The sequence below is a fragment of the Leucoraja erinacea genome, chromosome 27 (assembly GCF_028641065.1).
Source record: "Leucoraja erinacea ecotype New England chromosome 27, Leri_hhj_1, whole genome shotgun sequence".
NCBI lineage: Eukaryota > Metazoa > Chordata > Chondrichthyes > Rajiformes > Rajidae > Leucoraja > Leucoraja erinaceus.
This window is the reverse complement of record NC_073403.1, coordinates 6,455,119-6,599,297: the sequence shown is the minus strand read 5'-3', so window position 1 is coordinate 6,599,297 and position 144,179 is coordinate 6,455,119. Positions and strand designations below refer to the sequence as shown.

General features: G+C 50.3%; 4 protein-coding genes and 1 long non-coding RNA gene across 9 annotated transcripts in view; 1 reads left to right on the top strand and 4 right to left on the bottom strand.

The window, feature by feature from the left end:
- LOC129710021 (trafficking kinesin-binding protein 1-like) overlaps nucleotides 1-1,110 on the bottom strand; it is a 28,793-nt gene extending 27,683 nt beyond the window's left edge. The window contains 1 exon segment of the mRNA XM_055656709.1: nucleotides 1,104-1,110. Within this exon segment, the coding sequence (XP_055512684.1) occupies nucleotides 1,104-1,110 (7 nt within the window).
- A 1,322-nt stretch (nucleotides 1,111-2,432) lies between these two features.
- Nucleotides 2,433-22,390, bottom strand: LOC129710160 (uncharacterized). Its single transcript, XR_008725645.1, has 3 exons — nucleotides 22,163-22,390; nucleotides 12,193-12,315; nucleotides 2,433-2,665 (listed from the first exon to the last, which is right to left on the bottom strand). It is a non-coding gene; the product is annotated as an uncharacterized LOC129710160 (long non-coding RNA).
- A 14,261-nt stretch (nucleotides 22,391-36,651) lies between these two features.
- Nucleotides 36,652-94,222, bottom strand: LOC129710159 (catenin beta-1-like). Of its 5 annotated transcripts, none has more exons than XM_055656931.1 (15): nucleotides 94,099-94,222; nucleotides 55,324-55,518; nucleotides 53,239-53,492; nucleotides 51,246-51,484; nucleotides 49,838-50,039; nucleotides 48,268-48,412; nucleotides 46,290-46,393; nucleotides 45,341-45,679; nucleotides 44,616-44,765; nucleotides 42,733-42,852; nucleotides 41,508-41,658; nucleotides 40,561-40,682; nucleotides 38,423-38,459; nucleotides 37,947-38,043; nucleotides 36,652-37,412 (listed from the first exon to the last, which is right to left on the bottom strand). In XM_055656931.1, exons 2-14 carry the CDS (start codon nucleotides 55,508-55,510, stop codon nucleotides 37,973-37,975), a joined length of 2,121 nt encoding a protein of 706 aa, XP_055512906.1. In that variant the 5' UTR covers nucleotides 55,511-55,518; nucleotides 94,099-94,222; the 3' UTR covers nucleotides 36,652-37,412; nucleotides 37,947-37,972. The 5 variants fall into 5 exon arrangements, with proteins under 5 accessions (XP_055512906.1, XP_055512907.1, XP_055512909.1 ...); XM_055656932.1 differs by having other exon boundaries at nucleotides 94,141-94,213; XM_055656934.1 differs by having other exon boundaries at nucleotides 94,120-94,196.
- Nucleotides 94,223-125,010: 30,788 nt separating this feature from the next.
- LOC129710158 (endoplasmic reticulum protein SC65-like) lies at nucleotides 125,011-137,246 on the bottom strand. The gene is given in 8 exon segments (XM_055656929.1): nucleotides 125,011-125,638; nucleotides 126,946-127,029; nucleotides 127,656-127,753; nucleotides 127,756-127,800; nucleotides 128,515-128,643; nucleotides 130,955-131,126; nucleotides 132,505-132,654; nucleotides 136,679-137,246. Coding segments are annotated over 8 exon segments (1,278 nt in total). The 5' UTR covers nucleotides 137,129-137,246; the 3' UTR covers nucleotides 125,011-125,488.
- Nucleotides 137,247-142,138: 4,892 nt separating this feature from the next.
- The window catches only part of LOC129710151 (peptidyl-prolyl cis-trans isomerase FKBP10-like), a 23,948-nt gene continuing 21,907 nt past the window's right edge, over nucleotides 142,139-144,179 (top strand). Inside the window, 1 exon segment of the mRNA XM_055656920.1 lies at nucleotides 142,139-142,623. Coding sequence (XP_055512895.1) covers nucleotides 142,433-142,623 — 191 coding nt within the window. The 5' untranslated portion in view covers nucleotides 142,139-142,432.

Genomic DNA, 144,179 nt, shown 5'->3' with positions numbered 1-144,179 from the left:
GTGTGTGTGTGTGTGTGTGTGGGTGTGTGTGTGGTGTGTGTGTGCGCGTGTGTGTGTGTGTGTGTTTACATATTGTGTTGTGCTACTGCCAGTAAGAATGTCATTGTTCTATCTGGGATACAGGACAATAAAACACTCTTGACCCTTGAGGTGTGGGGCAGTGCTGGGGTGATACAGGGTTGTGGGGAGAGAGCAGATGGTCGGACACGAGGGATCCCCCACCCTCCCCGTGTCTGAACCCTGGGCTCAACCCAATGTCTTGACCAGAAACGTCACCCACTCCTTCTGTCCACAGATGCTGCCTGACCCGCTGACTTGCTCCAGCAGTGTGTGTCTGTGTTCAGTCTGACAGAGCGCCAGCCCCCTCCTGTGGCAAGTTGCCGACACTACAACAGATAAGCTTGCAAACCACTTGGATTCTGTCCGTCTAAACCAAAGACCCTATAGCAGATGCTATAAGATCTTTGGTCTAAACCCACCTGGGTGTCCTGGTTGCTTTAACTCCCCTTCCCATTCCCACACTGAGTCATGTGCTCCTGCACTGTCAGAGTGAAGCCCAGCACAAATTGGAGGAACAGCAGCTCATATTTCACTTGGGCAACTTATACACGTATGAAGTTCAAGAAGGAACTGCAGATGCTGGACAATCGAAGGTTGACAAAAGTGCTGGAGAAACTCAGCTGGTGCAGCAGCATCTATGGAGCGAAGGAAATAGGCAACGTTTCGGGCCGAAACCCTTCTTTAGACTGATGCAGGGTGGGGCGGGGAGAAGGGAAAAAAAGCAGTATGAACATTGACTTCTCTAACTTCAAGTAGCCCTTGCTTTCCCTCTCTCTCCACCCCTCCCCCTCTCCTTCCCAGTTTTCCCACCAGTCTTACTGTCTCCTACATGTCTGAAGGTCTCGACCCGAAATGTCGCTCATTCCGTCTCTCCAAAGATGCTGCCTGACCTCTCCTTCCCCCCCCCCCCCTCTATTACCCCACATGGATTCACACAGAGGGTGGGGGGAGGGGGAGAGAGGGAGGGAAAGAGGGAGGGAGGGTGAGGGGGAGGGATATGGGGGGTGAGGTGGGAGGTGCTGAGTGTTCAGGCTAATGCTCACCATTCATTGCCCCACCTGTCCCTGGTCGGGCCAAGATGACCATTGGTGGGTCCAGGCAGCGGCCAGTCGATGGCTCTCTCCGCTCTGACTGCCTGTCCCTGGAGACCCGGGTGTGGAGGAAGTATTTAATAGGAACCTGAGGGGTAACCTTTTCACACAGAGGGTGGTGGGTGTATGGAACGAGCTGCCAGAGGAGGTAGTTGAGGCTGGGACTATCCCAAAGTTTGAGAAACATTTAGACAGGTACATGGATAGGACGGGTTTCGAGGGATATGGACCAAACGCAGACAGGTCGAACTAGTGTAGCTGGGACATGTTGGTCGGTGTGGGCAGGTTAGGCTGAAGGGCCTGTTTCCACACTGTATAACTCTATGACTCTGTGAGGTCGCTGCGGGGGGGCGGGGCATGTCGTGGATACGGCTGAGAACTTTGTAATCTGGTGGCCAGTGGTTGCAGCTTTCATAGAAACATAGAACATAGGTGCAGGAGTAGAGGCCATTCGGCCCTTCGAGCCTGCACCGCCATTCAATATGATCATGGCTGATCATCCAACTCAGTATCCTGTACCTGCCTTCTCTCCATACCCCCTGATCCTTTTAGCCACAAGGGCCACATCTAATTCCCTCTTAAATATAGCCAATGAACTGTGGCCTCAACTACCTTCTGTGGCAGAGAATTCCACAGATTCACCGCTCTCTGTGTGTGAAAAATGTTTTTCTCATCTCGGTCCTAAAGGATTTCCCCTTTATCCTTAAACTGTGACCCCCTTGTTCTGGACTTCCCCAACATCGGGAACAATCTTCCTGAATCTAGCCTGTCCAACCCCTTAAGAATTTTGTAAGTTTCCTTAAGATCCCCCCTCAATCTTCTAAATTCGAGCGAGTACAAGCCGAGTCTATATTCCAGTACAGGTACCTTGTGAACTGTGAATATGGAATAATATGGGGCGGCACGGTGGCGCAGCGGGTAGAGCTGCTTCCTCACAGCGCCAGAGACCCGGGTTCGACCCTGACCACGGGTGCTGTCTGTACGGAGTTTGTACCCTCTCCCCGTGACATGCGTTGGTTTTCTCCGGGTGCTCCGGTTTCCTCCCACGCTCCAAAAGACGTGTAGGTTGCTAGGTTAATTGGCATGGTATAATTGTCCATAGTGTGTGTAGGATAGTGTCAGTGTGTGGGGATCGCTGGGCGTTGTAGACTCGGTGGGCCGAAGGGCCTGTTTCTGCGCTGTATCCCTGAACAAAACTAAAAAAAACGAAACTGAAATCTCCTCGTGAAGGAACTGAACCCTGACCCTGACCCTGACCCTGACCCTATCCCGGCAACACTCACCGGTAATCGTTCCCACATCCCGGAACTCCGTGGCGAGCAGCTGACCCTGGAGGGTGGTGAGGAGGTGGGGCAGGGAGCCCTGGTCATGCCCGATGCTGAAGGTGGCAGTGGTCAGTGGGCAGGGGCCGTAGTGGGACCGGCGGGCACCGCGCCCATCCAGCTTGGCAAGATTCACCCCCGGCTCTGGGCTGCCATTCACCGACACCAGGCACTCACCTGCCCAACACACACCTGTAAACAACCACACAGACCTAATTGAGGAAGGACATCCTTGTGATTGAGGCAGTGCAGCGTAGGTTCACGAGATTGATCCCTGGGATGGCGGGATGGTCATATGAGGAAAAAGATTGAAAAGACTGGGCTTGTATTCACTGGAGTTTAGAAGGATGAGGGGGTAATCTTATAGAAACATATACAATTATAAAACGACCGGACAAGCTAGATGCAGGAAAAATTTTCCCAATGTTGGGCGAGTCCAGAACCAGGGGCCACACAGTCTTAGAATAAAGGGGAGGCCATTTAAGACTGAGGTGCGAAAAAACATTTTCACCCAGAGAGTTGTGAATTTTTTTTTTTTTTATGATACTGCCTGTAAGGGAAATTCATTTAGTTGTCTCAAATTGAGACAATGACAATAAATTTGAATACAAGAATACAATACAATTTGTGGAATTCCCTGCCACAGAGGGCAGTGGAGGCCAAGTCACTGGATGGATTTAAGAGAGAGTTAGATAGAGCTCTAGGGGCAAGTGGAATCAAGGGATATGGGGAGAAGGCAGGCATGGGTTATTGATAGGGGACGATCAGCCATAATCACAATGAATGGCGGTGCTGGCTCGAAGGGCCGAATGGCCTCCTCCTGCACCAATTTTCTATGTTTCTATGTAGACTGTCAGCCCAACACACACCCTGTACACAAGCACACAGGCCATCAAACAGGACAGTACAGTCAGGCGGTGTAAGCTCACCACGGCAACAGCTCACTTCATGTTTAAGAAGGAACTGCAGATGCCGGAACAATCAACGGTCAACAAAAATGCTGGAGGAACTCAGCAGGTGAGGCAGCATCTATGGAGCAAAGGAATGGGTGACGTTTTGGGTCGAGACCCTTCGGTCTGGGCTGAGTCCACGATTCACTATTCCTCTAGCCCCCACTAGACCCCCATCTCCTTGGCCCACTCTCCTCGTACTTAGAGTCTGAAGAAGGGTCTTGACCCGAAACGTCCCCCATTCCTACGCTCCATAGATGCTGCCTGTCCCGCTGAGTTACTCCAGGAATTTTGTCTACATTCCATGCTCACTTCAATTCAGTTTAGTGTATTGTGACGTGTACCGAGGTACAGTGAAAAGCTTCCGTTGCGTGCTATCCAGTCAGCGGAAAGACAATACATGATTACAATCGATCCATTTAGTGTAGAGATACATGATAAGGGAACAGCGTTTAGTGTAAGGTAAAGCCAGCAAAGTCCAAGCAGGAATAGTCCGAGGGTCACCAAAGAGGTAGATAGTAGTTCAGCACTGTTCTCTGGTTGTGGTAGGATGATTCAGTTGCCTGATAACAGCTGGGAAGAAACTGTCCCTGAATCTGGAAGTGTGCGTTTTCACACTTCTGTACCTCTTGCCCGACGGGAGAGGGGAGAGGGGAGAAGTGGGAGTGGCCGGGGTGAGACTGGTCCTTGATGATGCTGCTGGCCTTGCCGAGGCAGCGTGAGGTGTAGATGGAGTCAATGGGAGGGAGGTTGGTTTGTGCGGTGGTCTGGGCTGCTGCGTCCACGATTCGCTGCCCCTCTAGCCTGCACTTGACCCCATCCCCTTGCCCAACTCTCCTCGTACTTAGAGTCTGAAGAAGGGTCTTGACCCGAAACGTCCCCCATTCCTACGCTCCATAGATGCTGCCTGTCCCGCTGAGTTACTCCAGGAATTTTGTCTACATTCCATGCTCACTTCAATTCAGTTTAGTGTATTGTGACGTGTACCGAGGTACAGTGAAAAGCTTCCGTTGCGTGCTATCCAGTCAGCGGAAAGACAATACATGATTACAATCGATCCATTTAGTGTAGAGATACATGATAAGGGAACAGCGTTTAGTGTAAGGTAAAGCCAGCAAAGTCCAAGCAAGGATAGTCCGAGGATCACCAAAGAGGTAGATAGTAGTTCAGCACTGTTCTCTGGTTGTGGTACTATGGTTCATTTGCCTGATAACAGCTGGGAAGAAACTGTCCCTGAATCTGGAAGTGTGCGTTTTCACACTTCTGTACCTCTTGCCCGATGGGAGAGGGGAGAGGGGAGAAGTGGGAGTGGCCGGGGTGAGACTGGTCCTTGATGATGCCGCTGGCCTTGCCGAGGCAGCGTGAGGTGTAGATGGAGTCAATGGGAGGGAGGTTGGTTTGTGCGGTGGTCTGGGCTGCTGCGTCCACGATTCGCTGCCCCTCTAGCCTGCACTTGACCCCATCTCCTTGCCCAACTCTCATCGTACTTAGAGCCTGAGGAAGGGTCTCGACCCAAAAACGCCACCCGTTCCTTCTCTCCAGAGATGCTGCCTGTCCCGCTGAGTTACTCCAGCCCTTTGCATCTCTCATTCCGGTAAACCTCCTCTTCGACCTGTCCGAAGCCTTCACCTCCTGTAACAGGGATGACCACAACTGCACACAATAACACAACTGCAGGCTGCCCTATGTCCTATGGAGCTGCATGGTGTCTTGTCCTCCACGGCCCGACCAATGAAGGCAAGTGTATCATACACTTTTGTCACCGCTCTGACTACCTGTGTTGCCACTTTCAGAGATTTATGGACTTGGACCTACAATCCCGCTGTACATCGATACTGTTGGTATTGATGAGACCACACCTGGAGTATTGCGTACAGTTCTGGTCTCCAAATCCGAGGAAAGACATTCTTGCCATAGAGGGAGTACAGAGAAGGTTCACCAGACTGATTCCTGGGATGGCAGGACTTTCATATGAAGAAAGACTGGATAGACTCGGCTTGTACTCGCTAGAATTTAGAAGATTGAGGGGGGATCTTATAGAAACGTACAAAATTCTTAAGGGGTAGATGCAGGAAGATTGTTCCCGATGTTGGGGAAGTCCAGGACAAGGGGTCACAGTTTAAGGATAAGGGGGAAATCCTTTAGGACCGAGATGAGAAAAACATTTTTCACACAGAGAGTGGTGAATCTCTGGAACTCTCTGCCACAGAAGGTAGTTGAGGCCAGTTCATTGGCTATTTTTAAGAGGGAGTTAGATGTGGCCCTTGTGGCTAAAGGGATCAGGGGGTATGGAGAGAAGGCAGGTACAGGATACTGAGTTGGATGATCAGCCATGATCATATTGAATGGCGGTGAAGGCTCGAAGGGCCGAATGGCCTACTCCTGCACCTATTTTCTATGTTTCTATGTTGCCGATCTTGCCATGAAATGTATATTTTCCCCTCACATTCCACCTCCCAAAGTGTAATTCCTTGCACTTGTTCGGATTAAACTTTATATTCTTTTCTCTTTTGCACGGCCCGATGTAGATTGGGATTGGAGGAACACCGCCTCATATTTCACTTGGGCAGCTTACACCTCAGCTGTATGAATGTTGACCTCTAACTTCAAGTAACCCTTGCTTTCCCCCTCTCTCCGTCCCTATCCCACCCAAGTCGCACCAGATTCAGTCGTCTTGTTCAGTGTCATTGTCTGCAACTCGTTTTCACCCAGCTCACAGCTGACAATGGCCAGTTTCCATTCATTACCCATGTTACTTTTTGCATATCTTTCATTCATTTGTTCTATACCTCTCTGCATCACCGTCCATATCTCCCGTTTCCCTTTCAGTCTGAGGAAGGGTCTCGACCCGAAACATCACCCATTCCTTCTCCCTAGAGATGCTGTCTGTCCCGCTGAGTTACTACAGCATTTTGTGTCTATTTTCGGTGTGAACCAGCATCTGCAGTTCCTTCCGCCCAGTCTCGGGCTCCATGTACCCGCTATCCAGGAGACCCCCGAAAGGACAGCCAGCTCCCCTCTCCCGATCTCCGTGAACCTTCCGAGACTGAATCCTCTCCAAGTAACTGCAGCAAGTTCACTTTGTTAAATCACTTCCCAGCCCCAGTACAACGCCATCCTTCTCCCAGTGTACAACTTTAATCCTGTTTCACCATTGAACTTTTACCTGCCGCTGCTAACTCTAATTGAATTAAGTTTACACCCAGACTGCTCATCTGTGTACAAAGCTACATCCAGTGTGTGTGTGTGTGTGTGTGTGTGTGTGTGTGTGTGTGTGTGTGTGTGTGTGTGTGTGTGTGTGTGTGTGTGTGTGTGTGTGTGTGTGTGTGTGTGTGTGTGTGTGTGTGTGTGTGTGTGTGTGTGTGTGTGGGTGTGTGTGTGTGTGTGTGTGTGTGTGTCTGTGTGTGTGTGTGTCTGTGTGTGTGTGTGTGTGTGTGTGTGTGTGTGTGTGTGTGTGTGTGTGTGTGTGTGTCTGTCTGTCTGTCTGTGTGTGTGTGTGTGTGTGTGTGTGTGTGTCTGTCTGTCTGTCTCAGTGTGTGTGTGTGTGTGTGTGTGTGTGTGTGTTTGTGTGTGTGTGTGTGTGTGTGTGTGTGTGTGTGTGTGTGTGTGTGTGTGTGTGTGTGTGTGTGTGGGTGTGTGTGTGTGTGTGTGTGTGTGTGTGTGTGTGTGTGTGTGTGTACCCTGAGTGTGTCTCTCTGCGTGGGGGTGAGGGGGGGGGGGGGGGGGGGTTGAGAAGTGGGAGGGGGACAGGCCTAGTCCCGGGACCTGCCCATTGGAGCAGCCCCCTCCCCCTCCCCCTGCCCCCCTCACCCTGTCACTGTCACCACAGCACAAATCGTCAAATGACCATCACACGTGAATGGATATTTACATTCTCTGCTTTTAGAATAAATTTAAATAAATTGAGAATCACTTTGTGTCACCCCCCCCACCCCCCCCCCCACACATTCATCTCCCCAACGACCCCTCTCACAACATCCACGCTCCCCCTCTCCCCTCCCCTCCACCCCCACCCCCACTCCACCCTCTATCACATTGCCTTGCCTCTCCCACCTCTCTCTCCTTCCATTTACCTCTCTTTCTGTCCTTCCCCTTTCTCCCCACTCTCCCTCCCTCCTTCTTTCTCTCTCTCCCCTCTCTCCCCCTCACTCCCCCTTCTCCCCCCTCACCCCTTCTCCCCTCTCTCCCCTCTCTCCCCCTCTCTCACTTTATTCTCCCCCTCTCTCTCTCTCCCTCTTCTCCCTCTCTCTTCTCTCTCTATTCTCCCCTCTCTCTCTCCCCCTCACCCCTCTCTCACCCTCTCCCTCCCCCCTCTCCCCCCTCTCCCACTCTCTTCCCCCTCTCACTCTCCCACTCTCTCTCCCCCTCACCCCTCTCTTCCCCCTCTCCCCTCCCCACTCTCCCCCTCTCCCACTCTCTCTCCCCCTCTCCCCTCGCACCTGTTGAAGTTGTGCCTCTGTCTGTAACCCTGTAACTCAATGGCCAGAGTCAATCACAGGGCTGGGATTCCAGATTTGTAACCATGGCCACGGACTGCGGCAGGAATATGTCAGTGGGTTTTGGTGCGGTGTTTGTCTGTCCCCCACCCTCGTGCTTTGTATAATCCTTCTCTTGTGACCGACGTCTGATTACTCTGCGGAATGGGTCTGTGGAAACTGCACGTAACTTTATCCTGCCTTGCGGTGTGGCCAGCATCACTGGTCGCCAATATTACCCGCGGGTGAAATATAATTCTTGACAAAACTCCCCTGGAACTGCCGGGGTAGAGGGTTGAGGGGTGGGTCCCACAGGCAGAGGGGGCTTTGGCCATTCCCTGTGGAGTTGCTACCCCCCCCCCTACTCTCCACACCCCACAGACACCCACAGCTACTTGTGGACGGGTATATTGACTAGGGGAGAGGAACATCGTTGGATGAGTTGACATGAAGCGCCTTTAACCATGTTCGATTACTCCAGCTAGATGACCCTGGGCCTGTAGTCGCTGGAGTTTAGAAGGTTGAGGGGAGACCTCATTGAAACTTACAGAATAATGAAAGGCCTGGATAGAGTGGAGTAGAAACATAGAAAATAGGTGCAGGAGTAGGCCATCCGGCCCTTCGAGCCTGCACCGCCATTCAATATGATCATGGCTGCTCATCCAACTCAGTATCCTGTACCTGCCTTCTCTCCATACCCCCTCACCCCTTTAGCCACAAGGGCCACATCTAACTCCCTCTTAAATATAGCCAATGAACTGTGGCCTCAACTACCTTCTGTGGCAGAGAGTTCCAGAGATTCACCACTCTCTGTGTGAAAATTATTTTTCTCATCTCGGTCCTAAAGGATTTCCCTCTTATCCTTAAACTGTGACCCCTTGTCCTGGACTTCCCCAACATCGGGAATAATCTTCCTACATCTAGCCTGTCCAACCCCTTAAGAATGTTGTGAGTTTCTATAAGATCCCCCCTCAATCTCCTAAATTCTAGCGAGTACAAGCCGAGTCTATCCAGTTTTTCCTCATATGAAAGTCCTGACATCCCAGGAATCAGTCTGGCGAACCTTCTCTGCACTCCCTCTATGGCAATAATGTCCTTCCTCAGATTTGGAGACCAAAACTGTACGCAATACTCCAGGTGTGGTCTCACCAAGACCCTGTACAACTGCAGTAGAACCTCCTGCTCCTATACAGGCAGATGTTTTCAAGAGATGGTAGATTTAGCTCTTAGGGCTAAAGGCATCAAGGGATATGGGGGAAAAGCAGGAACGGGGTTCTGTTTTTAAATGATCATCCATGATCGTATTGAATGGTGGTGCTGGCTCGAAAGGGCCGAATGGTCTCCCACTGCACCTATTGTCTATGTTTTTCTATGTTTTGTCCATTCAGCTCCTTTGAAGCTGACCCACCGCTGAAGATGAGACACAACTAGCTGGAGTAACTCAGTGGAACAGGCAGACTCTCTGGAGAGAAGGGATGGGTGATTTTTGGGTCGAGACCCTCCTTCAGACCAAACCCGAAACTTCACCCAAACCATGTTCTCCACAGATACTGCCTGACCCGCTGAGTTACTCCAGCACTCTGTGAAACGTCACCTATCCATGTTCTCCGCAGATGCTGCCTGACCCGCTGAGTTACTCCAGCACTCTGTGAAACGTCACCTATCCATGTTCTCCGCAGATGCTGCCTGACCCGCTGAGTTACTCCAGCACTCTGTGAAACGTCACCTATCCATGTTCTCCGCAGATGCTGCCTGATCCGCTGAGTTACTCCAGCACTCTGTGGCTTTAGCAAGAGACCTGACCATTCATCAAATATTCAGCACTTGTTCAACCAACCATCGAGTTTTGTTGATAAAAAGAATTCACAAAGCAGGAATCAACTAGTTGGCTGTAATGTCGAGATTAAGGTGTGGGTTTGGGAGTTAGTCACTGCGATGGCAGCTGGAAGCAGTTGGGTGTTGGCTGAGACACGGTCAAATTTCACTGCCGGAGATTTTAACCCCTTGTCGTAAACTCCCAGCCACCGCACCGCCACCAGATTTAACCCTCATCCACAAGGAACTGCAGACGCTGGGACCTTAAGACAAACACAAAGTGCTGGAGGAACTCAGCAGGGTCAGGCAGCATCTCTGGCGGGAACGGACAGGTGACGTTACAGGTCTTCTTCAGACATTGGAAAGCTTGGACGAAGGACGCAGGGTGAAGCCTGGCGGGTGATAGGTGGAGACTGCTGAGAGAGACAGGCACGGACGGTGGCACAGCGGTAGAGTTGATGCCTCACAGCGACAGAGACCCGGGTTCGATCCTGACTACGGACCTGCAGACTGTTAGGTGTTTGTACGTTCTCCCCGTGACTGCGTGGGTTTTCTCCGGGTGCTCCGGTTTCGGCCCACATTCCAAATTACCGTACAGGTTTGTAGGTTAATTGGCTTTGGTAAAATTGTGCATTGTCCCTGGTGTGTGTAGGATAGTGCTTGTGATCGCTGGTCGGTGCGGACTCGGTGGGCCGAAGGGCCTGGTTCCACGCTGCATCTCTAAAGTCTAAAGAGTGATAGGTGGATACAGGTGAGAGAGGTGGTGATTGACAGATGGGCGGAGTAAGGAGAGAAGAAGTGGGAATGTACCACTGGGGTGAAGAGGGGGGGGGGGGGGGGGGGGACCCTGCAACAGTCGCAAAGTTCACTAAGTTACCCGGTGTTACCATGGTGATAGCCCAGGCATTGGACCTGTGAGGGCCTGCGCACTCGTACACACACGTACACACACGTACACACACACGTACACACACGTACACACACGTACACACACGTACACACTAACCGGAGCTGAGTAGATCACCTGACGTCGCTGGACTCTGCTCCCTGTGGCCCACGACAACGGGCCGTGTGTTTCTTGGTAACTTTGGGCCAAGTCCACGGGCGGTGATAGCGGCAACGCAACACGAACTGCCACAACGCACACTCACGCACACGCTCGCTCACACTCACGCTCGCTCACTCTCGCACACACACGCTCACTCCCACTCACACTCGCTCACACACACTCACTCACTCACACTCATACTCACGCTCACGCATGCTTGCTCACACTCACGCTCGCTCACTCACTCACACTCATACTCACGCTCACTCACTCACGCTCGCTCACACTCACGCTCGCTCACACTCACACTCGCTCACGCTCACACTTGCCCTCGCTCACACTCGCTCACACACACCCCCACACACATCATCAGAAAAGGCTGCAAAAAGTTGTGGATCGAGGGGATCTACCACAGTCGCTGCCTCAAAAAGGCAGCCAGCATCATCAAGGACCCACACCATCCTGGCCACACACTCATCTCTCCGCTGCCTTCAGGTAGAAGGTACAGGAGCCTGAAATCTGCAACATCCAGGTTCAGGAACAGCTACTTCCCCACTGCCATCAGATTATTAAACACAACTTCAAACAAACTATGAACTTTATCTGTTTACTGATGTGTATATATATATATATATATTCAATGGTATATGGACACACTGATCTGTTCTGTATTTATGCTACAATACTCTGTTGTGCTGCAACAAGCAAGTATTTCATTGTCCTATCTGGGACACATGACAATAAACTCACTTGACTTGACACACGCCACACACCCCCACATTCACACACTCACACACACACCCACACACACCCCCACACCCCCACACTCACACACACCCCCACACTCACACACACCCCCACACTCACACACACGCACATGCTCACACACTCGCTCACACATGCGCGCACACAGACATTTACACACACTCACAAACCCCCACCATCTAAGGGATCTACAGGATCATCTACAAGGTAGCCAGCATCATCAGAGACCCACACCACCCTGTCCACTCTCTCATCTCACTCCTGCCATTGGGTAGAAGGTACAGGAGCTTGTAAAATAAAGTCCATCTTCTTCCCAACAACACATTCATCTCTCCGCTGCCTTCAGGTAGAAGGTACAGGAGCCTGAAATCTGCAACATCCAGGTTCAGGAACAGCTACTTCCCCACAGCCATCAGATTATTAAACACAACAACCTCCAAATAGGCTCCAAACTGCAGTGTGGGAAGGAACTGCAGATGCTGGTTTAAACCAAAGATAAACACAGAATGCTGGAGTAACTCAGCGGGACAGGCAGCAGAGAAGGAATGGGTGACGTTTCAGGTCTGAAGAAGGGTCTTGACCCGAAACGTCACCCATTCCTTCTCTCCAGAGATGTTGCCTGTCCCGATGAGTCAGGAAACCACCGTTGACGGGACGTGCACTCACCTTGTCTCGCACCCTGGGAGTGTGGGAGGGAGCTCGGGAATGGAGCGGACACTGGGAATGTCGGCAGTGAGATGGGCTGACCGATGAGTTCTTCACTTCACCGCTCCGCACTGCAGGCTCTCTCTGAAAGTCAACAACAAGGCATGAGACTGGCCGACTGTCAAAACATTTTGCAATATGAAAAGCAGCAATGCTTTGATTGCAGACTTGGCTTTAGTCCACAGCATTAATGCTCTAACCAGTGCTAATCAGCACAGCTCTCGTACATTATCTGCCCACAGTCAATAAACCAGGGGCAGGGCCACAGAGCACTGGAGCCACAGAGCACTGCCTGGTAGAAACAAGGAACTGCAGGTGCTGGTTAATACACGGAAAGACACAGAGTGCTGGAGTAACTCAGCGGGTCAGGCAGCATCTCTGGGGAACATGGATAGAAACATAGATAGAAACATAGAAATTAGGTGCAGGAGTAGGCCATTCGGCCCTTCGAGCCTGCACCGCCATTCAATAAGATCATGGCTGATCATCCAACTCAGTATCCTGTACCTGCCTTCTCTCCATACCCCTTGATCCCTTTAGCCACAAGGGCCACATTCAATTCCCTCTTAAATATAGCCAATGATCTGGCCTCAAGTACCTTCTGTGGCAGAGAATTCCAGAGATTCACCACTCTCTGTGTGAAAAATGTTTTTCTCATCTCGGTCCTAAAAGATTTCCCCCTTATCCTTAAACTGTGACCCCTTGTTCTGGACTTCCTGTATCTAGCCTGTCCAACCCCTTAAGAATTTTGTAAGTTTCTATAAGATGCCCCCCTCAGTCTTCTAAATTCTAGCAAGTACAACTCTGTGAAACGTCACATAGGTGACGTTTCAGAGTGCCGGAGTAACTCAGCGGGTCAGGCAGCATCTGTGGAGAACATGGATAGGTGACGTATCAGGTCGGGACCCTTCTTCAGACTCATTTGGTAAAAGTCCATGTTCGCAACTTTCGTTTAGTATTGTTTTGGAGTTACAGCACGGAATCAGACCCTTCGGCCCATCGGGTCTGCACCGACCAGCGATCCCCGCACACTAACACTATCGTACACACAATTTACATCCATACCTAGACGATTAACCTGCAAACCTGCACGTCTTTGAGGTGTTGGAGGAAACCGAAGAGCTCGGAGAAAACCCACAGGGAGAACGTGCAAACTCCGTACAGACAGCACCCATAGTCAGGATCGGACCCGGGTCTCTGGCGCTGTGAGGCAGCAACTCTACCGCTGCGCCATCATGCAGCACTATTCTAGGAGCAGAATTAGGCCATTCGGCCCATCAAGTCTACCCCGCCATCCAATCATGTCCAGGACTGAACGGAGAAGGAGGGAGGGGGAGGAGATGACGAGCCACTGTGGGATTGATGGGGGGGGGGGGGGGGGGGTGGGCAGGGAGAGCATCACCCCTCTACTATGTGAAGTCCTGACTCCTCACTACTCCTCAATCATGGATATTCTTCAGAAGAAGGGTCTCGACCCACAAAACATTACCCATTCCTTCTCTCCAGAGATGCTGCCTGTCCTGCTGAGTTACTCCAGCATTTTGCCTCTACCTTAGAGACGATATGTGATTGGGATTTGATTGAATTTCTTTTTGTGACTATCTGCAGTTTAAACCAGCATCTGCAGTTCCTTCTCGCACAGTTAGAATCCAAAACAGAACAATGACATGCCTTCTTGTAGCACGGCAGATCTGTAAACAGAGTATTACACTAATAGTGCATATGTAACTCAGTGGGACAGGCAGCATCTCTGGAGGGAAAGAATGGCCGGAATTTCAGGTCATGACTCCATTTCACGTTTAGTCCGGGTGTCAGGGGTTATGGGGAGAAGGCAGGAGAATGGGGTTAGGATGGAGAGATGGACCAGCTATGATTGAATGGCAGAGTAGACCAGATGGGCCGAATGGCCTCATTCTGCTCCTCGAAATGTGATGACCACACATTTCACTGTACCAAATGTAGATGTGACAAATAAATGTATCTTGTATCTTGAACTAATGAACGTATCTTGTCCAGCAGAGCTCCAATTCCTGGGAATTCCCTCCGTGAACCCCATCTCCGTGCTAGCCCATCCTGGGTCTCTGATTACACCGCCTCACAGGAATGGGGCACCACACCTGGCTGGTCCTTGTACACCTGGCTGGTCCTTGCACACCTGGCTGGTCCCTGCACACCTGGCTGGTCCTTGCACACCTGGCTGGTCCTTGCACACCTGGCTGGTCCTTGCACACCTGGCTGGTCCACCTGGCTGGTCCTTGCACACCTGGCTGGTCCTTGTACACCTGGCTGGTGCCTGCACACCTGGCTGATCCATGCACAACTGGCTTGGCCATGCACACCTGGCTTGGCCATGCACACCTGGCTGGTCCATGCACACCTGGCTGGTCCATGCACACCTGGCTGGTCCATGCACACCTGGCTGGTCCATGCACACCTGGCTTGGCCATGCACACCTGGCTTGGCCATGCACACCTGGCTGGGACCTGCACACCTGGCTGATGTCTCCTTCCCTCCTGCACTTGGAGGCAGTTGACCTCTTGCCATGCCCAGTTGCACAGACAGGTGGACCAGGTAGAAACAAGGAACTGCAGGTGCTGGTTTACACAAAAGGACACAGAGTGCCGGAGTAGCTGAGGGGGGCATGGGGAACATGGATAGGTAACGTTTCAGGTCGGGACCCTTAATCAGACTACCTGACCTATTTTCAACTCTGTAAACGAACGATCTCGCTACTGTGGTTACACCCGAGACGTACAGGGACAAACATATTGCTGCACCCGTGACAATTTATGACCTACAGATGAAGAGCAAAGTTCACCTGCACCCTCTTCCTTCTCTGGTCTCAGTAAGTTGGAGTTGATTTCTCGTTGCCAGATTAAGTTGCAGGTGTCATCTGTTACAGGAAGGAGCAGATGCTGGTTTACACCGAAGGTAACCTCTGGAGTAATTCAGCGGGACAGGCAGCATCTCTGGAGAGAAGGAATGGGTGACGTTTCGGGTCGAGACCCTTCAGAGTCAGAGGAGAGGGAGGCACAGAGATAAGGAAGTGTGAGGTGTGAAAAGGAGACATCAAAAGTACAGAACTCTCGTCGGAGAGAGGAGGAGAACGTCTTCCAAGTAGATTTTGAGGAGATCTTGAGGGGATTTCGCCGTGGAGCGGATTGAAGGTGCAGGAAGGAACTGCAGATGCTGGATTAAACCGATGATAGACACAAAAAGCTGGTGTTACTCAGCGGGACAGGCAGCATCTCTGGAGAAGGGCCTCACCCCAAAATGTCACCCATTCCTTCTCTCCAGAGATGCAGCCTGTCCCGCTGAGTGGCTCCAGCATTTCATGTCTACCTTCGGACTATAGCCTAGCTTTCTGAATCCCTGCACAAGTGTATCTGGTCGCTTCTGATGATAAAATCACCACCAACACTCTTATTTAGTCCTTGATGGAATTGATGGCTCTAGGGGCAAGTTTGCAGATGATGGTCCCGATGTTGGGGAAGTCCAGAACAAAGGGTCACAGTTTAAGGATAAGGGGGAAATCTTTTAGGACCGAGATGAGGAAAACATTTTTCACACAGAGAGTGGTGAATCTGTGGAATTCTCTGCCACAGAAGGTAGCTGAGGCCACAGTTCATTGGCTATATTTAAGAGGGAGTTATCTGCAATGTGGCCCTTGTGGCTAAAGGGATCAGGGGGTATGGAGAGAAGGCAGGTACAGGATACTGAGTTGGATGATCAGCCATGATCATATCGAATGGCGGTGCAGGCTCGAAGGGCCGAATGGCCTACTCCTGCACCTATTTTCTATGTTTCTATGTGAAGATAGATGGAGGGGCAGGTAGTGTTGAGGAAGCAGGGACTCTGCAGAAGGTGCTGGTCAGGTTGGGAGAGTGGACAGAGAAGTGGCAGATGCAACACAGCGTAACAAAGTGTGGAGTCGTGCATTTTTTTTGCAGGAGTAAAAACGATGACTATTTTCGAAATGGGGTGCAGGATTCAGAAATCGGAGGTTGCAAAGGGACTTGGGAAGTGCTGGTGCAGGATTCCTAGGGTTAATTCATGGTGTTTAACCATATAACCATATAACAATTACAGCACGGAAACAGGCCATCTCGACCCTTCTAGTCCGTGCCGAACACATAATCTCCCCTAGTCCCATATACCTGCGCTAAGACCATAACCCTCCATTCTCTTCCCATCCATATAACTATCCAATTTATTTTTAAATGATAAAAACGAACCTGCCTCCACCACCTTCACTGGAAGCTCATTCCACACAGCTACCACTCTCTGAGTAAAGAAGTTCCCCCTCATGTTACCCCTAAACTTCAGTCCCTTCATTCTCAAGTCATGTCCCCTTGTTTGAATCTTCCCTATTCTCAGTGGGAAAAGCTTTTCCACGTCAACTCTGTCTATCCCTCTCATCATTTAAAAAACCTCTATCAAGTCCCCCCTTAACCTTCTGTGCTCCAAAGAATAAAGCCCTAACTTGTTCAACCTTTCTCTGTAACTTAGTTGCTGAAACCCAGGCAACATTCTAGTAAATCTCCTCTGTACTCTCTCTATTTTGTTGACATCCTTCCTATAATTAGGCAACCAAAATTGTACACCATACTCCAGAATTGGCCTCACCAATGCCTTGTACAATTTTAACATTTGTATGCATTTGTTAACATTTAAAATTTAACATTTAACATTACATCCCAACTTCTATACTCAATGCTCTGATTTATAAAGGCCAGCACACCAAAAGCTTTCTTTACCACCCTATCTAGATGAGATTCCACTTTCAGGGAACTGTGCACAGTTATTCCCAGATCCCTCTGTTCACCTACAAGTTCACCTACACGTTTAAGAAGGAACTGCAGATAGTGGAGAATCGAAGGTAGACAAAATTGCTGGAGAAACTCAGCGGGTGCGGCAGCATCTATTGGAGCGAAGGAAATAGGCAACGTTTCGTCCCGAAACGTTGCCTATTTCCTTCGCTCCAATAGATGCTGCCTCCCCTGCTGAATTTCTCCAGCAATTTTGTCTACCTTCAGTTTAATTCCTGGGTTGAGTCGGCTGTAAGTAAGGCAAATGCAATGCTAGGAACCAGTTCTAAGGGGACCAGAGTATAACAGCAAGGATGTAAAGCTGGGGCTATATGAGGTGCTGATCGGGGCACATTTGGGTCGCATATCTGAGGAAGGATGTGCTGGTGTTGGAGAGGGTGCGGAGGAGGTTTGTGACAATAATCCTGTGGTAGAATGGGTTAATATATGTGGAGCAACTGAAGACTCTGGGCTTATACTCGCTTAGGAGAATGAGGTGGGGGGAGGGGAGATCTCATTGAATCCCACCAGATAATGAGAGGCCTGGATAGAGTGGAGAGTCCAGGGCCAGAGGGCACAGCCTCAGAATAAAAGGATGAACCTTTAGAATGAAGATACAGAGGGATTTCTTTAGCCAGAGGGTGGTGAATCTGTGGGTATTGGGGAGAAGGCAGGAGAATGGGGTTGAGAGGAAGAGATAGATCAGCCATGATTGAATGGAGGAGTAGACTTGATGGGCCGAATGGCCTAATACTGCTCCGATGCCTTGAGGTCTAACCCAGCACCGGTCAAGCAGCTGAAGCAGGGGCTGACGTTATCAGTGGGGGGGAGAGAGGACCGATAGGACCCCTCCCCATCAGTTTACACTTTAGACTTTAGAGATACAGCACGGAAACAGGTCCTTCGTCCCGTTGACTCCGTGCCGACCAGCGATCACCCTAGCACTACCCTGCATACTCCAGGAACAATTTACTATTCTTACCGAAGCCAAATTAACCTGCAAACTTGCACATCTTCGGGAGTGTGGGAGGAAACCGGAGCTCCCGGAGAAAACCCACGAGGTCACAGGGAGTCTGTACGCACAAACTCCGTACAGACAGCACCCGTGGTCAGGTCTTTGGCGCTGAGAGGCAGCAACTCTATCGATGTGTCACCTTCCCACCTCAAGGTTTGGCTTCCATTTCGGGGCGAGGTCACGGAATGGGAGAGGTGATGCCGCAGCGGTGGAGGCCATTTGGCCCATTGAGTCTGTGCCTGCTCCCCGTGGAGTAATCGCATCCAACTCATCGCCCTTGCTCCTCATGGGTTTGCCCAATTTCCTCCTGAAATCCTGGATCTATTCCGTTTCCTTTGCCCCGATCGGCGGTTAACACCAGACCCCTCAACTCTGCCGAAACCAACATTTCCTCACTCTCAGCAGAAACAAGGAACTGCAGATGTCATGTTAATACACAAAATGACACAAAGTGCTGGAGTAACTCAACGGGTCAGGCAGTATCTCTGGCGATCATGGATAGGTGACGTTTCAGGTCAGAACCCATCTTCAGTCACCTATCCATGTTCCCCACAGATGCTGCCTGACCCGCTGAGTAACTCCAGCACTCTGTGAAACGTCACCTATCCATGTTCTCCACAGATGCTGCCTGACCCGCTGAGACCAGCACTCTGTGAAACGTCACCTATCCATGTTCTCCACAGATGCTGCCTGACCCGCTGAGTTATCCAGCACTCTGTGAAACGTCACCTATCCATGTTCTCCACAGATGCTGCCTGACCCGCTGAGTTACTCCAGCACTCTGTGTCCTATCCATGTTCTCCACAGATGCTGCCTCCTGTGAGTTATCCAGCACCCTTGCCTTTCCTCCTTTTAATCCTGCCTTTTAATCTGACGCCCCCTTTTGATTGTCAAAGTCCTTTGAGAGACTGGAGATTGGCTTCAGAGTGAGCGCCGCACAGATTCACCATTGAAATGCAAATCGTAAAGCACTCACTCTGAAGCCAATCAAAAGTGTTAAGTCATTGAAATGATTCAGCAGCATGTGGGTGAAGAACAAGGAAGGGGACTGTGCAAATGGAGCAGCTCTTTACACAGAGGGCGGCAGAAGTCCACAACTAACTTTGACAAAAGGGCTGTGGGTTCTGGGAGGCAACTATGTACCTGCCCCACCTACAGTGTGTTGAAGGTTCTTCCCTTCCTCCTCCTGTGTACTCCAGCTTATTTACAGGAAGTATTTTTACTTTAGTTTAGTTTAGAGAGACAGTGTGGAAACAGGCCCTTCGGCCCACCGAGTCCGTGCCGACCATCGATCACCTGCTCACACTAAAGGACCCAAAGGTCAGGCAGCATCTGGGAAGATAGATAATGTGTAGGGTTAAGACCCTGCTTCAGATCTCGACAGGGTCTCGACCTGAAACGTCATCTATCATTGTTCCCCAGAGATGCTGCCTGACCCGCTGAGTTACTCCAGCACTTTATTTCTTTCGACTATCAGCCGGCATCTGCAGTTCTTTGTCTCTACCCGTTCAAACCCATTCAATTCTCTTTTCCGACTGAATACCACACCACCGTACCTCCCACCTCTGCAAGCAGCATCGACCAAACTCCGTCTGAAGAAGGGTCTCAACCCGAAACGTCACCCACTCCTTCTCTCCAGAGAGTTACTCCAGCATTTTGCATTTTGCTCCATAGATGCTGCCTTACCAACTGAGTTTCTCCAGCATTTGTGTCTTATCTTCGGCTTAAACAAGCATCTGCAGTTCCTTCCTACCCATCAGCATGCCCATACTGGCTGCCAACATCGTTCCACCCCTCCACTCCTCTCGCCTCATAGCTCCCTCCCACGGATCTAAGTACTTCACTCTATGGGCTTCCCAATGATCCCCCATGGGCAGGCCTGCCTTCAACTGCCCGCCAGGCTCCGACTTGTGGAATTCCCTCTGGAGGTTCTCAGTCTCACTTCCCCATCAGCTTAAAGAACCAACACTCTTCTGACCTGCACTCCAGTCAGCGTACTAGTTTCACTGTTGCCCTGTTGAGTTTCACTGTCTGTGTGCCCACAATGGACCATTGTGGGCTCCACCTTTCCTTGATCATCGTTACTTTTTGCATATCTTACATTCATTTGTTCTATATCTCTCTCTACATCACCGACTATATCTCTTGTTTCCCCTCTCCCCTGACTCTCAGTCTGAAGAAGGGTCGCGACCCGAAACATCACCCATTCCTTCTCTCCAGAGATGCTGCCTGTCCCGCTGAGTTACTCCAACCTTTTGTGCCGACCTCCAGTTTAAATCAGCATCTGCAGTTCCTTCCTACACAAGGTTCTGGCCTTAAATGCTTCGCTGGCTCGATGCCAATTTTTGATCAATGTGATCCTATGAAACCCTTTGGGGAATCTTGCAGCTTTTTCAATGACAGCTTGTCAATAACGAGACTTGGACATTGAGGAAATGTTCCGTTGTGTTCCTGGCACAAGGCTGGTACATTTCCCGAGTTGGCCCACGTTACCAATAGTGGGGACAGCACCAGGTAGCACTGGCCCCCACAAGGAACTTCCTGCAGCAGTTTCCCAGCACCTTCCCCATTCAGCTCCGCCTCTTCCCACAACAGTGAAAGGGCAGCGCTGAATGTAGAAACTGTTTACCAGTGGACAAAACATAGAAACATAGACAATAGGTGCAGGAGGAGGCCATTCGGCCCTTCGAGCCCAATGGCGGTTCATCTAAAATCAGTACCTCGTTCCTGCTTTTTCCCCCATATCCCTTGATTCCTTCAGCCCAAAGAGCTAGATCTAACAAGATGGGCCGAAGGGCATGTTTCCATGCTGTACAGCTCTGTGACTCCAATACTCTACTGCCCCTCCCACAGTGCGACGCTCCCTCTGTACTGCAGCGCAGTGTCCTTGTGGAGGGAGGGAGAGAGGGAAGGAGAGAGGGAAGGAGAGAGGGGAGAGGAGAGGGAAGGGGAGAGGGAAGGAGAGAGGGATGGAGGGAAGGAGGGAGGGAGTGGGAAGGGGGGAGGGAAAGAGAGAGGGAAGGGGAGAGGGAAGGAGGGAGGGACAGAGAGGGGATGGAGGGAAGGAGGGAGGGAGAGAGGGAAGGAGAGAGGGATGGAGGGAGAGAGTGGGGGGGAGAGAGGGAGCGAGAGAGGGGGGGGGAAGAGGGAGGGAGAAAGGGAGGGAGGGAGAGAGGAGAGGGAGGGAGGGGAGAGGGAGAGAGGGAGAAGGAGGGAGAAGGAGGGAGAAGGAGGGGGAAGGAGAGTGGGAGAGAGTGGAGGAAGTGGGAGAGAGGAGAGAGGGAGAGAGGGAGAGAGGGAGGGGGAGGGAGAGGGGGGGGGGGGGGGGGAGAGGAAGGGGGAGAGGGTGAGGGTCAGGGAGAGAGAAAGAAATGGAGAAAAGGAGGGGGGAGAGGGGGTAAAAGAGGGAGAGGGGGAGAAGGGGAGATAGGGAGAGGGGGAGAGGGGGAGAGAGAGAGAGGGAGGGAGGGAGAGAAGGAGGGAGAGACAGACAGAGGAGGGGGGGAGGGAGGGAGAGAGGAGGGAGGGAGGGAGAGAGAGGAGAGAGGGAAGGAGAGAAGGAGGGAGAGGGGGAGAGAGGGAGGGAGGGAAGGAGGGAGGGAAGGAGAGAGGGAAGGAAGGAGGGAGGGAGGAGGTGAAGAAGAGAGGGTAGAAGTAGGGGGGAGGAGGAGAGAGGAAGAGAGGGGGGGAGTGAGGGAGAGAGGGAAGGAGAGAGGGGGAGAGGAAGAGAGGGGGGGAGGGGAGGGAGGAAAGGGAGAGAGGGGAGAGGGGGAGGGAGGGAGGAGAGGGAGATAGGGAGGGAGGGAGGGAGATATGGAGAGACGGACGGGGAGAGAGAGAGGGGGGGAGGGAGGGAGGAGAGAGAGAGGGAGAGAGGGAGGGAGGGAGAGAGGGAGAGGGGGAGAGAGGGAGGGGAGAGAGGAGAGAGGGAGAGGGGGAGAGAGGGAGAGAGGGAGAGAGGGAGAGAGGGAGAGGAGAGAGAGGGAGAGAGAGAGAGGAGAGGAGAGAGAGGGAGAGAGGGAGAGAGGGAGAGAGGAGAGAGAGGGAGGGAGGGAGAGAGGGAGAGAGGGAGGGAGGGAGGAGGTGCCACTGACAGCGGGCTACTCACTGTCAGTCCCGGGGCAGCGAGTCCTGAAGGTGCCGGCTCTTGCCTCCCGCTGCAGCGGGATCGGGACCCGTAAGTGGGACAGACCTACACACAGACCCACACACAAACCCGGACACAGACCCGGACACAGACCCACACACAGACCCACACACAGACCCACACACAGACCCACGGCGCAGCCGAGGGACGGGGCTGGCGGCTGCAGTTGCTCTAACACAGCGGCCGGGTCGGCGCCTCGCGCGGCCCCCTGGGAATTGTAGTTCCCACGGGCCCGCGGGCGGATGTTGACGCATCGGCGGACGCGCGCTTCCGGACTACAACTCCCGGCCCGCACCGCGCCGCGCCGCCGGCCCTGGGAAAGTTAGTGACGGAGAAGGGAGTTGCATTGATACAGCGCCGCCCTCTGCCGCAGCCCACGGCAAGATCAAAGTCAAGTCACATACACAGACGAGATTTGCAGTGATCTGAAAAGTGGCAATGCTCGCGGACTTTGTGCAAAAAGACAAACTATAAAACAGAATGGAACAGAATCACATATTACATATTTGGGGGGGAAACCCAGCAATTTAAAAAATACATCACACAACAATAACTTGGTTCAGTAAAGTTAGGCCCTGGTGAGATAGGATTTTACAGTCCTAATGGCCTCTGGGGAAAAAGAAAATCCCAGCATAGAAACAGAGACAATAGGTGCAGGAGGAGGCCATTCGGCCCTCCGAGCCAGCACCACCATTCAATGTGATCACGGCTGATCATCCACAATCAATAGACAATAGACAATAGGTGACTGCGCCAGGTGACTGCGAGTTGGGCGGAAGGGACTGAGTTCCTGTTTGGAAAGATAGGGATTTAGAATCCATGTACTTTAGAATTCACACTGTAGAGATACAGCATGGAAACAGGCCCTTCAATAGGCAATAGACAATAGACAATAGGTGCAGGAGTAGGCCATTCGGCCCTTTGAGCCAGCACTGCCATTCAATGTAATCATGGCTGATTATCCCCAATCAGTAACCAGTTCCTGCCTTCTCCCCATATCCCCTGACTCTGCTATTTTTAAGAGTCCTATATAGCTCTCTCTTGAAAGCATCCAGAGAACCTGCCTCCACCGCCCTCTGAAGCAGAGAATTCCACAGACTCACCACACTCTGTGTGGAAAAGTGTTTCCTCGTCTCCGTTCTAAATGGCTTACTCCTTATTCTTAAACTGTGGCCCCTGGTTCTGGACTCCCCCAACATCGGAAACATGTTTCCTGCATCTAGCTTGTCCAAACCTTTAACAATCTTATATGTTTCAATGAGATCTCCTCATCCTTCTAAACTCCAGAGTGTACAAGCCCAGTAGCTCCAATCTTTCTGCATATGACATCCCGCCATCCCGGGAATTAACCTTGTAAACCTACGCTGCACTCCCTCAATAGCAAGAATGTCTTTCCTCAAATTTGAGGACCAAAACTGCACACAATACTCCAGGTGTGGTCTCACTGGGGCCCTGTACAACTGCAGAAGGACCTCTTTGCTCCTATATTTGATTCCTCTTGTTATAAAGGTCAACATGCCATTCGCTTTCTTCACTGCCTGCTTACTTTCATAGACTGATGTACAAGACCACCAGATCCCATTGTACTTCCTCTTTTCCCAACTTGATGTCATTTAGGTAGTAATCTGTATTTAGATAGCAATCAGTACCCCGTTCCTGCTTTCTCCCCATACCCCTTGATTGCTTTAGCCCTAAGAGCGAAATCTAACTCTCTCTTGAAAACATCCAGTGAATTGGCCTCCACAGCCTTCTGCGGCAGAGAATTCCACAGATTCACAACTCTCTGGGTGAAGAAGTTTTTCCTCATCTCAGTGCTAAATGGCCGACCCCTTATTCGTAAACTGTGACCCCTGGTTCTGGAATAGAAATTATAGAATTATTTAAAAAATGTATATGTTTCTTTAAGATCCCTTTTCATCCTGTTAACTTCCAGTGAATCCAAACCCAGTCGACCCATTAACCTTGTAAACCTATGCTGCACTCCCTCAACAGCAATAATGTCCTTCCTCAAACAAAAACTGCACACAATACTCCAGGTGTGGTCTCACCAGGGCCCTGTAAAACTGTAGTAGGACCCTGTGTTTGAGAAAGAACTGAAGATGCTGGCTTAAATCGAAGGTAGACACAAAATGCTGGAGTAACACAGCGGGACAGGCAGTATCTCTGGGGAGAAGGAAAGGGTGACGTTTTGGGTTGCGACCCTTCTTCAAACCAATGTCAGGGGAAGGAGCAGAACGGGACAAAGATAGAATGTAGACAGAGACTAGTGGGAGAACTGGGAAGGGGAAAGAGATGGCAAGAGATAGCAAGGGCTATCTGAAGTTAGAGAAGTCAATGTTCATACCGCTGGGGTGTAAACTACCCAAGCAAAATATGAGGTGCTGTTCCTCCAATTTGCGCTGGGCCTCACTCTGACAATGGAGGAGGCCCAGGACAGAAAGGCCAGATTGGGAATGGGAGGGGGAGTTGAAGTGCTGAGCCACCGGGAGATCAGGTAGGTTAAGACGGACTGAGTGGAGGTGTTCAGTGAAACGATCGCCAAGCCTGCGCTTGGTCTCGCCGATGTAGAGAAGTTGGCGGCGCCTCGTGGCAGCGGCCTCTGCAGTCCGCCTGTCTTTTTATTTTTATTTTTGTCCTGTTGATTGTTTAGTTTGGTTGTAGTTTATATATTGTTTTTAGCTGTGGATATGCCGGGGGGGGCGGGTGGGAACTTTTAACTTTTCTCTTCCCTGCACGGGGGACCCGACCTTTTCCCTGTCGGGTCTCCGTTTTCATTGGGGCCTAGCACCGTGGAGCGGCCTCCAACCGGAACGACCTGGGGGCTCCAGTCGTGGAGCCTGCGGACTCACCATCGTGGAGCTGGCCGGCTTCGGAGCCTGGAGTGGTGTGGTGGCGCGCGGCTGCAACCCGACTCCGGAGCTTCATAGGCTCCAGCCGCATGTCCGGTGGACGGTGACATCGGGAGCTCACGGGTCCCTAGTGGGAGACCGCTTTCCAGAGCTCCCGCAACGGCAACTTCTCCCGCCCGAGTTGCGGGGTTGAAAACGACCCGGAGCGGGGCCTTACATCGCCCGGCGTGGCTTTAACGGCCGCGGGACTTGCCATCGCCCACTGGGGGCTTTAACACCGGGCGAAGAATGGAAAAAAGGGGGATAGACAATGACTTTGCCTTCCATTACAGTGAGGAGGAGATTCACTGTGATGGTTGTTTGTGTAAATTGCGTTAATTGTGTGTCTTGGTTTTTTATCTTGTTGTATGACTGCAGAAACCAAATTTTGTTTGAACTTCATTTGAGGTTCAAATGACTATAAACGGTACTGTATTGTACTGTATTGACACCTGGAACAGCGGATACAGTTAATGAGGTTGGAGGAGGTGCAAGTGAACCTCTGCCTCACCTGGAAAGACTGTTTTTGGTCCTTGGATGGAGTCGAGGGGGGAGGTAAAGGGACAGGTGTTGCATCTCTTGCGGTTGCAGGGGAAAGTACCTGGGGAGGGGGTGGTTTGGGTGGGGAAAATGATGAGTTTCCAGCATATAATCCTCCAACATCTTGCCACCCCCATTGGGATCCCACTACTGGCCTCATCTTCCCATCTCCACCCGACTTCCCATCAGACTATTAAACTCAACTCAAACAAAAATCTGAACTTTAATAGCTATATCTGCTTATTTATGTGTAAATATATATATAAATTCAATGGTATATTGGACACACTGATCTGTTCTGTATTCATGCCTACTATGTTCTGTTGTGCTGAAGCAAAGCAAGAATTTCATTGTCCTATCTGGGACACATGACAATAAACTCTCTTGAATCTTGAATCTTTCTGCTTTCTGCAGAAACCGTTCCCTCCGAAACTCCCTGGTCAACTCGCCCCTTCCCATCCCAAATGCGCTGCTATAACATCTTTAACAATCAACTCAAGCATCTTCCCCACCACCGAGGTAAGGCTAACTGGTCTATAATTCCCTGTTTTCTCTCTCCCTCCTTTCTTAAAAAGTGGAGTTACATTGGCTACCCACCAGTCCACAGGAACTGATCTCCAGAGTCGAGAGTACATTGGAAAATGATCACCAATGCATCTGCAATTTCCCGAGCCACCACCTTGAATCCTCTGGGATGCAGACCACCAGGCCCCACAGACTTCACTTTCGCCCAGATGTTACAGTCACACGGCACAGACACGGGCCCTTCAGCCCAACTTACCCATGCCCACCAACATATCCCAGCGACACTAGTCCCACCTGCCCTTGTTTGGCCCAGATCCCTCTAAAGCTGCCCTATCCATGTACCTGCCTCAACTATCATCGCCCCACGCACCCACCACCCTCTGAACAAGTTGCCACTTAGGTTGGTATCAAATCTTTCCCTTCCCTCCTTAAACCCTTATTCTGTGTTTCTGGATTCCCCTACTCTGGGTAAAAGACTGTGCATCTACCCTATCTATTCGCCTCATGATCTTATCCACCTCTTTCAGATCATCCTATTGAGCTCCATGTAATCAAGTCCAGCCTGCTCAACTTGTCCCTAGGCAATACCAGTCACGGACCTCCAATCTAAACAAACAACAGAGAAACATAGAAAATAGGTGCAGGAGTAGGCCATTCGGCCCTTCGAGCCTGCACCGCCATTCAATATGATCATGGCTGATCATCCAACTCAGTATCTGTACCTGCCTTCTCTCCATACCCCCTGATACCCTTAGCCACAAGGGCCACATCTAACTCCCTCTTAAATATAGCCAATGAACTGGCCTCAGCTACCTTCTGTGGCAGAGAATTCCACAGATTCACCACTCTGTGTGAAAAATGTTTTTCTCATCTTGGTCCTAAAAGATTTCCCCCTTATCTTTAAACTGTGACCCCTTGTTCTGGACTTCCCCAACATCGGGAACAATCTTCCTGTATCTAGCTTGAATGTATAAAACCCCTTAAGAATTTTGTAAGTTTCTATAAGATCCCCCCTCAATCTTCTAAATTCTAGCGAGTACAAGCCGAGTCTATCCAGTCTTTCTTCATATGAAAGTCCTGACATCCCAGGAATCAGTCTGGTGAACCTTCTCTGTACTCCCTCTATGGCAAGAATGTCTTTCCTCAGACTAGGAGACCAAAACTGTACGCAATACTCCAGGTGTAGTCTCACCAAGACCCTGTACAACTGCAGTAGAACCTCCCTGCTCCTATACTCAAATCCGTTTTCTATGAATGCTAACATACCATTCGCTTTCTTCACTGCCTGCTGCACCTGCATGCCTACTTTCAATGACTGGTGTACCATGACACCCAGGTCTCGTTGCATCTCCCCTTTTACTAATCGGCCACCATTCAGATAATAGTCTACTTTCCTGTTTTTGCCACCAAAGTGGATAACCTCACATTTATCCACATTATCCACAACCTTTCACCAGCACCTTCAGCTTCCTCCCATGAAGCCAATTCTCTCTCCAGTCGGTAACTCTCCCTGGATCCCGTGTGATCTAATCTTCCAGAGCAGCCTTCCATCCCGCGATGCTAGTTTAGATTCCATTGATGCAATTTAAATTTGGTTACTAATAATCCACCAGGAATGAGCGGGTTAGCCTATGATGAGCGGTTGTCGGCACTGGGCCTGTACTCGCTGGAGTTTAGAAGAATGAGGGGCGCGGGGGGGGGGGACCTCATTTAAAGATACAGAATTGTGAAAGGCCTGGATAGAGTGGATGTGGAGAGGATGTTTCCACTAGTGGGAGAGTCTAGGACTAGAGGTCACAGCCTTAGAATTAAAGGATGTTCTTTTCGGATGGAGATGAGGAGACATTTCTTTAGTCAGAGAGAGGGTGGAGAATCTGTGGAATTCATTACCACAGACAGCTGTGGAGGCCACAAGTCAGTGGATATTTTTAAGGCAGAGATAGATAGATTCTTGATTAGTGCGGGTGTCAGGGGTTATGGGGAGAAGGCAGGAGAATGGGGTTAGGAGGGAGAGACAGGTCAGCCGTGATTGGATGGCAGAATAGACTCGATGGGCCGAATGGCCTAATTCTACTCCAATAACTTGTGAACCACTGGAAGCCACACGCACCCACTGCTCCAGTGACACATTTCACACACAGCAATGCGACTTTGCTTTGCAGCACCTCGTTAGTTTACAAATCCTCCACATCGCACAACCTCCAGATTCAGGGACAGTTTCTTCCCCGCTGTCGTCAGGCAACTGAACCATCCTACCAACAACCAGAGAGCGGTCCTGAGCTACCCATCTACCTCATTGGAGACTCTGATTGGAGTTTGCTGGCTTCACCTTGTACCTGCAGCTCCAGATTCCCCATCCTGACCACGGGTGCTGTCTGTACGGAGTTGGCACGTTCTCCCCGTGACCTGCGTGGGTTTTCCCCTGGTGCTCCGGTTTCCTCCCACACTCCAAAGACGGTCAGGTTTGTAGGTTAATTGGCTTTGGTAAAATTGTAAAATTGTCCCTGGTGTGTGTAGGGGTAGTATCACTTGTCAGAGCGGACTCGGTGGGCCGAAGGGCCTGTTTCCGCGCTGTACCACTAAACTAAACTAAACTATTCTGAACAAGATTCACGTTATTCCCTTCATCATGTATCTGTACACAGTGGACGGCTCGATTGTAATCATGTGTTGTCTTTCCGCTGACTGGTTAGCACGCAACAAAAAGCTTTTCACTGTACCTCGGTACACGGGACAATAAACTAAACTACGAGGGGGGGAAGTTGATAGAAGTTTCTCAGAAGCACAAAACCTGGTTGTCACGGAAACTGGCCGAGCAAAGACCCCAAAAGTGGCGAAGATAGGAACTTGTGAAGGTTTCGGTTGAGGAATGCTGAAAAAAACTAAAGGGCTTTCTCGTAAATAAAGAAATCTTCTCTTCACCTGAAATTATCAGCCGACGGCCATCCACACTTCAGTAGAAGTCGCCATCGCTGCCGTCCATAGAATTCCCGTCGGAAACCACCTCCACTGCGTCGCTAATGTTTCCAACAATGACGAATGAATGAATGACTTTAACACTGTTAGTATGGGCGCATTCTTCAGGGAAGGAATCTGCATTTGTATAGAACCTATGGAACATAGCTGGGGTGGTGGTGAGGGGAGGAGGTGGGGGGTGGGGGGGAGGTGGAGCATGGAGGTCGGCTCCCGGAGGCCACACGGTGGCAGGCAGCCAGCCTAGCTGATGTGGTGGAACAGGGGGAGATTGGGGAGACTAGTCATGATCACCCGCCATTCTGTTTAAGGTAGACAAAAAATGCTGGAGAAACTCAGTGGGTGAGGCAGCATCTATGGAATGTGGGTGATCTACAGATGCTGCCTCTCCCACTGAGTTCCCCAGCGTTTTTTTGTCTACCTTCGATTTTTCCAGCATCTGCAGTTTTTTCTTAAATCTACATTCAGTTAGATCAGTGTCCAACCCCGTCCCACCCTCACCCCCGAAAACTACCACCCAATCCCCCACCAAACCCACACACCCCCCCCACCACCCAACCCCCACCCTCACCTACCCCATCCAACCCCACCCCCCCCACCCCGCAAAACCATGCTGGTGAACAAGCTCATCAATGCTGCTGCCCCAGCCGAGAAACCCAAGGACATTTCTTCCATTCATTGTTCCTCAACTCTCCACATCACCGTCTATATTTCCCTCTCCTGTGACTATCAGTCCGAAGAAGGGTCTCGACCCGAAACGTCACCCATTCCTTCTCTCCAGAGAAGCTGCCTGACCCGCTGACTTACTCCAGCTTTTTGTGTCTATCTTTGGTTTAAACCAACATCTGCAGTTCCTTCCTACACCTTCTGCTGTAACTCTATCCTCAATATTACAATATTTCTAAGGCAGAGATGATTCTAGATTAGTACGGGGATCAGAGGTTATGGGGAGAAAGGCAGGAGAATGGGTTTAGGAGGGAGAGATAGATCAGCCATGATTGAATGGCGGAGTAGACTTGATGGGCTGAATGGCCTCATTCTGCTCCTATCACTTATGTGTGGAGAAGGTGCTTGGGGAGCTGAAAGGTCTGAAGGCGGATAATTCACCTGGACCAGATGGATGGCAACCCAGGGCTCTGAACGAGGTGGCCTCACAGATTGTGGAGACATTAGTTGTGATCTTTCACGAATCACTAGTCAGGAGGGATTGCAGATGATTGCAGTCAGTGAAGAAAGTGAATGTTGGCCTTCATCACAAGAGGAGTTGAATATAGGAGCAAAGAGTTCCTTCTGCAGTTGTACAGAGCCCTAGTGAGACCACACCTGGAGTATTGTGTGCAGTTTTGGTCCCCTAATTTTGAGGAAGGACATTCTTGCTACTGAGGGAGTGCAGCGTAGGTTTACAAGGTTAATTCCCAGGATGGTGGGACTGTCGTATGCTGAGAGAATGGAGCGGCTGGGCTTGGACACTCTGGAGTTTAGAAGAATGAGAGGAAATCTTATTGAAACATATAAGATTGTTAAGGGTTTGGACACACTAGAGGCAGGAAACATGATCAGCCATGATCACATTGAATGGTGGTGCTGGCCTCGAAGGGCCGAATGGCCTACTCCTGCACCTATTGTCTATTGAGTGGAGAATTACAAATATCACTCAATTGTCTAAGAAGGGTGTCCAAGTCAATGGACAGTGACGCCAACAGAAGTAAAGATACAGGTGGACTTACGATAGCATCCGTCGCCCAAGTCGAGTTGTGTGTGTGCGTGTGTGTGTGTGACATCGGGTCAGGCCAGGGGTTGCTCTGCTCCAGAACATTCCGTGTGGAACCCACGGCCACCGCGTCCTGTGTGAGGTCACCCGCTGGCCCCCAGTGATGTAACAAGCTGCTGCATCTGACGGGTGTGAGGGAGATCGCTGACCCAGGGCAGTCAGACACTGCAGCCATCGCCAGGCCAGGCCAGGCCAGCCAGCGGTCAGTTGTAGAGAAACGAGGTCCCCTCACACCAACACTACCCGACACACTGTGGGGGACAATTTACATCTATACCAAAGCCAATTAATCTACAAACCTGTACGCCTTCGGAGTGTGGGAGGAAACCGGAGCACCCGGAGAAAACCCGCGCAGGTCAATGGGAGAACGTACAAAAACTCTGTACAGACAGCGCCCGTAGTCAGGGTTGAACCCAGGTCTCTGGGGCCGTGAGGCAGCGACTCTACCTCATGGACACAGCACAGTGGCGACCAGATCACAGGGGACTTGATGCCGTGGCAGTGATGGAAGCCCTCTCTACACCGGCCCATCACACACCTACAAGGCACAGGTTGGACACAGCATCTTGGAGAGCGGGTAGATGGCGGGACCCTCTACTTGATCAGGGTCGGGTGGTCTCGGTTTTCAGACTCGTATAAAGAATAATAAAAAACGCTCGCCCCTCTGGCTCAGTGCTGTACATTGTCCCAATAAACCAGGTGCAACACCAGGTGAACACCAGGGGAGACAGAGAGGGGGGGACAGAGAGAGAGGCAGACAGAGACGGAGAGACAGAGAGGGAGACAGACAGAGAGAGGGAGAGAGAGAGGGAGAGAGACAGGGAGACAGAGAGGGAGACAGAGAGGGGGACAGAGAGAGGGGGACAGAGAGGGACAGACAGAGAGAGGGAGAGAGAGGGGGGCACAGAGAGGGAGGGACAGAGGGGGACAGACAGAGAGGGGGACAGAGAGGGGGAGACAGAGAGAGGGGGACAGAGAGGGAGACAGAGAAAGAGGGGGACAGAGAGAGGGGGACAGAGAGAGAGAGGGGGACAGAGAGAGGGGGACAGAGAGAGAGAGAGAGAGAGGCAGACAGAGGGACAGACAGAGAGGGGGACAGACAGAGAGGGACAGAGACAGAGAGATAGAGAGAGAGGCAGAGAGAGAGAGAGAGGGAGAGACAGAGAGAGAGACAGAGAGAGACAGAGACAGAGAGGGAGACACAGAGAGAGAGACACACACAGACAGAGAGACAGAGACAGAGAAAGACAGAGAGAGAGAGAGACAGAGAGAGACAGAGAGGGACACAGAGAGAGTGTGTGTGAGATTGGAGACCCTCGGACCCACCTTGATTGGACATTACTGGCTTTACCTTGCACTAAACGTTATTCCTTTATCATCTCCACTCTAAATAGCTTGACTGTAAAGTGAAGCACTGCCCCTCCCTAGTAGTGAGAGCGAGTGACCACCGGAGGGCAGTCACGCTCCTTCTGATCCATTGAGGACAGATATGGTTGCCTGCCAGAGAGAGTCATGGAATCACGGAGAGGCCCTTCAGCCCGCCGTGTCCATGCTGGCCATCAAGCACACATTATACCAATCCTTTATTAATCCCATTCTTTCCACCCCCCCCCCCCCCCCCCCCCCTGTATTCCCATCAACTCTTCCCCAATCTCCACATTCGATCACTGAATTTTCACTGAATTTTGGGAACAGCGCCGTCCAAGATCGCAAGAAATCGCAGCGAATTGTGGACTCGGCCCAGACCATCACACAAACCAACCAACCAACCTCCCTTCTATTGATGTTTAAGAAGGAACTGCAGATGCTGGAAAATCGAGGGTAGACAAAAGTGCTGGAGAAACTCAGCGGGTGCAGCAGCATCTATGGAGCAAAGGAAATAGGCAACGTTTCAGGCCGAAACCCTTTCGGGTTTCGGCCCGAAACGTTGCCTATTTCCTTCGCTCCATAGATGCTGCTGCACCCGCTGAGTTTCTCCAGCTTTTTTTGTCCATCTTCAATTTTCCAGCATCTGCAGTTCCTTCTTAAACAACTTGTTCCTAATGATCAGTTTGCATGAATGTTTTGTTTTGTCCATCTTTTTTTCTTTTCACTGCCTAGTCTAATTGATGTATCGTTTCTGTGTAATTTATCTTATGTTCACTGCTACCACAACCTCATCGCATGTGTGAACACGGCAAACATGATTTCCTGGACTTGGAAAAATGATTTTGTTTTCTCTTCAGAATGAAATTCGAGCTTTCTAAACCAAAGGTCACAGGGAAATGAGAGAATTCCTTTCTCTCTCCGGCTCAGCCTGTTTGACTCTATAGCTTCAGTTTTAGTTTAGAGATACAGTGCAGAAACAGGCCCTTCGGCCCACCGCTTCCGTGCCGTCCAGCGATCCCCGCACATTCACACCGTCCTAAACACAATAGGGGCAATTTACACATTCATACCAAACCAATTAGAAACATAGAAAATAGGTGCAGGAGTAGGCCATTCGGCCCTTCGAGCCGGCACCGCCATTCAATATGATCATGGCTGATCATCCAACTCGGTATCCTGTACCTGCCTTCTCTCCATACCCCCTGATCCCTTTAGCCACAAGGGCCACATCTAACTCCCTCTTAAATATAGCCAATGAACTGGCCTCAACTACCTTCTGCGGCAGAGAATTCCAGAGATTCACCACTCTCTGTGTGAAAAAGGTTTTCCTCATCTCGATCCTAAAAGACTTCCCCCTTATCCTTAAACTGTGACCTCTTGTTCTGGACTTCCCCAACATCGGGAACAATCTTCCTGTATCAAGCCTGTCCAACCCCTTAAGAATTTTGTAAGTTTCTATAAGATCCCCCTCCTCAATCTTCTAAATTCTAGCGAGTACAAGCTGAGTCTATCCAGTCTTTCTTCATATGAAAGTCCTGACATCCCAGGAATCAGTCTGGTGAACCTTCTCTGTACTCCCTCTATGGCAAGAATGTCTTTCAAGATTGATCTAGAAGATCTAGAAGCCTGCACGTCTTTGGAATGTGGGAGAAGCGCGAAGATCTCGGAGAAAACACACGCAGGTCACGGAGAGAAGGTACAAACTCCGTACAACAGAACCCGTAGTCGGGATCGAACCCGCGTCTCTGGTGAGGCAGCAACTCTACCACTGTGGCACCATGTCGCCCAACACAAGTCTCTCTGCATCTCTCACTCCCCCATCTTGGTTTCACATCACCTCCTCGCTCCCACCCTCACTACCCCCCACTTCCCCTTCCATCGCTGGTGCCCCCCCCCCCCCCCCCCCCCCCCCCTCCCCTCCCTTCCACCCTCATTACTGACTGGCATTTTTCTCCAGATCCAACACACCCCACTGTTCTCAGACGTTAAGTCTACGCTTGGATAGAGCAGATCCAGGACAAGGGGTCACAGCTTAAGGATAAGGGGGAAATCCTTTAAAACCGAGATGAGAAGAACCTTTTTCACACAGAGAGTGGCGAATCTCTGGAACTCTCTGCCGCAGAGGGTAGTCGAGGCCAGTTCATTGGCTATATTTAAGAGGGAGTTAGATGTGGCCCTTGTGGCTAAAGGGATCAGGGGGTATGGAGAGAAGGCAGGTACAGGATACTGAGTTGGATGATCAGCCATGATCATATTGAATGGCGGTGCAGGCTCGAAGGGCTGAATGGCCTACTCCTGCACCTAATTTCTATGTTTCTATGTGGGGAGGACATTTCCACTGGTGGGAGAGTCTAGGACCAGAGGGCACAGCCTCAGAATTAAAGGACGTACCTTGAGAAAGGAGATGAGGAAGAATTTCTTTAGTCAGAGGGTGGTGCATCTGTGGAACTCATTGCCACAGACAGCCGTGGAGGCCGAGTCAATGGGTTCAGATAGATTGATTCATGATTAGTGTGGGTGTCAGGGGTTATGGGGAGAAGGCAGGAGCATGGAGTTAGGAGGGGGAAGATAGATGAGCCACGATTGAATGGCGGAGTAGACTTGATGGGCTGAATGGCCTAATTCTGCTCCTATCTTTTATGAACAGAGCGGAGCAGGTGCAAAACATCAATCATCTCTTGTACGAGTGGGGGGGCAAGAACATGAGGACGTGGGCTTAAGGTGAGGGAGGGGGGGGGTGAGATTTAATAGGAACCCGAGGGATAGCTTTTTCCACACAAAGGATGGTGGGTGTATGGAACAAGCTGCCATAGGAGGTAGTTGAGGCAGGGACCAACACAGAAATATTTAGACAGGTTTAGAGGGATATATGGGCCAAATGCAGGCAGGTGGGACTAGTGTAGATGTGTCATGTGGGATGATGTGGGCCGAATGGCCTGTTAGCACATTGTATCCCTCTAGGACATCGAAGTGCATCAGCCAGAATAGGAACGAAGGGCCGAGTGGCCAGCACCTGGAGTTTGCTCCAGATTCCATCACCTACAGACTCTGTGTTTGCCTCTAAGTAAAGCTTTAGTTTAGTTTAGAGATACAGCGCGGAACCTGGCCCTTCGGCCCACCGTGTCCGTGCCAACCTGCTACCCCGCACACTAACTCTATCCTACACACACTTGGGACAATTAACAATTTTTTCAGAAGAGAATTAATCTACAAACCTGTCTTTGGTGTGTGGGAGGAAACCAGAGCACCCGGAGAAAACCCACGCAGGTCACAGGGAGAATGTACAAACTCTGGACAGACGGCACCCGTAGTCAGGATCGAACCCGGGACTCTGGCGCCGCGAGGCAGCAACTCCACTGCTGCGCCACCGTGCTGCCCTGAAGCACAACAGCGCAACGAGACTCCTGACAGGCACCCGAAAAAGGGTCCACATCACCCCGATCCTGGCCTCTCTCCACTGGCTCACTGTGCGGTTCCGTATACATTTCAAGACCCTGCTCTATGTCTACAAAGCCCTCAATGGGCCTCAATGGGCTCGCCCTCAATGGGCTTGTCCTGCCCCCTCCTACATTAAAAGTCTTCTCACCCACCACTCCACCTCCAGGTCCCTCAGATCGGCCGATCTGGGGTTGCTGAATATCCCGCAGTCTAGGCACAAGCTCAGGGGCGACCGCGCCTTTGCGGTTGCAGCCCCTAGACTGTGGAACAGCAGCACCCCCCTTCCCATCAGAACTGCCCCCTCCATCGACTCCTTTAAGTCAAGACTAAAAACTCTATACTCCCAAGCCTTCCTTTAATTTACCCGGTACAAGGGGGGGGGGGGGGAATTGGATGGGAGGGGGGAGGGGGTCTCCCTGTCGGTCTGGGGGGGGGGGGGGGAGGTGGCCATTCTCGGGTCCAGGCAGCGGGCAGCCGATGGCCGCACAGAGGTCGCCTGCCTGCCCCTTTTCCGGGGTTACGTCCGTGCCCGCCTGTCCCTAGAAAAGGAACACGCAGTGTCCATGGGGACTTGAGGCCTTCCGTGAACGCTGGTCACCATTGGAGGTCGAGTGTTTTGTTGATAAAGTTGACGTTATATTAATTTGATGATCGTTTGTTTGTAAACTGTCAACATCGGCAGTCTTTGATTGTGTTAATACTCTGTTTATTTTTATTTTTTGAATAAAAGTAGTTTCATATATTAAAAAAAAAAAAGCCTTTCCTGACGTCCACTGAGCGAGGGTTATATGTATAGATGTGTGTAGTTTGTTTATACAATTCTTAGAACAAATGTAAAGCACTTTGGCCAACGAGAGTTGTTTTTTTTAAATGTGCTATATACATAAATGTGACTTGACTTGTGAACAGCCCTGGCAACAGCTTCACAAACAGCAGAGGCCAAGACGTTGTGATATAGTTTTTTAATTTCCTTTTTACAAAAAAACTTACAGGAATTATCAAAGGTGGTTTTACTGAAACCGTAAATGGCCTGAATCACCAGACAATGTACAATAAAAGGAATCAGGGATTATTGAAAAGCTCTTTAAAATGATCACAGCAAAAGTAACAGAGACACCAGCCACCATCAGTAGCAACCTGGAGGGGTAGAGGCGCTGTTAAAGCCTGCTCCCGGGGAAATCAGACCCGACCCGAGCCAACCCTCCCCTCCCCTCCGGTATAATTCCCGCTGGTTTTGTCGGCTGGCTCTCGCTGCTTCCCAACGCAGGGTCGGACAGTGGCCGAGAGGTGGCCACAGGTTAGGGTCAGGGAGAATCCCCCCCACTCTCCCACTGGGACAATTTAACCCCCCCCCCCCCCACCCCTCCTCCGCACCACTGGCGGCATCTCCAGACACCGGATTAAAACAAGCAAATGTATCCCGAAATAATGTAAAGCGAAAGAGAAACTGGATCTAAAAACAAGGTCGACCTTTGGTAAAACGCACGCGGGCGGCTCTGAAGCTCCAAGCTGAGTGAGGGTGGTTTGTGGGACAAAGGTGTGAAGTTGTGTTAGACAGAAGTGAAGGTTGCTGATCCAAACGTAGAGATTATTCCCAGGCTGAGCAGCATCCTGCAGGCGGTCGGTGACGTGTTAGGCACTTATCCCCCCCCCCCCCGGAACACCGCCCGGCCTTGTCCAAACGCAGCCTGGCCCCTCTCACGCCGGCCTGTGGACAAAGCAGCGGTCACTGGGGGGAGCACAACACGGACCCCCACCCCGTCTCCTCCCCCCATCCCCCCCCCCCCCCCCCGCCCACTGGTCACAGACACAGTGCTGGAGTAACTCAGCGGGTCAGGCAGCATCTGTGGGGAACATGGATAGGTGAAGTGCTGGAGTAACTCAGTGGGTCAGGCAGCATCTGTGGGGAACATGGAATAGGTGACGTTTCAGGATCGGGACCTTTCTTCAGGCCGATTGTGCTGTGGCAGGAGGGGGGGGCGGGCACGGAGAGGAGGAACAGGGCAAAGCCTGGCGAGCGATAGGTGGATACAGGTGAGGGGGGGGGGGGGGGGGGGGGGGGGGGGGGGGGGGGGGAAATGGTTGGACAAAATCCAGAGATGAAAAGACTGAAGGTTTAGAGTTAATGTGATAACGGTTTTGGCATTTGGTGTAGCGGCAACCTCATTAACATGACAGTGGTGGGACATTGATGAGGCAGGCCCAGGGTGTGTACATATCCCCATTGCATGTTCAACGTTACCTGTTTATGCGGTAGCTGCTCGCTGCCTAGGCTAATGCGAAGTCATGGCCCATGTCGTGATCTTGGGCGTCATAGGCATTGTAGTTCATGCTGGACTCTGCACACGGACACAAAGACAAACACTCATTAAGATTGAGATTTTAACATTCGAAGTGAAGCTTTAGAATCCATTACTGCGAAGGCAATCAGCCTTGCAAGTTATTAAGGAATGTCTCCTGCCTCCAGTGTTCATATTTACTGCTCCAGTGAATGAATAATCACTATGAACAGATCTAAGTGCAAGTCGACCATAACCCTTTCTGGCAGTGAGATCTCATGGTTTAGTTTAGAGATACAGCACGGCAATAAGGCCCTCCGGCCCAGCGAGTCAGTAACTATTCCTCTCGTCGCAGTGAAACACAGGGCGAAAACATCCCGCTGTCAGGCAGTGACCAACACAGACACTGGGATACAGCAGCAAACACTCCTTAACTCACCGGGTTGGTATCCTTCAGCAGCCATTAGACGGTCCACCTGTGGATGGGTACAGGACACGTGTTAACAGCACCCCCCCAAACACCTACACCCCCAAATGCCCGCACCCCCCCAAATACCTGCACCCCCAAAACGACTGCTTCCCCCCAAATGCCCACACCCCTAAACCCCCCCCCCCCCTAAACAACCCCCCCCCCCCCCCCCCCCCCCCCACCCCCCCAATGCACAGTCCTGGCTAGTAAACGCAACAACCTCTCAATGCAGAGACTTGGGGCATCGCTTTTGCCTCCTTGCACTATTTTGGGTTGTTGTTATAGGTGTGCATGTGTGTATATGTTCTTTAATATTCATATATTTTTTAAACATGTAATATTTAATGTGTTTGTATATATATGTATATGTGTGTAGATGTATATACTCGTTATATATTTGTTTCCGACACTATACATGTTCTCCAGAGATGCTGCCTGACCCACTGAGTGACTCTGTATCACGACTCTCGGCTAACTCCACCCGGCCAGCACTGCCTTCAACCACACAGCTGAAGTCAATGTTGTGGCATCTCACAACACTGCTGACCCAGCTCACACGATCGTCCCTCATCACTGACCATCTACACCTCACGCTGCCTCGGCAAGGCCAGCAGCATCATCAAGGACCAGTCTCGATGTTCCCGATGTTGGGGGAATCCCGAACCAGGGGCCACAGTTTAAGAATAAGGGGTAAGCCATTTAGAACGGAGACGAGGAAACACAGAGAGTGGTGAATCTGTGGAATTCTCTGCCTCAGAGGGCGGTGGAGACAGGTTCTCTGGATGCTTTCAAGAGAGAGCTAGATAGGGCTCTTAAAAATAACAGAGTCAGGGGATATGGGAGAAGGCAGGAACGGGGTACTGATTGGGGATGATCAGCCATGATCACATTGAATGGTGGTGCTGGCTCGAAGGGCCGAATGGCCTACTCCTGCACCTATTGTCTATTGTCTCACCCCGGCCACTCCCTCTTCTCCCCCTCCCCCATCGGGCAAGAGGTACAGAAGTGTGAAAAACGCACACCACCAGATTCAGGGATAGTTTAGTCCCGGCTGTTATCAGGCAACTGAACCATCCGACCACAACCAGAGAGCAGGGCTGAACTACTATCTACCTCATTGATGACCCTCGGACTATCCTTGACCGGACTTTGCTGGCTTTACCTTGCACTAAACGTTATTCCCTTATCATGTACACTGTAAACATCTCATTTTTAATCATGTATTATCTTTCTGCTGACTAGTTCAGGGCTTGTCCCCCCTTGGGTTTCATTTGTCATGTACGCATGGCATCATGTACGCATGGCGTGTGGCGAGACGTGTTGGCGTGTGGCGAGACGTGTTGGCGTGTGGCGAGACGTGTTGGCGTGTGGCGAGACGTGTTGGCGTGTGGCGAGACGTGTTGGCGTGTGAGCGTGTGGCGAGACGTGTTGGCGTGTGGCGAGACGTGTTGGCGTGTGGCGAGACGTGTTGGCGTGTGGCGAGACGTGTTGGCGTGTGGCGAGACGTGTTGGCGTGTGGCGAGACGTGTTGGCGTGTGGCGAGACGTGTTGGCGTGTGGTGAGACGTGTTGGCGTAGGCCATGACACGCGGTCTTGTGCAGCCCCCCAGGATTTTGGGATTCACAAAATCATCGCACCACCTGCGTGAATGACGCCCTTGTGGGGCAGGCCCTTGCACAGGCAACACAGAGCTAGAAACTTACAAAATCCTTAAGGGGTTGGACAGGCTAGATGCAGGAAGATTGTTCCCGATGTTGGGGAAGTCCAGGACAAGGGGTCACAGCTTAAGGATAAGGGGGAAATCCTTTAAGACCGAGATGAGAAAAACATTTTTCAGTGGTGAATCTGTCACAGAAGGTAGTTGAGGCCACAGTTCATTGGCTATATTTAAGAGGGAGTCAGATGCGGCCCTTGTGGCTAAAGGGATCAGGGGGTATGGAGGGAAGGCAGGTACGGGATACTGAGTTGGATGATCATATTGAATGGCGGTGCAGGCTCGAAGGGCCGAATGGCCTCTACTCCTGCACCTATGTTCTATGTTTCTATGCTTCACTGTACCTCGGTCCATTTGACAACAAACTACACTGAAGCCACGAATGGGAACTCACCGCATTCCAGGCATCCTGGTCGTTGTGGAAGAGCGTGCTGGTCAATTCCACAGACAGCCGCTTGCGGTAATCCTGAGACTTGTCTTCCGATAGCCGGAACAGCACAGCAGCGGCGTAGGTAGCTGTGGAGTCGGCCGGAGAGGTCAGAGCTGCTGCTGACCACCAACTCCCCCTCCCATTCTCACCCTGACCTTTCTGGCCTGGACCTCCTCTACTGTCCATTAGTAGCAGTATTTTTAGATTTGTTTGTGCGGAAACTGGCCCCTCCACCCTCCCCGCTCCACCCCCACACACTAACACTGTCCGACACACACTAGGGACAATTTACATTTATACCAAGCCAATTCACCTACAAATCTGTGCGACTTTGGACTGTGGGAGGTGACCAAAGATCTCGGAGAAAACCCACACGGTCACGGGGAGAACGTACAGTCTCCGTACAGACAGCGCCCGTAGTCGGGACCGAACCCGGGCCTCTTTGTGTCTATCTACCGTGGTTTATGCTTCAGCCCAGAAACAGGCCATTCGGCCCATCAAGTCTCTACTCTCCCCCGGTACCTGCCCCCCACCTCCCCACCTCTCGCCCTACTATTGTTGTGCTTCCCTCCTCTGTCCTTGCCCTCCCCCCCCACCCCATCCCTCCCCAGTCCTGGATCCACCCCCCCCCACCTCCACTCTCCTCCGACTCCACCATGCCCACACCCACCCCAGGAACAAGCTTCCACTGCCCCAGGCCAGGTCTGAAGGGTACATCCACCCACCTCACCCCCCCCCCACACTTCCACTCTGGTGAATAGACCCCTGCCCTGCACACCGACCCCCCCCCCCCATCGCCTGCCCATCCTCCCTCTTGATCAATTACGCCCCCCAGCTGGCCCCGTGGTTGGTGCCACCCCTACCTCCTCCTGCACCCCAGTACCAAGCCCCTACCCCCAATGGCCACTCACCGATGCCCTCGTTGGAGGAGTGCAGCATTTCGGTCAGCGGGGCGGTTGCCTGCTCCTGGTCCATCTCCTCCGCGGCCTCACGGTCCTGGGCTAGCTCACACAGGACCCCCGCTGCCTCACGCTGGATGTTTTCCACCGGAGAGTACAGGAGCTGGCAAACACAGCAGGAACAAGAGGCATTACCAGACCAGCGGACCCACACCGTAAGATTCTTCATTAGTACAAGTGTCAGGGGGTTGTGGAGAGAAGGCAGGAGAATGGGGTTGGGAGGGAGGGAGAGGTAGATCAGCCATGATTGAAGGGTGGAGTAGACTTGATGGGCCGAATGGCCTAATTCTGCTCCTATCACTTACGACCCACACACTAAACACCCCGAGAACGAGGTAAAGGATCAGTGCTTCAAGAAGATCGACACAAACAGCTGGAGTAACTCAGGGGGTCAGGCAGCATCTCTGAAGAACACGAGTCTCAGAAAAAGGGTCTTGCCCCGAAACGTCACCTATCCATGTTCTCCACAGATGCTGCCTGACCCACTGAGTTACTCCAGCACTCTGTAAAACCTCACCTTTCTCACCCACTCCCTGCACACTAGGGGCAATTTACAGAGGGCCAATTAACCTACACAGCCGCACGTCTTTGGGATGTGAGAGGAAACCGGAGCACCCGGGGGAAACGCACGCGGTCACAGGGGGAATCGTGCAAACTCTGACCAGACAGTACCAGAGGTCAGGATGGAAATCGGGTCTCTGGCGCTGAGGCAGCAGCTCTACCCGCTGCAGCCACCGTGCCGCCCTGATTGTGGTGAATGAGACTCATGGACTTATTGATCTTGGAGAAGTTAATCACAAAAAATTCTTCGAGAAAATTAAATGATTAAAAATGAATCCATCTTCCCAAATGCAGAAATGCATATTTGAACGTGTCGGAAGGAACTGCAGATGCTGTCTTACACCCAAGGTGGGTACAAAGTGCTGGAGTAACTCAGCGGGTCAGGCCTCATCTCCGGTGAACCTACCCTTTTCTCCACAGATGCTGCCCGACCCGCCGAGTTACTCCAGCACTTTTGTGTCCATCTCCGCTGCGTTTGTGAAGTTCTGTGCTTATGGAATGGGGGTTTGAGACTACTGTGCGGTCAGTCCCCAGCTACATTTAATCCAATACATTGCTGGTTTGAGCACCTGGTGATGCAGTCTAGATGGTGGGCAGCTCGGCAGGTGTGACTCACCTGGACAAACAGCTGGATGGTGTTGAGCTCGGTAATGAGGACCCTGTTGGTCTGATCGCGGGCCAGAATGTGTAGCGCCCCGGTACATCCCTCCACGATCTCATCCATACGTACGCCGTCCTGGAGACACAGGTGACCGTCAATGCAGGTACCACCATCACAGGTGGTCAAAGTGCAACACATTCCCTCACCCACCCAACCACTGCACCTGTGGCTTTACCCAAAGGGCCCAGTTCAGGCAACTTACTTTGGTTTAGAGATTCAGCGCGGAAGTAAGCCCTTTGGCCCACCGAGTCCGCGCCGACCAGCGATCCCCGCACACTAACACTATCCTGCACATTCCAGGGACAATTCACAATTTTACCGAAGCCAATTAACCTGCAAACCTGTACGCCACAGAAGGCTGTGGAGGCCAAGAATGGATATTTTTAAGGTGGAGATTGATTGATTCTTGATTAGTACGGGTGTCAGGGGTGATGGGGAGAAGGCGGGGGAATGGAGTTAGGAGGGAGAGATAGATCAGCCATGGCACAGTAGACTCGATGGGTCAAATGGCCTAATTCAGCTTCCATCACATCTGAACGTCTTTGGAGTGCGGGAGGAAACCAGGGATCCTCGAGAAAACCCTCGCAGGTCACGGGGAGAAGGTGCAAGCTCCACACAGACAGTATCCATAGTCAGGATCAAACCCGGGTCTCTGGCGCTGCGAGGCATCGACTGCACCAGTGGGCCTTTTGTACAATTACGGCATGGTGGCCAAGCCTGATCTCTCTGCCCACAGAGACATAGAGTGCTGGAGTAACACAACGGGCCAGGCAGAATCTCTGGAGAACATGGGTAGGTGATGTTTTGGGTCGAGACCCTTCTACAGACTGATTGAAAGTGGGAGGAGGCCACAGAGAAGTTGAGGGTGAGGACAAGTTCTGCCAGGCAGAGGAGAGTGTTAGCGGAGGGAAACTGATGGAAGGAAGAACCAGAGGCATTGACCTTCCTGGTGGGGGATGGACCTCTAGAGGGACTGGACGTCCATGGTGAAGATGAGGCAGTGGGTGTCTAGAAACTGGAAGTTATTGAGTTCAAGCTTATTGTCACGTGTACCGAGGTACAGTGAAAAGCTGTTGTTACGTGCTAACCACACAGTGGAAAGACAACACATGATTACAATCGAGGCATCCACAGTGTATAGATACAGGATAAAGTGAACAACGAGAATAATCTTTAGTGCAAAATAGTCCAATAAACTCTGATCAAAGATAGTCCCGAGGGTGTCCAATGAGGTAGATACTAGCTCAGGACGGCTCTCTAGTTGGTGGTGGGATGGTTCAGTTGCTTGATAACAGATGGGATAGAGTCATAGAGTGATACAGTGTGGAAACAGGCCCTTCGGCCCAACTTGCCTACACTGGCCAACATGTCCCAGCTACACTAGTCTGAAGGTTTCAAGGTTTGGAACAGTGGGAGGGGCAGGGTGTGGGGGTGGGGGGGGGGGGGGGGGGGGGGGGTGAGGGGGGGGGGGGTGAGGTTGGCGTAAAGTTGGCATGTTGGCATGAGGTTGGCGTGTCTCCTCGTGAGATTGGCGTGTGAGGGTGAGGTTGGCGTGTTGGCGTGAGGTTGGCGTGTCTCCTCGTGAGATTGGCGTGTGAGGGTGAGGTTGGCGTGTCTTCTCGTGAGATTGGCGTGTGAGGGTGAGGTTGGCATGTCTTCTCGTGAGGTTGGCGTGTGAGGTTGAGCTTGGCGTGTTCATGTGAGGTTGGCGTATCTCGTGAGATTGGCGTGTTGATGTGAGGTTGGCGTGTCTCTCGTGAGGTTGGCGTGTTGACGTGAGGTTGGCGTGTCTTCTCGTGAGGTTGGCGTGTTGACGTGAGGTTGGCGTGTCCACCTACCATGTACTGCCCACCGCCGGGCGTTTGCCGCTGCGTGTCCTGGTGAGCTTTGACCAGGAGTTGCACCAACCGGGGAATGGCGTTACTGTCCCTCAGAGCACCGTGATTGGCCGGGAGCAGGGCCAGGTTACGCACCAGTCCCACCGTCGCCTGGAACACAGGACCCCCATCAACACCGCACACATGTGGCATCCACCACCCCCCTCCGTCTCCCCCCCCCCCCCCCCCCCCCCCCCTGTCCCCCCCCCCCCCCCCCCCCCCCCCCCCCCCCCACGTCCCTATCCCCCACCCCCACCCCACCCCTGCCCCCTCCCCCCCACCCCACTGTCTCCCCCCCGCCCCCACTGTCCCTTTCCCCCCCCCACCCCCCTCCATCTCCCCCCCACCCCACTGTCCCTCTCCCCCCACCCCCCTCCGTCCTCACACACCACCCCCTCTGTCTGCCCCACCCTGCTGTTCCCCTCCCCCCCACCTTTCCCCCCCCCCCCCCACTCTCTGATCCCCTCCCCACCCACTTCACCGATTTGTCCCGCTCCTCCAACTCTGACCCCCCCCCCCTCCCCCCCCCCCCCACCACTCTCTCCCCCTCCTCACCTCCCTGTATCTCTCCCTCACCCCTCTCAATCCTCCCCCCCCCCCCCCCCCAATGCTCTCTGTCCTCCCACGCACTGCTTTGTCCCCGTTCCCCCCCCCCCCCCCCCCCCACACCTGGAGCCCCCACCCACCTTGATGAGTGGCCAGTGGAAGGGCTGGCTGAGTAGTCCCACCACAGTGGGGATGCCGTAGTTGACACACACGTCGTTCTGGGCAACCTCTGCCTCTGGGTGGCGGCTGGTGAGGTGACGGAGGGCACAGACTGTGGGCTCCATGATGTCCTCCTTCTCACCTGCTCTCAGCATCATGTGGACCAGGGCGAAGATGCCACGCACCTGGCACACCACCATCTTGTTCCGGGAGTTGTTGCAGGTCAGGTTGGACAGGATACCTGTGGCACAGGTGAGTACGTTGACGTCGTCCGAGCCAAGCAGCTGCACCATGGCGGTGAGGAGATGGTCCAACCCTTCCTGTGGTCAGATCAATCACAATTACGCTGGTTCAGTTCAGTCTAGTTTATTGCCACGTGGCACCGAGATGTGGTGAAAAGCTGAAGATACACACACAAACGCTGGCGTAACTCAACGGGACAGGCAACATCCCTGGAGAGAAGGAATGGGTGACGTTTCGGGTCCAAACCCTTCATCATTCATCGTCTCACCCATTCCTTCTCTCCAGAGATGTTGCCTGTTCCGTTGAGTTACGTCACCATTTTGTGTGTATCTTTGGTTTAAACCAGCATCTGCAGTTCATTCTGTGGCGTGCTAACCATTCAGCAGAGAAAGACAACACATTATTACAATCGAGACGCTGAATCAATGCTTGATCATCATGCAGAGTGACCAGCAGGACCAGGGCAGCCACCTCGCAGTTTCATCGGTGAAGGATTGAAACATAGAAACAAATAGGTGCAGGAGTAGGCCATTCGGCCCTTCGAGCCTGCACCGCCATTCAATATGATCATGGCTGATCATCCAACTCAGTATCCTGTACCTGCCTTCTCACCATACCCCCTGATCCCTTCAGCCACAAGGGCCACATCTAACTCCCTCTTAAATATAGCCAATGAACTGGCCTCACCTCCTTAGTTGCTGCATCGGAGAGATTCCTCAATGTCCACAGACAGTTCTGTACCAGGCGGGGGCTCGAGCTGCTCAGATGAATGCCCAGGGCCTGCATTCCACCTGCCCAACAAAACAACAGCTTCATCAGTACAAGTCTGTGGAGCAACGTACAACTGCTGCAGGAAATCAGCAGATTCACATGGTTACAAGTGATAGGAGCAGAATTAGGCCATTCAGCCCATCAAGTCTACTCCACCATTCAATCATGGCCTGATCTATCTCTCCCTCCCAACCCCATTCTCCAGCCTTCTCCCCGTAAACCCCTGACACCCGCACTAATGAACAGCATCTGTGGAAGCAAAGGTTTCGGGTCGAGGCTCTGGATCACAGTTTGTGCGATGGGATTGCAGGTGGATCATCAGGGAACACAAACGCTGATGTCTAAACAGTTTTGATATTCTTGCCAATCACTAATCTTTGCAACATGATAAATCTTTCACATCACATCACCACTAGCCGAGCCAACCACAAAACTGGAACGTCCTGGCTCAGCAGCAGCTTCTTCCCAAAAGCCATCAATCAGGCTATTAAACACGGCAGCCTCCACTAAGCTCAGAACGACAGACTTGGGGGGGGGGGGCAAGGGTTTTGTCCTTTTGCACTGTTTGTTTGATTTTTCTGCGTGTGTATGTATATGTGCGTATATATGTGCGCGTGTGTAATATATGTGTGAACATAAACACATATATACATATACACACACACATATATATACACATACATACACACACACACATATATATATACACAACACATATATATATATATATATACACACACACACATATATATATACACACACACACATATATATATACACACACATATATACTTTTTTCTCATTTATCATGTTGTTTACAGTGTACTATGTTTACACATTGTGTTATGCTGCTGTAAGTAAGAATGTAATTGTTCTGGGACATATGATAATAAAGCATTTGACTAATCGGGTACTTTTCAGAACCATTACAATATTTCTCAATAGACTCGAACTGCTGAAAATTGTAAACTATTTCCACAGTTTAGCTCCATCTTACTTGTCAAGATATCCTCAATAAGAAAAGAGTTAGATAGGTCTCTTAAATATAGCGGAGTCAGGGAAAGGCAGGAACAGGGTACTGATTGTGGATGATCAGCCATGATCACATTGAATGGCGGTGCTGGCTCGAAGGGCCGAATGGCCTACTCCTGCACCTATTGCACCCCTGCATCTTCCCTGTCCTATTTAGCTCACATCTTTGTTATTGGCTTCAAGACACGGGTTTCAGATGCAAAGTTTCACAAATATGAAAATCTATTCCAATTCCAACTGTTCTTTCCCAAAGGATTCTTCACAATGAGATGTTAGCGAATCATGTCTAATTACACATAACTAGATCCAAGACAGCCTGTTCCCTGTCGATTCACGTTGCTTATAACTGTCCCCAGTATACCCGCTGTGAACAGTTGACACAAAATGCTGGAGTAACTCAGCGGGTCAGGCAGCATCTGTGGAGAGAAGGAATGGGTGACTTTTGGGTCGAAACCCCCTGCTTCAGACCGAGTCAGGGGAGAGAGTGAGGGGAAACTAGAGATATGGAAGGGTAAGGTGTGAAAATGACAGATCCAACAACTTATTCTTCCATATCTCTAGACTCCCTCTCCCCAGACAATCAGTCTGAATGATGAAGAAGGCTCCCTCTCACACACCCAGGGCGAGTGAGCATCCCATCATGAGTGGTTTATCAACTCAGCGGGATCGGCAGCATCTCTGGAGAAGAAGGAATGGGTGTCGTTTCGGGTCGTCTCGACGACCCGAAACATCACCCATTCCTTCTCTCCAGAGGCGCTGCCTGTCCCGCTGAGTTACTCCAGCATTTTGTGTCAGTCTTCGGTGCATGAACCAGCATCTGCAGTTCCATCCCACACCCTCCAAAAAGCCGCGGGTGGCTTACCTGCTTCCACGATGGCGGGCTTGTTGCTGGGACAGACGGACAGCACCTTGAGGACACGACTGGTGGTCCAGAGCAGCTTCTCGTAGTTGTAGGTCCTCATGATGTGGACAAGGGCAGCGGGGCCTCCATTGGCCAAGATAATCAGCTGAGAAATCACAACAGCGGCAGTTCAAGGGTGTTCACATGGCAAGGTGCGGGCTACATATCCTGCCCCAGATTCACCCCCCTCAAGATGCTGACAACTCCAGCAAGGTTTAGTTCAGGGAAACAGCGAAGGAACCCAGGCCCTTCGGCCCACCAAGACCGCCCCAACCAGCCATCCCCACACATTAACACTATCTTACAAAAGGAGAAATGTTCCCAACGTTGGGCGAGTCCACAGCCAGGGGCCACAGCCTTAGAATAAAGGGGAGGTCATTTAAGACCGAGGCGAGGAAAAACTTTTTCACCCAGAGAGTTGTGAATTTATGGAATTCCCTGCCACAGAGGTCAGTGGAGGCCAAGTCACTGGATGGATTTAAGAGAGAGTTAGATAGAGCTCTAGGGGCTAGTGGAGTCAAGATATATAGGGAGAAGGCAGGCACGGGTTATTGATAGGGGACGATCAGTCATGATCACAATGAATGGCAGTGCTGGCTCGAATGGGCCGAATGGCCTCTTCCTGCACCTATTTTACATGTTTCTAAACACTGGGGAGAAATTGCGTTCATACCAAGCCAATTAATGGACAAACCTGTACGTCTTTGACATGTGGGAGGAAATTGGAGATCGCGGAGAAAACCCACGCAGGTCATGGGGAGAACGTAGACTCTGTACAGACAGCGCCCGATGTCAGGATCGGACCCGGGTCACTGGTGCTGTGAGGCAGCAGCTCTACCCGCTGCTCCACCGTGCCGCCACTCTGATGCTGTCTGCCTTGCCCCTTGCCAACAGCCCCCCCACCCCCACTCAAACACTGTGGGCTTCCATTGGCCCCCCCACCCCCACTCAAACACTGTGGGCTTCCATTGGCCAGCACGGAAAGACATTCTTGCCATAGAGGGAGTACAGAGAAGATTCACCAGACTGATTACAGGGATGTCAGGACTTTCATATGAAGAAAGACTGGATAGGCTCGGCTTGTACTCACTGGAATTTAAAAGATTGAGGGGGGAATCTTATAAAAACTTACAAAATTCTTAAGGAGTTGGACAGGCTAGATGCAGGAAGATTGTTCCCGATGTTGGGGAAGTCCAGAACAAGGGGTCACAGTTTAAGGATAAGGGGGAAGTCCTTTAGGACCGAGATGATTAAAACATTTTTCACACAGAGAGTGGTGAATCTGTGGAAATTTCTGCCACAGAAGGTAGTTGAGGCCAGTTAATTGGCTATATTTAAGAGGGAGTTAGATGTGGTCCTTGTGGCTAAAGGGATCAGGGGGTATGGAGAGAAGGCAGGTACAGGATACGGAGTTGGATGATCAGACATGATCATATTGAATGGCAGTGCAGGCTCGAAGGGCCGAATGGCCTACTCCTGCACCTATTTTCTATGTTTCTAGACACATCAGCGGCAGACGAGTGGTCAGCACCTTGCTCTCCTGGTTCCCGTAGGCGAGCAGTTGCAGGCAGTCGGTGGTGATGGCCAGGAACTTCACGTTGCTCTTCTTCAGCAGAGGAACCATCCGCTGTAGCCCGTCGGCCAAGCGCACCGCCATCTTGGCTCCCTCCTGGTGGAGCAGCAGGTTGTGCAGGGTGGTGATGGCGTAGAACAAGATGGACTCGACGGGAGAGCTGGAGGGACAGGTTGAAACATCAGTCAACAGCTCGACACATGTTGAAGAAAGTCTGATGCAGGAAGGAACTGCAGGTGCTGGTTTATACCAAAGATAGACACAAAGTGCTGGAGTAACTCAGCGGGTCAGGCAGCATCTCTGGAGGACATGGATAGGTGACATTAGAGGAAACGTCACCTATCCGATGTTCTCCAGAGATGCTGCCTGATCCGCTGAGTTACTCCAGCACTCTGTGACTATTGCTGATTAACCCGTTCCTGTCTTATGAGAAGACCACAGTGAATGATGCAGTGGGGCAGGAGGGGGGTGGGGGATGTCCTGATATAGACCCCGTCTCCAGTTCAGTGTTAGGGTTGCTCACCATCACAATGGGACGGGTCTACCGTCTCCTTGTGTCCACTGGGCAACCCAAACAAAGGTGACGTTTTGGGTCAAAATCCTTCTTCAGAGTCGGGGGGGGGTGGGGGGGAAAATGGGTAAAACAGGGCCTTTGGGTCCAGCAGGTCCAGGCCGACCATTCATCAGCCACATACTAATTCAATCTTATCCCACTCACATCCTACACACTAGGGGCAATTCACAGAGGACTAATTAACCTACAAACTCACACGTCTTTGGGATGTGGGAGGAAACCAGAGCACCCATGCAGATTCAGGGGAGGTGGGAGGTACAAACATTACCTAGACAGCACCAGAGGTCAGGATCGAACCCATGACTCAGGCGCTGTGAGGCAGCAACTCAACCACTGTGGTTCGATGCCACCCTGTTGTTAGATATGTCACAACTTGGCGGAGGACTTGGGAGAACTCAAGGTGGGGGGGCAAGGTCAGCGTGGTTTTGAGAAAGGGAAGTCATGTTTCATCAAGTATCTGGAGCTCAGTGAATGTGTAACATAGTGTGGAGAAAAACGAAATAGCGGGCAAACTGTGCTGGAGATTTACAGCAGGGTTTTGGCACGGTGCCACGCCACAAGTAATCGTTTAGGAAGCAGCTGATCGACTGAGTGGCTGCCCCACTGAATAAGAGTTTGGGTATTAACTTTCCTCTTTGAGGAAACGCAACATAAGCTTTTCACTGTACCTCGGTACACGTGACAATAAACGGAACTAGTTTGCCAACTTATTTAAGATTTCCGGCCTTTTACATTTGAAAGCTTCTTACCTGTGTGAGGTGGTGCTAAAGACAGGTGTAGTTTGTAGCTTACCTCAACATCCTGACCAGAGCGGGGATGCCGCCCGATTTGAAGATAGCCAGCATGCCGTCGCGGTGGTGGGAGAAGTTGTGGAGGATCCCGGCTGCGTGCCGGGCTGTCTCCATGTCGTTGGTGTTCTGCATGGTCCGTACCACCGCAGCCACCATCTGCGGCGACTGCTCCAGGGCGCGGCACGACGCATCCTTCTTCACCAGCTGGTTGACGATCATGGTGGCCTTGCTGACAATAACCTACAACGGCGGGGAAACACAACAGCTCACAACAGGGTAGCCACACCAGCCGCAAAACTACGGAGAATTCTCTGCCTCAGGGGGCGGGCGGTGGAGGCCGGTTCTCTGGATGCTTTCAAGAGAGAGCTGGATAGGGCTCTTAAAAATAGCGGAGTCAGGGGATATGTGGAGAAGGCAGGAACGGGGTATTGATTGGGGATGATCAGCCATGATCACATTGAATGGCAGTGCTGGCTCGAAGGGTTGAATGGCCTACTCCTGCACCTATTGTCTATGGTCCAGGTTCAGGAACAGCTTCTTCCCTACAACCATCAGGCTATTAAATACAACCTCAAATAAGCTCCAAACTACATAGACGTGTGTGTATGTGTGTACGTGTGTGTGTGTGTGTGTGCGTGTGCGTACGTGTGTGTGTACGTGTGTGTGCGTGTGTGTGTGTACGTATGTGTGTGTGTGTGTGTGTGTGTGTGTGTGTGTGTACGTGTGTACGTGTGTGTGTGTGTATGTGTGTGTGTGTACGTTTGTGTACGTGTGTGTGTGTGTGTGTGTACGCGTGCGTGTGTGTGTGTGTACGCGTACGTGTACGTGTGTACACGCGTACGTGTGTTTACATATTGTGCTGTGCTGCTGCCAGCAAGAATGTCATTGTTCTATCTGGGACACATGGACAATAAAACACTTGACCCTCCAACATTGCTGCGGGTCAACCTTGTCATCCATCCTCGAATCCTCAGGAACGTGGGATAGAGCCAGAGCTACTGCTTCACAGCTCCAGAGACTCGGGTTCGATCCTGACTATGGGTGCTGACTGCACGGTGTTTGCATGCTCTCCCTGTGACCTGCATGGGTTTTCTCCGGGTGAGAACTATATTCTGCACTCTGCATCTGCCACTTTGTTCAACCTATTGTGCTGGAGTTTGGCTTGATTGGATTTACGTGTAGGGTTATCGGATTTGATGGGATAGCTTTTCACTGTACCTCAGTACACGTGACCAGAATAAATCTATAGTGAAGAAAATGCCACCAATGCAAAGGATGAGCTGGAGTCAGAGGGCCTGCAGTGTTGATAGAATCAGTCATACAGCGTGGAAACAGGCCCTTCAGCCCAAACCAACCATCATGTCCCAGCTATACTAGCCCCACCCGTCTCTCTGCTTGTCCCATATCCCTCGAATCCTGTCCTATCCATGTACCTGTCCAAATGATGAGGTTATTCTATGGAGCTGGCGTGGACACGAGGCCAACTTGCCAACTAGCTACTAACTAGCTAGCTACTAATCTAATCGTACAAGAATTCTGTACATTCACCACCCAATCTACTGCACCATTCGATCATGGCTGATCTATCTTTCCCTCTCCTCTCAACCCCATTCTCCTGCCTTCTCCCCAGATTAACAGAGAGGACATGTTGGTTAGTTTAGTTTATTGTCATCAGGGCTTTTGCCAGGTTGACCAGAGATGAGGAGGGATTCTCAGAGAGTGATACAGTGTGGAAATAGGCCCTTCAGCCCAACTTGCCCAAACTAACCAACATGTCCCTACTACATTGGTCCCACCAGCCTGTGTTTGACCCATATCCCCTAAACCTGTGCCTGTGTAAATGCTTCTTATTAAATGTTGCGATAGTACCTGCCTCAACGACCTCCTATCACCTATGCTCCCTCCCACTGAGTGTACGCAGGAAGCTGGGAGAGGTGCAGCCTGCCTGGCTGAGTGACTGCAACGTTGTGTATCCACGCCCGTGAGCCCAGTACCTGGTCTTCATCGTTGAGGAGTTTGGTGAGCTCGGGGATGGCGCGGGTGGCCAACTCCGCATCGTCCTGGTAATTGATGAGTTGCACGATGGCGGCCTTCAGCATCTGCGACGACTCGGACAGCTTCTGGACATTGGTCTCCTGGCCAGGGTCAGTCTGGGTGGACAGGATGCGGACACCGCTCTCCAGGGTCTCGGGGAACATGGCTGCCCGCACGCGCTGGCCCCGTGTCGACGCTAACTGCTCCTCCATTTCTGCGGGGGGGGGGGGGGGGGGGGGGGGGGCAAGAGAACAGGTTATGGCGTGGGGTCACTGCGGGGGTGGGGGGGGGTCATGGCAGGGGCAGGAGGGTCATGGGGGTTACAGAATGGCAGTCACGGCACAGTCAATGTAGTTTGGATTTTCAGAAATTACACAGAGTCACACAGTGCGGAAACAGGCCCTTCGGCCAACTCGCCCACACCGGCCAACATGTCCCAGCGACACTAGTCCCACCTGCCTGCGCTTGGTCCATATCCCTCCAAACCGGTCCTATCCATGTACCTGTCTAACTGGGTCTTAAACATTGGGATAGTCCCAGCTTCAACTACCTCCTCTGGCAGCTTGTTCCATACAGCCACCACCCCTCTGTGTAAATAAAGTTACCCCGCAGATTCCTATTAAATCTTTTCCCCTTCACCTTGAACCTATGTCCTCTGGTCCTCAATTCACCTACTCTGGGCAAAAGACTCTACCCGATTCACCTACTCTGTGCATCTACCCGATCTATTCCTCTCATGATTTTATACACCTCTATAAGATCACCCCTCATCCTCCTGCGCTCCAAGGAATAGAGACCCAGCCTACTCAACCTCGGCCTGTAGCTCACACCCTCTAGTCCTGGCAACATCCTCGTAAGTCTTCTCTGTGCCCTTTCCAGCTAGACAATATCTTTCCCGTAACATTGGTACCCAGGTAACGGGAGGTAAAATAACAAAAACAGACTTGGTTGGTAGTCCCCTTTCTGCGGAGTTTAATGTTATAATAGAGCGATTGTTTCTACTTTCTCTTTCTTTCTTTTCTAGGGTCTATTTTCTCACTTTACTTCCTTCTCTAACTTCTTTCCTAAGGGGCTTTCTTTTCCTTACACTCTCGCACTGCACGACTCTCTTGCACTTTCTTTACTTTCCTTACTTCTACCTTTTTCTTAAAGCTCTAAAAAAAAAAAAATGAAGCGGTACAAAAAATGTATCAAGATATATGTGTTGTGTAGAATTGTAATTTACCGTACTTCTAATAAAAAAAAAAAAATAAAAAAAAATTTAAAAAAAAAATAAAATAAAAAAAAAAAAAAAAAACATTGGTACCCAGAACGGTACACAATACTCTAAATCAGGGGCTCCCAACCTTGTCCGTCCCGTTTACCCCTGGCAACTTTAAAAGCACATAACAATGTTATTTCACTTATTTATGAACAACTGATGATGAACAGATACCGGTATACCAGAACCAAACGCAGTCAGTCAATGAGGAAAAAATATGTACAAATCCAGAATCAACAAATTCAGGGAAAGTTTAACCCTTGGGTTTCAATTTACCCGCAGGTTGGAAACTGTTGCTCCAAATCAGGGGTGGGGAATCTTTCCATGTTGGAATGCCACATTAAGTTAGCTGTAATCTAATAAGGCCGCATACAAGAAACTTCAATTAGGTATACTTCAAAATGTACATTATGTTGTCCTCATGACTTACTAATGTTTTCCTTGCGGCCGTCAGTCGGGGAGGATTATTTTGTTGAATCTTCTTTTACTCTTTGGTATTTTAAAAATGTTCGTTTTTAGATTAAAATTAAAATAATACAAGACGAACAAAAACATATCAATAAAAATTAAAAGGATTTGTTCTACAAAATTTGGATTCATTCAAAAGGCCGCACTTAATGGCCTAGAAGGCTGCAGGTTCCCCACCCCAGCTCCAAATACAGCCTCACCAACGTTTTATATAACTGCAACATGACCTCCCAACGTCTATACTCAATCGATATGGATCTGAGCCCTTGCTCCACATCCACCCATTGACGAGATGCAGGTTAGAGTGGGTACCTACCAGGCATTTGGTTTGTGGTGTAGGTGGTGGTGGTGACCGTATATCCTCCCTGCTTCCAGTCCTCTGCATCCCCCTTGCCGTTCAGCGAGGGCACATTGGTGTTGATCCCGGAGTGGATGCCAGAGTCCATGTAGCTCTGCTGCCAAAGGGCCACCTTGCTGGCCGACTCAGAATCATACGCCTCCATCTTTCACGCTGCAATCACAAAGACATAGACAGCTTCAGTGTTAGTTTACTTTAGTTTAGAGATACAGCGCAGAAACAGACACTTCAGCCCACCGAGTCCACGCTGACCAGTGATCCCTGCACATTAACACCATTCTACACACACACACACACAGTCGGGACAATTTACAATTTTGCTAAAGCCAATTAACCTACAAACCTGTACGTGTTTGGAGTGCGAGATGAAACTGTAGATCTCAGAGAAAACCCTCGCAGGTCACGGGGAGAACGTACAAACTCCCGTACGGACAGTGGCTGTAGTCGGGATTGAACCCGGGTCTCTGGCGCTGTGAGGCAGCAACTCTACCGCTGCGCCACCGTGCCTGGGTATCTGGGACAAATCGAGTGATCAGAGAGACAACAACTCCTGGAGGCAAGTTACAACTGGAAGAGAATATCTCTCTGTCCGGTGGCTATGACAACGAGAGATAGATACACACCCCCACACTCCGCTGTTGAGACTCTGCAATCTTACACCAACGTGGTTCCATTTTAAAAGAGGCATACAAGAGTCACGGTGGAGCAGCGGGAAGAGCTGCTGCCTCACAGCGCCAGAGACCTGGGCCATACTGACCTCGGGTGCTGTCACTACGGAGTTTGCACGTTCTCCCTATGAGCGCGTGGGTTTTCTCCGGGTGCTCCGGTTTCCTCCCACACTCCAAAGACGTGCAGGTTTGTAAGCTAATTGGCTTTTTGTAAATTGTCACTATTGTGTAGTATAGTGCTCGAGTACTGGTCAGCGTGGACTTAGTGGAACAAATTCTTGCTATTGAGGGAGTGCAGCATAGGTTTGCAAGGTTAATTCCCGGGATGGCTGGACTGTCATATGCTGAGAGAATGAAGCAGCTGGGCTTGTACACTCTGGAGTTCAGAAGAATAAGAGGGGAACTCATTGAAACACATAAGATTGTTAAGGGTTTGGACACGCTAGAGGCAGGAAACATGTTCCCGATGTTGGGGGGAGTCCAAGCTAGGGGCCACAGTTTAAGAATAAGGGGTAAGCCATTTAGAACGGAGGCGAGAAAACACTTTTTCTGTGAGTTGTGAGTGTGTGGAATTCTCTGCCTCAGAGGGCGACGGAGGCAGGTTCTCTGGATGCTTTCACGAGAGAGTAAGATAGAGCTCTTAAAAATAGCGGAGTCAGGGGATATGGGGAGAAGGCAGGAACGGGGTACTGACTGGGGATGATCAGTCATGATCACATTGAATTGCGGTGCTGGCTCGAAGGGCCAAATGGCCTACTCCTGCACCTATTGTCTATTGCCTATTGAAGGGCCTGTTTCCATGCTGCATCTCTACAGTGTGAATTCTAAAGTACATGGATTCTAAATCCATATCTTCCCAAACAGGAACTCAGTCCCTTCCGACCAACTCGCAGGTATCGCACTGTTACAAGTTTCTTGCACGCACTGCATCACAGTAAGTTTTCCACTTCTCATTGATAAGATACTTCTGCCATCAGGCTGCCGATATAAAGTCCAAGAAAATCCAAGAAAAACATCCACAAAAACTCATTCATACCCATTGCCATAAACAGCTTAAATAAAAAAATGAACAATGGACAAATTAACCCTGACGCATTGTCACTTTACACGTATCCACAACTTTTATCTTGTCTATTTTTACAGTTTTTAATCTTTATATTTGCTTTTAAGATCGATACACACTGTGTGTGCTCGCAGAAATCTGTGTTGTATGACTGCTTATCAGTACATTGTCCTGTCTGTATGTTGAGCCACGTCAAAGAAGGTTTTCTGTTATGACAGACAATAAAGTTTTCTGAATCTGGATCTGATAGAACTTTATTTATCCCAGGAGGGAAACTGATCTGCCAACAGTCATAAAAACACCCGACTCACATTTATAGTTTTGTTCCTCTGGTTTAGTTTACATGTGGTTAAAGTTAGTTCCTGGGTAGGACCATTGTAGCAAAAACCAGCTTTTAGACCCCAACTCTGCTCACCCTCTGAAAGATGGCCCAACAATCTCAGAAAGCAACAAAGAGTCAACCAACCACATTGTCGCAAGTCGGGGGGACCCAACAAAGTCAGGAGTCAGAGGTTGTCGGGATAAGGCAGGAGAATGGGGTTGAGAGGGAGAGATAGATCAGCCATGATTGAATGGCGGAGTACACTTGATGGGCTGAATGGCCTAATTCAGCTCCTATCACTTATGGCTTCATGAAGTCAATAGGCAGCCTTCCCTGAAGGAAATCAGTGATCCTCGCATGCTTTTTACAAACATCCAGTAGTTTTAGAAACCAGTTTATTATTAAAATCTAACCAACTTGTTAAACTTGTTATGGGCGGCACGGTGGCGCAGCGGTCGAGTTGCTGCCTCACAGCGCCAGAGACTCGGGTTCGATCCTGACTACAGGTGCTGTCTGCACTGAGTTTATACGTTCTCCCCGTGGGTTGTCTCCAAGATGCTCAGTTTCCTCCCACATTCCAAAGACGTACAGGTTTGTCGGTTAATTGGCTCGGTGTAAATGTAAAACTGTCCATAGTGCGTGTGGGATAGTGTTAATGTGCGGGGATCGCTGGTCGGTGCTGAAGGGCCTGTTTCCATGCAGCATCTCTAAACTAAACGGAGCAGTGGTAGTCAGATTTGAATCGTTGCCCGATCAATAATCCAAGCCGACAGATAAATCTGTAACGCGATTCCAGTCCAATAATTAATTGGCCAGTCCACACAGGAGCCAATACAAGCACAGTCGCCGCTCCTCTCAACATCATCAGGCAATACAGATAGTTGGCAGGACAAGGACAATGCCACGTATCGGGTGATTTAAGAGTGAGCAGGACACCTAGTCAGGTCCATGACAAAGACATTTCTTCTTGGCTACAACCCGTACCTTCAATGGCATCAAAACCATTGAAATCATTCATAGCAAAAGGATTTGCGTATAGGAGCAGGGAGGTTCTACTGCAGCTGTACAGGGTCTTGGTGAGACCACACCTGGAGTATTGCGTACAGTTTTGGTCTCCAAATCTGAGGAAAGACATTCTTGCCATAGAGGGAGTGCAGAGAAGGTTCACCAGACTGATTCCTGGGATGGCAGGACTTTCATATGAAGAAAGACTGGATAGACTCGGCTTGTACTCGCTAGAATTTAGAAGATTGAGTGGGGGGAATCCTATAGAAACTTACAAAATTCTTAAGGGGTTTGGACAGGCTAGATGCAGGAACATTATTCCCGATGTTGGGGAAGTCCAGAACTAGGGGTCACAGTTTAAGGATAAGAGGGAAGTCTTTTAGGACCGAGATGAAAAAAACATTTTTCACACAGAGAGTGGTGAATCTGTGGAATTCTCTGCCACTGAAGGTAGTTGAGGCCAGTTCATTGGCTATATTTAAGAGGGAGTTAGATGTGGCACCTTGATCAGGGGGTTAAAGGGATCAGGGGGATACCGAGTTGGATGATCCGCCATGATCACATTGAATGGCGGAGCAGGCTCGAAGGGCCGAATGGCCTACTCCTGCACCCTATGTTTCTATGTTACAATCCGTACCTTCAATGGCAGCAAAATCACTGAAACGCAGTTTGGTTTCCACTAAATGACGTGTCCTGCCCTCCACAGGCTACATCACAGGAAGCACATTAGGACACTCCTATTAACTTGCTCGCAGTTTAATTAAATACTCCAGGTACAGATGTCCGCAGAGGTTGGGCTGGCCACAGAGCAAAAAAAAAAAAAAAAAAACCCTTGTCAGTTCAGTCCAGTTTTCTTTTCCAATTCAGTGTAGTTTATTGTCACGTGTACCGAGATGGAGTGAAAAGCTTTTGCATGGTGCTAACCAGACAGCAGAAAGGCAAAGGTGGACAAAAATGCTGGTGAAACTCAGCGGGTGCAGCAGCATCTATGGAGCGAAGGAAATACGTGGCGTTTCGGGCCGAAACACTTCTTCAGACTGCAGAAAGGCAAGTCTGCAGAAGAGTCACGACCTGAAACGTCACCCATTCCTTCTCTCCAGAGATGCTGCCTGTCCCGCAGAGTTACTCCAGCATTTTGTGTCTGTCAGCAAAAGACTATACATGTTTATAATCGAGCCATCCACAGCTAACAGATACATGATAAGGGAATAACATTAAATGCAAGGTAAACCCAGTAAAGTCTGATCAAAGAGTGTCCCCGATGAGGTAGATAGTAGTTCAGGACTGCTCTCTGGTTGTGGTGGGATGGTTCAGTTGCCTGATAACAGCTGGGAAGAAACTGTCCCTGAATCTGGGCTTTGTCAGCTTTGTTTAAGGGTGTAGGCGAGAGAAGTGAGCCGATGGCTCAAGAAGCAATCGTTTGGATTATGTTTAAGTATTGACTCTTGGTCTGAAGTGTGTCCTTAGGCCACTTGCAGGCATTAGCGGAGATGTGTCCAGCTGCTGACTGCCTGTTCATTGTCCCCTGGGTGGGACTCGGTCCAGCTGCCCGACTAGCAGCTAGTGTCTGTCCTCGTGCCATCAACCATCACAGCAGCTGGGATTAGGTTTACTTGTGTAGGAAGGAACTGCAGGTGCTGGTTTAGACCAAAGGTAGACCCAAAATGCTGGAGTAACTAAGCGGGACAGGTAGCATCTCTGGAGAGACGGAATGGGCGACGTTTCGGGTCGAGTCTGAAGAAGGGTCTCGACCCGAAACATCACCCATTCATTCTCTCCAGAGATGCCGCCTGTCCCACTTACATTCACTTGTGATGTCCCAACAATAATGAGCTGGGACTAAAAGTTGGCAGGGGAGGGAGGGGGAGGCTGCTCATTGTGGAATTGGGCTGCAGTGACGCAGCGGGTTCGATCCTGACCTCAAGTGCTGTCTTTGTGGAGTTTGTACGATCTCCCCACGACCTGCGTGGGTTTGCTCTGGGTGCTCCGGTTTCCTCCCACAACCCAATGACGAACAGGTTTGTACGTTAATTGTAAATTGTCCCTGGTGTGTCTGTGTGTGTCTGTGTGTGGGATACTGTTAGTGTGCGGGGATCGCTGGTCAGCACGGACTCGGTGGGCTGATGGGCTGTTTCCGCGCTGTATCTGTAAACTAAACACAACACACCAATGGTTCGGGTGGTGAGATCTTGCCCTGCATCACTGTAAGATACCACAACAGCAACTCCAAGCAAGCGACAGCCCTGGCACTGATCATCACTTATTGACATTGATTCAGTCTGCCAGAAATGATTACAGTCCCTGGTGGCAGCCTGTTCCCTGCAGGCAGATCGCCAGCTCCCTGTGAAGCTACACTTGCTTAATCTGGGCCAAACAGGCGACTGCTTACTCCTCCTACACCTCTGACCAACACATTTTTGTTGAATTTTAATTTCAAGTTTGCATTGAACTTGCTGCGTGTTGTGATTGTTGGCAGACCAATCCCCCCCCCCCCGCAACGGGATGAATAAAGTTCTATCATATCAACATCACAGACCATCGATCCCGACTACGGGTGCTGTCTGTACGGAGTTTGTCTGTTCACTGTACAGACAGCACCCGCGATCCCGGGTGTCTGGTGCCACAAGGCAGCAACTGCACCGTTGAGACACCTCTGTAAAGGTCGAATCAGTGCGGAGGTTGCTTCACTCTGTACCCAACCCACGCACTCCCCGTCTTCCAAATTCCTTCACAGAGCAGTAATCTGGCACAGAGGTGAGTGATGTCTAGTCTACTCCAACTGACCAAGAAGCCCAGCCCCGCCAGCATTTACACAACTGGAAGGCAGATCGTGCAGATGCAGACGAGGAGGATCTCGAAAGCAGAAACCAGCATGGCAACCAGCGACGACCCAAAGATTTTAGATTTAGATTCCTTTATTGTCATTCGGACCTTTCGGTCTGAACAAAATTTCGTTGCCTGCAGTCATACACAATAATAAATAATAAAACATACAATAAACACAAATTAACATCCACCACAGCGAGTTCACCAAGCACCTCCTCACTGTGATGGAGGCCAAGGGTCAAGATGAGAAATGAGCAAAACAGGTTCAATATCCTGCATGCTTCATACAAGTCCGAACCCGAAGCATTGATCAGTGCACACAAGACAAGAAAGTCTGAAGCAATCTGAACTTTTGTGGTTCCGCCCCACAGATTGAAAAACAAATCCACCCACAAGAACAACAACATGAGAGGAAGATGTCACCTTGCCCCTCTAGTCTGCTGGATATTTATTATCAATGACCTGCCCATGGACTCATCTCCTTCCCTGGGCCAGATTCCCCACAGTGATCTCCAGGTTCAAGAATAGCTTCTTCCAAACAACCACCAGACTCTTGAACCAACCTGGACAACCCGACCCCAGTAACCATCTACTATAGAGTTGTTTTTGTTACATCACTTTGCACTGTTGATGGTCTGGTCACCCCGGCACTACTGATAGATAGACAATCATCAACAATACATTAAACCAGGAGGAAGGAACTGCAGAGGCCAGTTTACACCAAAGATAGACACAAAATCGGTGGAATTTTCTGCCTCAGAGGACGGTGGAGGCAGGTTCTCTGGATGCTTTCAAGAGAGAGCTAGATAGGGCTCTTAAAAATAGCAGAGTCAGGGGATATGGGGAGAAGGCAGGAACGGGGTACTGATTGGGGATGATCAGGCATGATCACATTGAATGGCGGTGCTGGCTCGAAGGGCCAAATGGCCTACTCCTGCACCTATTGTCTAAAATGTTGGAGAAACTCAACAGGCCAGGCAGCATCTCTGGAGATGAGGCCCGCTGAGTTACTCCATCACTTTGTGTCTTTCTCCAGAGATTTACAAGCTCACCCCAAGTATTCGTGGCAGGAGAAGCAATGCTTCTCCCCTGCTTCAAGCGTTTGGAAGAACATGTGGCAATCAGTAACTCACTCCATTGGATCGAGCCAAGACAGACTCCACCACACCACAGCCTCTCACTGCTAAACCTGGACAAATCACAACACGGACTGGGAACAGCTCCATCCGAGACAGGCACGAAACTGCAGAGCGTTGAGGTCAAGACCCTTCTTCAGACTCTAAATACGAGTGGGGCAAGTAGATGGGGTCAAGAGCGGGTTAGAGGAGCATTGAATCGTGGACGCAGCCCAGACCATCGCACCAACTAACCTCCCTTCAATTAACTCCATCTACACCTCACGCTGCCTCGGCAAGGCCAGCAGCATCATCAAGGACCAGTCTCACCCCGGACACTCTCTCTTCTCCCCTCTCCCATAGAGGTACAGAAGTGTGAAAACGCACACCTCCAGATTCAGGGACAGTTTCTTCCCAGCTGTTATCAGGCAACTGAACCATCCTACAAACAACTAGAGTGCGGTCCTGAACTACTATCTGCCTCATTGGTGACCCTCAGACTATCTTTGATTGAACTTTACTGGCTTTATCTTGCACTCAGGGACAGTTTCTTCCCAGCTGTTATCAGGCAACTGAACCATCCTACAAACAACTAGAGTGCGGTCCTGAACTACTATCTGCCTCATTGGTGACCCTCAGACTATCTTTGATTGAACTTTACTGGCTTTATCTTGCACTAACCAATATTTCCTTTGTCATGCACAGTGTAAATGGATCGATTGTAATCATGTGTTGTCTTTCCATGACTGGTTAGCACGCAACAAAAGCTTTTCACTGTACCTCGGTACACGTGACAATAAACTAAACCCAGGACTCGAGAGGGAGACCGATACAAAATGCTGGAGTAACTAAGCGGGACAGACAGCATCGCTGGAGAGAAGGAATGGGTGACAAGTCAAGTCCAGTTTATTTGTCACATACACATACAAGATGTGCAGTGAAATGAAAGCGGATTGTGCAAAACAACAGAACAGAACCAGTATCTACATTAAAAAAGACACAACAGTAAATTAGTCCCTGGTGAGATTAGAATTTACAGTTCAAATCAAAGATCCTTTAGGTAGACCACTCCTGCTAAATGCAATGGGCTGACGTGTAGTACGCATCGGAGCGGAACATGGGCCTTTTTTTCATCCATTTCAGTAACCCGACCCGACCCGCAGTGTAATCAACGTTGCGGGGGGGAACAGTTTGTGTTAATAAATTATAATTCTGAAAATGAGGAGAAGATTTTTCCCAAATAACTTTCATTTTTACGAGGATGTTTCCGTAACCGGCTTCCGTCTCCGCACTAGTATCTTTGCTCCGCTACGGGATCTTTGGTGCGGAGACGGAAGCCGGTTTACGGAAATGGGGCCGAAAATTACCCACGAATCTGCCCATGACCGTACTACGTCTTTATCGTCGAGTGATTTATCTTGCTTTGCTGTAGGACCTTTTGGTTCCAATGGCCTGTGGGAAGAAACTCCGCCTCATCCTCTCTGTTTTCGCAGCGTGACAGCAGAGGCGTTTGCCTGACCGGGTGGTCTGATTCGTGCGGAGACCCTTCTTCAGACTGAGAGGGAGACTGGGAGCAGTAGAAGATCACATCTCAATGAACAGCCACTTGGGCAACATTTCAGTCAGTGAGCCTTGTGCCTCAGAAACTAGGTTAGACAGCCAGCTGACGCAGAGGGCAAGTGTTGCCTCATCCACATCCACCCATTGGGTGGGAGAACGTGATGTGGGAAACCAAGGATGACAGAGAAGGTTGTGGTTGCTCAGAATGCTGAGTCAGTCTACTCCTCCACTGTGTGATGCTGCTGTACTTTCAATGGCAGATGGATGGCATTTAACCCACCCATCACCTGCCAGGCAAGGAGGATATTCGATCATAGAACACGACAACATATTTAATTCAGTTTACTCTATTGCCATGTGTACCATGTGTGCAGCGAAAAGCTTTTGTTGCGTGCCAACCAGGCAGCGGAAAGGCTATACATGATTACAATCGAGCCGTCCACTGTGTGCAGATACAGGATACTGCAAATAATGTTTAGTGCAAAATAAAGTCCAGTAAAGTCTGATTAAAGATAGCTGGGATGTGGGAGGATCTGCGAACAAACGCTTTTGGTTAAAACATTCATGGCAAACATGATGCCAAATTAAATTACTATCCTCTGTAACCCCTGCACGTAATCCATATCCCTGTATCTCCCCGTATAAAAACATAGAAACATAGAAAATAGGTGCAGGAGTAGGCCATTTGGCCCTTCGAGCCTGCACCGCCATTCAATATGATCATGGCTGATCATCCAACTCAGTATCTGTACCTGCCTTCTCTCCATACCCCCTGATCCCTTTAGCCACAAGGGCCACATCTAACTCCCTCTTAAATATAGCCAATGAACTGTGGCCTCAACTACCTTCTGTGGCAGAGAATTCCAGAGATTCACCACTCTCCGTATCTCCCCCGTATCTCCCTGTATCTCCCTGTATCTCCCTGTATCTCCCTGTATCTCTCCATATCTCTCCATATCTCTCCATATCTCCCAGGGAACATGAACACTAACAGCGCAGGAAGGAACTGCAGATGCTGGTTTAAACCGAAGATAAACACAAAATGCTGGAGTAACTGGCGGGACAGGCAGCATCTCTGGAGGGAAGGAATGGGTGACGTTTCCAGGCGAGACCCTGATTTAGAAAGCGCAACAATGTGGGCTCGGCACCACACATCACACGCTCGCCCATGAAATCAATCTGACATTGTCTTTATACAAAAAACCTATAAATAAAGTCTAATACTGCTTGAAAAATATGCAACGGGGCCCAGGTGCATAAGTGGGATGAAGGTGCCCGAGGGCAATTGACAAGAAAGGATCCAAATTGAACACTGGAGAAGTTGCAAGAGATTCCATCCATTACTTAGTCAGCGCCCAAATCCAATGGGGATTCATAAATTCTAGAAGCAGAATTAGGTAATTCGGCGCTGTTTCAAATCTACCCCGCCATTCAATCATGGCCGATCTATCTCTCCCTCTCAACCCCATTCTCCTGCCTTCTCCCCATAACCTCTGACACCCATGAAAAGCAGTGAAACGGGGTTAGTGTCCCTGCCTCAGGTAGAATGCAAGAGGTCAAACTCCGCATATTGATATTTTTAATGTGAAGATTGATAGATTCTTGATTAGTACAAGTGTCAGGGCTTATGGGGTGAAGGCAGGAGAATGGGGTTGAGAGGGAAAGATAGCCCGACTCAGTTTGGCGAAGGGTCTCAACCCGAAACCTCGCCCATTCCTTCTATCCTTTCTGCCTGTCCCGCTGAGTTATTCCAGCATTTTGTGTGTATTATAGACCAGCCATCATTGAATGGTGGAGTAGACTTGATAGGCAATAGACGCAGGAGTAGGCCATTTGGCCCTTCGAGCCAGCACCACCATTCACTGTGATCATGGCTGATCATCCACATTCAGTGCCCTGTTCCTGCCTTCTCACCATATCCCCCGACTCTTGCTATCTTTAAGATAAACGGCCCAACTCTGCTCCTCATGAACTTGTATTGAAGACACCTGTATCACTGCGGGTGACAAGAGTTACTGTGAGAGTAAGATGGTGACGCAACACTATCCCACAGACTCAGCACTTGTGACTCTGCCCCGGGCCAGACTAGTCCCCACCCTTCAGCAACATGCACCAGTCATCATAATATACTCACTCCAACAAGCAGGGTGTGAGCAGAAAGTGCCCGAGGCACAGATTAACGTTCTATTATTGATGATGTGACTGACACGCCAGTAGTTGGGGTGTGGAACAGGTCCTGTGCCCAGTCGCACATCACACAGTTAAAACGCACCACCCACTGGGACGGCTTGGAGATAAACAGACTGACTCACTGTCGGGAAAACTATCAATATCTCTCTTTTAATCTCGAGTTTCAGCCCAGTTTTTATTTGATCTATGACTGAACACAGTCACACACAGGTTCCTGGGGAACGCCCTATCAGCCACTATGTTTTGGTTTAATTAGTTTAGAGATACAGTGCGGAAACAGTCTCTACGGTCAGAGTCCACGCCGACCAGCGTTCCTTGCATATATTAACACACACACACCAGGGACAATTTTACATTTAACCCGAAGCCAATTAACCTACAAACCTGTACGTCTTTGGAATGTAAGATGAACCCGAAGATCTCGGTGAAAACCCACACAGGTCACGGGGAGAACGTACAGTCAGCACCCGTAGTCAGGGCCTCTGGCGCTGTAAGGCAGTAGCCCTATCGCTGCGCCACCGTGCCGCCCTTCGGAAGCACGTGCAGATGCTGGTTTATAGTGAAGGTCAACACAAAGTGCTGTAGTAACTCAGCGGGAAAGGCAGCTTCTCTGGAGAGAAAGGATCAATGTTCTCCAGAGATGCTGCCTGACCCGCTGAGTTACTCCAGCACTCTGGGTCCATCTGTCAGCCAATGTGTTGCAAGTGGTTGAAAATGAGAATCGAATGAGAGCCAATTACACAGCCAGGAAAATCTATGTCCTCAGAACAAATGGCAACTTAAAGAGGAGCAAGAATCAAACTACCTTATCGACTCCTTGTGTAAGAAAGAACTGCAGGTGCTGGAATAATCAAAGGTAGACACAAAATGCGAGAGAAACTCACCGGGTGAGGCAGCATCTATGGAGAGAAGGAATAGGCGACGTTTCAGGTCTCATCTGGTTGCCATCAAGTGGCCACTGCAGCAGATGTTGATTGGAATCTAGCCATGGAGACCCACTCCATTAACGACCAAGTTTGCTAACGACACTAGAAGCATAGAGTGATACAGCGTGGAACCAGGCCCTTCAGCCCAAATTGACCACACCGACCAACGTGTCCCATCTGCACTAGTCCCACCTGCCTGCGTTTGGTCCATATCCCACTAAACCTGTCCTATCCATGTACCCGTGTAAATGTTTCTTAAACGTTACCTGCCTCAACTACCTCCTCCAGCAGCACGTTCCATACACCCACAAACCCTTGTGGTCACAAGGTCACCCCTCAGATTCCTACACCCACAAACCCTTGTGTGGGGAAAAAGGTCACCCCTCAGATTCCAATTAAATCTTTCCCCCTTCACCTTAAAGGTAGGCAGGCACGACACTAGGCAGAGTTGCAAGTATGGAGGAGGAGGAGGACGTGAAGAGGCTTTAGGAGATATGGACAAGAATGAGGCCAATGGAAAAACATCACGGAGAATGCGAGGTCATCCACTTTGGTAGAAAAGGAAAGCAAAGCTTGTGTATTTATGGAACAGTGAGAGATTGGATAGTGTTGACATTTACAGGGATCTGGATACGTTTGTAAGCAAGTTACAACAAGCATAGGCTTGGCGATCGCTTCACCCAACACCTCCGCTCAGTTGGCACTAACCAACCTGATCTCCCGGTGGCTCAGCACTTGAACTATCCCTCCCATTCAGAATCTGACCTTTCTGTCCTGGGCCTCCTCCATGGCCAGAGTGAGGACCACCACACAAATTGAAGGAGCAGCACCTCACATAGAAAATAGGTGGAGGAGGGATTCGGCCCTTCGAGCCTGCAGCACCTCATATTTCGCTCAGTATCCTGGTGCCTTTTACACCCCCAGTGGTAGGGCCACATCTAACTTAAATTGCCAATGAACTGGCCCAATTTCAGGTAGTCCCTGATTCTTTCTCTCTGTGTGAAAAAGTTTTCCTCATCTTGGTCCTAAAAGATTTCCCCCTTTCCCAGCCCCTGTTCTCTTCCCCAACATCGGGCCCACTGTCCAACCCCCCCCAGCGAGTACAAAACAAGTCTATCCAGTCTTTCTTCATATGAAAGTCCTGACTGGAATCACCTTCTCAGTGCGTTTTGAAGATGTGGTCTCAGGACCCACAAACTCACTTATTTGGCAAGAATGTCTTTCCTCATTTCCATAGTATGCTGCCTCATTTCAGGTAGTCCCCCACCGAGTTCCCCAAGCATTTTGTCTACCTACAGCCCAGTCCAATTAAAATCACTCTTCAGGGTCTGTTCTATATTTCCTTTGTCTATAATCTCCAAGTTTTGTTCTGGTTAAAAACTCTTCTGCTATATTCTGTCTCTCTTGGTTAAAACTCTTCTGCATCCATCTACCCCTTTCATCACTTCCTGGTAAAGGGGCCACCAGAACAGCACACAACAGTCCAAATGCAACCTCACAGTTTTATAAGGTTGCAACATGACTTCCTGCCCCGGCATTTCCCCTCCCCCACCCAAGTCACACCAGCTTCTTGTTTTCACCCAACAAACAGCTAACAGTGGCCAGTTTCCTTTATCATCATTACTTTTTTGCAAGTAGACAAAAAATGCTGGAGAAACTCAGCGGGCGAGGCAGTAACTATGGAGAAAAGGTGTAACCAACGTTTCGGGTCGGGACCCTTCTTCAGACTGAAGAGGGGTCTCGACCCGAAACATCGCCAACTCCTTTTCTCCATAGATGCGGCCTCACCCGCTGAGTTTCTCCAGCATTTTATGTCTACTTTCCATTTTTCCAGCATCTGCAGTTCCTGCTTAAACATTACTTTTTTTGCATATCTTTTATCCATCGTCCTTTACCCCTCCATATCATGGTCTATATCTCTCGTTTCCCTTACCCCCACAACCAGTCTGAAGAAGGGCTAGGACCCAAAACGTCACCCATTGATGCTGCCTGTCCCGCTGAGTTACTCCAGCATTTTGTGTCTATCTGAGATCGCAAACTCGTTTACTCAGGCTGGAAGAAAACTTTAAAAGTCCTCACCTCCCCAGTGTTGGTGAATCGGTGGTTATGTGCCCTTCCAAACAAATGGCTCAAAGGAACTCAAAGATACAGTGTGGAAACAGGCCCTTCGGCCCACTGAATCCACGCTACCCAGCGATCCCCGTACACTAACACGACCCGACACACACTCAGGACAATTTACAATTACCGTAACCAAATTAACCTACAAACCTGGAAGTCTATGGAGTGTGGGAGGAAACGTGAGAAAATCCACGCGATCACGGGGAGAACGAACAAACTCCATCCAGACAGCACCCGTAGCCAGGATCGAACCCAGGTCTCTAGAGCTGCGAGGCAGCAACTCTACCACTGCGCCACGAAGGGGTACTCAAAAACTGGATGAAGATAGCGCCAGAGGGATCCCTTGTAACACTGTTACATCCACATTGCAACTGTTATCATTATAGATCAATGCCAAATAGTTTGAACTGAATGTACAAGGTTAATACTCCAAAATACAAGAGCGCAGCATCTGTGGAAAGTGTACAGATTGCAAGTCGCAAGAAGCAGGGTCAAAGTTGGGAGGCAACATCAACCTAAACCGTGCAGAATCAAATCCTCTATTGAAATTCTAAAGGGCCTGTCCCACTTACGCGATTTTTTCGGTGACTTGCCGGCCGGCACCCGTCAAAGTCGCAGCAGGTGGCTGAAAATGTTCACCATGTTGAGAATCCAGCGGCGACCAGAAAGAGGTACGACTCTTTGGGCGACTACTCACAACCGTACAGGCGACACCCCGCGGTGTTTGGTGGTGAGTAGTCGCCCAAAGAGTCGTACCTTTTTCAGGTCGCCGCTGGATTCTCAACATGTTGAACATTTTCGGCGACCTGCTGTGACTATGACGGGTGTCAGAAGGCGGCGAAAGGGGAAAAAAAAGAAGATTTTTTTTTTTTTTTTAAATCGCATAATGGGACAGTCCCTTTACAGAGCCCCAGTTTTGTTGCAACTGCACAAGTTACAGTTTGCCTGACATACTTTAAGTCAAGGACAGACACAAATGCTAGATAACTCAGTGGGTCAGGCAGCATCACGGGGGGGGGGGGAAGGACGGGTGATGTTTCGGGTCGAGACCGACACCTGATGCTCTTTGTTTTTTGCACTTTAAAGTCAAGACAGGATAACATTGATTGGAGACGATCAGCCACGATCACAATGAATGTTGGTGCTGGCTTGAAGGGCCGAATGGCCTCCTCCTGCACCTATTTTTTTATGTTTCTAACATTGCAAATATTTATGTTTGGAACTGCAGATGCTGGAAAAAAATCAAAGGTTGATAAAAATGCTGAAGAAACTCAGCGGGTGAGGCAGCACCTATGGAGCGAAGGAATAGGTGACCCTTCTTCAGAAGGGTCTCGACTCGAAACGTCACCTATTCCTTCGCTCCTCTCCTTGCAAATATATAAAATCAGTAAAGCTAAAACTAAACACACAGCGGAACTGGTTGTCTAACCCCAGCGAGGAGAGACATGATCCCAGCTGGGCATCAATCCACGGCTGATTAAATCACACACAGCAGCCTCCCACACACATTCCAGGGACGATTTCAGATGGAAACAATCAGAGTGCATGGGGGTGGGTGGGGAACGACACAGGTAGGTTTAGGAGAACCTGGAAAACAATGTAGACAAAAGTGCTGGAGTAACTCAGCGGGTCAGGCAGCATCTGTGGGGAACATGAAAAGGTGACATTTCGAATCAGAACCTTCTTCAGACTCCTCGAGCTGAAATGTCACCTATCCACGTTCTCCACAGATGCTGCCTGGCCCGTTGAGTTACTCCACCACTTGGAGCCCTTTTGTGTATTTATCAGCATCAGAGTTCCTTGTCTCTACTGGGAGTTTAACAGGCTGAATGGAGATCCAGCCCGATGTTAGGACCTTCATGATACTGCACTCCAAACCAGAGATATAGAAGGGTACAGTATTTGATCTGTCATCTTCACACCTTACCCTTCCATATCCCTAGACTCCCTCCCTGCTGACTCTTAGCCTCAAGAAGAGTCTTAACATAGAAACATAGAAAATAGGTGCAGGAGTAGGCCATTCGGCCCTTCACCGCCATTCAAAATGATCATGGCTGATCATCCAACTCAGTATCCTGTACCTGCCTTCTCTCCATACCCCCTGATACCTTTAGCCACAAGGGCCACATCTAACTCCCTCTTAAATATAGCCAATGAACTGGCCTCAACTACCTTCTGTGGCAGGGAGTTCCAGAGATTCACCACTCTCTGTGTGAAAAATGTTTTTCTCATCTCGGTCCTAAAGGATTTCCCCCTTATACTTAAACTGTGACCCCTTGTCCTGGACTTCCCCAACATCGGGAACATGAAGTCTTGACCCTCAACGTTGCCCATCCCTTCTCTCCAGAGATGCTGCCAGTCCCGCTGTGTTACTTCAGCACTTTGTGTCTACCAATTGTTCAAACCTTCACTCACATTCATCAGCAGATGCAAAACAGGCTCTGTAAAACCTTACATCAGCAGCATCTGGGAACAATTGCATTGTAAGTATATTCCTTGAAGTATTGAAGAGAAGCCACACAACACACATTAATTAATGCGGCTAAAATCCAGGTTACTAGAACAAACACAAGTCCTAGCAACTTAATAAAGACATTAGACCTTAGAGATCCAGCTTGGCCCCAAGACCCTTCGGCCCATCAAGCCAGCGCTGACCAGCGATCACCTCGTGCACTAGTGCTATCCTACACACTTGGGGACAATTTACAATTAAGACAAACTCAGAGAAACTCCACGTGGTCACAGGGAGAACGTACAAACTCCACACAGACAGCAGCCATAGTTAGGATCAAACGTTTATCAAACCTCCTCTCCCCTATAGCTAATCCCCTCACATCCAGGCAACATTCTAGCCAAGCACGCCATCAAACCAATGTCTTCCAATGTACGTCTGGCAGTGTGGCACTCTGAGCAGCCATCTTGTTCCAGCTTTGGAACAGCAAGACACTTTTTATACAAGTAGGAAGGAACTGCCAATGCTGGTTTATACCAAAGATAATGCTTTGTTCTGGCCTTTTCTCACCTGTGGTCCACCTCTCCCTCCCCCCCATCATCCCAATTTTCAGTCTGAGGAAGGGTTCTGACCCAAAATGACACCTATTCCTTTTCTCCAGAGATGCTGCCCGACCTGCCGAGTTACTCCAGCACTTTGTGTCGATCAAGGGACTTTTTAAACTTTGGCTGCTGAAACACTTAAAATCTTAAGGGCGGCACGGTGGCGCAGCTGTAGAGTTGCTGCCTCACAGCGCCAGAGACCCAGGTTCAATCCTGACTACGGGTGCTGTCTGTATGGAGTTTGTGCCTTCTCCCTGTGACCGCGTGGGGGTTCTCTGTAGTTTTCTCACGCACTCCAAAAGCGTATACGTTTGTAGCTTAATTGGCTTTGGTAAAAATTGTAAATTGTTCCAAGTGTGTGGAGGATAGTGTCAGTGTAAGGGCTGGGGGGGGGGGGGGGGGGGGGGGGGGGGGGGGGGCGCGGGTGGAATGGTGGGGGGGGGGTTGGTCGGCGTGGACTCGGTGGGCCATAGGGTCTGTTTCCATGGAGTATTTCCAAATTAAAGTTTGACTGGAAAGCAGATGTTTACTGTTTCCACTACCGTAACCAATCCGTGAAAGGGAAAAATCCTCACCGCTGAACTCAATTAAAATAGCTGCACATCCCCAACCACTCAGCTCGGAGATTACCAGCAAGCCACAGATCCCAACACCCACAGGCACGGTGATTTAGGGACTAGGCACCAGCACAAACCATGGGGCCAACAACAGCACACACACATCTGTATACACACACACACATCTGTATACACACACACACATCTGTATACACACACACATCTGTATATACACACACACACACATCTGTATACACAAACACACATCTGTATACACACATCTGTATATACACACACACACATCTGTACACACACACACACACACATCTGTACACACACACACATCTGTACACACACACACATCTGTACACACACACACATCTGTACACACACACACACATCTATACACACACACACACATCTGTACACACACACACACACATCTATACACACACACACGCACATACCCACACCCACACACGCGCACGCACGCTGGTGAGACCCGCAACTTCACCTGGGGATTATCATCAACAATTAGACAATCGCACATAACCCCCTGGGTGATAAAGTTTATATCCTCATAAATTCTAGGAGCAGAATTGGGCCATTCAGCCCATTAAGTCTATTCCGCCATTCAATCATAGCTCATCTATCTTCCCCTCTCAACCCCATTCCCCTGCCTTCTCCCCATAACCCCCAACACCCGTACTAATCAAGAATCTGTCCATCTCCACCTTAAAAATATCCATTGACTTGGGTAGGAAGGAACTGCAGATGCTGGTTTAAACCGAAGGTAGACACGAAATGCTGGAGTAACTCAGCGGGACAGGCGGCATCTCTGGAGAGAAGCAGTGGGTGACGTTTCGGGTCGAGACCCTTCTTCAGACTTGACCATTGACAGCCACCACAGCCATCCGTGGTAATGAATTACACAGGTTGGCCACTCTCCGACTAAAGAAATCCTCCTCATCTCCTTTCTAAAGGTACGCTCTTTTATTCTGGGGCTGTGGTCTCTGGTCCTAGACTTCCCCGCTGGTGGAAACATCCTCTCCACATCCACTCTATCCAGGCCTTTCACTATTCAGTACGTTTCAACGAGGTTCCCATCCCCCTCATCCTGCTAAACTCCAGCGAGTACAGGCCCAGCGCCGACAAACGCTCATCATATGTAAACCCACCCTGGGATCACTCTTGTAAACTCATAATAATAATAATCTTATTTATATAGCACATTTTTAGTCAACTTGCATTGACCCCAAAGTGCTTCACATAATTACATTACATTTACACACAAGCAAAGGTGGATGAAGTGTCTTGCCCCAAGGACACAACGACAGTATGCACTCCAAGCGGGATTCGAACCGGCTACCTTCCGGTCGCCAGCCGAACATTTAGCCCATTGCACCATCTGTCGTCCCAGGATAAAGGACGCAGAGAAGGTGAGCACCAAGACATCTTCACTCAATCATTGAGGGGAGGGGAGGATGATGGGATTTAGGGGAGAGAAACACCGAGAGACAAATGACAAAGGGGCTGTTGTTGTCCTGTGGTGAAAAAAAAACAATCCTGACGTGGAGGCTGGAAATCCATGGAAACGTAAACAGTTTGAGACATTCCCTCCCGCCTCGACAACAGCCTGGTAACAATCTCTAAACACTACCGTGCATAGGCATCGGGAGCCACCTCTGCCCCACCACCCACACTGCATGTGACGGAAGGAACTGCAGATGCTGGTTTAAACCGAAGATAGACACAAAACACTGGAGTAACTCAGCGGGTCAGGTAACATCCCTGGAGAGATGGAATGCGTGACGTTTCGGGTCGAGACCCTTCTTCAGACTTAGTCAGCCTCCTCAGTCCAAAGAAGGGTCTCCACCCGAAACGTCACCCATTCCTTCTCTCCAGAGATGCTGCCCGCCCGGCTGAGTTACTCCAGCATTTTGTGTCTGTCTATCCAGCTCAGGGGAACAGGCAATGTGAATTGCGGTTGTGTGGTAAATATTGTAGCCACAAACACAGGATACATGAACATTAGGATGCGTGGTGGAGTACATGGTCAACCTGGCCCTGACCAGAATCCAGGCCAGTCACGGTTATTAAACAAGATTTGTGATGGTGGGCGACTCCTCTCCCTGCCCAGAGACTGAGATGGAGAGGAAACAAAGGAATGGAGTAACTCAGCGGGTCAGGCAGCATCTGTGGAGAACATGGATAGGTGACGTTTCACAGAGTGCTGGAGTAACTCAGCGGGTCAGGCACCATCTGTGGAGAACATGGATAGGTGACGTTTCACAGAGTGCTGGAGTAACTCAGCGGGTCAGGCAGCATCTGTGGAGAACATGGATAGGTGACGTTTCACAGAGTGCTGGAGTAACTCAGCGGGCCAGGCAGCATCCGTGGAGAACATGGATAGGTGACGTTTCCAACTGGAGAAATGTCCTGAACCAAACATTGCCTATCCGTGTCTTTATTTAATTTAATCTCTAGAAATACAGCACAGAAACAGGCCCACCGAGTCCATGCCGACCAGCAATCACCCCGTACACTAGCACTACCCTACACACTAGGGATAATTCACAATTGTTACCGATGCCACCGAACCTACAAACCTGCACGTCTTTGGAGTGAGGGAGATATATCTGTAAACTAGATTCTGCAGGAGAGACCAAGAGGCACTTTCAAATACTGATGAACACAGTAGATAATATTTAAACAACACTAAACACCAATACATCAAGCACTACTTTACCACATGGGAGACTCACGATAAATAAAAAGCCTCCACTTTATCTCAGTTGTCAACAAACTCAACAAAATTTAACATTGGTTGCAGGCGTCACTATATTTCAATGGAGACCACACTTCAATGATATTTAAGCAAAACACAGATTGCTGGAGGAACTCAGTAGATCAGGAGACCATTCTATGCAGGGAATGGACAGATGATATTTCAGGCTGGGATCTTTCTCCGTTCATTCCTGCCACAGATGCTGCCTGACCCACCGAGTTCCTCCAGCACTTTGTGTGTGCGTGTGTTTGTTGAAGATGCCATCACCTTTTATTTCCTGGTGTTTTCGATAACACGTCACTGGGGACAAAGTTCCACCCTCAGTGGAGCTGTGAAAGGTAACATTGAATAGACAGTCCATAAATGGTTTGTAAGTCACTGTTAACTGCTGTATGTTTATGGCTTCCCACATCATTCCTTATCTCGATGACGCCTTCCCTGTCCTTGGATAATTCAGACTAGTTTGTTACTCATGCGTTGATTAGCCGGCTCTGCAGAGCGAACAGTGACCTTTGACCTGCCGCACAATAGAACCCGTGTCGGAAACTGAACTCTCACCCCACATTCTATCTAGACAGGTTGAGGACTGAGGGCACCAGAACGTTTGTTGGAATTGGCAAGAGTTAACAGCCGGGAGCATAACACTGTGGGATTGCTCCACTGTAGGGGAGGCATTTTGGGAGATCAGACGATGCACACAGTGTTATGCTCCTGGCTGTTCCAGCAAAGAGCGGAACTCGCTATCAAAACATGGAGGGGACTATCTCACCACAACTTTTTTTGGCAGCCATCATATTAAATGGCGGTGCAGGCGCGCATGCGCATGCGCGCTTTCTTTTTTAAAAGGCTTCGGAGGCTCAACAATTTACTTGTAAAATAATATGCGACAATTCTGTTTGTAGTTTGTTTGTTTGTCTTTTTGCACAAAGTCCGCGATGCAGTGCCACTTTTCATTTCACTTTTTTTCCCAATGTTGGGCGAGTCCAGAAGCTCTAAGGAGCGGGCCACAGTCTTAGAATAAAGGGGAGGTCATTTCTTTTAGTCTACTTTATACAGCGTAGGATACACCAGTTCTACCCTACACACTAGGGACAATTTACTGAGTCCAACTTAGCCAGGGTGAGAAAAAACCCGGAGAAAAAACGTTTCACCCAGAGAGTTGTGAATTTATGGAATTCCCTGCCACAGAGGGCAGTGGAGGCCAAGTCACTGGATGGATTTAAGAGAGTTAGATAGAGCTCTAGGGGCTAGTGGAGTCAAGGGATATGGGGAGTGGAAGGCAGCCACGGGTTATTGATAGGGGACGATCAGCCAAGATCACAATGAATGGCGGTGCTGGCTTGAAGGGCCGAATGGCCTCCTCCTGCACCTATTTTATATGTTTCTAAACTAAACTAAAAGACTATTGCAGAACGAGAGAATGGTATCAGATGACTGAAGCCAGCCGGACAAAAGGATTTTTAAATGAAAGTTACTGGAGAATGTTAAAAGCGTTGATAGAAAACATTTCCATCATGAAGTGGAGGAGATGAGAGTGGCGGCTGATTGTGAAGGGGTTGGATTAACAATCAACTCTGAAGGGGGCAAGGAGTCAGAGTGAACCTGGAATCATGCTGAGGCAAGCAACAAGGCTGGAATGCACAATGTCCACACATCCCAGATGCACATTCCTGGAATAACACTCATCAGATGTAAGCGGCAGACAGAGCCAATAGGCCCCCCCCCCCCCCCCCCCCCCCCCCCCCCCCCCCCAGGCCAATGCAATCAAGTCAAGCACAGGGAAGGCTGTGGAGACAAAGTCAGTGGGTATATTTAAGGCCGAGATAGATTGTGAAAGGTTTGGATAGAGTGGATGTGGAGAGGATGCTTCTACTAGTGAGAGGTATTGGCCTCTTGTCTGCCGGTGGGTGGGACAGTCTGGGATCAAACCTGTGGAATTCTTTGCCACACAAGGCCGTGGAGGCCAAGTCATTGGGCATTTTTAAGGTGGAGATTGATAGATTCTTGATTAGTGTCAGGGGTGTCAGGGGTTATGGGGAGAATGCAGGTGAATGGGGTTAGGAGGGAGAGATAGATCAGCCATGATTGAATGACGGAGTAGACTTGATGGGCCGAATGGCCCGATTCAACTCTTATCACTTATGACACTGTCCCCAACGAGGTGTCAGCACTTAAACTGCAGGAGTTCCCAAACACACAAGTTATAGGAGCAGAATTAGGCCGTTCGGCCCATCAAGTCTACTCTGCCATTCCAATTGTGGCTGGTCTATCTCTCCCTCCCAACCCTCCTCATAACCCCCGACACCCGTACTAATCAAAAATCTATCAATCTCCACCTTAAAAATACCCAATGACTTGACCTCCACAGCCTTCTGAGACAATGTGATATCTCCTTCCTAAAGGGATGCCCTTTAATTCTGAGGTTGTGACCTCTAGTCCTAGACTCTCCCACTAGTGGAGACATCCTCTCCACATCCACTCTAGCCAAGCCTTTCACTATTGGGTGGAGCTGCTTGATGGTCATGGTGAAGGTGCCCTGCCTGCCCCAGCTCACTGCAGTGGTCAGTCCATAGCAAATGTAGCAGCAACAGGACCAGGCCATTCGGCCCAGGTGGGCGGCACGGTGGCGCAGCAGTAGAGTCGCTGCCTCACAGCACCAGAGACCAGGGTTCGATCCCGACTACGGTTGCTGTCTGTACGGAGTTTGTACGTTCTCCCCGTGACCTACGTGGGGTTTTCCCTGGTTCTCCGGGTTCTTGCCACACTCCAAAGACGTGCAGGTTTGTAGGTTAATTGGCTTCTGTAAATTGCCCCCAGCGTGTGGGATAATGGGGTTATTGCCGGTGTGCGCGGACTCGGTGGGCTGAAGGGCCTGTTTCCATGCTGTACCTCCAAATTAAACATCACTGGACCCGGTGCGACAAGACAAGAGCTCTGGAATCTGGGTCAGTCTCGGAGATGCCCCCATCCCTTGGGGCGGGCAACGAGAGCTATTTCTGCACGTTTTAAAATATTAATGTTATTCAAATTGTGTTGACATACGGATGGCCAACAAAGGGCTCAGGGACCCTTAAATATTCACCACCAAGAAGTGTTGCCTGATTGATTTTGACATTTTCAGTCCAAGCCTTTAGACATAAAATGATAAAATATTCAGTTACTTTCGATGCAACTGGCATCAAAACCACATCAGCCCATCTCTCTGTCTTGCATGCTTAGTTTAGTTTAGAGATACAGCACGGAAACAGGCCCTTCGGCCCACCGAGTCCGTACCGACCAGCGACCCCCGCACTCTAATACTATCCTACACACACACACACACACACACACACACACTGGGGACAATTTACAATTTTACCTAAAGCAATTAACCAACAATCCTGCATGTCTTCGGATTGTGGGAGGAAACTGGAGCACCCGGAGAAAACCCATGTGGTTTGGGGGAGAACGTACAAACTCTGAACAGACAGCGCCTGTGGTCAGGATCGAACCCGGGTCTCTGGCGCTGTGAGGCAGCAACTCTACTGCTGTGTTACTGTGCCTTCCCTGTGAAATAAATAGATGCTCCAAATACTCAGGTGCTCTGCTCCAATGTGCCAGATATGCCTCACTGCAAATAACACGAACAGAGAACATCATGGTGAAAGTACATCAAAGAATAGTGAGGGAATTAATCCAACATTCTCCTCAGCTCCTAAACTAAACCTCACTAAACATCAAACACAACACCAGGGCTTGTTCCTTCTGCTGACTTCTCAAAGACAACTTCTCGCACTGTGACCCAAACATCTCAATGCCCTGCTCCATCCCAACTCCAGCACTGGGCATCCACAGGATTCAAGGTTCATCAGGATGGAGGCACGAGGTTTTTGTGGTTATTTACACAAACATGGTCTCATATTGTTTAAGAAGGAACTGCAGATGCTGGAAAATCGAAGGTAGACAAAAAATGCTGGAGAAACTCAGCGGGTGCAGCTGCATCTATGGAGCGAAGGAAATAGGCAACGTTTCGGGCCGAAACCCTTCTGGTCTTGTATTCCTTGGCAGTCACTCAAACCCACGCCATACTGACGAGTGGACCAAAGCAATATCACCAGCAGCTTGTACTGGACCAACCACATCGAAGCAATGGCCAAAAATACACTTCTACTTCCTCAGGAAGTTCAGCTTGTCCGCAGCAATCCCCACCAACCTCTGCAGGTGCATCATAGAAAGTATCTGATCAGGACACATCAGAGCATGGTTCAGGAACAGCTTCATCACAGACCGTAAGGAATTGCAGAGAATTGTGGACGTAGCCCAGACCACCACGCAAATCAAACTCCCATCCATTGACTCCATCTACACCTCGCGCTGCCTCGGCAAGGCCAGCAGCATCATCAAGGACCAGTCTCACCCTGGGCACTCCCTCTTCACCCCTCTCCCATCAGGCAAGATGCACAGAAATTTGAAAACACACGCCTCCAGATTCAGGGACAGTTTCTTCCCAGATGGACACAAAATGCTGGAGTAACTCAGCGGGACAGGCAGCATCTCTGGAGAGAAGGAATGGGCGAAGTCTCGGGTCGAGACCCTTCTTCAGACTCCAGGCTCATTCCGGGCAACTGAATAGTCATCTCATTAACCAAAAATCAGTCCTGGCCTCCCATTTTCCTCATTGGGGACCTTTTGAACTATGTTTAATCAGACGTTATTAAACTTTACCTTGCACTAAACACTATCCCCTTATCCCATATCAGTACACTGTGGACGGCTTGATTGGAATCATGTAGTCTGTTCACTGACTGGATGGCATGCAATAAAAAAGCTTTGCACAGTACCTTGAATACATGGCAACAATAAATTAAACAGATCAATCCCACCGAGACCCTCCCCGACATTCACAACCACCCCCTCCTCATTTCCCCCCCACCCCCAACAAGAAAGTCCACAATCAGATTCCCCCTCTATCCAAGACTATGCGTCATGTTCATAAGTGATAGGAGCATTTTATTAGGCCATTCGGCCCATCAAGTCCACTCTGCCATTCAATTGTGGCTGATCTACCTTTCCCACTCAACCCCATTCTCCTGCCTTCTCCCCGTAACCTCCGACACCCGCACTAATCAAGAATCTGTCAATCCCTGCTTTAAAAATATTTACTGACTTGGCCTCCGTGCTAATGAATTCCACAGATTCACCACCCTCTGACTAATTAAATTCCTCCCCATCTTTCTAAAGGTACGTATTTTAATACAGAGGCTGTGATCTCTAGTCCCCAGCGTCCTGCAGTGCTGTGACTGCCTGTTGCAAGCAACTATCTACATTTTTGCATAAACGATGCAAGATCTCTTTATGAACCTTGTGAGCCAACACATTCCAGACACCAATCATCCTGACGTTTCCCCCAACCTCAGAGAATTTTAAAACAACACAAACTTGTAATTTTTGAGAATCTCAGACCTTTTCAATCTTCACAGCCATCTGTCAGGCTTCCCCCAACTCTCATTACTTGTCTGGGCATTTTAAAGAGCCCTCATTATAATCGAGAAGCCAGAACTGCAGACCAGCCTCCTGGGCATTTCACCACTGCACACATTCTGCTCCATAAGATGAGATTCAATCAAATCCCAATCACATATTGTGTCTAAGGAAGACCCAGAATGCTGGAGTAACTCAGCGGGACAGGCAGCATCTCTGGAGAGGAGGAATGGGTGATGTTTCGGCACAAGACCCTTCTTCAAACTGACCCGAAACGTTACCCATTCCTTGTCTCCAGAGATGTTGCCTGTCCCGCTGAGTTACTCCAGCATTCCGTGTCCATCTTCGATTTAAACCAGCATCTGTAGTTCTTTCCTATACATATTGAGACCTGCACCGTTAACTGATAGAAAAAATACAGCTTGGAAACAGGCCCTTCAGCCCATTGATACAACTTAGATACTGGCCTTTCCACCCATCGAGTCACCCATTCCCACTGGTTCTCCCAAGTGTTATCCCACTTTCGCACGCAGTCCCTACACACCTGGAGCAAATTACAGAGGCCCTTTAACCAACAAACCCGCACGTCTTTAGCAGTCACAGGGAGAACGTGCACACTCCACACAGACAGCACACAGGTCTCTGGCGCCGTGAGGCAGTGGCTTTACCAGCTCTGCCCCAGCTGGACTTGCACCCATTTCATCCCCCCCCCCCCCCCCCGTCATATAACCACCTATCACTTACACCCCAGTGGTATGAACATTGATTTTTCTAACCAACCTGCATTCAGTCTCTCTCCATCCCTCCCCCACCCAGCTACAGATAACAATGAGCTGTCTCCTTCATCATCGCTACTTTTTTTTGCATATCTTTCATCCGTTTGCTCGACAACACCGTTTATATCTCTCCTTTCCCTCTCCCGTGACTTTCAGTCCGAAGAAAGGGTCTCGACCCGAAACGTCACCCATTCCTTCTCTCCAGAGATGCTGCCTGTCCCGCTGAGTTACTCCAGCATTTTGTGTCCATATTCCAGTTCAAACCTCACAAGACATGGACGACATCTTAATGCGGGCATCAAAACGCCAGCACAAAACTGCTGGACAAACAATGGCGTAAACAACACATCACAACACCAAGTAACTTCAAACACAAACTTAACAAACACACTTTGCCACCGGCTCAGTCCATTCTCTCGGCATCCCCAACCAATGGTCACAGATTTACAGATCAGCCAGCAACAGGAAAAACAATCTAAACTTTAAAAAAAACAACTTCCTTGGTTGTAAATTAGTCAGGAATGTCCCAGCGGGATAAACAGGCTCGACTTAAAAACACACATCTCCTCTCGCAGAGTGGAGCCCCAAGAGACTGCAGATGCTGGAATCGTGAATTAAAGTGCTGGAGGAACCCACCCCCCCAGCCCCAACCACCCCCCCCCCTACTCCACCCACCTGTTCCAGTTTCTCCCCCCAATCAATTTCTCCCTACTCCAATCAGTCTGAAGAGTCCCGACCAGAAACGTCATCTGTGCATTCCTTCCACAGATGCTGTCTGACCACCTGGGTTCTTCCTGCACCTTGTGATTTGCTGAAGCACCGTTCACACCATAATTTCCAATACAATCACCACTGACTGACAGAACCAGGATCCACTTTGTCTTTCATGCCTGGATTGAGATTAATTCACTTTCAAAAACAAGATAACCAACTCTCACCCAGTGTCCTCCCAAACCTGTTTCTCATGAGAATAGTGGCATTACATTATCTTTGATCAGTGCGCAGCAGCGGTAGAGTTGCTGCCTCACAGCGCCAGAGACCCGGGTTCGATCTTGACTACGGGTGCTGTCTGTACGGAGTTTGCACGTTCTCCCTGTGACCACGTGGGTTTCTTCCGGGTGCTCCGGTTTCCTCCCACACTCCAAAGACGTGCAGATTTGTAGTCAATTGGCTTCGGTAAGAATTGTAAATTGTCCCTGGTGTGTGTAGTATATTGTCAGTGTGCGGGGGTCACTGGTCAGCGCAGAGTCGGGTGGGCTGAAGGGCCTGTTCCCGCGCTGTATCTTGAAACTAAACTAAAAAGCGAGACGCTGAGTTTAGGATCTCGTAGAAATCAAAGGGTGTGGCAATTGGCCAACTCTGCAGCCCGGGGAATTGCTACAATCCCTCTGGCGAAGGTGTTCCCTTTGTTCATCTGGGTTGGAAGTTCAAGGGTTTAAAGCTGGTGACAATAGAGAAGATGCCCCCCCCCCCCGTTAGAATGCACAAGCAACGAATCTGAAGAAGGGTCTCAAGCTGAAACGTCACCCTTTCCTTCTATAACAATTACAACACGGAAACAGGCCATCTCGGCCCTTCTAGTCCGTGCCGAACACTTACTCTCACCTAGTCCCATCTACCTGCACTCAGACCATAACCCTCCATTCCTTTCCCATCCATATACCTATCCAATTAATTTTTAAATAATTAAATCGAACCTGCCTCCACCACTTCCACTGGAAGCTCATTCCACACAGCTACCACTCTCTGAGTAAAGAAGTTCCCCTTCATGTTACCCCTAAACTTTTGTCCCTTAAATCTCAACTCATGTCCTCTTGTTTGAATCTTCCCTACACTCAATGGAAAAAGCTGGTTAACTCTGTCTATCCCTCTCATAATTTGAAAGACTTCTCTCCAGAGATGCTGCCTGTCCCACTGAGTTACTCTTTTGTGTCTGTCTTCAGCGTAGGGCAACGACCAGCTTCAAGCCATCCCTAGGGCCCATGTCAGAATTAAAGTTCCCAAATTACAAACTTGTTCAACAGCTGTGGCGGCTTTACTTCCCCGTTTTGTTACCGGGGCAAGGCAGTGAAACGCCGCGGCCAAACCTGCAGGAGTTCTGTGACCGTACCGAAGTGCCGGAGCTCGCCACTTCTGCTTCTTGTCGGAAGGTTGAGCAGCTGAATCCTGACTTCCTCCCCGCCTCAGCAGAACAATCAGCGGCAAGCAGCCCATTCCAGCTCCAACCCTAGTGGCGCAGTCAACAAAATGCCATTAACCCTTGCACAGCCGCCCGACAACTCCCACACTAACTGTTTCGGCCCAAAACGTTGCCTATTTCCTTCGCCCCATAGATGCTGCTGCTGCACCCGCTGAGTTTCTCCAGCATTTTTGTGTCCCTTCGATTTTCCAGCATCTGCAGTTCCTTCTTAAACACTAACAAATACACCGCTGGCCTCCAGAAACAAAGGAGAAACAGAATAACACTACAGCCACCAGGCTATTAAACACTCAACCACAAAGTAAGCTGCAAACTTTATTGACATTGTTGTTGTCTTTGCACTATTAGTTTTATCAAGTTTAATGTCACATGTAGCGAGGTACAGTGAAAAGCTTCATTGCTTGGGTTTTTTAATGTACGCGTACCACACACACAGAACTTGTTTTTGAAGATAGACACAAGGTGCTGGAGCAAGTCAGCGGGTCAGGCAGGATCTCTGGAGAACAGGAAAGGGCAGAGAAGAGTCTCGACCCGAAACGTCGCCTATTCCTTTTCTCCAGAGATGCCGAGTTACTCCAGCATTTTTTTGTGTAAACCAGTGTCTGCAGTTCCTTCCTACACAACCAAATGTACTTTTGTTCGCAGAGTACTGTGTTTTCGTACTTGTTGTGCTGCTACAAGTGAGAACGTAATTGTCCGGTTTTGGGACATATGACAATAAAACACTCCTGATCTTTCACAAGCTCAAGATGACAGCGTGATTTGCTCACTGAGTTGCAGGATGCTGCTACAGCCGGCAATGTACACACAGCAAACCCCATAACTCGTGTTGGTGGATGGGGTGTAAACATTGGCCAGGAACCCTGGGGGAAAACTCGTGCTCTTTGTGGCTGAAAAATATTTTTTAGTTTCGTTTAATTTAGTTTAGTGATACAGCGCGGAAACAGTCCCTTCAGCCCACGCCGACCAGCGAACGCCGCACACTAATACTGTAGATCAGTGCATGTTCCCTTAACCATAGTGACCTCCCCACAACTAACCACTCCCCATTGTCTCCAGTATAATTGTAGTGTCCCCACCTCTAGCTCGCTCTCTAGCTCCAGTGATGACCACGGACAGCTACAGCTTAGTGTTAGCTCTCAGTTAATAAACAGTTACAGTAAAAAGACTTGTGTGTGCAGTAAGTCATTTTACATGGTGTCAGAAGTGGGATTCACACACACACGGGACAAATTTCCCGTGACTTATTAAGCCAAATTCACCGACAAACCTGCACGTCTGGAGTGTGGAAGGAAACCAGCGCACCCTGGGGAAAATCCACATGGTCCCAGGCAAAACTCACACGGTCACAGGGAGAACATGCAAACTCCGTACAGACAGCACCCATAGTCAGGATGGATCCCGGGCCTCTGGCCCTCTAAAGCGCCACCGTGCCGCAGTACTCCATTTAATAATAAGGAGTAAGCCATTTAGAACGGAGACGAGGATAGTGGTGAGTCTGGAATTCTCTGCCTCAGAGGGCGGTGGAGGCAGGTTCTCTGGATACTTTCAAGAGAGAACTAGATAGGGCTCTTAAAGATAGCGGAGTCAGGGGATATGGGGAGAAAGCAGGAACGGGGTACTGATTGGGGATGATCAGCCATGATCACATTGAATGGTGGTGCTGGCTCGAAGGGCCGAATGGCCTCCTCCTGCACCTATTTTCTATGTTTCGATTCCTTCTCTCCAGAGATACTGCCAGGCCCGCTGAGTTACTCCAGCATTTTGTGTCTGATCTCAGTGTCCATGTCAGCTTTGAACATCCACAATCTGTTGTCCTGACTCAGGCAGCCTCGTAGAGTTAACTAACCAGTGGGAGTTTGTTGCCTGAAGCGCTGGGAATCAGCCCACACTGTGTTTTCAAGCGCATCTTATTACAGGGAGGAGTCCCAGCCAAGCTCGCTATGTTGTGATATCTCTACACAACTCCAAGTACTGCTGAATCAGCACAGCACTAGATCATAGCTGGAGGAACAAAGAGAACAAGCGGGGGGAGGGAAGGGGGGTGAGACGCCAGTGGTGGTGAGCATTCTCCATTTTATTTTTCCACACATCTGTCGGAAATACTCACAGACAGGCGATGGGTGTGTCAGGGAACAGAGTACAACCCGCAGCTTAAATAAGTTTCAAAGCAAAGATAAAGCAGCAATGAGCAACTTGATTCCCAACCACAGGAGATTAGTTTCACATTTGCCACTGGACGGCCGAAGGCCACGTTCTATACATTGTAAACGGCTCGATGGTAATCATGTATTGTCTTTCTGCTGCCTGGATCGCACGCAACAAAAGCCCTTCATTGCGCCTCGCTAATCGTGACAATAAACTAAACTAACTTCCTGTGCTGTATTGTTCCATAATGTAACAGAACTCAACTAAACTACTGAGGCAGCACGGTGGCGCAGCGGTAGAGGTAGGTGGTTGTACAGTGATATCAACCTACCATAAGTTACCCAACCAGACGCAACTAAATTTAAGGTTGCTCTTTCTTCCCCAAAACCCTTTCTGGCTTAAGTCCTCCCTCCACCAGTTTAAATTCCATTTGGAATATTTTGGAGGACCAAGAAACCGAGAGTTGCCATCTCACAGCGCCAGAGACCCGGGTTTGATCGTGCCCACGGGTGCTGTCCGTACAGAGTTTGTATGCTCTCCCCGTGACCTGCGTGGAGCTACAGTTTCCTCCCACACTCCGAAGACGTGCGGGGTTATCGGTTGTTACACAAAAAAGCTGGAGAAACTCAGCGGGTGCAGCAGCATCTATGATGCTGCTGCACCCGCTGAGTTTCTCCAGCTTTTTTGTGTAACCTTCGATTCTCCAGCATCTGCAGTTCCCTCTTAAACACAGGGTTATCGGTTAATCGGCTTTGGTAAAAAATGTCCCTAGTGTGTGTAGGATAGTGCTAGTGAAAGGGCGATTGCTACACAGCGTGGACTCAGTGGGGTGAAGCGCCTGTTTCCGTGCTGTATCTCTAGTAGAGTCAGGGGGATATGGGGAGAAGGCAGGAACGGAATACTGATTGGGGATGATCAGCCATGATTCACAGTGCTGGCTCGAAGGGCCGAATGGCCTACTCCCGCACCTATTGTCTAAAGCAGCAAAAAAATAAACTGCTGGAGGAACTCAGCGGGTCAGGCCGCATCTGTGGAGGCGAATGGACAGACAACATTTTGTATTCGGACTCTTCTACAATCGGGTGCTGACCCGAAACATCATCTGCCTATTTTCCTATAACCTGACCCGCTGAGTCGCTCCAGCAGTTTGTTTATTGCTCAAGGTTCCAGCAACACAGGCTCTTGCGAGTCCAAGATAATGACTGGGGCAGCACGGTGGCGCAGCGGTAGAGCTGCTGCCTCACAGCGCCAGAGACCCGGGTTCCATCACGACTACGGGTGCTGTCTATACGGAGTTTGCACGTTCTCCCCGTCACCTGCGTGGGTTTTCCCCGGGTGCTCCGGTATTCCCGCACACTCCAAAGACGTACAGGTTTGATTGTTAATCAGCTTCGGTATAAATGTAAATTGTCCCTAGTGTGTAGGATAGTGTTAGTGTGTGGGGATTGCTAGTCAGCATGGACCTGGTGGGCCGAAGGGCCTGTTTCCATGCTGTATCTCTAAACTAAAAGGTGGATGAAATATGTGCTTTCGGGAAAAGGAGGCAAATGAGAAGGCAGGGTGAGCGTTTGTTCACCAGCTGGGTGGGGCCAGCAGTTTTCTAGTTTCACTGCAATATGAAACTGCCAGAGTTAACTCTCGACATTTGCTGCAGCAGGTATCTAGTACCTGCCCTTCCCAACGATGACTCACACACTGCATAAACTCACCGGCAAACCTCACCGACAACAAGTTGTGAGAACAAGGTTGTACTGACAGTGGCACGGTGGTGCAGCGGATAGAATTGCTGCCTCTCAGCGCCAGAGTCCCGGGTTTGATCCCGACTACGGGTGCTGTCTGTATGGAGTTTGCACGTTCCACCTGTAACCACGTGGTTTTCTCCGGGTGCTCCGGTTTCATCCCACAAACTGAAGACGTACAGGGTTGCAGGTTAATAGGCTTCGGTATAATTGTAAATTGCCCCCTAGTGTGTGTGTGTGTGTGTGTGTGTGTGTGTGTGTGTGTGTGTGTAGGATAGTGCAGGGATCGCTGGTTGGTGCAGACTTGGTGGGCCGAAGGGCCTGTTTCCGTGCTGTTTCTCTGAAGCAAACTAAACATTGCCACCCTCCTGTTCTCCGCAGTGTCCACAGGTGATCAAACAAAACTAGGAGAGAAATGGAAAGAAGTCACCGTCGTCACCCCCTCAACATCAGCAAGCCTTGGCCTTTGGTGGGGGATGGACATAATGGTGAAGGTCAAGCAAGGTCCCATGGATCAGACCACACCCTTCCTCTTGCACAGGGACACAGATACCAGACCCTCGAGTGAATAACAAAGTACTGTAGTGACTCAGTGGGACAGGCAGCACCTCTGGAGAGAAGGGATGAGTGGCGTTTCGGGTCGAGACCCTTCTTCAGACTGGTTGGGGAGAGGGAGATACATAGATAAGGAAGTGTAAGGTGCGAAATTAGGACAAAGGGAATGGAGATCAAGGAAATGTAGAACAGATTATTGTTAGCTGGGAGAATCTAACAACAAAGCCAACAGATATAAAATAGAGTTGGAGACAGTAAGACTGGTCGGAGAACTAGGAAGGGGGAGAGAGATGGAGAGAAAGGGAAAGCAAGGATTGCTTGAAGTTAGAGAAGTCAATGGGGTGGAAGATTGCAACCTTCCCTGTTTCAACTAATGCAATCAACTCGACGTGCACAAACAGAAGATCAAATAGAACAAGTTGTCCAACAAGTTTAGGCTGTGCACGCCACATGAAAGAAGAAGAGGAGAAGTCAATGTTCATACGTGGAGGGAATGCAGAGACAATGTTTCATGTTGGGATCCCTCTTTTACATTTGGTACAATACACACACCGCCAAGTAGGAAACAAAAGAGCATCACAATTCAGTATTTTCTGGGAATTTCTTTACGATAACAATCCTTCTTGTGATTCCGACGTTGAATGGCTGATATTCCCAGAGCGCAAACACCCAGACTTCACAAGTATAAAGTGCCAAGCAATCAAAAAACCACAAGCCACAAATTTGAAACTGATGATTATTTATAATTGACAGGAATTGCAATATAATCTTTTCCTCTTCCGTTCCGACAGTCCCATAGAATTGGGGATGACTTCCCTCAACAACAGTTTGGATTCTTAGGCAGCTTATTTTAGTTCAGATTCATTTGTTATTTAGTTTAGTTTGGAGATACAGCGCGGAAACAGGCCCTTCGGCCCACCGAGTGTGTGCCGACCAGCAATCCCCGCACACTAATGCCACTGTCCCACTTAGGAAACCTGAACGGAAACCTCTGGAGACTTTGCGCCCCACCCAATGTTTCCATGCGGTTCCCGGAGGTTTTTGTCAGTCTTCCTACATACCTCCACTACTTACAACCTCTGGCAACCACCTGCAACATCCGGGAACCGCACAGAAACCTTGGGTGGGGCGCAAAGTCTCCAGAGGTTTCCGTTCAAGTTTCCTAAGTGGGACAGGGGCTTAACACTATCCTACACACACCAGGTTAAATTTATAATTTTACCAAAGCCATTTAACCTATAAACCGCTACGCCTTCGGAGTGTGGGCAGAAACCGGAGCACCCGGAGAAAACCCACGCAGGTCATGGGGAGAACGTGCATACTCCGTACAGACAGCACCCGTAGTCAGGATCGAACCCGGGTCAGTGGCGCTGTGAGGCAGCAACTCTACCGCTGCACCACCGTGCCTCCTGCTTATTGTCACGGGTACAGAGGTACACCAGAAAGCTTTTGTTGCGTGCTATCCATTATAAAACTATACACGATTACAATCAAGATGTCCATTATGTACAGATACAGTATAAAGAGTGAGACTACTTCATTTAGAAACTTCATGCAGACATTTGAGGAGGCAGCAACATTTGAGGAACTTTTCTTTGACATTCTCTCCAGATTTGGGTTTTTCAGGAAGTTCAGGGAGGCTGTACTTTCCCCAACACACAAACACACCCTAACCGCACCCAGTCGGTCAGGGTTTTCCGACTGAAAACATCACCCATCCTTTTTTTCCCCCGAGACGCTGCCTGACCCTCAGAGTTACTCCAGCACCTTGTGTCTATCTTCGGCATATACCAGCATCTGCAGTTGCTTTGTACACACCCCGACCACCCACAGATTTCAGATCGGTAACATGCCAAATAGCCAATATAGACAATACAACAAGATTCAAGATTCAAGATTCAATTTAATTGTCATTTGGACCCCTTGAGGTCCAAACGAAATGGCAAGCTATTTATAATTTTACAGGTTTTAACTTTTCACAGATAGATGCACAATCCATATATCTTAAACCACGGCAAGTTAATGTCGATAGACACAAAAAGCTGGAGTAACTTGGCGGGGCAGGCAGCATCTCTGGAGGGAAGGAACGGGTGATATTTTAGGTCCAGATCCTTCTTCAGATTGGTGGTCCCGCTGAGTTACTCCAGCCTCTCATGGTTCCTTCTTACACACGTACCCTTAATGCATGCATGAACCAAACCAACCAGACAAAGATAGTTGTGATCACTAAAATCAACCACCAATTATTTTGATATCAATTGGCTCCACACACTTTTGACTCTATCCAATATACACACACGTCACCAAATGTAGACGCTGGATGGTCCAAAATCTCAGGTGGTCTCAACACAAAAAGTCACCTATTCCTTTTCTCCGAAGATGCTGCCTGACCCAGAGTTACTCCAGCATTATGTATCTATCTCCAAGCAATTAAGCAAGCTGGGGAAGGCAGAGATTCAGACAGGTTCTGGACTCCACTGGAATTTAGAAGGATGAGGGGCGATCTTATAGAAACACATAAAATTATAAAAGGACTGGACAAGCTAGATGCAGGGAAAATGTTCCCGATGTGGGGCGAGTCCAGAAGCAGGGGCCAAGAATTCCACAGACTCACCACTCTCTGTGAGATTCGACAGACTCACCACTCTCTGTGACCAATCTCTCAAATCAATTTAACATGTAACCCAGTTAAGATTAAAGAGTTGGAAGAACTCAGCATCTGTGAAGGGAAATGTACACTCTGAAGGAGGATTCCAACCTAAAACATTGTTCATTTCCCTCCATAAATGTTGCCCAACCCGCTGACTTCCACCAGGCAACCACCACTCCCTGTAAAAATACACTTGCCCTGCATATTTCCTTTGAATTTGCCCCTTTCATCTTAAAGCGATGGCCTCTAGTTCTAGACATTGTCACACTGGGTGAGAGGGACTCTCATTGTCTACACCATCGACACCTCTCATATTTTATATACTGCTATCACGTACAACCTCAGCTTCCAACACTCCAGAGAAAACAATACATTTATACATCCTCTCCTTCTTGCCAAAACCCTCTAATCCAGTGTGTTGGAAGGAACTGCAGACGCTGGTTTAAACCCAAGACAGACACAAAAAGCTGGACAACATCACCTATTCCTTTTCTCCACAGATGCGGTCTCACCCGCTGAGTTACTCCAGAATGTTGTGATCCTCTAATCCAGGCAACAAATGCAGGAAAAGATAGACAGCTGGGATATAGCAATTGCTAAATCAGTCTCTGACCTGTTCATGAATCACACTTCATGAGGTTTCCCACACATCTCACTTTTGAAATAATACCTCTCCCACCACTAGATGTTAAATGTAACCTTCACAATTGTACAGGTGGGGATGGAGTGGGAGCTTTGAAAGGAGACTCACGAAGACAGGCCAATGCATTCATCAGACGAGAGGGTCTCGACCCAAAACGTCACCTATCCATGTTCTCCACAGATGCTGCCTGACCCGCTGAGTTACTCCAGCACTCTGTGAAACGTCACCACCTATCCATGTTCTCCACAGATGCTGCCTGACCCGCTGAGTTACTCCAGCACTCTGTGCAACTTCACCACCTATCCATGTTCTCCACAGATGCTGCCTGACCCGCTGAGTTACTCCAGCACTCTGTGTTTTCTTTTTCAATCAATTATAAACCCTTTTACAAATCCCTTCAGCATTTATCATACAAACCAAAACACTTCACAAGGGAAACAAAAAGAAACAACATGCTGGAGTAACTCAACAAGTCAGTCAGTGTCTGTGGAGAACATGGGACAGGTTACACTTCAAGTCAGCACCTTTCTTCAAACTTCACCAGTAGGAAGAAAGGACCCAACCTGAATTGCTACCTCTCCCTGTTCTCCACAGATCTGCCTTGATCTGCTGAGTTACTCCTGTACTTTGTGACCTCGTTTGTAAACCAACAAAGTAGAAGTTTACAGACCAAGTGCTGATAAATGGATGGTCACCATGGACATGGTGGGCTAGAGGACAGGTTTATGTGCACTCCACATGAAAGACCAGACGCCACAGCTTTAAAGTGTAGGAGGAACAGCAGATGCTGGTTTACACCGAAGATAGACACAAAATGCTGGACTGACTCAGCGGGACAGGCAGCATCTCTGGAGAGAAGGAATGGGTGATGTTTTGGGTTGAGACCCTTCTTCAGACTGTGAGCCAGGGGAGAGAAAGTCTAGAGATATGGAGGGGCGAGGTGTGAAAATGAAAGATCAAAGCAGGAAATGTAGAATGGTTCACTGCTAGCTGGGTGACAAGAAGGCAAACAATGAGTAAAACTAATCAGAAAGACAGTGAAACGTTGGAGAATTCGGGTGGGGGAGGGGGAAAGTTCATAGGGGATGTGAGGAGTGTGTTTTTTTTGTCCCACAGAGGGTGGTGGGGGCCTGGAAGGCTCTGAGGTGGCATTGAAGAGGCATATGGATCCATGGTGGGCTATGGATCACACACAAGAGAGGAGATTAGTTTATTTTGTACAGAAAGGTCCCTTTGTGGAATAATGGGACCTTAAACTCCTCAGCTAATTACACACAATGCATTATTTACACCTACCATATGCTCACCTCCCATACACTCCCAGGCTGGTAGCCCGACGTAGGACATTCCCCATTAGTTCCTATTACCCTCCAGAAGTTTGCAGAAACCGAGTCACAGTCACTGATCCATTAGAACATTACACAATGACAGGAGTGGCTGTGCAAAAACAAGGGCCGCACGCTGACTGCTCAGGTCATCCATTGATCCAGGCAAGGGTCCACATCGATGACAGTGTGGTGGGGGGGGGGGTGATTGATGGCGTTGGGTCGGGATGATTGAAGCGTGGGAGAGGGTGAGTGGGGGACAGTAACTGAGGAGTGGGAGAGGTCGGGTATGGGTGTTGGGGCAGGTATGTGGGGGGTGGGGTGGAAAGAAGAGGCGAGGTCAGTGGAATGAGTCAGATGCCCCCGGGTGTATGCGGGGGGGGGGGGGGGGGGGGGGGGGGGGGGGGTAGATATAGGGGGAGGGGAAGGGGTGGAATGAGTCCGATGCCCCCGGCAGCCACCACCCATCGCCGTGGTGAAGCCTCTGCTTTCTCTGTGGGCCGGATCTCAGCCCTGGGACAAGCAGCCGCGGATTGTTGAGATTTCTCCCGACGACACCGCGCCCTTCCCCGGCCATTGTCCTGCCTGCCTGTGCGCTGCTCCACAGTGGGGTTAATGTAACACTGAGACACACACAGCCTCGGGCACTTCGTGACCCGTGTCCAGCACTGGCGTCCCCGGGACGGGGCGGTGCCGGGACGGGGAGCCCCGAGACAAGGAGGGGGACGGACCGACGGACGCGGTAACTTCTCAAACTCCGCTGGCGACCAGTGGGTGAGCGGCCGCTCGGCCCGTCACAATGGCCATCCTAGCCCTGACTAGCGAGTGGACGGGGCGCGACACTGACCCATCGCCCGCCGTCGCCCGGGTGGGGGGGATCAGGTAGCCGGCCACGCCCTGGGCCGCCGCTGCCGCCGCTCCGGACACTAGTGCCCGGAGCCGGACACTAATGCCCGGAGCCGGGGACCAGCCGCTCACCTGTCCGCTCCGGACACTGTCCGCGCACCGTCCCAAGCCAGTGACCAGCGGGGCTGCACCTCACCTGTCTAGTGTCCGCTCTCACCTGTCCACTGTCCGCTCTCACCTGTCCACTGTCCGCTCCGCCGCCGCCGCCTGAACAAAGAGCCGCCGCCACTCGGGCCCCAGCCCCGCGCCCAGCCCCCTGCCTCCCCGCCCATTGGCCCACAGCGCCGTCACTCTGCCGGCCAGCCGCGCTCCCATTGGCCCGGCCCGCGAGGTCCCCGCCCTCCCCGGCTAGGTCCCGCCCCCCGGACGCGCCCATTGGCCGGAGCTGTCCCCGCCCCGTCTCCCATTGGCTCAGGGCGACGCCAGTCTCCGGCCGGACGGGGCGGGCCCCGTGTGCGCCTGCGCGGCCGCACCCGAGGCGTGGGACAGGTGTGTCTCACCTGGGCCCAGGTGTGTCCCCGCCCTGACAACCTGCCTGCTCCCACACTGACTAATTGACCGTCTCCGGCACGGGGTTGGTATTGATGGCGCTGCCCTGAGCTGGTTCATCTCCTACCTCAAAGGTAGGAGTTTCTCTACTAACATAGGCAACTCTTTCTCCTCCCCAGCTAGCCTCTGCTGCGGGGTTCCACAAAGTTCCATCCTTGCCCCCATTCTCTTCTCCCTGTATATGCTCCCCAAGTCATTCAAAGATACAGCGTTTCCTTCCATTGCTGTGCAGACGATACACAGCTCTACCTCCCCCTGAAGCCCAACAACCGATCAAATCTACTCAGCCTTATGCACTGCCTCGAGGATATAAAGTGTTGGATGGCCCAGAACCTCCTCCAACTAAACGAGAGTAAGTCTGAGGTCATCCTACTTGGCCGTTCGGACTCAATCAAAACGATAGCAGGCAGCCTTGGAAGCCTTACCCCATTACTCAAACCTCACGTCAAAAACCTTGGCGTGATATTTGACTCAGCATTGAAATTTGACAAACAAGTCAATGCCGTGGTAAAAGCGAGCTTCTTCCAGCTTCGGACGATAGCTAAAATAAAACAATTTCTCCAGTTTGATGACCTCGCAAAGATCATCCACACATTTATCTCCTCCCGTCTCGATTACTGCAACTCCCTTTACACTGGCATCAGCCAATCTTCCCTGTCCTGCCTGCAACTGATCCAAAACGCCGCAGCGAGACTCCTGACGGGCACCCGAGAAAGGGACCACATCACCCCGATTCTGGCCTCTCTCCACTGGCTCCCTGTGCGGATCTGAATAAATTTCAAGATCCTTTATGTTTACAAAGCCCTTAACGGGCTTGCCCCCACCTACATCAAAAGTCTGCTTACCCACCGCACCACCTCCAGGTCCCTCAGATTGGCCGACTTGGGGTTACTGAACATCCCGCGGTCTAGGCATAAGCTCAGGGGCGACCGCGCCTTTGCGGTTGCAGCTCCTAGACTGTGGAACAGCATCCCTCTTCCCATCAGAACTGCCCCCTCCATCGACTATTTTAAGTCGAGACTTAAAACTCATCTTTACTCTCAAGCCTTTCTTGACGTCTTCTGAGGGAGGGCTATATGTATGTATTTATGTATGTACTTAATCTATGAACCACTGTTGTGTAACGTTAGTACCTCCACCAATGTAAAGCACTTTGGTCAACGAGAGTTGTTTTTTTTAAATGTGCTATAGAAATAAAAGTGATTTGACTTGACTGCAGGGACCAGAATCCCATGCTGGTCATGGAGTGATACAGCGTGGAAACAGGCCCTTCGGCCCAACTTGCCCACACCAGATTCAGATTCAGATTCAGATTCAATTTTAATTGTCATTGTCAGTGTACAGTACAGAGACAACGATGCATTTAGCATCTTTTGAAAAGCGTAGCAAACAATTTGAATAAAAATAAAAGTGTCCTTGACTTGACTGGGGGGACCAGGGGGGGGGGCTGGTCATGGGGCCATAGAGTGATACACCGTGGTACGTTGTTTAGTAGAGCGCCCAGCTTGCCGGAGCCACCGGCCCACATGTCCCAGCTACACTAGTCCCACCTGTCCGCGTTTGGTCCAAATTCCACCAAACCTGTCCTATATATGTACCATGTAGGAAGGATCTCTGGAGAGAAGGAATGGGTGACAGACTCTTCTTCAGATTTACCCACCTTAGATTTAAACCAGCATCCAGTTATTTCCTCCACACCATGTAGGAAGGAACTGTAGATGCTGGTTTAATCCGAAGATAGACACAAAATGCTGGAGTAACTCAGTGCGACAGGCAGCATCTCTGGAGAGAAGGAATGGGTGATGATTCGGGTCAAGATCCTTCTTCAGACCTTCTTCTGTACATCTTCTGTACATGTACCTGTCTTACTGTTTCTTAAATGTTGGAATAGTCCCAGCCTCATCTATCCCTCTTGGCAGCTTGTTCCATACACCTACCACCCTTTGTGTGAAAAAGTTACCCCTCAGATTCCTATTAAATCTTTCCCCCGCTCACCTTAAACCTATATCCTATTGTCCTCGATTCACCACTCTGTGCAAGAGACTCTGTACCCAATCTATTCCTCTCTTGATTTTATACTGCTCTCTCTATTCTCTCCAGAGATGCTGCTTGTCCTGCTGAGTTACTCCAGCATTTTGTGTCTATCTCCTGTACCTTCTTCCCAATGGCACGAGTGAACTTAATGTGTGGCCAAGGTGGTGTGGGTCTCTGATGATGCTGGCTGCCTTTTTGAGGCAGTGACTCCTGTAGATCCCTATGATGGTGGATGGACCAAGATAAACTAATCTCATCTGCCTGGGCATGGTCCGTATCCGTATCATGACTGCATCATCCTCCACATTCCCTCCCTATTCCTAGGTTCTCCCAGCCGTGAAAAGTAGGGAGCATCCCTGTGGGTGGATCTGTACAGACAAACTCCCAGTATGATTAATCAATTCAATTTCAATTCAATTTCAATTTAAAAAATTTATTGGCATGATAAAAAACATTGTTATATTGCCAAAGTATAAAACGTGACATACATATTTGAAATGCATAAGTATAAATACAAGTATACAATGCATGGATAGATATTTCCTTGTACATAAACTTGCAATAGGCCGATAGCCCTTTATTGATTGCCACACGTTCTTGGAGCTGTAAGCAGTACAACACAATAGCAAGTTTAGCAATTCAATATTAATTTCTTAGTGTTAGTTAATGTCGATTAGTGTGTGCGTACATATGTGCATGTTGGTCATTCACCGTCTCTCATGGCATGCTGTTGCACCAAGATGTGCCGTATTTCCTTCGCCAAGGATTATTCTTAGTTTTGATGTATCATCTAGTTCTTTAAAATCAGGGGTTGCCACACTGAGTTTGTCAAAGTCTGCTTTCCTTGTTTTGTCAAATTTATTGCATTTTAGGAGGAAGTGCACCTCTGTTTCAACCTCATCTGTCAAACAGTGGCCGCATATTCTGTTTTCTCTTGGTTGCCAGAATCTCTTCTGTCTTCCTTTTTCAACTGCCAAATAGTGGTCACTTAACCTGTATTTGGTGAGGGTCTGTCTCTGCTTTATGTCTCTAACAGTTGAGAGATAGTCTGCCAATTTATAGATGGGGTCGTACAGTTGGAGGGCAGGAGGGATCACAGGACCTCATCTATTGCGTCCGCTGCTCTAGATGCCAGCAGATCTATATCGGTGAGACCAAACGGAGGTTGGGCGATCGTTTCGCCGAACACCTCCGCTCGGTCCGCAATAACCAAGCTGACCTCCCGGTGGCTCAGCACTTCAACTCCCCCTCCCACTCCGCCTCCGACCTCTCTGTCCTGGGTCTCCTCCATGGCCACAGCGAGCAGCACCGGGAATTGGAGGAACAGCACCTCATATTCCGTTTGGGGAGTCTACACCCCCGGGGCATGAACATCGATTCTCCCAATTCTGTTAGTCCTTGCTGTCTCCTCCCCTTCCTCAGCTCCCCTGCTGTCTCCTCTCCCACCCTCCAGCCTTCTGGCCATGCCGGGTACCTCCCTAGTTCCCCCTTCCTTCTTTAACCCCCCTCCCCTCGAATTTCTTGATCGCCTTCTGTTCCCTCTCTACCCGCTTTTCTCCTGTCTCTTCTACTTCTAAATCCCTCTTCTTTTTTTCCTCTCTTCCTTTTTAATCTTTTCGGCCATTTTTCTCTTTCCTACCTTTTCCTCTTTCCCTTTCTTTCTCTCCCTCCTCTTTCCTTTCCTTTCCTATCTTCCTCCCCTCTCTTTCTCTCCCTTTCCCTCTACTTTCTCTTCTTTTCTCCTTCTTCCCCCCCCCTTTCTCCTACCCTCCCCCTCCTTTCCTCTACTTTTCCTTCTCCTTCTCCTCCCTCTCTTCCCCTTTCTTCTCCTTCCTCTTCCCTTTCTTTTTCTCTTCTCTCTTTCCTCTTCTCCCCTCTTCTTCCTCCCTCTCCCCTTTTCCTCTTCGTTGTCCCCCCTCTCCCTCTTTCCTTTTTCTCCTTCTATTGTTTTCTCCTTTTCTCCTTCTCCTTCTTCCCCTCTCCCTCTGTTCTCCTCCCCTTTCTCTCTTCTTAAGATCTCTTCCTTCCTCCCCCTCCCTCCTTCTCCACTCCCCTCCTTTTCTTTCTCTTCTTTTCCTCCTCTTTAATCTCCTTTTTCTCCCTTTCTCCCCTCCCCTTTCCTTCTCCTTTCTTTCCTTTCCTCCTCCCTGGACCCTTCCTCTATCCTCTTCTTTTTCCTCTCTTCTCTTTTTCCCCCCCCCCCCTCCTCCTTCTTTCTTTCCCTCAAATCCTCTCCCCTTCTTCATCCCCTTTTCCCTTTCTCTCTCCCCTATCCTCCCTCTTCCTCTCCCTCTATCTTTTTCTTTTCTCCTTCCCTTCCTCCTCTCCTATCTTTCTTTTTCCCCCGGTTCTCTCATTCCAATCTTCTCTTGGCTTTTGGTTTCCTTCTTTTCTTCCCTCTTTTCCATTTCCTTTTCTTTCCCTTTTTTTTTAATTTCTTACTCAAAACTTTCTGGGGCCAGTTTTCCCCTTGATCTGGGGCTGGTCCTCTTTTATTCTTCCCTCAATCCCATCTAATTCCACCTCTTTTTCTACTCAGTGACTCTCTCTCCTCTCCCTAAAGGGTTCTTTTTTCCTTTTTTTTCTGCAGATCTGGAAAATTCTTCTAGACAAAACTCCCTGGAGAAACTCAGCTCCTTCCCCATTATGGAGCGAAGGAAATATTCCCTTCTTTTGGGCCAAAACCATTTTCAGAAGTTTTAAAGTCTCCCCTCTCGCTCTTTTAGAAAGGAGGTGAGGAGGAACTTCTTTAGTCAGAGGGTAGTTAATCTGTAGAACTCATTGCCACAGAGGGCTGTGGAGGCCAAGTCAGTGGATATTTTTAGGTCAGAGATAGACACATTCCAGATTAGAATGGATGGCAAGCGTTATGGGGAGAAGGCAGGGACATGGGATTAGGAGGCAGAGATCAGCCATGATTGAATGGCGCAGTAGACTCGACGGGCCGAATGGCCTAATACTGCTCCAATAACCTGTGAACTTGTGAATGGAGATGTTTCTGCTTTTTTCATGATTAAATGTCCGACCCCCTTGTGACCAAAGACATAGAGCGGAGCTCGAAGATCTATGATCTTTGTTTGTGAGTAGCTGCAATTAAGTTGGTTTCCTGCTGCCTGCTCCTCTATTGACGGGCAGAATGATTCTCTTTCGAGCACCAATTACAACGCTAGACCAGAGAAGGTGTGGAACATCAGCCAGTCATTCTGTTTCCCGAGGCTCCCACACACACTCGTTTGACATAGAATTTAAAAACTGGTTCTATGACATTCCACTGCAGCCTGTAATTCTTTGTTTAATGAATTTCCACATTTCAGAACAAATTTCCCTTCCTCCTTCCCTCTTTCCCCACTCTCTCCTCCTTTATCTCTCTCCCCTTCTCTCCTCTCTTCTCCCCCCCTCTCTCTTCCCCTCTTTCCCCCCTCTCTCTCCCCTCTCTTCTCCCCTCTCTTCCCTTCCCTCTCCCCCCCCCTCTCCCCCCCCTCCTCTTAACCCCCTCTCTCTCCCCTCTTCCCCCCTCTCTCCCCTCTCTCTTTTCCTCTCTCCCTCTTCTCTTTCCCTCTCCCTCTCTTTCCCCCTCTCTTTTCTTTTCTCTTTATCCCCCCCTCTCTTTCCCCCCCTCCTCTCATCCCCCCTCTCTTTCCCCCCCTCTCTTTCTTCCTTCCCCCCCTCTTCTCCCTCCCCTCTATTCCCCCCTCTCTATCCCCTCTCTCTCCCCCCCCCTCTCTCTCCCCCTCTCCCTACTCCCCCTCTTCTTCCCCCCCCCCCCCTCTACCCCCCCTCTCTCTCTCTTCCCCCCCCCCCTCTATCTCCCCCCCTCTCCCCCCCCTCTATCCCCCCCCTCTATCCCCCCTCTCTCCCCCCTCTCCCCCTTTCTCTATTCTTCCCCCTTCTCTTCTATCCCCCCCCTATTTCCCCCCTCACTATCCCCCCTTCACTCTTCCCCCCCTCCCTTTCCTCCCCTCTCTCTCTTTTCCCCCCCCCCTATCCCCCCCCTCTTTTCCCCCTCTATCCCCCCCCTCCTCTCTTTTCCCCCCCTCTCTCCCCCTCTCTCTCCCCTCTCTATCCCCCCCCCCCCCTCTCCCCCCCTATCCCCCCCTCACTATCCCCCCTTCACTATTCCCCCCTCTCTATCCCCCCCTCTCTCTATCTCCCCCCTATTCTATTCCCCCCCTCTATTCCCCCCCCTCTATCCCCCCCCTCTATCCTCCCCCCTCTCTACCCCCTCTCTACCCCCCTCTCTATCCCCCTCTACCCCCTATCCCCCCCCCTCACTATCCCCCCTTCACTATTCCCCCCCCTCTATCCCCCCCTCCTATCTTATCCCCCCTCTCTACCCCCCTATTCCCCCCCTTATCCCCCCCCACCCCCCCTCTACCCTCTCTCTCCCCCTCTCCCTCCCCCCTCTACCCCCCATCCCCCCCTCTCCCCCCCTCTCTCTCCCTCCCCCATCTCCCCTCTCATCCCCTCTCTCTCTCTCCCCCTCGCCCTCTTGCCCCCTCTCTCTCTCCTCACTCTCCTCTCACATTTACAATAGACCATGAGAAGGAAGGTCTCGCCTAGTAACTGAATACATTGCACATTGTTACAACTCGTTATCATCTGGCCCACAGCCAACAATGGACCATTGTGGGCTCTACCACTCCTTGATCATTGATACCTTTTTGCATATCTTTCATTCCTTTGTTTTCTCTATCTCTCTATATCACCGTCTATATCTCTAGCTTCACTTCCCTCTGACTCTCAGTCTGAAGAAGGGTCTCAACCCGAAACATCACCTATTTCCTTCGCTCCATAGATGCTGCCTCACCCGCTGAGTTCTCCAGCATTTTTGTCTACCTTTGATTTTCCAACATCTGCGGTTCTTTCTTAAACTCTGAGTTATTCCAGCATTTTATGTCTATCTTTGCCACTTTGATAGTCCGAAGGGCAGATTTGTCAATGTCCTTACTTTAATTGCTGCAATTATAATTGATTTTAAATCAAGTATCTCTTCTATTGGAGTGGAAGCTCAGGTTCAAGAAAGTTGCGAAATTTATGAAAAACATTCCTCCTACATTGGCAGAGCTCAAAAGTCCAGACTACTTTACTGTGATAAGTCCTGAAACAGAACCATTACATTCTTAGTCGCAGCTGCACAACAGATATGTAAACACAATACTCACTTGATACCGTAATCAACAATTATAAAAAGTTCAAGAAGGAACTGCAGATGCTGGAAAAATCAAAGGTAGACAAAAATGCTGGAGAAACTCAGCGGGTGAGACAGCATCTATGGAGCAAAGGAATAGGTGACGTTTCGGGTCGAGACCCTTCTTCAGACTCAAAGTTCAATACATTTAAAAAACATAATATAGTGGAAAATCAGAGCAAAGCCTGAAGCTGTAAAGCAAATTCAGTCAGTTCTTTTAGTGGAATATCACCTAACAAAACTATTTTGTTCAGTTTAGTTTATTGTCACGTGTACCGAGGTACAGTGAAAAGCTTTTGTTGCGTGCTATCCAGTCAGCGGAAAGACAATACATGATTACAATCGAGCCATTCACTGTGTACTGATGCGTGATAAGGGGATGACGTTTAGTGCAAGGTAAAGCCAGCAAAGTCCGATCAAGGATAGTCCGAGGGTCACCAATGAGGGAGACAGTAGTTCAGCACTGCTCTCTGGTTGTGGTCGGATGATTCAGTTGCCTGATAACCAAGGATCCTACAGCAAAGCAAGATAGTCCACTCGACGAAAAAGACGTAGTACAGTCATGGGCAGATTCATGGGTATTTTTCGGCCCCATTCCCGTAAATGGCTTCCGTCTCCTCACCAAAGATCCCATAGGATACTAGTGCGGAGACGGTAGCCGGTTACGGAAACATCCTTGTAAAAGTAAAAGTTATTTGGTAAAAATCTTCTCATTTTCAGAATTATAATTTATTAACACAAACTGTTCCCCCGCAACGTTGATTACACTGTGGGTCGGGTCGGGTCGGGTCGGGTTACTAAAATGGATGAAAAAAAGGCCCACGTTCCGCTCCGTTGCGTACTACACGTCAGCCCATTGCATTTCGCAGGAGTGGTCCATCTTGCTCCACTGTCTTTGCATGTAGAGTCAAGAGTGTCTAATGATCATATGTACCAACAGTGGAACAGTGGAATTCTTGCTCTCTGCACCGCAGCAAGCCCATAAATGCCACGTCACACAAATAAATATATAGTATTCAATAACACATGCAATTAATAATCATAGAAACATAGAAACATAGAAATTAGGTGCAGGAGTAGGCCATTCGGCCCTTCGAGCCTGCACCGCCATTCAATATGAGCATGGCTGATCATCCAACTCAGTATCCCGTACCTGCCTTCTCTCCATACCCTCTGATCCCCTTAGCCACAAGGGCCACATCTAACTCCCTCTTAAATATAGCCAATGAACTGGCCTCGACTACCCTCTGTGGCAGAGAGTTCCAGAGATTCGCCACTCTCTGTGTGAAAAAAGTTCTCCTCCCACACTGACCATCGATCACTAGTTCTCATCCACTCCCGACACACACTAGTGGCAATTTACAGAGGGCCAATTAACCTGAAAACCCGCACGTCTTTGGGAAGTGGGAGGAAACCGGAGCAGTCGGGATGAAACCCACAGGGAGAACGTGCAAACTCCACATGGGCAGCACCTGAGGTTAGGATTGAATAATTGGGTCTCTGGCGGCGTGAGGCAGTGGTTCTCCCCGCTGTGCCGCCCTATAATTGATCACAACCATCCGGTTTAACTGAAAGTCTAACCAAAGCAGCACCTGCTCAATCTGTTGGGCAAGAAAAAGGCTGCCCTGTACTATTTAGGGGAAGTAAAATTTACAGTAAACTTCAGACCAAAACACCCCGCAAATCTCTTGTGGAATGCAAAAGTCCTGGGATATCCGGCACCAACATCTTCCTGTAAGCTGCTAGTTAGTTTAGTTTAGTTTAGTTTGCTTACAGCCCAGTGGTATGAATATTGATTTTTCTAACTTCAAGGAAACCCCAGCATTCCCTCTCTCTCTATCTCCCCTCCGCCCCACCGCCCACCCAAGTCACACTGGCTTTTCGTTTTCACCCAACAAACAGCGAACAATGGCCTGTTTCCCTTATCATTGTTACTTTTTTGCATATCTTTCATTCATTGTTCTTTATCTCTTTCTACATCACCGTCTATGTTTCTCATTTCCCTTTCCCATGACATTCAGTCTGAAGAACGGTCTTGATGCGATCATGGCTGATCTGTGGATGATCAGCCATGATCACATTGAATGGCGGTGCTGGCTCGAAGGGCCGAATGGCCTACTCCTGCACCTATGTGTCTATTGACCCGAAACACCATCCATTCCTTCTCTCCAGAGATGCTGCCTGCCCCACTGAGTTACTCCAGCATTTTGTGTCTATCTTTAGTTTAGTTTAATTGATTGTCATGTGTACCAAGGTGAAGTGAAATGTTTTTCTGTGGCATTTTTATCCAGTCAACAGAAAGACTGCGTACATGATTACAATCAAGTCGTCCACATTGTACAGATACAGGATAAATCGAATAATGTTTAATGCAACATAAATTCCAGTAAAGTCTAATTAAAGATAGTCCGCTGGGGTGTCCAATGAGATGGATGGTAGGTCAAGACCCCTCTGTAATTGGTGGTTCAGTTGCCTGATAACAGCTGGGAAGAAACTGTCCCTGAATCTGGAGACGTGTGTGTTCACACTTCTGTACCTCTTGCTTGATGGGAGAGGGGAGAAGAGGGAGTGACCAGGGCTGAGACTCGTGCTGGCCTTGCCGAGGCAGCATGAAGTGTAGATGGAGTCAATGGGAGGGAGGTTGGTTGGCGTGATGGTCCGGGCTGCGTCTGCAATTCTCTGCAATTTCATGCAGTCTTGGATGGAGCTGTCTCCCAACCATGCTGTGATGCATCCCAGTAAAATGATTTCTACCCCACATCTGTAGAAGTTGATAAGATTTGTTGAGGACATGCTGAAATCCCTAAATCTTCTAAGGAAGTAGAGGTGGCGGTGTACTCTCTTCTCTATGGGTGGTCCATAACAAGCTGCTGGTGGCATTTACTCCTGGGAACTTGAAGCTTTCAACCATCTATACTTCAATACGGCCAGTGTAGACTGGGATCTGTGTACTGCTACATAGAAACATAGAAACATTGAAAATAGGTGCAGGAGTAGGCCATTCGGCCCTTCGAGCCTGCACCGCCATTCAATACGATCATGGCTGATCATCCAACTCAGTATCCTGTACCTGCCTTCTCTCCATACCCCCTGATCCCTTTAGCCACAAGGGCCACATCTAACCCCCTCTTAAATATAGCCAATGAACTGGCCTCAACTACCTTCTGTGGCAGAGAATTCCCGAGGTTCACCACTCTCTGTGTGAAAAATGTTTTCCTCATCTCGGTCTTAAAAGATTTCCCCCTTAAACTGTGACCCCTTGTTCTGGACTTCCCCAACATCGGGAACAATCTTCCTGCATCTAGCCTGCCCAACCCCGTTGGAATTTTGTAAGTTTCTATAAGATCCCCCCTCAATCTACGCTTCCTAAAGTCCATCACTATCTCCTTTGTAGACAAAAGTGCTGGAGAAACTCAGCGGTTTGGCAGCATCTATGGAGCGAAGGAAATAGGCAACGTTTCGGGCCGAAACTCAAAGGAAATAGGCAACGTTGCCTATTTCCTTCACTCCATAGATGCTGCTGCACCCGCTGAGTTTCTCTAGTACTTTTGTCTACCTTTGATTTTCCAGCATCTGCAGTTCCTTTTTCAACACTATCTCCTTTGTCTTGTTTAAGAAGGAACTGCAGATGCTGGAAAAGTCAAAGGTAGACAAAAATGCTGGAGAAACTCAGCGGGTGAGGCAGCATCTATGGAGAGAAGGAATAGGTGACGTTTCGGGTTGAGACCCTTCTTCAGACCCTCTTCAGAAGAAGGGTCTCGACCAGAAACGTCACATATCTCCTTTGTCTTGCTAACTTTGGGGGAAAGGCGGTGGCCTTGGCACCAGGTTACGAGGTTCTCATTCTCCTTCCTAATTGTCATTATTTGATATCTGGTCCACTACAGTTTTACAAAATTTATTTGTAACATTTATTTACAAATGTATTTATAACATTTTAGGAAATGTATTATCTGCGAATTTATAAAATTGGAGTTGGATTTGTATCTGGGCTAACAGGGTCAGGAAGTCAACACCCAGGGGTCAGAGGCCCTTGCAAAGTTGGAGGGATGAAATACAACGAGCTTCATCCCACAAGGTCAATAGACAATAGGTGCAGGAGGTGCAATATCGCAGTCGCTGCCTCAAAAAGGCTGGCAGTATCACCAAAGACCCACACCATCCTGGCCACACACTCATCTCCCTGCTACCTTCAGGTAGAAGGTACAGGAACCTGAAGACTGCAACAACCAGGTTCAGGAATAGCTACTTCCCCACAGCCATCAGGCTATTAAACCTGGCTCGGACAAAACTCTGAACATTAATAACCCATTATCTGTTATTTGCACTTCATCAGTTTATTTATTCATGTGCGTATATATTTATATTATGGTATATGGACACACTGATCTGTTTTGTAGTAAATGCCTACTATGTTCTGTGTGCTGTAGCTAGGCAAGAATTTCATTGTTTTATCAGGGACACATAACAATAAACTCACTTGAACTTGAACTTGAGTAGGCTATTCGGCCCTTCGAGCCAGCACCGCCATTCAATGTGATCATGGCTGATCATCCCCAATCAGTAACCCCCCCTTCCTGCCTTCTCCCCATATCCCCTGACTTTGCTATTTTTAAGAGCCCTATCTAGCTCTCTCTTGAAAGTATCCAGACAACCTGCCTCCACCGCCCTCTGGGGCAGAGAATTCCACAGCAAGTCGATGGGGAGCTGCTGTCTTTAATGGAACATTACCAGCGGAAGAGAGTTTGGGAGCAGGAGTATCATGGCAAAGATTTAAAACCCATTCAACTGTGAAAGAATACGATGAAAGACTCATAGAAACATATTTCACCACTTATCCCTTTGCAGGATCGGAAACTGTTCGCAATCGGCAAAAAATGCCAAGAAGATGAGGAGCAGAGTTTTCGGGTAACAAAGGTATTGTGACAGCAAGGAGTCGCCCAGGTGTTAGGGCGGCACAGTGGCGCAGCGGTAGAGTTGCTGCCTTACACCGCCAGAGACCCAGGTTCGATCCTGACTATGGCCACTGTCTGTATGGAGTTTGCACGTTCTCCCCGTGACCGCGTGGGTTTCATCCGGTGGCGCCAATTCCCTCCCACACTCCAAAGACGTACAGGTTTGTAGGTTAATTGGCTTGGTTTCAATGTAAATTGCTCCTAGTGTGTGTAGGATAGTGTTAGTGTGTGGGGATCGCTGGTCGGTGTGGACTCAGTGAGCATAAGGGCCTGTTTCTGCGCTGTATCTGTAAAACTAAAAACTAAAACTGCTGAAAACATCTGAGTAAGGGCTCTGACCCGAAATATTAACTGTGCTTTCTTTCCACTGATCGTGATGTTTGAGATGGCTGAGTTATTGCAGCATTTCAGATCGTAGCATCTGTAATCTGAAGGAAGGTCCCGGCGGAGATGAGGAAACACTTTCCTTAGAACGGCTATATTTAAGAGGGAGTTAGATGTGGCCCTTGTGGCTAAGGGGATCAGGGGGTATGGAGAGAAGGCAGGTACAGGATACTGAGTTGGATGATCAGCCATGATCATATTGAATGGTGGTGCAGGCTCGAAGGGCCGAATGGCCTACTCCTGCACCTAATTTCTATGTTTCTATGTAACGGAGACGAGGAGACACTTTCTCTCACAGAGAGTGGTGAGTCTGTGGAATTCTCCACCTCACGATGCTTTCACGAGAGAGTTAGATGGGGCTCTTAAAAATAGCAGAGTCAGGGGATATGGGGAGAAGGCAGGAACGGGGTACTGATTGGGGATGAGCAGCCATGATCACGTTGAATGGCGGTGCTGGCTCGAAGGGCCACATAGCCTGCTCCTGCACCTATTGTCTATTGTGTATTATTGACCCAAAAACATCACCCATCCTCTCGCTCCAAAGATGCTGCCTGACCCGCTGAGTTACTCCAGCACTCTGTGTCTATCTGCAGTTTGATTTGATTTCTAAGGAGGTGAAAGTTAATGTTTTGCTGTCCTTGAGAGAAAGTGTGGGAAAAGTCTAATTGGATGGCCTGAGAAAAGCTGGCACAAATCTTCTGACCTTGTTCTGTCCTGTTACCTCTCTGCGATTCTGTCGACATGTTTGGCAGAGTTGGCAGAGAGTCGGGGGCACCCGTAACTGTGACTGTGGGAGCAGGTGGTCAGTATGTGCAGGGACAAACTGCAGATGCCGGTTTACACCGAAGATAGATGCAAAAAGCTGGAGTAATGCCCCTGTCCCACTTAGGAAACCTGAATGCAAACCTCTGGAGACTTTGCGCCCCACCCAAGGTTTCCGTGCGGTTCCTGGAGGTTTTTGTCAGTCTCCCTACCTGCTTCCACTACCTGCAACCTCCGGCAACCACCTGCGACCTCCGAGGTCTTCTAACGAGTAAACTAACCCAAAGACATTTCTCATCATCAACATTGCGTTTAAGAAGGAAACCGCAGATGCTGGAAAATCGAAGGTAGACAAGTGCTGGAGAAACCCAGCGGGTGCAGCAGCATCTATGGAGCAAAGGAAATAGGCAACGTTTCAGGATGAAACGTTGCCTATTTCCTTCGCTCCATAGATGCTGCTGCACCCGCTGAGTTTCTCCAGCACTTTTGCCTATCATAAACATTGCAGCCTCCAACGGGAGATACTAAAAGGTGAATGTACACATGTAGACAAAAATGCTGGAGAAACTCAGCGGGTGAGGCAGCATCTATGGAGCGAAGGAATAGGTGACCATCCAGCATTTTTGTCTTCCTTCGATTTTTCCAGCATCTGCAGTTCTTTCTTAAACATGTACACGTGTGCTGTTGGTTCTTCAACATTATTTAATGTTTTCATGAAATCACCAGGGTACATCATCAGGCCAACACAGAAGCAGAGGTTAGTAGCTGACTGACCCCGGTTTGCATTCTAGCTGTAACTAATTCCGTTTTAGTTTCCCTGAGTTTTGACCTTGAAAGTCTGCCGATGTGTGAAACCCAGTTAAAAGATTTCATAGAAACATAGAAAATAGGTGCAGGAGTAGGCCATTCGGCCCTTTTCGAGCCAGCACCGCCATTCAATATAATCGTGGTTGATTATCCCCAATCAGTACCCCGTTCCTGCTTTCTCCCCATATCCCTTGATCCCGATGTTGGGGAAGTCCAGGACAAGGGGTCACAGCTTAAGGATAAGGGGGAAATCCTTTAAAACCGAGATGAGAAGAACTTTTTTCACACAGAGAGTGGTGAATCTCTGGAACTCTCTGCCGCAGAGGGTAGTTGATGCCAGTTCATTGGCTATATTTAAGAGGGAGTTAGATGTGGCCCTTGTGGCTAAGGGGATCAGAGGGTTTGGAGAGAAGGCAGGTACGGGATACTGAGTTGGATGATCAGCCATGATCATATTGAATGGCGGTGCAGGCTCGAAGGGCCGAATGGCCTACTCCTGCACCTAATTTCTATGTTTCCATGTTTCTATGATTCCTTTAGCCCAAAGAGTTAAATCTAACTCTCTCTTGAAAGCATCCAGTGATTTGGCCACCACCGCCTTCTGAGGCAGAGAATTCCACAGATTCACATTTGCGAGGAGGTGTTTGGCATCTCCATAAAGCAGGGAACTGTGAGCAATGACCAGCTGTCCGATTCAGGGTAGTGACTGATTCAAAGAATCTGTTGATGTCTGTCAATGTCATGTCTGTAATTGCAATCCCTGTAGCAGTGGGATATCCCAGCACTCTTTTCCATTTTATCTCTGTTTGCTTCGTTGTTTCCTTCTCCAAGCTATTCCACATTTTTCCTTGATCTCCATCCCCTTTGTTTCATTTTCACACCTTACACTTCCTTATCTCTGTATCTCACTCACTCCTGACAGTCTGAAGAAGGGTCATGACCCGAAACGTCACCCATTCCTTCTCTCCAGAGATGCTGCCTGTCCCGCTGAGTTACTCCAGCTTTTTGTGTTGATTCTTGCTATTGAGGGAGTGCAGTGTAGGTTCACCAGGTTAATTCCCGGGATGGCGGGACTGTCATCTGCTGTGAGAATGAAGCGGCTGGGCTTGTATACTCTGGGATTTAGAAAGATGAGAGGGGATTTTGTTGAAACATATAAGATTATTAAGGGTTTGGACACGCTAGAGGCAGGAAACATGTTCCCTGTGTTGTGGGAGTCCAGAACCAGGGGCCACAGTTTACGAATAATGGGTAAGCCATTACGGAGATGAAGAAACACTTTTTCTCACAGAGTGTGGAGAGTCTGTGGAATTCTCTGCCTCAGAGGGCAGTGGAGGCCGGTTCTCTGGATAAAGGCAGGAATGGGGTACTGATTGAGGATGATCAGCCATGATCACATTGAATGGCGGTGCTGGCTCGAAGGGCCGAATGGCCTACTCCTGCACCTATTGTCTATTGTCTAAACTGCCGGCTAACAAGGTCAAAATCCCCGCTCCCAGGGAGAAGCCTCAAACACCCTCAGGACAGAGAGGAAATTGGAGGGAGGAAATAAAACTGGCAACACGGCAAATCTGTAGAATTCTGTACACTGTGGACGGCTCGATTGTAATCACGTATTGTCTTTCCGCTGACTGGATCGCATGCAACAAAAGCTTTTCACTGAACCTCGGTACACGTGACAATAAACTAATCTAAATTGATCTAAACTAATTAATTCCCACAGGCGGCTGTGGAGGCCAAGCCTTTGGGTGTTCTTGAAGCGGAGTTTGATAAAGGTCATAAATGATAGGAGCAGAATGAGGCCATTCGGCCCATCAAGTCTACTCTGCTATTCAATCATGGCTGATCTATCTCTCCCCCCTAACCCCATTCTCCTGCCTTCGCCCCATAACCCCTGACACCCGCACTAAACAGATTAACAGGTTCCTGATCAGTAAGGGTGTCAAAGGTAATGGGGAGAAGGCAGGAGAACATGGACACATGGATAGGCGACGTTTCAGGTCACCTATCCATGTTCTCCACAGATGCTGCCGGACCCGCTGAGTTACTCCAGCACTTTGTGAAATGTCACCTATCCATGTTCTCCACAGATGCTGCCTGACCCGCTGAGTTACTCCAGCACTTTGTGAAATGTCACCTATCCATGTTCTCCACAGATGCTGCCGGACCCGCTGAGTTACTCCAGCACTTTGTGAAATGTCACCTATCCATGTTCTCCACAGATGCTGCCGGACCGCTGAGTTACTCCAGCACTCTGTGCTGCCGGACCCGCTGAGTTACTCCAGCACTCTGTGAAACGTCACCTATCCATGTTCTCCACAGATGCTGCCTGACCCGCTGAGTTACTCCAGCACTTTGAGTTTGTCTTTGGTACAAAGCAGCATCTGCATTTCATTGTTTCCACGGGTGAATCAGCGACTAGGTATTTTCTCAAGAATGTAGTTTCCTCAATTTTAATCTAAATTTCACATTTATTTGATTTATTAAAGTGTATCCATCCCTCTGGGCTCCGGGGCCAGGATCACAAGCAACAGGCTTCATGTTGCAGTGAGCGAGTCTCACGGTGTGAGGGGGGAGGGAGGAGGGAGGAGGGGGGAGGAAGGGAGGGGGGAGGGGGGAAGGGAGAGGGGGGGGGAGGGGGGAGGGGATAAAGGGGGGGGGATCCACAGAATACAGACACGAAGTGTGTGAGAAGGAACTGTAGATGCTGGTTTAAACCAAAGATAGACACGAAAAGCTGTGTAACTCAGCGGGACAGGCATCTCTGGAGAGAAGGAATGGGCGACATTTCGGGGCGAGACCCTTCTTCAGACCGGTTAGGGATAAGGGAAACGAGAGATACAGGCGATGATGGAAGAGGGACAGAGAGGGTAGGGGGAAGGGGGTGGGGGTAGAGTGGGAAGGGGGGGGGGGGAGAGATGGGTGGGGTTGGGAGGAGGAGGGGGGATGAGAGGGAGGGAGGGGGTGAGGGGAGAGGGAGGGTGAGGAGAGGGAGAGGGAGAGAGAGGGGATGGGAGGGGGAGGGAGGGGGAGACAGGTGGGGGGGAGAGACAGGTTGTGGGGGAGGGGGGAGATGGGGTACCCACCTCCAGTTTAAATTCCATTTGGAATATTTTGGAGGACCAAGAAACCAAGATGTCGAGAGGTAAAGCATAATGAATGAAAGATAGGCAGAAAAGTAACATTGATAAAGGAAACAGGCCATTGTTAGCTGAAAACGAGAAGCTGGTGTGATGGGCGGGGGACACTAAGTAATGGGTCGATGCTGCAGACTATTGTGCTCCCACTCCTCTGGGACTGGCTCTGACATCGAGTGGGCCAGCGCTAATGGAGCGGACGTCTATGAGGCTCGCCGAGTGGTGTCCACACCATCCCAACCCCCACACGCTCATTAACCCTCGCTGAACTCAAACAGGGCCACCACCCATGAGAGGCTGTGCAGGAAGGAACTGCAGATGCTGGTTTAAACCGAAGATAGACACAAACAGCTGGAGTAACTCAGCGGGACAGGCAGCATCTCTGGATATAAGGAATAGGTGATGTTTCGGGTCGAGGCCCTTCTTCAGACCATTTTGCTCGGCCCTTCCAGTTGCTAATCAATTTCCCCCTTCACATTCCCACACTGGCCTCCTTCACTGTCAGAGTGAGGCCCAGCGCAAACAGAGGAACAGCGCCTCATATTCTGCAACTTGCAGCACAATGGGCGTGAACAAGGATTTTACACTCCTCTTTTTCTTTTTCTTCTCCCCGCCACCCCCCCCCCCCCCCCCCCCCCCCCCCCCATCAGTCTGAAGAAGGGTCTCGGCCCGAAACGTTGCCTATTTCCTTCACTCCATAGATGCTGCTGCACCCGCTGAGTTTCTCCAGCATTTTTTTGTGTACCAATGATTTTAACTAGCTCCCTCCCCCCCAACCCCCCCCCCCCTTATCCCCCCCCCCCACCCCCCCCCCCCCCCCCCCCCCACCCCCCCACCACCACGCTATAGAAGCAGAATTAGGCCATTCGGCCCATCAGGTCTACACCACCATTCAATCATGGCTGATCTATCTCTCCCTCCCAACCCCATTCTCCTGCCTTCTCCCTATAACCCCCGACACCCGTACCAATCAAGCTTGCTTAAAGATAGTCCGAGGGTCTCCAATGAGGTGGACGTTAGTAGAGGTAATCTAAAGAAGGGTCTCGACTCGAAACGTCACCCATTCCTTCTCTCCAGAGATGCTGCCTGTCCCCGCTGAGTTACTCCAGCATTTTGTGTCTATCTGAGTTACTCCAGCATTTTGGGTCTATCTGAGTTACTCCAGCATTTTGTGTCTATCTGAGTTACTCCAGCATTTTGTGTCTATCTGAGTTACTCCAGCATTTTGTGTCTATCTGAGTTACTCCAGCATTTTGTGTCTATCTGAGTTACTCCAGCATTTTGTGTCTGTGGGAACAGGGATGAGGACTAAGGTGGGCAGGGACCTGGGACATTGAACAGCAAGAATGTGTCAAAAAACTGCTGGAGAAACTCAGCGGGTGCAGCAGCATCTATGGAGCGGAGGAAATAGGCAACGTTGCCCATTTCCTTCGCTCCATGCAAAGAGTCAAACAATCTCCGCTATAGGAAATAGGCAACGTTTCGGGCCGAAACCCTTCCGGGTTTCGGCACGAAACGTTGCCTATTTCCTTCACTCCATAGATGCTGCTGCGCCCGCTGAGTTTCTCCAGCACTTTTGTCTACCTTCGATTTTCCAGCATCTGCAGTTCCTTCTTAAGAGCATCTCTGGCCTCTAGTCGAAGACAAAGCGACCGACTCAAGCTGTCCACGTATGGAGTGCGTGCTGGAGAGGATAAGACTCCTGGCTAACAGCTGTCAGTAATGATGTAACTATGTGTGCCGTCTGGCAGAGTCGGGTTACAGTGAATACATTCAGCATTGATTGGAATCATCCCAACTCAGAGGCTTCTTAATCAGCCTCTTGTGTTCGGATGCTGTTGGCCTGCCCATACTGTGCTGTGCTGTCCGTCTGTTGTGGGGATGAGCTGCTGCACACTCACACACACACACAACTGGTGTTCACACTCGCTTCCTGCCATGTAACAGGTTGTGGGGGGGGATAGTGTGGGCAGCTGCATAAGCAGGCACAGCCAGGGACCTAGGCCTGGGGGAGGATACAATCCTCCCTGTCCCGCCTGCATCTGGTCCAAAACGCCGCAGCGAGACTCCTGATGGGCACCTGAAAAAGGGACCACATCACCCCGATCCTGGCCTCTCTCCACCGGCTCCCTGTGCGGTTCCGTATAAACTTCAAGATCTTCCTCCATGTCTACAAAGCCCTCAATGGGCTTGTCCTGCCCCCACCTACATAAAAAGTCTTCTCACCCACCACTCCACCTCCAGGCCCCTCAGATTGGCCGACTTGGGGCTGCTGAATATCCCGCGGTCTAGGCATAAGCTCAGGGGCAACCGCGCCTTTGCGGTTGCAGCCCCTAGACTGTGGAACAGCATCCCCCCTTCCCATCAGAACTTCCCCCTCCATCGACTCCTTTAAGTCAAGACTAAAGACTTATCTATACTCCCAAGCCTTTCCTGACATCCTCTGAGTGAGGGCTACATGGATATATGTATGTAGTTTGTTTTGTTGTGCTATTCTTATAACAAATGTAAAGCACTTTGGCCAACGAGAGTTATTTTTTAAATGAGCTATATAAATAAATGTGACTTGACTGACTACTGACATCGCCTCATCCAGAACACGGGGTCACAGTTTAAGGATAAGGGGGAAATCTTTTAGGAGCGAGATGAGAAAAACATTTTTCCCACAGAGAGTGGTGAATCTGTGCCACATAAGGTAGTTGAGGCCACAGTTCATTGGCTATATTTAAGAGGGAATTAGATGTGGCCCTTGTGGCTAAAGGAATGAGGGGGTATGGAGAGAAGGCAGGTACAGGATACTGAGTTGGATGATCAGCCATGATCATATTGAATGGCGGTGCAGGCTCGAAGGGCCGAATGGCCTCCTCCTGCACCTATTTTCTATGTTTCTATCCTGATCATTGCTTCAGAGGTGTTTGCAGGGACAGGGTCAGACAGTACGGGGGTCACCACAAAAACGCACCACAAAACGTTATTCACATTCTTACATTTATCCTGTATCTGTACACTGTAAACGGCCCGATTGTTATAGAAACATAGAAAATAGGTGCAGGAGTAGGCCATTCGGCCCTTCGAGCCTCCACCGCCATTCAATATGATCATGGCTGATCATCCAACTCAGTATCCTGTACTTTCTCATCTCGTTCCTAAAGGATTTCCCCTCTATCCTTAAGCTGTGACCCCTTGTCCTGGACTTCCCCAACATCGGGAACCATCTTCCTGCATCTAGCCTGTCCAACCCCTTAAGAATTTTGTAAGTTTCTATAAGATCCCCCCTCAATCTCCTAAATTCTAGCGAGTACAAGCCGAGTCTATCCAGTCTTTCTTCATATGAAAGTCCTGACATCCCAGGAATCAGTCTGGTGCACCTTCTCTGCACTCCCTCTATGACAATAATGTCCTTCCTCAGATTTGGAGACCAAACCTGTACGCAATACTCCAGGTGTGGTCTCACCGAGACCCTGTACAACTGCAGTAGAACCTCCCTGTTCCTATACTCAAATCCTTTTCCGATGAATGCTAACATATCATTCGCTTTCTTCACTGCCTGCTGCACCTGCATGCCTACTTTCAATGACTGGTGTACCATGACACCCAGGTCTCATTGCATCTCGTGCATCAAACGCACCACAAACCGTTATTCACATTCTTCCCTTTATCCTGTATCTGTACACTGTGAACGGCCCGATTGTTATCATGTATTGTCTTTCCGCTGACTGCTTCAGCACGCAACACAAGTCTCTCACTGTACCTCGCTACACGTGACATTAAACTAAACTGAACTGAACTGAATAGAAGAGCACAGCACAGGAACACAATGCTGTGCCGGGCAGGATGCCAAGTTAGGCACAAAATGCTGGAGTCGTTCACCGGGTCAGGCAGCATCTCTGGAGACAAACAATAGGTGATGTTTTGGGTTGGAACCCATCTTCAGATCCTTCAGAAGAAGGGTCTTGACCCGAAATGTCACCTATTCCTTCCCTGCATTTTTTTAGACTTTGCCCCTCTTAAAGCAACGCCATCTATTCATTGTGACATTTCCACACCTAACAAATGCTTCCTGCAATGCCTGCACTCAGTGTACCAGTAGAGTTGCTGCCTTACAGCGCCAGAGACACAGGTTCGATCCCGACTACGGATGCTGTCTGCACGGACTTTGCACGTTCTCCCCGTGACCGCATGGGTTTTCTCCCGATGTACCAGTTACCTCCCACACTCCAAAGACGTGCGGGTTTGTAGGTTAATTGGCTTCTGTAAATTGTCCCCAGCATGCAGGATAGAACTAGTGTACAGGGTGATCGCTGGTTGGCGTGGACTCGGTGGGCCGAAGGGCCTGTTTCCACGCTGTATCTCTAAAACTAAAACTAAATCTAAACTCTCCCTGGAACACATAAATGATTCCATCATCCTTGCATTCACCTTAATCCCACCAGAGAGCATCTGCTATATCAGGGGTCAAGGCAGGCAGTCTTTGCCTGATTAATAATTCATCTCCTCATCTCCGTGAGTGAAGGCCAAACCTAACTCACTTACGGGAATGAATTTCCCTTCCAGTGACGTTAAGGTCATAAGTGATAGGGGAAGAATTAGGTCATTCGGCCCATCCATCTCTCCCTCCTAACATTCCTCCGAGCATTCTCCTGCCTTCTCCCCATCACGCCTGCCACGTGTACTATTTAAGAATCTGTCTATCTCTCTTAAAATAGCCATTGATGGCCTCCACAGCCTTCTGTGGCAAAGAATTCCACAGATTCACCACCCTCTGACTAAAGACATCCCTCCTCATCTCTTTCCTAAAAGAATGTTGAGGCTGTGACCTCTAGTCCTAGACTCTCCCACTGTGGAAACATCCTCTCCACATCCACTTTATCCAAGCCTTTCACTATTCTGTACGTTTCAATGAGGTCCCCCCCTCATTCTTCTAAACCCCAGCGAGTACAGGCCCAGTGCCGACAAACGCTCATCATAGGTTAACCCACTCATTCCTGGGATCCAGTCTTTGCCTGTGACTACCTTTCCCAGCTCCGATGGGAATCTCCATGAATATCTTCCCATCCCACCCCTGCACCTTTCCCTCTCTTCCCTTCCAGATCCGTGCACTTCCTTTGTCCCATCCATCATCTGGTTCCATCAGCTGAAGACCAGAAGACATGAGCTGGGATTTGAGGAGACATTCCACTCCTCCCACTCCCCCTCCCCCCCTCCCCCCCTCCTCCCCCCCACCTCTCCAACCCCCCCCCCCACCTCCCCCCTCCCCTCCCCCTCCTCCCCCCCCCCCCCCCCCCCCCCTCCCCCCCCCCCCTCCCCCCCACACCTTTCTCCCCGCCACACCCCTCCTCTCCTCCCCCCCCCCACCTCCCCTCCCCCCCCCCCACCTCTCTCTCCCCCCCCACCTCTCCTCCCCCCCCTCCTCTCCACCTCTCCCCCCCCCCCCCCCCCACACCCCTCTCCTCCCACCACCTCTCCTCCTCTCCCCCCCCCCACCTCTCACCCTCCCTGAGTTACTCCAGCATTTTGTGTCTATCTTCGTTATGAACATTGAATTCTCCAATTTTAAAAAACTTCATCCTACACACTCTACCCCCTCACATTGCTCCCACTCTGTGATCCCCGCCTCCCTGAACTACGACTATGTTCTAAAGAAGGGTCCCGACCCGAAACGTCACCTATCCATGTTCTCCACAGATGCTGCCTGACCCGCTGAGTTACTCCAGCACTCTGTGAAACGTCACCTATCCATGTTCTCCACAGATGCTGCCTGACTCACTGAGTTACTCCAGCACTCTGTGAAAAGTCACCTATCCATGTTCTCCACAGATGCAGCACATTTGGAAAGTGGTGAAATCATTGGACTATGTTCTAAAGAAGGGTCCCGACCCGAAACGTCACCTATCCATGTTCTCCACAGATGCTGCCTGACCCGCTGTGAAAGTGGACAAAGTCAGCATGGATTTACAAAAGGTAAATCATGTCTGAGGAATCTTATAGAATTTTTCGAGGATGCAACTAGTAGAGTGGATAGGGGAGAACCAGTGGATGTGTTATATCTGGACTCTCAGAAGGCTTTCGACAAAGTCCCACATAAGAGATTAGTATACAAACTTAAAGCACACAGTATTGGGGGTTCAGTATTGATGTGGATAGAGAACTGGCTGGCAAACAGGAAGCAAAAAGTAGGAGTAAATGGGTCCTTTTCACAATGGCAGGCAGTGACTAGTGGGGTACCGCAGGCTCAGTGCTGGGACCCCAGCTATTTACAATATATATTAATGATTTGGACAAGAGAATTGAATGCAACATCTATAAGTTTGCGGATGACACTAAGCTGGGGGGCAGTGTTAGCTGTGAGGAGGATGCTAGGAGGCTGCAAGGTGACTTGGATAGGCTGGGTGAGTGGGCAAATGTATGGCAGATGCAGTATAATGTGGATAAATGTGAGGTTATCCACTTTGGTGGCAAAAACAGGAAAGCAGACTATTATCTGAATGGTGGCCGATTAGGAAAAGGGGAGATGCAATGAGACCTGGGTGTCATGGTACACCAGTCATTGAAAGTAGGCATGCAGGTGCAGCAGGCAGTGAAGAAAGCGAATGGTATGTTAGCATTCATAGCAAAAGGATTTGAGTATAGGAACAGGGAGGTTGTACTGCGGTTGTACAGGGTCTTGGTGAGACCACACCTGGAGTATTGCGTACAGTTTTGGTCTCCAAATCTGAGGAAGGACATTATTGCCATAGAGGGAGTGCAGAGAAGGTTCACCAGACTGATTCCTGGGATGGCAGGACTTTTATATGAAGAAAGACTGGATAGACTCGGCTTGTTCTTGCTAGAATTTAGGAGATTGAGGGGGGATCTTATAGAAACTTACAAAATTCTTAAGGGGTTGGACAGGCTAGATGCAGGAAGATTGTTCCCGATGTTGGGGAAGTCTAGGACAAGGGGTCACAGCTTAAGGATAGAGGGGAAATCCTTTAGGACCGAGATGAGAAAAACATTTTTCACACAGAGAGTGGTGAATCTCTGCCACAGAAGGTAGTTGAGGCCAGTTCATTGGCTATATTTAAGAGGGAGTTAGATGTGGCCCTTGTGGCTAAAGGAATCAGGGGGTATGGAGAGAAGGCAGGTACGGGATACTGAGTTGGATGATCAGCCATGATCATATTGAATGGCGGTGCAGGCTCAAAGAGCCGAATGGCCTACTCCTGCACCTATTTTCTATGTATCTATGTTTGCTGCCTGACCCGCTGAGTTACTCCAGCACTCTGTGAAACGTCAACTATCCATGTTCTCCACAGATGCTGCCTGACCCGCTGAGTTACTCCAGCACTCTGTGAAACGTCAACTATCCATGTTCTCCACAGATGCTGCCTGACCCGCTGAGTTACTCCAGCACTCTGTGAAACGTCACCTATCCATGTTCTCCACAGATGCTGCCTGACCCGCTGAGTTACTCCAGCACTCTGTGAAACGTCAACTATCCATGTTCTCCACAGATGCTGCCTGACCCGCTGAGTTACTCCAGGACTCTGTGCCTTTCCGTCACTTTAGTTGCTAGCTTGAGAGCAGTGTGGCTTTTTGTGAGGCTTCTTTGGGAAGTTGATCCAGTTACAGTTCTCCCTACTGACTGCGTGCCCTGAATCTGTCCCTTCTCCCATTCGGTTTCCTCTCTGAATATTGTGATTTATACAATTATAAAGCGCAGCCTCGAACGCAATCTGCCCTCAGCTGTTTACACTGAGCGAGGGAGATCGCTCCCGCTTGTCTGTTTACGCAACACAGCTCCCGGGACAAGCGCACAATGCCACACCACATCTCTCACTGCCGTGCAGATATGGCACGTTGAGCACTCTCACTGACTCCCATGACCTTGACAACATTACAAGCTTGATTTAATGGAATTGCCCGAGGGCCCCAGATACAATGAGACGGGGAGACAGACAGACAGACACTCAGACAGACGCAGTGCAGGAGGAAATACGTGCAGGGCTGTGAGCACTGGGTGGGGGAGTTAGACAGACTGGAGTGTTCTGTCAATGGGCTGACATGGGCTAGATGGGCTGAATGGACCTGCTGTGCTGTAAGATCCTTTAGTTCTCTGATGCGGAGAGACAGACAGACAGAGAGAGTGAAAGATGGGGGAATAAAAGAGAGAGAGAGGAAGAGAAATTCAACATACAATAGTACAACCATACAACACAAGATCAGGCCCTTCGGCCCTCAATGTCTGTGCTTGAAATATTCTGAACTTTCTGCTTTTGCTAACTGCCATTTTGCTCCTACCTCCCATCTCCCTCCTCTCTCCATGCTTCACCTCTCTCCACCTCCCTCCACCTCCCTCCACCTCTCTCCATGCTCCACCTCTCTCCACCTCCCTCCCTCTACTCTCCACCTCCCTCTACCTCTCTCCACCTCCCTCTACCCATGAGCTGACCGTGTACAGGCTGCACACTGTGCAGGGGTGACTGGGCGTCCTTGCCCGGGGGAAGATGGTCACTAGGGGAGTGTGGGGAGTGTCTATGTCTCCTGGGCAGGGTGTAGCTGCCGGGCCACTGGAGGTGACTCCTCACCAGAGAGCTGTTGCTCACCACGCTGTGTCAGCGTCTGAACCACCAGTGAGCTTCTGTGGAACTCCCTCCACAAATTCATCTCCATTTTGGTACTTACAGAGATTGCATGGAAACAGGTCCTTCAACCCGCCGTTACACACACACACACACACCCACACCCACACACACACACACACACACACACACACACACACACACACACCTCACACACACACTCACTTGACCAGGAAAGAATGGCAGGATTCCTAGTCTCAAGTCCCACTCAAGATTCAGGGACAGTTTCTTCCCAGCTGTTATCAGGCAACTGAATCATCCTATCACAACTAGTGAGCGGTCTGGAACTACTATCTACCTCATTGGTGACCCATGGAATATATTTAATTGGCTTTACCTTGCATTAAACGTTAATCCATTAGCATGTAAACATTACACTGTAAATGGCTCGAGTGTAATCATGCATTGTCCTCCTGCTGGCTGTATAGGATTCAACAAAAAGCTTTTCACTGTACCTCAGTACAAATAACAATAAACTAAACTATGAACACAGAACAGTACAGTACAGGAACAGGCCCTTCGGCCCACAATGTCCATGCCGAACATGATTCGATGAGATTAGATACTTTGTAACTTGTGACAAGTCACAGAGAGATACTTTGTTTTGCGTAACAAGGTATACAAAGAGCAGCCACATAGAGGGCTCCGACACAGTTACACAGTACCCATTTTTTCCCCTCTGACACCCCCCACCCCCTCTAGATACAGGAAAAAATGTTCCCAATGTTGGGCGAGTCCAGAACCAGGGGCCTCAGTCTTAGAATAAAGGGGAGGCCATTTAAGACTGAGGTGAGAAAAAACTTTTTCACCCAGAGAGTTGTGAATTTATGGAATTCCCTGCCGCATAGGGCAGTGGAGGCCAAGTCACTGGATGGATTTAAGAGAGAGTCAGATAGAACTCTAGGGGCTGGTGGAGTCGAGGGATATGGGGAGAAGGCAGGCACGGGTTATTGATTGGGGACGATCAACCATGATCACAATGAATGGCGGTGCTGGCTCGAAGGGCCGAATGGCCTCCTCCTGCACCTATGTTCTATGTTTCTAAGCACCGGGGAGAGGGATGGGGTCTTGGTTGGACATTTCAATTAAAACTCATTGCACAAGGAGTCACATTGGCCTGGAATTGGGTTTAAACCCCAGATCTTGCCTCCTCAGAACTTCTGCAGCTGGAACAGTCTCTCACATCCGGCTTTGCTGCCGGGGCCGGGACTTGTCCTGCAGGAATCCCAGGCGCTAGGCAAAGTCTGGCGGAGTTTGTGATGAGCTGGAAAGGCAGCAGAGGGAAAGCGGCCGACAGCGGCACCTGGTGGGCATGGGTGGAACAGCGGCTCAATAGACAATAGGTGCAGGAGTAGGCCATTTGGCCCTTCGAGCCAGCATCGCCATTCAATGTGATCATGGCTGATCATCCCCAATCAGTACCCCGTTCCTGCCTGGTACACAAAAATGCTGGAGAAACTCAGCGGGTGCAGCAGCATCTATGGAGCGAAGGAAATAGGCAACGTTGCCCATTTCCTTCGCTCCATAGATGCTGCTGCACCCGCTGAGTTTCTCCAGCATTTTTGTGTACCTTCGATTTTTCAGCATCTGCAGTTTCTTCTTAAACACCCCGTTCCTGCCTTCTCCTCTGCTCCGCTATTTTTAAGAACCCTATCTAGCTCTCTCTTGAAAGCATCCAGAGAACCTGCCTCCACCGGCCTCTGAGGCAGAGAATTCCACAGACTCACCACTCTCTGTGAAAAAAAGTGTTTCCTCGTCTCCATTCTAAATGGCTTACCCCTTCTTCTTAAACTGTGTGGCCCCTGGTTCTGGACTCCCCCAACATCGGGAACGTTTCCTGCCTCTAGTGTGTCCAAGCCCTTTACAATCTTATATGTCTCAATGAGATGCCCTCTCATCCTTCTAAACTCCAGAGTGCACCGTTCACCACCAACACCCAGAGAAGTTACCAGAGGACAAAACTTCAGCTCCATGGTATCAGTGTTTTATTTTAATTTTTTAACAAAACATCCTGTGCAGTTTTCTAAACATTAAAACCAGCTTGAAATCAACGAGAGAATAAAAAGCAGCTGAAAATCGCTGAGGTAAAAAAATATACACGTTATTTCCCCCCCAAATGTGGACATATTTCGTACCAGTCGTACCAGGGCGAGAAATAGGACTGTGATTGCAAGACAAGTCATTTGGGACAATTGGCAGCACAGACATTATTGTAGATTCAGATTCCGAGTTCACCGGGACTTTGCGCGAGTTCTCCAGCGGGTTTAGAGGCAGCACCGCGCGCCTCAGTTGCAGCCATGGTGCATTTGACTATACACTGCCTCCTCCCTGCCGAGTGCTTTTACTCTTCAGAACCGCTTCATTCTCATTGTTACCGGACACAAGTGTGGGCAGAGTGTTGCAAACCATCACATCCGTTGTTTCATGAACCTTGCTATTTATCTGTAACATTTGGTGGGGACTGAAAACGTGACCAAGTCAGTCTCTGCATTTGTTAACTGGCTTGTACCTTGTTACACGTGACAATAAACTAAACTAAGACTAAGGAGGTACGCAAAAAAAGCTGGAGAAACTCAGCGGGTGCAGCAGCATCTATGGAGCGAAGGAAAAAGGCAACGTTTCGGCCCGAAACGTTGCCTTTTTCCTTCGCTCCATAGATGCTGCTGCACCCGCTGAGTTTCTCCAGCTTTTTTTGTGTACCTTCGATTTTCCAGCATCTGCAGTTCCTTCTTAAACTCTTTAAGACTAAGGAGTATCTCTGCTCAACAACTGCAGCAACATTGAGACAAGGGGAAAGGTTTGTATGAACAACTCTTTTGGTCAGTCCCGTTTAGTAAGAGCCAAATGAGGAGACTTTAGGACAGATGAGCAGGGAGTTGGGTCAAAGAGGCCGGCTTAAAGCTGCAGTACCTTGAATTGAGCAGATGAAATGCGTAGGAAGGAACTGCAGATGCTGGTGTACAATGAAGATACGCACACAATGCTGGAGTAACTCAGCGGGACAGGCAGCATCTGTGGAGAACATGGATAGGTGATCTTTCACAGAGTGCTGGAGTAACTCAGCGGGTCAGGCAGCATCTGTGGAGAACTTGGATAGGTGACGTTTCACAGAGTGCTGGAGTAACTCAGCGGGTCAGGCAGCATCTGTGGAGAACATGGATAGGTGATGTTTGACAGAGTGCTGGAGTGACTCAGTGGGTCAGGCAGCATCTGTGGAGAACATGGATAGGTGATGTTTCACAGAGTGCTGGAGTAACTCAGCGGGCCAGGCAGCATCAGTGGAGAACATGGATAGGTGATGTATTGGCTCAGGCCCTTCTTCAGACTGATCAGTCACGCCCACCTATGTTCTCCAGAGATGCTGCCTGGAATAGAGAGTAGCAGCTATAAGGGGAGGTTGGACAAACTTGGAATGTTTTCTCTGGAACGTAGGAGGTTGCAGAGAGACCCAATAGAAGCATAGACAGGTTAGACAGAACCTTTTCCCCCCAGGATAGAAATATCAAATACTAGAGGGTAGAGGGTGATCGATGGTAGCAATGGATTAGATGGGCTGAAGGGCCTGTTTCCACGCTGTATCTCTAAACTAAATGGTAAAACTAAACATTCAGCAAATAGATCTCATTGATTGAATAGCAACTCCAGGCAAAACCAGAATGCCTACTTTGGAGAAGTTCTCCTTTCTCCGACAAGAGTTCTGCAACATTTCTCCTCCTCCTCCCCCCCCTCCCCCCCCCCCCCCCCCCCCCCCCCCCCCCCCCACCCCCCCCTTGTGATTCCTCCTGCTCTCTGATTTGTTCTGAAATGCTTCATACCGTTAGTCTCCCTCTCCCTGGACTCTCAGTCTGAAGAAGGGTCTCGACCCAAAACGCCACCCATTCCTTCTCTCCAGAGATGCTGCCTGTCCTGCTGAGTTACTCCAGCATTTTATGTCTATCTTCAGTGTAAACCAGCGTCTATAGTTCCTTCCTATGGGCTGTGTTTCTAGTTTGGGTCACAGTCTCCAACCTGACTCGGACAGGTGTTGCTGCCGAGACCAACATCTACTGACCTTCCTTGGAACTCTGTGACCCGAGTCCCAGCAAAGGCACAATGTGGCCGGCCCGGCAAAAAATGCACCGGCCCGGCAAACAATGCACCGGGTCGGCAAACAATGCACCGGCCCGGCAAACAATGCACCGGTCCGGCAAACAATGCACCAGCCCGGCAAACAATGCACCGGGTCGGCAAACAATGCACCGGGTCGGCAAACAATGCACCGGGTCGGCAAACAATGCACCGGGTCGGCAAACAATGCACCGGGTCGGCAAACAATGCACCGGCCCGGCAAAAAATGCACCGGGTCGGCAAACAATGCACCGGGTCGGCAAACAATGCACCGGGTCGGCAAACAATGCACCGGCCCGGCAAACAATGCACCTGCCCGGCAAACAATGCACCGGCCCGGCAAACAATGCACCTGCCTGGCAAACAATGCACCGGCCCGGCAAACAATGCACCGGCCCTTCCCACAGCAATGCTGCACATGGAGTTTCATGGAGATCTAACCATTATTGACCAATCATTAGATCTTGAAAATGAAACAAGAATCTCAAAATTTTAAGGTGAGAGGGAAAAGATTTTATGGTGAGGGGGGAAAAAATTCATAGGAACCCGAAAGGTAACCTTTTCTTACACAAAGGGTGGTGGGTGTATGGAACAAGCTGCCAGTGCAAGCAGTTGAGGCAGGGACTATCGCAACACTTAAGGAGCATTTAGATAGGCAGAGAGGGATATGGGCCAAACGCGGGCAGGTGGGACTAGTGTAGATGGGACATGTTGGCCGGTGTGGGCAAGTTGGGCCGAGAGGCCCGTTTCCACACTGTATCACTCTATGACTCAGCACCTGGAGTTGTGGGCAGTTATCAGTGACCCAGAGCGCGGCAGGTACAAGTGGATCACCGGCTCCACTCTCTCATCTCATCACGCCCGGGATGATGGCAGACACGTTAAATAGATGCACATTCCTCTCCCCCTGATCTCTGGCTGCTGCACTGAGCCAGCTGTCCACACTGCAGTGTCCGAGCCTTCAGGCTCTGCGGCCAACGCACTAGTCAGATGCATCGTCTATGTCCCCCTTCTGCTTCGGGACCTGCCACCAATCCGCAACAATCGACTCCTCATAATCGCCCATCCCCTCGAACTCCGCGTCCGACGTTACCCCCTGTCCACTGGGAATGGGCTCCTCCGACACCTCCATCTGCCAACAAAAGCCGGAGATTAGTACAGTCTGGTTTATTGTCACGTGTACCGAGGTACAGTGAAAAGCTTTTGTTGCGCGCTAACCAGTCAGCGGAAAGACACTACACGATTACAATTGAGTTACTCCAGCTTTTTGTTTCTACCTTCAGTAAAAACCAGTGGACAGAGTGTTAAGGGGAGAGAGGCAACTTTTTCCACACTGAGGGGGGGGGGGGGGGGGGGTGCATGGAATGAGCTGCCACAGGATGCTATAGTGGGGGGGAGGGGGGGGAACAATATTAAAAAGATATTTGGACACAAGGCGCATAATACAATGGTGCAATATATAAAATATTAGTTTAAATGTTTATAATATTGTGGTTAAAAATAACTTTTTTAATATTTTAAATAGTGGATATTTTTAATTGGTTTCATATTTTTTCAAATAGTTAAAATATGAGGGATGAAAATAGGTGGTACAATATTATAAATATTTAAAAGATTTTTGGAGACAAGGTGGGCACAAATGCTCACAGTGATATTGTTCGATTGGGACTGGCTTGTGTGGGAAGGAACTGCAGATGCTGGTTTAAACCGAAGATAGACAACAAAATGCTGGAGTAACTCAACGGGACAAGCAGCATCTCTGCAGAGAAGGAATGGGTGACGTTGTGAGTTGAGACCCTTCTTAGCAAAAGGATTTGTGTATAGGAGCAGGGAGGTTCTACTGCAGTTGTACAGGGTCTTGGTGAGACCACACCTGGAGTATTGCGTACAGTTTTGGTCTCCAAATCTGTGGAAGGACATTATTGCCATAGAGGGAGTGCAGAGAAGGTTCACCAGACTGATTCCTGGGATGTCAGGACTGTCTTATGAAGAAAGACTGGATAGACTTGGTTTATGCTCTCTAGAATTTAGGAGATTGAGAGGGGATCTTATAGAAACTTACAAAATTCTTAAGGGGTTGGACAGGCTAGATGCAGGAAGATTGCTCCCGATGTTGGGGAAGTCCAGGACAAGGGGTCACAGCTTAAGGATAGAGGGGAAATCCTTTAGGACCGAGATGAGAAAAACGTTTTTCACACAGAGAGTGGTGAATCTCTGGAATTCTCTGCCACAGAAGGTAGTTGAGGCCAGTTATTTGGCTATATTTAAGAGAGAGTTAGATAAAGCTCTAGGGGCTAGTGGAGTCAAGGGATATGGGGAGAAGGCAGGCACGGGTTATTGATAGGGGACGATCAGCCAAAATCGCAATGAATGGCGGTGCAAGCTCGAAGGGCCGAATGGCCTCTTCCTGCACCTATTTTCTATGTTTCTATGTCTCACCTCATCATCCGGCTGCAGGAAGCTGTCTGCGAATTCCAGCCACTGGATCTGTAGCCGCGTCACATTGTGGTAGAGCTGAGCATCCTGGCAGCAAAGGGATAGGTGGGTTATCGAGGGGCCGAGTGGCCAAAAATGGTGCAACTTCCCAAACTGACTGCCGGCAAGCCAGTTCAAGAGTCAAGAGTATAATACTGTCATGCATCCCAGACAGAACAATTATATTATTACTTCAATACTTAATCTGCGGTTCAAAGTACGAACCTCCACCCCCCCCTCCCCCCCCCCCCCCCCCCAATTCTCTTTAGGTTATTGTTACGTGTACCGAGGTTCAGTGAAAGGCTTTGTTGTTTGCTAGATACATGATAAGGGATTAACGTTTAGAGCAAGGTAAATACAGCAAAGTCTGATCAAGGATAGTCTGAGGGTTCCCAATGAGGTAGATAGTAGTTCAGGACTGCTCTCTGGTTGTGGTGGGATGATTCCGTTGCCTGATAACAGCTGGGAAGAAACTGAACCGGAATCTGGAAGTGTGTGTTTTTACACTTCTGTACCTGTTGCCTGATGGGAGAGGGGGGGGGGCGGATCTCAACTTGTCCCTGCCCCGGGTTGACCTGTGACCCCAGAGAGGGGAGAGGGGGGGGGGGGGTCAGGCGATGTGGTGACTCTGTGGGACAGGGGGGGGGGGGAATGGGGAGCACCGCGATACTCACAGCGCGGGGTTCAAAGTCCTCCTCCCCCAGCCCCCACTTCTCACGGTAGAAGCGATAATACACCAGGTTCTGCTGCATGATCTCGTCCTGCGGGTCAAGAGCATGTAGGTGGCCACACACGACACCGCATTCTTGATGTCGTTCACTACAAGATAAAGCAGCGTCAGCTCCTTGTACCCCGACCCACCCCAATCAGCCCCACCCTCCCCCCCCCCCCCCACCCCACCCACCCCACCCCCATACCATCACCCCCCCCACCAACTCCCCCCCTCCCACCCCCCCCCAACCAGCCCCCACCTTCCCATCCCCCATCCCATCACCCACCCACTCCCACCCTCCCATCCCATCACCCACCCACTCCCATCCCCCACCACCCTACCCATCCCCCATCCCATCACCCACCTCCACACCCCCCCCCCCAACCAGCCCCACCTTCCCATACCCCCCACCCACCCATCCCAACCAGCCCCCACCCTACCCACCCCCCATCCCAACACCCACCTCCACACCCCCCCAACCAGTCCCCCACCCTCCCAACCCCCATTCCCATCACCCCCCCACCCACTCCCAACCAGCCCCACCGCCCTACCCAGCCCCATCACCACCCCTACACACCCCCCATCCCCCCCCTCCCACCCCCACCCAACCAGCTCCACCATCCCACACCCCCCCCACCCACACCTCCCCACCTCTATACCCCCTCTATCCCCCCCCCCACCTCCCCTCCCCCATCCACCCACTCCTACCCAGCCCCACCCCCTACCCAGCACCCCCCCCATACCAACCACCCCTTCGCCACCCCTCCCCCACTCCACCTTCCCCCCACCCAGCCCCCCCCCCCACACACACACAAACCCACGTTTGTAGTAGGCGAACTGTAGGTAGTGGTACATCGTGGCCACAAACTTCTCCACAAAGAAACCGCCTACATTGGGCGTTAGGTTCTGCTCACATTTCACTTTGCACTTCAGCGCTTCCACGTAATGTTCTGTGGAGGGAGAGATAGTCACAGAGTGATACACACCGGCCCATCGGCCCAACTTGCCCTCACCGTCCAACATGCCCCCTCCGTCTATGTTTGGCCCATATCCCTCTAAACCTGTCCTATCCATGTACCTGTCCAAGTGTTTATTAAACATTGCAATAGTACCAACCGCAACTACCCCCTCTAGCAGCTCGTTCCATACACGCACTACCCTCTATGTGAAAAAGTTATCCCTCGGATTCCTATTAAATCTTCAGCCCTCGCCTTAAACCGATAATAATATAATATAATAATAATCTTATTTATATAGCACATTTTTAGTCAACTTGCATTGACCCCAAAGTGCTTCACATAATTACATTACATTTACACACAGGCAAAGGTGAGTGAAGTGTCTTGCCCCAAGGACACAACGACATTATGCACTCCAAGCGGGATTCGAACCGGCTACCTTCCGGTCGCCAGCCGAACACTTAGCCCATTGTGTCCTCTGGTCCTCAATTCCCCTACTCTGGGCAAGAGGCTCTGTGCATCGACCTAATCTATTCCTCTCATGATTTATTTTAGACATCTATAAGATCACCCCTCATCCTCCAGCACTCCAAGGAATAGATACCCAGCCTACTCAACCTCTCCCGATAGCTCAGGCCCTCTGGTCCTGGCAACATCCTCGTAAATCTTCTCTGCACCCTTTCCAGCTTGACAACATCTTCCCTATGACACGGTGCCCAGAACTGAACACAATACTCTTAATGTGGTCTCACCAACATCTTATACAACAGCAACACGACCTCCCAACTTCTATACTCAATACTCTGAGGCAAAGATTCATCACAGCCCGAGTCCGATTTCCATCCCAGGGCTCCCCCTGTTCTGGAGGCACCGCAGGGAACCTACAGCTGGAAGAAATTCCGAGACCTCTCACAAGAGGGGGGACAAAGGATGGTTGAGGAGGCAGAGAGTTATAGAGCATGGAGAACCCGTCTTGTCCATTGCCCACCTGAGCTAGTCCCACTTGCTTGTGCCCATCCCAATATCCCTCCAAACCTTTCCCATCTCTGTACTTGAGAAGATTATTGGCTGCAACCTTCCCTCCATTGATGAAGGGCCAGGAAGCATGCGGGCAAGATCATCTCTGACCCCTCTCGTCCTGGCCACAAACTCTTTGAATCACTTCCCTCTGGAAGGCGACTCCGGACTGTCAAAGCTGTCACAGCCAGACATAAAAACAGTTTTTATCCACGAGTAGTTGCTCTACTCAACAGCCAAAAATCTGTAGCCTCCCTTTGATCTGGTATTTTGTTGGTTCACATGCTTGATCAATGATGTTTTATCATTAATGTTTTATTATTATTAATGTTTAGTGTTTCCTGAGCCATTCGTAACTATCACTGTATGTCATGTTGTTACTTGTGGGCGGAGCACCAAGGCAAATTCCTTGTATGTGAATACTTGGCCAATAAACTTACTTACTTACTTACAAAGGGACATACTGTGTGGAAACAGGCCCTTCAGCCCAACTTGCCCTCACCAGCCGACATGTCCCAGCTACACTAGTCCCACCTACCCGCGTTTGGCCCATATCCATCTAAACCTGTCCTATCCATGTACCTGTCTAATTGTTTCTTAAATGTTAGGATAGTCCCAGCCTCAACTACCTCCTCTGGCAGCTTGTTCCATACACCCACCACCCTCTGTGTGAAAATGTTACCCCTCAGGTTACAGCAGAGGACCTACTACCTGCTGCCCACACCGCTCCCCGGCTCCCACCTGGCATCCGAACCAAAAGCCTGATGAAGAGTCTCAACCTGAAACGTCACCTATCCATGTTCTCCACAGATGCTGCCTGACCCGCTGAGTTACTCCAGCACTGTGTGAAACGTCATCTATCCATGTTCTCCACAGATGCTGCCTGACCCGCTGAGTTACTCCAGCACTGTGTGAAACGTCACCTATCCATGTTCCCCACAGATGCTGCCTGACCCGCTGAGTTACTCCAGCACTCTGTGAAACATCACCTATCCATGTTCCCCACAGATGCTGCCTGACCCGCTGAGTTACTCCAGCACTCTGTGAAACGTCACCTATCCATGTTCCCCACAGATGCTGCCTGACCCGCTGAGTTACTCCAGCACTCTGTGAAACGTCACCTATCCATGTTCCCCACAGATGCTGCCTGACCCGCTGAGTTACTCCAGCACTCTGTGACATAAACCAGATATTTGCAGCTCATTGTTATTACATTAGGGTGTACATTCCCATTGGTGAGACCGTGGGGGGGGCAAGAGAGGTGGGGGGCACCAAGAGAACTGACCTGCTATCGATGGGTAAAAGTCCTTGAAGTCCGTGACATCGCACGAGTCTTCGCAGCTGCCGAGACAGTCGTGGTGCGCTCGGTAATACTCTGGGACTGCGTGTTCCATCTCCGTTACGCTGCTGCGGAAATCCCCGCTGTTGTAAGCCTTCACTGCCTTCAGGAACAGCGTCTGTCAGGAGTTAAATGACGGAGTGAAAACTCAGCGGGACAGGCAGCATCTCTGGAGAAAAGGAATGGGTGATGTTTCGGGTCGAGACCCTTCTTCAGACTGAGAGCCAGGGGAGAGGGACACGAGAGATAAGGAGGGGTAAGGTGTGAAAACGAGAGAATAATGGGGACGAAGTTCAAGGAATGATGAATAGATGATTGTTAGCTTGGGGAAGGTGACAACAAGGTATACAATGTAAAATGTAATCAGGAGGACAGTCAATTGACTGGAGTTAGAGAGAGCTGGGTCAGAATCCCCCCCCCCCCCAATATCACCAGTTCTCCAGCAGCGAGAGAACTCGGGATTCCCAAACATCCCCTCATGGCAGACCCAGCCTAGTGCTTCCGACATTCCCGGCCCAATATCCGCAGGGACCAACGATGGGAATGTGGGATCTGCAGCCACGACCGCTCACTCTGACACGGACGGGACGAGGGACATTTCCAGGAGCAATCAGTCCGAGTCCAGATCACGAGGAGCAGAATGCCCACTGTGATCACAAGCGCTCCTCCAACAATCACCTGTCCACACTCACTGACAGACAGACACAGAGTGCTGGAGTAACTCAGCGGGTCAGGCGGCATCTGTGGAGAACATGGATAGGTGAGGTTTCACAGAGTGCTGGAGTAACTCAGCGGGTCAGGCAGCATCTGTGGAGAACATGGATAGGTGACGTTTCACAGAGTGCCGGAGTAACTCAGCGATTCAGGCAGCATCTGTGGAGAACATGGATAGGTGAGGGTGAAGAAGGGTCTCAACCCGAAACGTCACTCATCCTTTTTCTCCAGAGATGCTGCCTGACCCCCTGAGTTACTCCAGCACTGGGTATCTATCTTTGGTATCAAGATTCAAGAGAGTTTATTGTCATGTGTCCCAGATAGGACAATGAAATACTTGCTTGCTGCAGCACAACAGAATATGTAAACATAATACAGAACAGGAGATAAAAGTTCAGTGTGTCTATAGACCAGAGACCATATGAGGCCACAGTTCATTGGCTATATTTAAGAGGGAGTTAGATGTGGCCCTTGTGGCTAGATGGATCAGAGGGTATGGAGAGAAGGCAGGGATGGGATACCGAGTTGGATGATCAGCCATGATCATATTGAATGGCGGTGCAGGCTCGAAGGGCCGAATGGCCTACTCCTGCACCTATTTTCTATGTTTCTATATATATATACACAATAAATAAACAGATTAAAGTGCAATAGTAAGAATAGGCTGCTTTGTTCAGAGCTTGTTTGATGTTGTGTTTAATAGCCTGATGGCCGTGGGGATCAACCAGCATCTGCAGTTGCTTGTTCCTACTCTGGCCACTCTCAGCGGGACCTCATCTCACCTCGTGCTCCCGAGCCTCCACATCCACCAGGTAGGTCTCGATGTCGGGGATAGTTTTGTAGTAACTCATCTTCTTCTGCATGGCCGCATCCTTGGGGTTCCGTTGCAAGAAAGTGTGAGCTGCAGCGATGGATTTCTCCAGCTTATGGAGCTGTGGAACAGAGAGATACACACAAATCAGAAACCTTCACTGGATCAGGCTCACACCTCAGGGTGAAGACACACAAACACTGCATTAGGAGCAGCTTGTGCAACCTGCTCCATACTCAACACCAATTACATTGTGGACACAAAATGATGCAGCAACTCAGCGGGACAAGCAGCATCTCTGGAGAGAAGGAATGGGAACCAAATGGGTCTCGACCTGATACATCACCTATTCCTTCTCTCATATATGTATGTCTTCTATATTTGGAGTATTGTGTTCAGTTCTGGGCACCAGGTTACAGGAAAGATGTTCTCCAGTTGAAAAGGTGCAGAGAAGAAATACAAGGATGTTGCCAGGACTTGAGGGTCTGAGCTATGGGGGAGGTTGAGTAGGCTCCTTGGAGTACACAATCTTACAGAGTTGCTGCCTCACAGCACCAGAGACCTGGGTTTGATCCTGACTACGAGTGCTGTCTGTGTGGAGTTTGTACGTTCTCATAGATGCTGCCTCACCCGCTGAGTTTTTCCAGCATTTTTGTCTATCCCCAATCAGTACCCCGTTCCTGCCTTCTCCCCATATCCCCTGACTCCGCTATCTTTAAGAGTCCTATCTAGCTGGTCTGAGATGTCAGAGAAGGTCCATGCGAATTTGATTGCAGGATGGAAGTTAGTGGTGAGGTTGATGAAGTCAGTGAGTTCTGCATTGGTGCAGGAGGTAGCACCAATGCAGTTGTCAATGTAGTGGAGGTAGAGTTCGGGGATAGGGCCAATGTACGCCTGGAACAGGGATTGTTTGACATACCCTACAAAGGGGCAGGCATAGCCTGGGCCCATGCGAATGCCCATAGCCACGCCTTGGATTTGGAGGAAGTGGGAGGAGTCGAAGGAGAAGTTGGTGTGGGTAAGGAACAGCTCCGCTGGCCAGAGGTAAGTATTGGTAGACGGAAATTGGCGGTCGGGGAAGAAACGGAGGGCTTTAAGACCCTCCTGGTGGGGGATGGAGGTGTAGAGTGACTGGACATCCATGGTGAAGATGAGGGAATGGGGGCCTGGAAAATGAAAGTCATTGAGGAGCCGAAGAGTGTGTGAGGCGTCTTGCACATAGGCAGGGAGGGATTAGACCGGGGGGGATAGGATGGAGTCGAGGTATGTGGAAATTAGTTTGGTGGGACATGCAGATGCTGGTTTACACCAAAGATAAGACACAAAAAGCTAAACAGGCAGCATCTCTGGAGAAGGAACCCAAAACATCACCTATTCCTTTTCTCCAGAGATGCTGTTTGACCCACTGAGTTACTCCAGCATTTTGTGTTAACTACCTGCCTAGGTGTCCTTTCAAGTTCTCCACCCCCTCCCTCCCTCCCCCCCCCCCCCCCCCCCCCCCCCCCCCCCCCCCTCAAATGTCCCGATGTCAAGTTATATACAGGCTGCCTCCCAGGAAACTCCATGGGATGAAGCTGTCACTAACTTTGCACTGAGTTTACTAGCATGACCCCAGGAGTGAGTAGGTTAACATATGATGTGCGTTTGTCGGCACTGGGCCTCTACTCGCTGGAGTTTAGATGAGGGGGGACCTCATTGAAACTTACTGAATAGTGAAAGGCCTGGGTAGAGTGGATGTGGAGAAGATGGTTCCAATAGTGGGAGAGTCTAGGACCAGAGGGCATAATCTCGGAATTAAAGGACATTCTTTTAGGCAGGAGATGAGGAGGAATTTCTTTAGAGGGTGGTGAATCTGTGGAATTCTTTGCCACAGTAGGCTGTGGAGGCCAAGTCAGTAGATATTTTTAAGGCAGAGATAGATTCTTGATTAGAGTGGGTGTCGGAGGTTATGGGGAGAAACATAGAAAATAGGTGCAGGAGTAGGCCATTCGGCCCTTTGAACCAGCACCGCCATTCAATGTCGGATGATCATCCATTCAATGGCTGATCATCCAAAATCTGTACCCCGTTCCTGTTTATCCCCATATCGCTTGATTCCGTTAGCCCTAAGAGCTAAATCTGATCTTCTTTTGAAAACATCCAGTGACTTGGTCTCCACTGCCTTCTGTGGCAGAGAATTCCACAGATTCACAACTCTCTGTGTGAAAAGGTTTTTTCTCATCTCAGTCCTAAATGGCCTCCCCCTTATTCTTAAACTGTGACCCCTGGTTCTAGCGTCGAGATGTCAGTCAGTCAGTCAGTCAGTCAGCCGCCACTGGGGTCGGGAGGAGCAGAGCGCCGAGCGAGGACGTGGCATTTTCCACAGCCTCGCTGACGTGCCTGCAAACACGCCGCAACTTAACGCGGTGGGGGGCGGAGAACAGACAGCGTCTGTACAGGCGGGGAAAATTAGACTCATTGGGCGCAGGGAAAGTCACTGGAATGCGCCGACACTTTCGGAGCCGGAGAGGGAGGATCGGGGGGGGAGAGGAGAGATAAGAGGGGATGAGGGGGTGGGGGGGAGTGGAGAGGATGGGGGTGGGGGAGTGGAGAGGATGGGGTGGGGGGGAGTGGAGAAGCCGGGTGGGGGGGAGTGGGAGGAGAGGATGGGGGGAGTGGAGAGGATGGGGGGAGTGGAGAGGATGGGGTGTGGGGGGAGGGAGAAGATGGGGTGGGGGGAGTGGAGAGAGGATGGGATGGGGGGGTGGGGGGGAGTGGGAGGATGGGGGGGGGGGTGGGGGAGAGAGTGGAGAGGATGGGGGGGGGGGAGTGGAGAGGATGGGGTGGGGGGAGTGGAGAGGATGGGGGGGGGGGAGTGGGGGGGGATGGGGGTGGGGGGGGGAGTGGAGAGGATGGGGGTGGGGGGGAGTGGAGAGGATGGGGGGGGGGGGGAGTGGAGAGGATGGGGGTGGGGGGGGAGGGGGAGAGGATGGGGGTGGGGGAGTGGAGAGGATGGGGGGTGGGGGGGAGGGAGGGGTGGGGGTGGGGGGGAGAGGAGAGGATGGGGGTGGGTGGGGGAGTGGAGGGGATGGGGGGGGGGGAGTGGAGAGGAGGGGGGTGGGGTGGAGTGGAGAGGATGGGGGTGGGGGGGAGTGGAGAGGAGTGGGGGGGGTTGGGGGGGGGAGGGTGGGAGGAATGGGGGAGGGATGGGGGAGAGAGGCAGGGGAGAGGGGGGAGGGGAGCATGAGGGGGAGAAAAGAGAAGTTAAAGATTCTATCGAACAGATTAAAGTCTCGCTGACCCGGGTTAACTCTACGAGGTAGAATTGAACTCAAATCGTCTTTCAATAAGGTTCAGTGTCAGGCACTGGGATCATACAGGCGGGGCTGTCCCGCAACGCGGCTCAATTCACTGCTTTAAAATAAAGACAGATCGTGTTCAGTTATCCAACAATTAAGAGTCAAAATGGAGACTTTAAGGCGGTGCAGATGTTGGAGCAGACCAATAAAAGTTCACAGTCACAGACCTAAAGTCAAACGCGAATACACCGCGGAGTAACCGGAGACGTGCGAGATAACACGTGTTATGAATGAGTGGCTTTAGTGTGTGGTTAGTGTATCCACTGGTAATTAGTGTATCCACTGGGCGACTACAGTGTATGTACTGGGCGACTACAGTATATCCACTGGGCGGCTACAGTGTATCCACTGGGCGACTACAGTGTATGTACTGGGCGACTACAGTGTATCCACTGGGCGACTACAGTGTATCCACTGGGCGGCTACAGTGTGTCCACTGGGCGGCTACAGTGTATGTACTGGGCGGCTACAGTGTATCCACTGGTAATTAGTGTATGTACTGGGCGGCTACAGTGTATCCACTGGGCGGCTACAGTGTATGTACTGGGCGGCTACAGTGTATCCACTGGTAATTAGTGTATGTACTGGGCGACTACAGTGTATCCACTGGGCGGCTACAGTGTATCCACTGGGCGGCTACAGTGTATCCACTGGGCGACTACAGTGTATCCACTGGGCGGCTACAGTGTATCCACTGGGCGGCTACAATGTACTGAGCGGCTACAGTGTATCCACTGGGCGGCTACAGTGTATGTACTGAGCGGGCGAGCGCGAGTGTTTCAATATCCCGTGGCAGCCGGTTCCCACCTGGAAGTAGGCGCTCTCCAAGTACCTGTAGGGAATGCGATAGTCCAACTGTTCTAGGGTCTCCTTGTCGGGGTAGGGTAGTTTGAAGACGGGCAGCGAGTGCTTGCAGCGCCGTAGACACATGGCCCGGTGCAGGATCTGGGCGAAAGCCTGTAGCTCGCTGAAGTTGGATGCGGGCCGTTGCGGGGCGGCGGCGGGCAGCGGACACTCGCTGCTACAGTGCGCCTGACTCTCCCGCAACAAGCGGTACAGCCGCAGGCTCAGCTCCAGGTAGCCGATACTCTCCCGCCAGTTGCCCGCCGTGAACTGCTGCAGCGAGTAGCTGTAAGCCGAGTCCAGCGGCACCAGGTCGGCCTCCGGGAAACTGCGCCAGCTGTATTTCTCATACTGGGCCAGAGTGAGCAGCGCGCCGCCCAGCAGCAGCACCGTGCAGTGCCCAGCCCGCTCCATCTCCTCGCCGAGACCAAGTGGCCGCACGTAGCTCCCGAGCGAACACGGCCAGGCCCGGGAGCGCAGCGTGTAGGCAGGCAGGCAGGCAGCCGCGACCCAACCAGGTCCTAGAGCCCACCCCCTATCCCTGCCTCTCGCCTCTCGCTCGCCCTCTCGCTGCCCACCCCCTCTCATCCCTCGCGCTTGCCCACCCCCTCTCAATCCCTCTCGCTGCCCTCCCTCTCTCCCCCCAATCCCCTCCTCTCTCCCCCCTTCTCTCCTCTCCCTCTCTCTCCCCCTCTCTCTCCCTCCCCCTCTCCCCGGGCCTCTCTTTCTCCCTCTCCCCTCCCCCCTCTCCCCCCCCCCTCTCTCTCCCCCTCCCCCTCTCTCTCTCCCTCCTCTCCCCCCCCTCTCTCTCCCTCCTCTCCCCCCCTCTCCCCCCCTCTCTCTCCCTAACCCTCCTCTCCTCTCCCCTCTCTCTCACCCCTCTCCTCCCTCCCCCCCTCCCCCTCTCTCTCCCCCTCTCTCTCCCCCTCTCTTCTCCCCCTCTCTCTCCCCCTCTCTCTCTCTCTCCCCTCCCCCCCCCCCTTCTCTCCCCCTCTCTCCCCCCTCTCCCCCCTCCTCTCCCCCCCTCCCCTCCTCCCCTCTCCCCCCTCCTCCCCCCTCCCCCTCCTCTCTCCCCCCCCCCTCCTCCCCGCCTCTCTCTCCCCCTCCCCCTGCCTCTCTCCCCCCTCCCCATGTTCACTCACAACCTCAGGTAATTTGGTCCGAGAACGGCTTCAACATATCGTCCTTTCCTCGGCTCAGATTCTAGTAACACTAATTCCAGTAACATTACACACTACAGATCCCTGTAACACTCATGGCCCCGTGTAGCCTTCCACAAACACCCCCAGCCAGGCCCGGGACAGCGCGGCTTGGGTGCAGAATAGAACTCGCTCTCCCCTCCGCTCATCCCCGCCAGTCTGTTGCAGCCTTGAGCGGATGGGTGGTGCGGTGGGGCGGTTGTGGGGGTGGGGTGGTGCTGGGTGGATCGAGGATAGTCTGAGGGTCACAAATCAGGTGGATAGCAGCTCAGGGCCGCTCGCTGGTTGTGGTCGGATTCAGATTCAGCTTTATTGTCATTGTGCAGTGTACAGTACAGAGACAACGATGGTTCAGTTGCCTGATAACAGCCGGGAAGGAACTGTCCCTGAATCTGGAGGTGTGCGTGTTCACACTTCTGTACCTTTTGCCTGATGGAAGCGGACAGAAGAGGGAGTGGCCGGGGTGCGATTGGTCCTTGGTGATAGACAGACACCAAATGCTGGAGTAACTCAGCGGGACAGGCAGCATCACTGGAGAGATGGAATGGGTGATGTTTAGGGTCGAGACCGTTCCTCCCTTATTATGGAATCATCCTTAATTATGCTGCTGGCCTTGCCGAGACATAGGAACAGGCCCCTCGGCCCACAACGCCCATGCTGGACATGGGGCTTGCATGGGGTCCATTCCCTGCATGACCGTGTGCCTGTCTAAAACTCTCTTAAACGCCACTATCGTATCTGCCTCCATCATCACCCCTGGCAGGCAGCGCGTTCTAGGCATCCACCACCCGCTGTGTAAAAAAATTGCCCCACGCATCTCCTTTAAACTTTGCCCCTCTCACCTGAAGTTTAGGTTAGAGATACAGCATGGAAACAGGCCCTTCGGCCCACCGAGTCGGTGCTGACCAGCGACTCCCGTACCCTAGCACTATCCTACACACTAGGGACAATGGACAATTTTACTAAAGCCAATCTACCTACAAATCTGTACTTGTTTGGAGTGTGGGAGGAAACCGGAGCACCCGGGGAAAACCCACACGGTCATGGGGAGGACGTACAAACTCCGCACAGGAAGCAGCAGCAGCAGAAAGACAATACACAATGACAATCATGACGTCCACAGTGTACAGATACATGGTAACGGGAATAATGTCTATTGTCTAATGTATAGTGCAAGTTAAAGTCCAGTCAAGTCCGAGTAAAGATAGTCTGAGGGACTCCAATGAGGTCGATGGGAGATCAGGACCACTCTCTAGTTGGGAATGTGGGATGAATAAACTGAGATTAGTCACAGAGTCACACAACGTTGGTCTAACTCGCCCCGCTGACCAAGATGCCGCATCTACACTAGTCCCACCTGCCCATGTTTGGCCCATATCCCTCAAAACCTTTCCTATCCATGTACCTGTCCATTGTGCTTTAAATGTTGTTATAGAAGCTGCCTCAACTGCCTCGTCTGGCAGCTAGTCCCATCCGCCCACCACTCTCTGTGTGAATTAGTGTGGGTGTGGACTCAATGAGGAAGGGTCTCGACCTGAAACGTCACCTATCCATGTTCTCCACAGATGCTGCCTGACCCGCTGAGTTACTGCAGCTTTTTGTGTTTTTTTTCTGTGTTAGTCATATCGGACCTAAATACAACTAAGCCGCGCACACGTACAATAGGCAGTGCAAAGGGAAAAAAATACCAGCGTGCAGAATATAGTGTGCCAGTGTTATAGAGTTAGTTATAAAGAAAATGTTTGAAAAGTTAGTGTAGAAATAGCAGGGGCTATGACAGAAATCTTTCAATTGTCATTAGAAACGGGAATAGTGCAGGAGGATTGGCGTACTGCGCATGTTGTTCCATTATTTAAAAAGGGTTCTAAGAATAAACCTAGCAATTATAGACCTGTTAGTTTGACGTCAGTGGCGGGCAAATTAATGGAAAGGATACTTAGAGATAATATAATATATATAAGCATCTGGATAAACATGGTCTGATTAGGAACAGTCAACATGGATTTGTGCCTGGAAGGTCATGTTTAACTAATCTTCTTGAATTTTTTGAAGAGGTTACTCGGGAAATTGATGAGGGTAAAGCAGTGGATGTTGTCTATATGGACTTCAGTAAGGCCTTTGACAAGGTTCCTCATGGAAGGTTGGTTAAGAAGGTTCAATTGTTGGGTATTAATGGTGGAGTAGCAAGATGGATTCAACAGTGGCTGAATGGGAGATACCAGAGAGTAATGGTGGTGGCTGTTTGTCAGGTTGGAGGCCAGTGACTAGTGGGGTGCCACAGGGATCTGTGTTGGGTCCACTGTTGTTTGTCATGCACATCAATGAGCTGGATGATGGTGTGGTAAATTGGATTAGTAAGTATGCAGATGATACTAAGATAGGTGGTGTTGTGGATAATGAAGTAGATTTTCAAATTCTACAGAGAGATTTAGTCCATTTGGAAGAGTGGGCTGAAAGGTGGCAGATGGAGTTTAATGCTGATAAGTGTGAGGTGCTACATCGTGGCAGGACAAATCAAAATAGGACGTACATGGTAAATGGTAGCGAATTGAGGAATGCAGTTGAACAGAGGGTTCTAGGAATAACTGTGCACAGATCCCTGAAGGTGGAATCTCATGTAGATAGGGTGGTAAAGAAAGCTTTTGGTGTGCTGGCCTTTATAAATCAGAGCACTGAGTATAGAAGTTGGGATGTAATGTTAAAATTGTACAAGGCATTGATGAGGCCAATTCTGGAGTATGGTGTACAATTTTGGTCGCCTAATTATAGGAAGGATGTCAACAAAATAGAGAGAATACAGAGGAGATTTACTAGAATGTTGCCTGGGTTTCAGCAACTAAGTTACAGAGAGAGGTTGAACAAGTTGGGTCTTTATTCTTTGGAGCGCAGAAGGTTAAGGGGGGACTTGATAAAGGTCTTTAAAATGATGAGAGGGATAGACAGAGTTGACGTGGATAAGCTTTTCCCATTGAGAGTAGGGAAGATTCAAACAAGAGGACATGACTTGAGAATTAAGGGACAGAAGTTTAGGGGTAACATGATGGGGAACATCTTTACTCAGAGAGTGGTAGCTGTGTGGAATGAGCTTCCAGTTGAAGTGGTGGAGGCAGGTTCGATTTTATCATTTAAAAATAAATTGGATAGGTATATGGACGGGAAAGGAATGGAGGGTTATGGAGTGCAGGTAGATGGGACTAGGGGAGAATAAGTGTTCGGCACGGACTAGAAGGGCCGAGTTGGCCAGTTTCCGTGCTGTAATTGTTATATGGTTATATATATGGTTAAACGTGTATGGGTTGCAATGAGGGAAGGTAGAGACAAAATGCTGGAGTAACTCAGCGGGACAGGGCAGCATCTCTGGAGAGAAGGAATGGATGACGTTTTGGGTCGAGACCCATCTTCAGACCGTAGGTTGGAAGATCGGGACTGTACCCTCAGCTTCAGGGAGATCGGTTCAATAATCAGGATCAGCGGGCGTCTCTGCCTGGGTAGCGGTAGAGGAGGGAGAGGGGAGTGGAGGGGAAGGGGAGTGGGGGGGAGGGGGGGAGAGTGGGGGGGGAGAGGAGGAGAGGGGAGAGAGGGGGGGGGAGGATAGGGGGTGGAGAGGAGAGGGGGTGGGGGAGAAGGGGAGAGAGGGAGGGAGAAGGGGATTGAGGGGGAAGGGAGGGAGAGAAGAGTGAGAAGGCGATAGAGATAGGGGCGTTGGGGGGATAAGGAGGGGGGGATAGAGAGGGGAGGAGAGGGGCGGGGGGTCTAGAAAGGGGTAGAAAAGGGAGGAGAGGGGGGGAGGGAGAAGGGGATAGTGAGGGGAGGGGGGACGGGAGGATGGAGGGAGGGGAGAGGAAGGTGATAGGAGGAGGGGGATGGGAGGTTGGGAGGTGGATGGGAAGGGGGGGGGGGGGGGAGAGGGGAGAGAGAGATAGCTGTCCTCCAGCAGTTGCTCAGCGGTCTCTAGGACCCGCGAGGATCCTCGCACAGTCTCGCCATGAAGAGGTCTTGACGTTCTCTGATCTTGCTGCTTTCAGCCAACGGAGCTGTCCCGCCGATCCCCATTGGTAACGTTCCCAAACGCGGCTCGGATGCGGGCGGCGGCGGCAGGGGGGCGCCTAGTGACGCGGTGGGGGCGGCGGGGATCCGGGGCGGTGTCGGGGAGCGGGTGTGGGATCCCCCCCGACCCCCGAGCGGCGTGGGGCAGGCGGAGCCGCGCTACACGGCCAGCTACATCCTGTCGGGAAGACCGCCTTACACGTTGACAACATTCCAGAGGCAAGGAATGGGGAGGGGGCAGCGAGCAGGCCACTGACACCGCTTCTCCACTCGCCACCGTGAGACCGCTCCTGCAGCGCTCCTCGTCCCAGCCCTCTCCAGCAGCGCATTCCCACCGCGCCCACTCGCTACAGTGTTCCACTCGCTACAGTGTATCATTCCCATTGTTACACTCGCTACACTGTAACTCTCCCGCCCGCTACACTGTAACTTTTCCGCAGCCCTTGCTCGGTTACTTTGTGTCTGTACTACGATGAACCCGCTGCTTGTCCCCTGCGCCTGCCTGCTCCTGGCCGCCGTGCTGTGCGAGCCCGGGCCGCTGTCCGATATCCTGGTCGACAGATACTTCACCCCACCCGACTGCTCCCGGGAGGTGCACAACGGGGACTTCATCCGCTATCACTACAACGGCACCTTCGCCAACGGCGACAAGTTCGACTCCAGGTAAAAAGGGGATTGGAATAGAACTGGACGGGGGGACCATAAAGCTGCAGTAACTCTCAGCGGCTCGGGCAGCCTCAGCCCGCGGGAGAAAGGGAGGAGTTGGGGGTGGGGAAGGGGTGAGGGGGTGGAAAAGAGGATAGGGGGTGGAGAGAGAGTGAGGGGGGTGGGGAGGAGAGAGTGAGGGGGGTGGGGAGTGGGGGGGGGGATAGGGGTCGGGATTGCGGGGGGGGGAGGAGGGGGGTGGTGGAGAGATTGATGGGGTGTGGCAGGGTGTGAGGATGAGAGTGAGGCTGTGGGTGTTAGGAGGGGGGGGTGAAGAAGGGAGTTCAGAGGAGGGATGGAGAGGGTTAGTTTTGCAGTCAGAGGGTGGTGGGGTGAGAGGTTGGTAGAGGAGAGAGGGCTTAGGGTGGTCTTGTGGTTAGAATCGGGGGGAGGTTGGTGAGAATAGTTGTCTCTTGGGGGAGGGCTCTTTGGACAGAAGGGAGAGGGTTGGAGAGGGGGAGAGAGTTTCCCCACGTATAAGGGACAACTATCCCATTTCTCTGTCTAACATCTGATGTTGAGCATGTTAACACCTCGTCGTGTGTACCGGATGGTTTTGAGCGTTTGCTGAAAACCCGCGACTGGATTTTAAATGTAAATCGCCGGTCTGGAAAACCGAATGCGCGCAAATCGCCAGACCTGCGCGATACGTTTGCAAACGCCAATAACGCCCCCTCCCCGCAGCGAGCTATCCCCCGACCCCCACCCCCCCCCTCCCCCTTCCTTTCCCTCTCTCTGCATCTTCTTCTTCTCCCTCCCCCCGCCCCCCCCTCATCACTCTCTCTGTACATCTTCTCCCTCTTCCTCCCCCCCCCCGCCCCCCCCCCCACCCCACCACACCCCTCCACCACCAACCAATCTCCCCCCCCCCCCCCCCCCCCCAATCTTCCTCCCGAATCCTGCTGCCCTTCCCCCAAATCACACGCCACCACCCTCCTCCGAATCCTCCCCCCTCAATCCCCCGACAACCCTCCCCCTATCGTAACCCCCCCCCCCCCAGCCCCCCCCCCCCCCCCCCCCCGGGTGCGCTGACCACATCAGCAAGCGGGGCCGTCGGGTGAGACGGGGCGTAGTGTCGGTCAAATGCACTCAGTTAGTCCCCGCACAAACCCGCGGGATCCGCTGTCCGCTGGGCCGGGTCGTCGGCCCCGAGGTAGTGGTGGGGGAGGGGAGGGGAGAGGGTGAGCGAGAGTGGGGGAGGGGGGAGGGGGAGAGAGAGGGGGGTAGGGGGAGAGGCGAGAGCATGGGGATAGGGAGAGGAGGGGGAGGAGGGGATGGGAAAAAGGGGGAACCGTCGAGACCCGGCTGAGGGAACGCGGAGATACCACCGTTTCCCGCCTCCCCCTGGCTGTGCGGGGCGATCCCCTCACTAACTGCTATGTTGGACAGGATTTCGTCCACCGGTTCTCCGTGCCGGGCTGGAGCTTGAACCAACGAGAGACAAGCGGTAGCCGGCCCTTCAGCCCATCTCCACCATTCCTTCACACATGGCGGATCTTCAACCTTGGCCCCAC

Coding starts and splice junctions, on each gene's coding strand:
- LOC129710159 (XM_055656931.1), bottom strand. CDS start 55,510: ATGGAGGCGTATGATTCTGAGTCGGCCAGCAAGGTGGCCCTTTGGCAG. Junction 53,493..55,323: donor CACCACAAACCAAATGCCTG/GTAGGTACCCAC, acceptor CCCCCCCCGCAG/AAATGGAGGAGCAGTTAGCG. Junction 46,394..48,267: donor GCCCGCCATCGTGGAAGCAG/GTAAGCCACCCG, acceptor TTTGTTGGGCAG/GTGGAATGCAGGCCCTGGGC.